The 144,179-nt window shown below is 42.4% G+C and overlaps 4 protein-coding genes across 5 annotated transcripts in view; 1 reads left to right on the forward strand and 3 right to left on the reverse strand.

Annotated features, from left to right (window-relative positions):
* The first annotated feature begins 7,025 nt into the window (after window positions 1–7,025).
* On the forward strand, window positions 7,026–39,673 carry NAA35 (N-alpha-acetyltransferase 35, NatC auxiliary subunit). The gene is made up of 22 exons (XM_009907769.2): window positions 7,026–7,177; window positions 11,222–11,255; window positions 12,660–12,774; window positions 13,863–13,937; window positions 15,046–15,213; window positions 18,291–18,357; window positions 19,058–19,101; window positions 19,689–19,739; window positions 20,524–20,607; window positions 22,221–22,335; window positions 22,838–23,016; window positions 24,077–24,136; window positions 25,216–25,322; window positions 25,515–25,581; window positions 29,428–29,526; window positions 30,045–30,223; window positions 32,149–32,285; window positions 35,193–35,260; window positions 35,482–35,622; window positions 37,261–37,383; window positions 38,852–38,932; window positions 39,539–39,673. The coding sequence occupies exons 1-22, from the start codon at window positions 7,054–7,056 to the stop codon at window positions 39,596–39,598; spliced, it is 2,178 nt and encodes a 725-aa protein (XP_009906071.1). The 5' UTR covers window positions 7,026–7,053; the 3' UTR covers window positions 39,599–39,673.
* A 920-nt stretch (window positions 39,674–40,593) lies between these two features.
* GOLM1 (golgi membrane protein 1) lies at window positions 40,594–73,312 on the reverse strand. The gene is made up of 10 exons (XM_054178599.1): window positions 73,209–73,312; window positions 67,510–67,683; window positions 65,076–65,255; window positions 57,109–57,163; window positions 55,954–56,056; window positions 49,364–49,502; window positions 47,651–47,780; window positions 46,214–46,501; window positions 44,221–44,334; window positions 40,594–41,738 (listed from the first exon to the last, which is right to left on the reverse strand). The coding sequence occupies exons 2-10, from the start codon at window positions 67,636–67,638 to the stop codon at window positions 41,722–41,724; spliced, it is 1,155 nt and encodes a 384-aa protein (XP_054034574.1). The 5' UTR covers window positions 67,639–67,683; window positions 73,209–73,312; the 3' UTR covers window positions 40,594–41,721.
* Window positions 73,313–106,278: 32,966 nt separating this feature from the next.
* ISCA1 (iron-sulfur cluster assembly 1) lies at window positions 106,279–114,160 on the reverse strand. 2 transcript variants are annotated; one of them, XM_054178970.1, is made up of 4 exons: window positions 114,102–114,160; window positions 112,516–112,569; window positions 110,861–110,966; window positions 106,279–106,780 (listed from the first exon to the last, which is right to left on the reverse strand). In XM_054178970.1, the coding sequence occupies exons 1-4, from the start codon at window positions 114,114–114,116 to the stop codon at window positions 106,632–106,634; spliced, it is 324 nt and encodes a 107-aa protein (XP_054034945.1). In that variant the 5' UTR covers window positions 114,117–114,160; the 3' UTR covers window positions 106,279–106,631. The 2 variants fall into 2 exon arrangements, with proteins under 2 accessions (XP_054034945.1, XP_054034943.1); XM_054178968.1 differs by having other exon boundaries at window positions 114,036–114,154.
* Window positions 114,161–121,066: 6,906 nt separating this feature from the next.
* Window positions 121,067–144,179, reverse strand: part of TUT7 (terminal uridylyl transferase 7) — a 42,085-nt gene continuing 18,972 nt past the window's right edge. The window contains exons 13-29 of the mRNA XM_054178971.1: window positions 144,096–144,179; window positions 143,833–143,983; window positions 142,026–142,112; window positions 141,107–141,207; window positions 140,576–140,633; window positions 135,188–135,291; window positions 134,137–134,226; window positions 133,937–134,050; window positions 133,751–133,828; window positions 133,047–133,224; window positions 132,389–132,436; window positions 132,193–132,284; window positions 131,640–131,755; window positions 125,924–126,249; window positions 122,784–122,860; window positions 122,543–122,606; window positions 121,067–121,456 (exon numbers count right to left, since the gene is read on the reverse strand). The exon at window positions 144,096–144,179 is cut by the window's right edge and continues 1,019 nt beyond it. Of these exons, the coding sequence (XP_054034946.1) occupies window positions 121,389–121,456; window positions 122,543–122,606; window positions 122,784–122,860; window positions 125,924–126,249; window positions 131,640–131,755; window positions 132,193–132,284; window positions 132,389–132,436; window positions 133,047–133,224; window positions 133,751–133,828; window positions 133,937–134,050; window positions 134,137–134,226; window positions 135,188–135,291; window positions 140,576–140,633; window positions 141,107–141,207; window positions 142,026–142,112; window positions 143,833–143,983; window positions 144,096–144,179 (1,836 nt within the window). The 3' untranslated portion in view covers window positions 121,067–121,388. The remainder of the gene's footprint in view (window positions 121,457–122,542; window positions 122,607–122,783; window positions 122,861–125,923; window positions 126,250–131,639; window positions 131,756–132,192; window positions 132,285–132,388; window positions 132,437–133,046; window positions 133,225–133,750; window positions 133,829–133,936; window positions 134,051–134,136; window positions 134,227–135,187; window positions 135,292–140,575; window positions 140,634–141,106; window positions 141,208–142,025; window positions 142,113–143,832; window positions 143,984–144,095) is intronic.

Genomic DNA, 144,179 nt, shown 5'->3' on the forward strand with positions numbered 1-144,179 from the left:
GCTGTTAAACTGTAACAACCAAGAAGTAGCATTTCCATTAAGTTCTGCAAATGAAGAAAGGAAACTGATCAGAATTCCGTGGTCAAATCTATATGCTGAAGGTTTATAAAACTTAATAACAGAAGGAACCCCTTAGTGAAGGCTGGTGGATTGAAATCAGGTTCAAATCTCATTTTTACCAAGAACAGCCAATGATAAAAGGCACAATCCCCAATATAAATATGCAAAGTTAATTTCCCAGTATTGTGTAACCATGGAGTTACCTATTCTAATTCAGGAAAAAGCAGGTTTTTATTCTTGTAAATCTGTGTATAGCTATATTCTTCTTGCCTTTCAGAATAAATCCATCTGGCTACAGCACTAGCAACTACAGTTTTACACACCACAACTGCTTATGCTGCTCACAAAGACAAGAATAAAGACATCTGAGACTTTCCTACTTGTGAGGAAGCACCTTGCATTTTGAGTGACAGGGGGCAACTCTTCCTTAGGGATGATTCACCTGAAAAGACTGCTTATAGTTACTGCTTGTTACACTTTTAACTCAAGTTAGAAAGGCAAGTTCTGTCCTTCAGCTATGCAGTGGTCCACAGATGATCTGTGCAGAGACATACACATCTATACCTTCTGGAGACAACAAAGCTGCTTTACTGGCAAGTCAGGAGAAACTACACAAGTTAGGAGCAAGAAACTACTTTTGTGTAGCTATGCCAGATGATCGCAGTCCTCCTCTCTGGTTAAATACAGTGTGTCCAGCTACCTACCATTAGCCAATTTCTACCCAATTTCTCAAATAGAGAAAGTAAACTAGTGTTTTGGTGGCGATATGTTCTAAGTGGTTAGTTCATTATCATATCATTTATACATTAATGCTTGAATACATTTTCAAAAGTCCCTAACATATTAACATGAATATGGATAGGAATAGGGGCGGGTCATATAACAAGTCATCCTTGATTTTATTATTTACTTGGGTTTTCTCCAGCAAATAATTTAACATGAACTGTGCTTCCTAGAACTTGTAAACCTATGGGTTAAGATTAAAAAATACACATATATTTGGAAAGAGATTCCTCTCTCTCCCACCTTGCAGTTTTCACCAGTCATGTATCACAAAGGAGAGGAATGCAGACAATCAATGCAGGAATTTACCAACACACTGGAAATCAGTAGGAGCAGTTTCCCTTGTTCTGCAACAGCAGTCAGGTTGAACAATGATTTAGCATGAAAAAACAGCAAACTGTACAGCTACAAGTGTTGTATTAAGTTCTGTTTGTGGAAGCATTTTAAATGCATGACTTTGAAGCAAAGCAGAAGCAACTGACTACACCCTAAACTATGACTCAGGCAAAGACAAAAATAGCATCAGGCAGGCTGTGTAGCAAGTAAAGAGCAAATGGGGGGGGGCATACATAAAAATCTCCATTTTTTTAAAGCTGAAGTCAAAGTCAGTTTGCTAGTTAAGGAAATAATAGTTTTGAATGGCCCTGGATGTGTCCTCACACATTAAAAAAATAAAATAAAAATTGAAAAATAATGACAATTCTCTCCTGAAGGAAGAGGATACAGAAGTGTAGATCCAATTAAGACTTGCAAAAAGTGTAATTTCATTTAAGAAAAAATGATAGTAACCTGCCCAATAGAAATACTTGCATCAGTTATAGAAGTGCATTAACTTTTCTCGCTACTAATGTAAACAGTGCAGAAGATAGTATTTTTCATGATGCGCATTTCTCTTAATTATTTCACTCAAAGTTTGTTCTGTGCAGAACTCTATTTTCACAAGCAAAACATCTGTTCATGGGAAGTTAAAATCATTGAACCTAGATTTTACTGATTTTTTTTTCAAGTAAAGTAATGCCAAGTTTAAGACTTATTTCTATGAAGAACATGACTACCTTTAGAAAACTTGAGTCTGGTGTACAAATGCATTAGCAGGCCATGCTATTCTTATTTATATAGTAATTCTCACCAACTCAGATGCAGTATACTTGTATGAGACTGCAGGAATCTGCCCTAGCGTGTAACTGTGCAAAAGTGGGTAGTTCATCCACTGAATCTTTTGGAAAGAGATACTTAGAAATCACATTAAACAGAATACAGTTCTAAACATCTCATACTATGGAGTTAATATAATGGTTCATTGTTCTTTTCATTTCACCAAATTTACAGCACTTCAAGTAACATCCTTTACTTAGCACGAGTTTCCGCAGTGTAAAAATAGATATTACAAACTCATACAAAATACATCAGTACCTTCAAAATTAATGTAACATTCTGAAAAGACAAAAGTAGAAGGCAGTCAACTGACTACACCCTAAGACGGTATATGGTTAGAGGGAGAGTTCTTAGGCAAAGCAGCCTATTGTTGCAGTTTGAGCTGGGTGCCCCCCGGTGTGTTCATTTCCTGTGTCCAGAAGTCCAGCCCAGAGGGATGGACACAGGAAATTGTGTGTATTTCCTACCATAATTCTTTGCACCACTATAAGATCCAGTGCGGAGTCTAGCACTGTCTCGTCTCTTCCTCCTCCGCCAGCCGGTAACTGGGGGAGATGTCTGCTGGCTTTGGGCCTGGCTAGGCCCAAGGCCACAGGGGGATGGGCAGTCTCAGGCCTGGCCAGCTGAGACTAGCCCAGCAGAGGGAGGGGGAAGAAGGAGCCCTGAGGGTCTCGGGTGTACCCTCAGGTGGGAATGGGATGCCTCTGGGTTTGCTTTGGGATCTTTCTTTGTCACTGCGCTTTGGGTTTTCTGTAACATTCACTGCTTTCTATTTAAAGTTTCATCACTTTTGCAATCCGTTTGTCTGAGTGTTTTATTCCTGCCGGTGGTGGGGAGAGAGGGGGCTGCCTCAACCCAGCACATTCTTGGTAGCAGAGGATGGTTGTTGTGGGGAGGGGGTCTGCCTCTAACCCCACCACATTCTTGGCGAGCCAGGCAGGGGAGGAGTTTGTTATTGTGCATTCTGCAGATCGGATTGCAAAAGATAAGAGAATTTAAATTTAGTTCTGGGCGTCGTTCTGGTTTTCTGGCAGTTGGGGCTCAAAGTGGTGGTGTTGGGGCGATTGTGCGAGTTCTCGTGGATTGCGGGGGGGCACCTGGTGCGTAGCCGGTGGCACGGAGCCCCTCCTGCTATTTCAAGCAGGGGTGGCTCTTAACGATCGGAACTGGGGCATCGCTTGAGAATGCGGGACCTGCCCCTCCTCCACCTTTACTCTCTGCGGAGCGGCACAAGCGGCGGGGGGTGAAGTGGGGGAAGGGGCAGCGGCGAGCAGATCAAAGTTGGGTCCGTTCTCGCTGCGGGGTAGGGCCAGCCGCGGCGGAGCGGGTGAGCCCGGCTCCCGATACCCAGGAAGGGCGAACGGGAACTCAGTTTGAAAGCTGTTCTCAAGGGCCCTGGGGACGCGTTTATGGTTTTCGCTGGAGGAGCCGTTTGAATACCCGAGGGGTGGAGGCGATTTTGATTCTGTACCGCGGCGGTAGAGGTGGCTGGAGCCCTGCTGTATGATCGGGCTGCGGTGGCTGAGGGCCGAGCCGTGCGCTCGGAGTGGCGGCGGCGGCTCGGGCCGTGCACTCGGAGCGGCGGCGGGGCCAGCCCTGTTCTCTTCCCCGACGTTTTCGGACGAGTTCCGAAAATGGCGCCTAGCACCTGGCTCCACCTCCCTCCTTCTCAGCAGGTTGTGGAGCAGCCCCTCCCCTCCCGGGGTGGGGCTGTGTACTTGGAGCTGCCACGTCTGCGGTATGCGAACGCCCAGTGGAGGGGCGGTGTACCTGTGGCATGCGTCTGTGGAGCCTCGGGCCGCGGCTGGAAGCGGTCAGCACAGGGCTTGGATAGGTCCGTGCAGTGGTGAGAGAGGCTCAGCGTGCTGTTTTCCTGGAGGGGTGGAGAAGCAGCAGAGCCTGATTGTTCTGACTGGCTTGCCCCAGGGGTGGAAATATGCCGCTGAGTAGATCGAGATGGGAATGAAGGTTTGGTTGAGAAGTTGTGAGGTTCTTTCCAGGTGACCAGGATGTCCAACGGATCCATGAAGAGCTTGCACCGCAGAAGAGTGAACTCTGCATCGCGGGAGGTTCCATTAGATGAGAGGAGAAGGACTGGAATGGACTGACACTTGAGCCTGAATGAGAGACTGGTTGAGTGGACGCCCAGATGAAGATGTGGACTTCGCCGGACATATCATCAGGAGATTTCTGATTTGATGATGTGTTTAGGTGCAAAGATTATGGTATGAAATAAGGGGTGGCGCGTTGCAGTTTGAGCTGGGTGCCCCCCTGGTGCATTCACTTCCTGTGTCCAGAAGTCCAGCCCAGAGGGATGGACACAGGAAATTGTGTGTATTTCCTACCATAATTCTTTGCACCACTATAAGATCCAGTGCGGAGTCTAGCACTGTCTCGTCTCTTCCCCCTCCGCCAGCCGGTAACTGGGGGAGATGTCTGCTGGCTTTGGGCCTGGCTAGGCCCAAGGCCACAGGGGGATGGGCAGTCTCAGGCCTGGCCAGCTGAGACTAGCCCAGCAGAGGGAGGGGGAAGAAGGAGCCCTGAGGGTCTCAGGTGTACCTTCAGGTGGGAATGGGATGCCTCTGGGTTTGCTTTGGGATCTTTCTATGTCACTGCGCTTTGGGTTTTCTGTAGCATTCACTGCTTTCTATTTAAACTTCCATCACTTTTGCAATCCGTTTGTCTGAGTGTTTTATTCCTGCCGGTGGTGGGGAGAGAGGGGGCTGCCTCAACCCAGCACACCTATTTAAGTCAAATATGACAATGTCATATTTGATGTGTTCTTACTGTATTATAGTAACAAAGAAACTCCACGACTGACACTGAAGCAAGTTCTTCTGTAAAGGTTAGGGCAGAACCATCCACTAGAGAAATGACCGGCACTCTCAAATCGGAAGAGAAAGGGGCAGTAAGGGAGAAAGACTTACAGATTGGAAAAAAAAAAACAAACTACTTTAGTGAAAACAATAAAATATATACAAAACCAGTACCAAACTCAACCCATTGATGGCATTTACATCACCATCAGCCACTGATGTTCTGGGCAGGCACTGAGGATTTCCCAGCGCGGGCTCAGCAGCAGCAGATGGGAACAATATTCCAGGGACTGGATTCTGGAATTGGATTCAGGAACATGTACGCTGGGATTACAGGCAGAATAAGAGCCCCACTAATTCTTTAGTTTCACCCTGAATAGGATGTACGCAGAATGGAGTATGTTGCTGGGTAGTTCCTGCTTGCTCCTCCCTGTAAATGCTGTTCGCTCAGCACGCTCCGAGGGGCAGCGCCCTCAGCGGATAATACGTCGTCGCCGCACGTAGCTGAGCCCGCCCCTTCCTGACTACGGCTCGAGGACAGCGAGCGTCGTCCTACGCTGGTCTGCCCCTCTCTCCCCGCTCTTCCATGCGCACCACTAGCGGCGTTGTGCGCACGTACGCCATCACAGGGGCGGGGGCGGGCCCGTGCCCGGGCCCGTGCCCGGCGGTGCGCTTGCGCTGGGGCCGCGGGCTGGCAGCGGAGGCGGCGGCTCTGCGCGTGCGTAGTAGCAGCGGCGGAGGCCGGGCCGGGTTCGGAGTGGTGGGGGCCGCAGGCTGGTGGCACGGGACGCGGTAGGTGAGGCAGCGGGTGAGTGCGAGGAGAGGGGAAGGGAGGTTATGTTCCGCCACCGGAAGTAGCGCTGCTCTCCTCTCGCCTCGCCGGGGCGCCAGGCAGAGGCAGCCCCGCAGCGGAGGGGGACGTCGGAGTCTTCGGTGGCGGGTGGGCTGGCGGCCGCGGTGCGGCGGGAGGGCGAGCGCGGCGCTGTCCTCTTCTGCGGCGAAGCGCGGCAGCCGCACGGCCTATCAGCGGGCCGCTGCTCGCCGCGCCCGGCGGCGGTTAGTTTGCCCGCCGGCCTTGTGAACGGATTCTGTAGAGCGGTGGGGCGTCCGGCGCCGAGACAGCGCCTTTTTTGGGAACGAGTGAACTGCAGGCAAGGCAGAGCTCGGAAGGGTCTGGCTATGCTGGCGGCAATGTCTGAAATTCAAGCGGGCATTCTGTTTAATTAGCTTCCCACGTATTTCCTCAACCCAGCCCGCTGAGCCTGGCGGTCTAGGCACTCGCTTGAGAACCAGTGGCATAGTGACGAGGTGAAGGGAAGCTTGGCCAATATTACTTGGTCGCAGTGTCTGTTGGTATAGGTTTCAAAGTTCGATTGATTTCCACCCCTCTTTATTTTTGTTCGTTGCCGGTGCCTGAGAGATCTCCTGGCATAGGGGCCTTTGTTTAAAGTTTCCCTGGCGGCTTTGAGCTTAAGAGCTCGTCAGTCTCGCAGCTGTCTCTTGCAAGATCTCTGACTAGATAAGGGGGGATTTAGCACTGCTGATATCTCGAAGGCAGGCTGACTGGCAGAGCGTGAAATTCCTCAGGGCTGCCCTGCGATTTATGAGGTTGTGAAAACACAAAAAATAGTTTGAAATAACTAGTCGGTGAAGTTTAAAACTTGTATTCCAGCCTGGTGTTGTTTCACACTGCTGTGGTGATCTTGATGTTGCCTTATGCTCGAGTCAGAGGAAATACACCCATTTGCACACATTGGTTGGATGTACTTTGTAAGAGTAATAGACCTGTGAATGGTTAGTTTCACAGTTGCCTTTTAAATTCTGCTTATAGAGCAGTGGGAGGACATGCATTTCTAGTAGTGCAATGTAACAAAAACTTTGTCTACATCTTTTGTTAAAAAGATTTCTTGACATTGTTTCACATTTAATTCCAGGTTGACAATATACACTTCATTATGGTTTTGTACTGCTAAAGCTTAGGTGTCTTAATTTTTCAGGTTTTATAGCCTACAAGCTAGTTGTAGAGAAACAGTCAAAAGCATTCTTTTAAAAGAATTTTTATTAGTGTGGGGGGTTTTTGGTTTTTTGTTTTTCCCCCTGGCTTTATGTGATGGCAACTGTTTAAATGAAAGTCTCCCTTTCTCACCTGATTCTTGAAAAGGAAAAAACCCTAATGAAACACTTCATGTCATTTGTGCATAATGTGCAGTCTCTGCTACAGATTTAAAGGTGCAATATCATGGTTGTGAAAGCTTCAATAGAAGATGATGATTCAGGATGGGAACTCGGTGTGCCTGACAAGATGGAAAAGAGTAATACAAGCTGGATAGATATAACTCAGGATTTTGAAGAAGCTTGTAGAGGTGAGTTGTACTGCTTGTGCTTAACATGGATTCAATCTCAGGGTGAAGGGACTGCATCAATTCAATGTTTCATGGCTGTCCTGCATTGAGCTAGAGCAGAACCAGTTCCCCATTGACTGATTCTACTCCTCAGTCAAGTCTCTTTAAGTGACTGCGCTTTCAAAAGTTAGTGGCATATTTTCATGTCTGCTTCTAGAAGAGCTAATGCTTGATGTTTATAGTTAACTACTAAGGATTGGTGTGCAGAGAGGGCCTTGGTTATACTTGCTTTAATAGAAACCAAGATCACTACTAACTGTTGTTTACCACACTAGCCTGCTATAACTGAAAAGGCATTAAATAAATTTTAAAAAAAAGGCATTTTAAGGGAGGAGCAGGCAGGACAACTTACCTAAAACTGTCCAACAAGATGCTGCATTCCGTGTATGTCATGTTCAGTGTAGAGCTGTGTGCTGGGTTGAGGCAGCCCCCTCTCTCCCCACCATGGGCAGGAATAAAACACTCAGACAAACGGATTGCAAAAGTGATGGAAGTTTAAATAGAAAGCAGTGAATGTTACAGAGAACCCAAAGCGCAGTGACAAAGAAAGATCCCAAAACAAACCCAGAGGTATCCCATTCCCACCTGAGGGTACACCCGAGACCCTCAGGGCTCCTTCTTCCCCCTCCCTCTGCTGGGCTAGTCTCAGCTGGCCAGGCCTGAGACTGCCCATCCCCCTGTGGCCTTGGGCCTAGCCAGGCCCAAAGCCAGCAGACATCTCCCCCAGTTACCGGCTGACGGAGGGGGAAGAAAAGAGAGCGTGCTAGACTCCGCACTGGATCTTATAGTGGTGCAAAGAATTATGGTAGGAAATAAACACAATTTCCTGTGTTCATCCCTCTGGGCTGGACTTCTGGACACAGGAAGTGAACACATCAGGGGGCACCCAGCTCAAACTGCAACGCGCCACCCCTTATTTCATACCATAATCTTTGCACCTAAACACATCATCAAATCAGAAATCTCCTGATGATATGTCCGGCGAAGTCCACATCTTCATCTGGGCATCCACTCAACCAGTCTCTCATTCAGGCTCAAGTGTCAGTCCATTCCAGTTCTTCTCCTCTCATCTAATGGAACCTCCCGCGATGCAGAGTTCACTCTTCTGCAGTGCAAGCTCTTCATGGATCCGTTGGACATCCTGGTCACCTGGAAAGAACCTCACAACTTCTCAACCAAACCTTCATTCCCATCTCGATCTACTCAGCGGCATATTTCCACCCCTGGGGCAAGCCAGTCAGAACAATCAGGCTCTGCTGCTTCTCCACCCCTCCAGGAAAATAGCACGCTGAGCCTCTCTCAACAGTGCACGGACCTATCCAAGCCCTGTGCTGACCGCTTTCAGCCGCGGCCCGAGGCTCCACAGACGCATGCCACAGGTACACCGCCCCTCCACTGGGCGTTCGCATACCGCAGATGTGGCAGCTCCAAGTACACAGCCCCACCCCGGGAGAGGGAGGGGCTGCTCCACAACCTGCTGAGAAGGAGGGAGGTGGAGCCAGGTGCTAGGCGCCATTTTCAGAACTCGTCCGAAAACGTCGGGGAAGAGAACAGGGCTGGCCCCACCGCCGCTCCGAGTGCACGGCCCGAGCCGCCGCCGCCGCTCCGAGCGCACGGCTCGGCCCTCAGCCGCCGCAGCCCGAGTGCACGGCCGGGGCCGCCGTCGCCGCCCCGGACGCACGGCCGGACCCGCCACCGCCGCAACCCGAGCCTACAGCAGGGCTCCAGCCACTTCTACCGCCGCGGTACAGAATCAAAATCACCTCCACCCCTCGGGCATTCAAACGGCTCCTCCAGAGAAAACCATAAACGCGTCCCCAGGGCCCTTGAGAACAGCTTTCGAACTGAGTTCCCGTTCGCCCTTCCTGGGTATCGGGAGCCGGGCTCGCCCGCTCCGCCGCGGCTGGCCCTACCCTGCAGCGAGAACGGACCCAACTTTGATCTGCTCGCCGCTGCCCCTTCCCCCACTTCACCCCCTGCCGCTTCTGCCGCTCCGCAGAGAGTAAAGGTGGAGGAGGGGCAGGTCCCGCATTCTTAAGCGAAGCCCCAGTTCCGATGGTTAAGAGCCACCCCTGCTTGAAATTGCCACCAAGCGTCCCCCGGCAATCCACGAGAACTCACACAATCGCCCCAACAACACCACTTTGAGCCCCAACTGTCAGAAAGCCAGAACGACGCCCAGAACTAAATTTAAACTTTGTCTTTTGCAATCCGATCTGCAGAATGCACAATAACAAACTCCTCCCCTGCCTGGCTCGCCAAGAATGTGGTGGGTTTAAAGGCAGACCCCCTCCCCACAGAAACCATCCTCTGCTACCAAGAATGTGCTGGGTTGAGGCAGCCCCCCCTCTCCCCACCACGGGCAGGAATAAAACACTTAAGACAAGCGGATTGCAAAAGTGATGAAAGGTTAAACGGAAAGCAGTGAAATGTTACAGAAAACCCAAAGCGCAGTGACAAAGAAAAGATCCCAAAGCAGACCCAGAGGCATCCCATTCCCACCTGAGGGTACACCTCAGGGCTCCTTCTTCCCCCTCCCTCTGCTGGGCTAGTCTCAGCTGGCCAGGCCTGAGACTGCCCATCCCCCTGTGGCCTTGGGCCTAGCCAGGCCCAAAGCCAGCAGACATCTCCCCCAGTTACCGGCTGACGGAGGGGGAAGAAAAGAGACAGTGCTAGACCCCGCACTGGATCTTATAGTGGTGCAAAGAATTATGGTAGGAAATACACACAATTTCCTGCGTCCATCCCGCTGGGATGGACTTCTGGACACAGGAAGTGAACACACGACGGGGGCACCCAGCTCAAACTGCAACAAGCTGAAGGATCACAAGGGTTAAGCCTTCTTCATGATGACCGGTGGCCAAAGAGGACTCTGCTCTTCTGCCTTTGATCTTGGGCATTCCTGAATCCACTTCGCACGTCCTGCTGAGTTCAGTCTGGGAACTTCAGGGTTGTCTTCCAACCCATAAGTCTCTCCTTTACTTCTTTTGCCTTTTCCTTCTGGTAAGGGAGAGGGGTTAATAGAGAGCATCTGTCATTCAGTCGTGGCTATCCTAGCCTCAGTCCATGATACCTGTATTTAAAGTAACTGTGACATAAAAAACCATAATTATGTAATCTAGAAGAGGAAGCAATGTGAGGTGGTTCTGATATTTTTAAAGTAATGGTGGTTTTTTTTTTTGCTTTATGCATTTTTGCATCTCCTTTTTTTCTTTGCAAAGATTTGTGTATCTCTCTTGCCATAAGGAAATTGCCTTCATCCATGCAGACTCAACACTGGTTTTCATATATATTTTTGAATCTATATGGTCCAGTTATTTATTAATTTAATTAGTCCATGCGTCATGTTTCATCTTTGAAGGAAGGCTGAGCTTCTGATGCTGTGCAGTCCATCCCAGTCATGGGAGGAAGCAGTCACTTCCACTTAAAACAGTACCGTTACTGGATATTAGTGCTAGTTTACTGTAGCAGTGACTTTATATTTTCAATTGCTTTTGTGATGGCATTAGGTGAAAATAAACACAAAACTGCAGCTGACCACACTCAATAGTACACAATGGTGCAAAAAAAATTCCTTATTCCATCAGTTAATTCCTGTGAATTAGTCATGTACCAAATCAGGTACTATTTGTGTACTCAATAAAGGCTGCATTAAAAGTACTGAGATAAAAATAAGGCTTTTAATAAATTTTACTAGAGGAAAATGAGCTATCTACATAAGGGAGCACAGAAAAGTGCTGCCCTACATTGCAGACTACACAGATACTGTTACTGGGAAATTCTAAAACCCCTTTAACTATTGGAATAATAGAAAGGAATGAAAAAAATAGTGTGAATAACTGGGGTTTCTTACCTTTCAATTTTGAAAGTACTTTGTAAATACAAGCAAATGAAGGTAGAATACAAATGTCTTCTTCCCACACCTTAATCCCATACAGTTCAGTGACTGTGCTGGACGAGTTGTGAGGTGATTGTAATTATTTGTCCTGTTCTATTCCTTTGTAGAACTGAAGTTAGGAGAACTGCTTCATGACAAGCTGTAAGTATGCATGTGGGATGACTCTGGTTTAGTGCAAATAGATTTGTGTTTACCAACAAACAAGGCATTCAGTATCAGCTAAGATTTTAAATAACCACTTTTTCTTTAAATAAAATTTAAATGTTCTGAATATAATTTGTCCTCAGCAGTATGTATATGGTGCACCTGTTTGATTGTAGAACATTTCTTGTTGTGCCATTATAATATTACATTTTCAGTTAATCAGTGTAGTATTGAGATTTATAGCACATCTTCTCAGTGGTGTTGACAATACTGAACCTACTCTATTTTATGTGGACATGTTTTTATGTAAAAATGCCAGAAAGACTTTAGGCTTTTAAATTTGCTTGCTTCAAATGTCACTAACAAGCTTAGAATAATCAGTCCCTATGCTTTAAGCTAGCTCTTAAATGGCATGCTAAACTGGAAACTAAGAGCTGTCGAGATTAGGAAAAATGTATTTCAAAAAAAGGCATGTACTAAAGCCTTGCTGAATTCATTGAAGAGTGACAGGAGATTAAAATATTGTAAAAATCAGTTACACAAATGCACTTGCATAAATGAAAAAATGCTTATTTAAGACTTAACAGCTTACAAAACAAGTATGCTGTTAAATGCAAACCTGCTTAAAACCTGTGTGTGTGACATCCTGTGTGAGGATGTCACCAAGTAGTTGTTCAGTAGAATTAAAGCATATTTTTGATGTATAATTTTACATGTGAGAACATTTCAGAGAAGTATGCTTTTCCGGATTATAATGTGCCCCATGCAGTCACCTTTCTAATACAGCAGAGGCTCGTGCAGCAGTTCCAATGAATATCATGTATACTGTACACCAGACTTCATTTGGCGGGGTTCTCTTGCAAGCTTTTATGCCCCAACCACCATCCTTGGTCATACGCCAGCTTACTTTTTTGTTTCCTTAACATGCCCTTGAAAACAAAGTTGCTATATTCAGTGTATAATATTGTCACTCTTTGTCATGTGTATTTCAGTTAGTTTGTGGGAGACATATCTTACTTGTCTTTTTGGATATAGCATAGTAAAGAATAGCTTATTCAGTTATGTTTTGTGATCTTTAAAAAGGTGATGTCACAAGTGTATAGAAACCAGCGTGCATAGATTTAGTAATGGGATATTTGGCTCAGGAGTGTTGTTCAGGTTTTAAAAAAAGGTTTAACAGTTTCTTTTAGGAATCTATTTTCTTTCTTACTTGTTGAGAAATCCTTAAATTCCTGAGCACCATGGTCTTTGAAGATGGGTAGTAATCTTCACATAAGTTCCCTTGTTGCCTATATATAGTCAGTATACAGTGTACTCAGTTTGACTTTTACATTGGCTTGTGAAGACTGTTTTGTATAAAAGGAATTACATTTAGAACAGTCTTTTTATTGGTATTCTTAGTTTTGGTCTTTTTGAAGCCATGTCTGCCATTGAAATGATGGATCCCAAGATGGATGCTGGGATGATTGGAAACCAAGTGAATAGAAAGGTTCTTAACTTCGAGCAAGCCATTAAGGTTTGTGTGACTTTTCTAGTTTTGCCTACACTCTCTGCAAAAGTATGATACAGTTTAATCAAATTGCAGTTAAGCACAATTGAGCATAATTGATATATTCAGTTTTTACTTAATGTTTTAATTATATTTTTTTTGTTAGTTAAGAAGTAGTTTGATATTTACCATTTTTGTTACCTGCATTATCACAATATATGTATATTATCAAAATTTCATTCTTCCAGTGAAAGGTACTGAGAAATTGTTGATACCTCAAATAAAACATTTCAGAAATGGTTTTGCAAGTGACCCCATGCTTCCCCCAAACGTGTCTTTTTATATGAAGGTGTATTGTTTAGTTCCACTTTAAGCTGAATGGAAACTAGCTTCCTTACAAAGGCTCGAAATGAGTACTTTATGAGACTATCCATTTATTAGCACTGAACAGAAGCTGGCTAATTTGACATCAACAACAGTAATGGTTAACTTTTATTGCATAGTTAATATAAATTGGTGGAGGAAAGTTGAAAGAGATTCTGTTATTTTGGAAAAAACAGTGCATTCATAGTGGAAGAAATATTTTTTGTCACTGGCTTTGTTTTGAATGGACTAAGACCTGTGTGAAATAATGTCTAAGTCATATGGAATGAATGCCAAATTGCATACACTGGACAGCTAAAATGAAAGAAGTAGGATTACTTCCTTGGTCCTGAACCTGAAGGCAGTAAAACTCTACAGGCGTCTGCAGTGTGAAAAGCAGTCTACGAAGAATGGGTCCTGCATATTAGTTTTTGTTACACATACTGCTTTGTGATTTAAGTGCTGATGGTTAACTGGTTTTAAACTTTTATTGGCTGCTCACAAATCAGAAAAAATACTTTAGCTTTCTCTTTGAATAACTTTATATTTGGTCAGTGTTCAATGCAATGATGGTTAAGCAGTTTTCTGGATTCTGAGGCATGTTATGAAGTGGATCATTGAAGCTAGTGGTATAAAAATACTCGTAAGTCTTAACTAAATTGTAATTTCCTTTTAGGCTGTACAAATAATAAGTTGTAATTTGCCTACAGCCTTCCACAGTCTTAGGATTTCTTCTTTCTTTGTTTTCTAAGGATGGCACCATTAAAATAAAGGATCTCACTTCACCTGAGTTGGTAGGAATAATGGATACATGTTTCTGTTGTTTGGTAAGCATTTCTCTGTTCTTAACATTAGATGGCTTTGCTTTCAAAATATAATCATTTAAAAAAAATAAACAACAAAAACCCCTAGTACTCAAGAAAAACTATTTACCAAGCAGGAAATGCATAATAATTTAGTGTATTTTAATTTCCATTTAGATATTTGCATTGGCTATTTTATTTTTATTCTTTAATATAAGCAATCATCTTGAAGAGAACTGTCAGGATTTTTGAATAATGTAATAAAAATTTTATTTGTTTTTTAAATGCATGATACCTTACTGCCTAATATTGGTATTCTGTTGTGTTTAAAAGTGAGTATACAGTAACCTACAGCACTCTGTTGGTTTTCTGTGTAGCCAGTATTGACTGAGCTTTCAGGGGCATTTTGAAGAAAGAAGGAAATGCTTAAATGCAGTTAGAAATTAAATAAATGAATTATTGGGGGGGTATTGTCTTTATTTCATCAGTGAATGAGCCAATTTATTTTATAATTACTCTTGACATCAATAGAATTACTTTTGAAATGTGTTTAAAACCAATGAGTTTAGTCCAGAAAGACACAATAATATAATTAGTCTTCTTCCCAACTACTTTGTTTGTTTGTCATTAGGACAGTGGTCCTAATAAAAATCTGTTTGTACCATGTTTCGTGCTGGTTTGAGGTAGAAATAATTGTTTAAAATAATGAAGCATGAAAGTAGGAGAAAGAGGGAATTGTGGGGAGAAGCTCTAAATTCTTTAAGAGAACTTGGGGAATATTGCCAAATTGGTTCATAGTTGCTTGCATTATTCATTTGGTATTTATATAAAGAAAGCTTATAAAACTGATGGTCTCTCAACTTCATGTCATGTCTAAGTCACAGAGACTAAACTTGAGATTTGTGGAATTCATTTATCCAACACCAGAATTTGATAGTGTTTTAGGGTTTACTCCCTGCCACAGCCAGCAGATGGACAATGGTTAAAGGCTGAGAGGCTTTCAGTTGTTCTTTTTTGCCAGAAGGGACTTTCTCAATGACTTGCTGAAGCACAGTGAGATGGAAAAAGAATGGAAATTTAAAAATGAACACTTAATTATAATGAGTAAAACATTTACTTTCCTTTTCCCTAGATAACATGGTTAGAGGGACATTCTTTGGCACAGACAGTGTTCACTTGCCTTTATATCCATAATCCAGACTTCATAGAAGATCCTGCTATGAAGGCTTTCGCTCTTGGGATCCTAAAAATCTGTGATATTGCCAGGGAAAAGGTTAACAAGGCAGCTGTTTTTGAGGAGGTACGTATTCCTCCTGTGGTTTAATATCTGATATACATAGGCTCCATAACACAAATGAAGCAGTATGTTAGAGACATTTATTCCTTTAATTCAGACATACTATAGGAGCAGCAGTACATCATCTCAGCGGTGTTAGAATTGATCTCTTTAAAATGAGGTTTTCTTCAGCAAAGGTGTTTCTGTATTTTGCTTGAGTATTGGAATCGTATAAAGGTGTTATTCAAGAGAAAATGCAAGTCTTGAGGATAATCATTTGAAGTCAGTTTTACTTGTGGTTTTCTTCCTGCTTAATTGTTCATTTTTCTACTGTAGATAACCATGATTGTCTTTTGTCGGAAATGTTTGTATGTCAATGGAATCGGCCTTGTTTTCCATGTTTTGAAGAGCAATTTTTCCTTTGAACTTAGACAATTCACTTCTTACTGATATATCTGAAATCTCTTAAATAGTGCTTTACATCTGTAGTTCTAATGCTTTGATAGGGTGACACTTTATGAAAATATGAATGGAATACTGTTATTAAGGACAAATATAGGCTGGGTGAGGAATAGCTCAAGAGCAGTCTTGAGGAGAAGGACTTGGGGGTATCAGTTGACAAAAAACTCAACACAAGCCAGCAACTTGCACTTGCAGCCCAGAAGGCCAGTCATGTCCTGGGCTGCATCAGCAGGATGACCAGTGGGATGAGAGAGTGATTTTTCCCCTTCTATTATGCCCTCATGAGACTCCATCTGGAGTACTGCATCCAGTTATGGTGCCCAGCATAAGGGTGACATAGAATTACTGGAGTGGGTCCACAGCAGGGCCATGAAGATGGTTGGAGGGATAGAGAACCTCCTCTGTGGGTACAGGCTGTGAGAGTTGGGGCTCATCAGCCTGGAGAAATGGAATGCTCTGGGGATACCCTATAGCAGCCTTTCAGAATATCAAAAGGGCCTACAAGAAAGCTGGGAAGGGACTTTTCACAAAGACTTGTAGTGCCAGGATGAGAAGGAATGGATTGAAGCTTGAGGTGGGCAGATTTAGATTAGATGTTAGGAAGAAATTCTCTCCAGTAGGGGGAGAGGTTGGCCAGGGAGGTTGTAGATGCCCCCTCCCTGCTGATGTTTATGGCCAGGTCGGATGAGGTCTTGAGCAGCCTGGTCTAGTGGAAGGTGTTCCTGCACATGGCAGGGGCATTGGAACCTAGATGGTCTTTAATGTCCCTTCCAAAGCAAACCATTCTGTGGATCTATGAAATATATGCAGAAAATAATTACCACCAAATTTGAGTAGAAAAGTCAGTATTCAGTTGTTCAGAATAAACCCAGACTTTCATAGAATAGAATAAACCAGGTTGGAAGAGACCTTCAAGATCATTGCATCCAACCTGTCAACCAATCCAGCCCACCTAAACAACTAAACCATGGCACCAAGCACCCTATCAAGTCTCCTTCTGAACACCTCCAATGATGGTGACTCCACCACCTGCCCAGGCAGCCCATTCCAATGGCCAATCACTCTCTCTGTATAGAACTTCTTCCTAACATCCAGACTAAACCTCCCCTGGTGCAGCCTGAGTCTGTGTCCTCTTGTTCTGGTGCTGGCTGCCTGGGAGAAGAGACCCACATCCCCCTGTCTACAACCTCCACTCAGGCAGTTGTAGAGAGCAATAAGGTCACCCCTGAGCCTCCTTCTCTCCAGGCTAAGCAACCCCAGCTCCCTCAGCCTCTCCTCATAGGGCTTGTGTTCCAAGCCCCTCACCAACTTTGTTGCCCTTCTCTGGACACATTCCAGCAAGTCAACATCCTTCCTAAACTGAGGGGCCCAGAACTGGACACAGTACTCGAGGTGTGGCCTAACCAGTGCAGCGTACAGGAGGAGAATGACCTCCCTGCTCCTGCTGACCACTCTGTTCCTGATACAGGCCAGGATGCCATTTGCCCTCCTTGCTGCCTGGGCACACTGCAGGCTCATGTTCAGCCTACCATGAACCAGTACCCCCAGGTCCCTCTCTGCCTGGCTGTTCTCCAGCCACTCTGACCCCAGCCTGTAGCACTGCATGCGGTTGCTGTGCCCAGTGTGCAGAACCTGGCACTTGGATGCGTTAAATCTCACGCCGTTGGATTCTGCCCATCTGTCCAGCCTGTCAAGGTTCCTCTGCAAAGCCTCTCTACTCTCCAGCAGATCAACTCCTGCCCCCAGCTTGGTGTCATCAGCAAATTTACTGGTGATGGACTCAATGCCCTCATCCAGATCATCAATAAAGATGTTAAAGAGCATGGGGCCCAGCACTGATCCCTGGGGGACACCACTAGTGACTGGCCGCCAGCTGGATGTGTGTGACCGTTTGACGCTGTGCCTTTAAGGAAGGGGCACACTGGCTAAATGTTTATAAAACATTTTGGTAGTCTAAACGAATTTCATTGGCCAAGGAGGTGGGAGGTGAGATTGGACCCAGGGGAGCTGGGAACTTTCTCTCAGTCTTCCTTCCTTCACTGTCCCTTTCGGCTGGATCTGCTTCTGGGATTCTGGCCAACTAAGATAAGAACTAACTCCCTGTGCATAGGGCTCCGTCTGCTGTACTAACTCCCCTTTCTTCTCGTCTTCTACCTCTTTGGGGGAGAAGGGAGGTAGGGGGGTGAAGGGGGCACAGGGGGAAGCCCCCTCTGTGGGGGGTCTGGTTTCTGGTTGAGTTAATTTGCTGTATATTCCTGTATATATTGTAAAATACCTGTGTTTGTTGTGTTACATATAATCTGTTTCCTTGTAAAATATACTCTCGTTTCTCCGACTGGGTTTAGCCGTGGTCTCTTTCTCAGTGGGGGAGGGAAAGCAGAGCCTTTCCTTTCAAACCACCACAATGTGGCACCATTCACCACCAATTAAACGTGCCACTACAACTATACCAAAACAAAAACTGCCTCCCCCAAAATCAAAATGTAAAGCCAAAGAAACAAAACCCACCAAAAAATTTAGAAAACAACCAAAACTGAAAGAACCAAAACCCAACTTGAAATTGTAACTAGTACTGTTTGCATTTCACTACATACTGTTTCTTTGATTTTTGTTGTTTTGTGGTTTTTTCTTTTTCTTAGGAAGATTTTCAGTCGATGACTTATGGATTTAAAATGGCCAACAGTGTGACAGATCTCAGAGTTACAGGTACATTTTGTGCTGCTTCTGTATCTGTCCATCACTCTTTTGAGCATGTTGGTTACTTTCAACCAAACTTAATGAACTGGTAGGAATCTTTCATGTTGATGTTTTCTGTGTTTTGGTTTTTTATATACATTTTATTACGGATTTTGGTGGCTTGTTTAAAAAGAGAAATCAAATTCTTTTTCCCTGATGTCTAAATAAGAGAAGTGCTATTAGATATGCCAACAAAATACCTAAGCTCATTGAGCTCATCCAGGACTGAGGACAATACAAGTCACTGGAATGTGCACATTTTGAATTCTCCTCCTCTGCTTCACAATTTGTTGTGTAAATGGATTGCTTTTGAAGCAAAAGCAAACTAGTAGTTCTAAAGCTGTGAAAAATACATAGAGTTATTAGGTTACATACATAAGTATATATTTTCATCTTTTGCACTGATTTGGATACGTACTTGAGCTTTCAGTAGACTAATTTTAAGATTATTTCTGAATACCTTAGTTTTGGATCAGTCTGTCTATACTTGGACTGTATATATCAGTTGTTGCAAGACAACCCTTCCATCCCTCACAAAACTATTTTTTTGTCCAGTGGCCATATAAAGCACTGCAAAACTTGCTTTCCCCATAAAACCTTTTCTGCCTTGAATGGTGTGAGTGTACCTAGGAATGCATTTCAGATTTTAGTTGTACTGTCACTTTTGCAGGTATGCTAAAAGACGTAGAAGATGACTTGCAAAGACGAGTAAAGGTATTTTTCTCATGTTTGTCCTGTAAATGATACTTAACATAGACTGGCAGGACTGTATTATGAAGGGTGTGGTGTGGATTCATGTTGTTAAATGGTGGGGTTTTTTTTTTAAGAACTGCCATAAAAGTTTGTGTGACGTGCTGGTGGTCTGCCTTCTAGCTAAAAATGCTGAAGTGTATGGGCTTTTTCTAAACACTTCTGTAGTTGCTTCACCTAGTAATAGGTGGAATCTTAATGTATAAGATAACACAAGGCTGAGGCATAGAAAGTGTGTGTATATATGCAGTGTGTGTGTGTGTGTATATATACACACACATATATAGTATACTATGTGATGTTAAAGAGATCATTTTATCTTCATTTACCACAGTTTAAAATGTTAGTACAATTTCCTTACCCGTTTGCTGAGTGGGCTTGGGTGCGTACTGCTATAGGGGAGTCTTGGACCATTCAAGTACTTAAACTATATGAAGAGGTTTTGAACTTGAAAACCGATTTTTAGGGTTATTTAATAAGGTAAAGGGATTTTATGAGTAGCTTCCTTTAACAATTTTTAATAAACTATTTTAAATTCCTTTGCCTTCCAGAGCACTCGAAGTCGTCAAGGAGAAGAGAGAGATCCAGAAGTTGAACTTGAAGTAATGAATTGGGGTTTTGTTTGTTTGCTTTCCCTCAATTTCATGGACTTGTGAATCATTAATCAGTTGATAACTGCTTGTGATAAATGTGTCACCAGTGTTGCTACTACTGTCATATCAGAGCTGCTCTAAACGTGGCCCTGAGCACATCCTAGACTAGTGGGTAGGTTTTAATGCTTGAAGGGGTGGAGTTCTGGGTGTGTTGCAACAGCAGAGTAGTGATGCTGCAGCAATTCTGCCGTTTATACACCTACCTGTCAAGAAAAAGCTATTACCAAAGTAGGTGGTCCTTATCCAGTACCTTTGTCCTTGGTTCTTTCCCAGCAGCTTTTACTGCTGGAAGCCTCACTGTCAAAGAAGGTAGGCAGCAAAGGTGAAAGCTGTGTAAATACTTACAGAAAAAGTTGTAATTGATCTAGCTGACATTGATTGATTTAGAGTATTTCTTCAGAAATTACTTTACATAGATCCCCAGTGAGAAGGAGAGGAAACTGGTTTAATTTGCATTTCTTTACCTGAGATTTGAATGGTATTTGTATAGGAGGTAGCTAGACAGCCAGTTACTGCGCTTTTACTGAAGTATCTTAATGTTTCTTGTGTTAGTGTTTTTCTGACAGCAGCACATATTTCTTCTATAATTTCTGGTACTTTTTTTCAGAATGGTAATAGGTTCCACATTTCTTAAGACCAGAGAGCACATATCAGTAAACCTATAGAAGATTTTAAATAAGTTTCAAGGTTTAATGCACATTGCTTAGTAACTTACAATATACTTCTATTACAGCATCAACAGTGTTTAGCTGTGTTCAGCAGAGTGAAGTTTACCAGAGTGCTACTGACTGTTCTCATAGCATTTACCAAAAAAGAGGTATGTTCATTGGTATTTCTGTGTTCTTACTGTGGTCCCATGAAATAGGCATTTTTCATCCTCTAAGTTCAGGTAGTTATACTGTAGATGTGAATAGGTGTTGATACAGGTAAAGCATTGACAGGGCCTTACAGTGACAACCGTTCAATTTTCATTCATTTTCACACCAGGAGGACTAGTACCTGGCATTCAGAGTATTCATTCTGGAATGCTTAAAGAAAAACATTTATGTGGCTTTTTTTATCTTCACAGAAATGAACTTTTCTAAAGCTAAGTCCCCTTCTGTGGAGTTACCTGACATTGGACAGTGTTTTGTCCATCTATGGAGAATAATTGCCTTTTTCTTCAGTGTGAAACTAAATTTGTATCTGGGTTTCTCGGGTGTGAGAAGAGGAATGCAGCAGCTTTCCATGCCATTTCCTTGCTTTTTTGAATAGAAGATTTCGTAATAGTTGAGGCAGGAAGAGGTAGAATCATATGTCACGTAAGACAAGTTTTGTTTGAATAGCTTTTTCTTTATACAAGGATAAACGTGTGTTGCATATCATTATTTCCATTTTCATGAAGGAATAAAGTTTATTGCTTAAATTATATGGAGTCTTTCCTGCATGTTTTATTGTTTAACCTGCATACCATAAAGTTCAAAAGACTTAGGTTAAATTGAATGTCAGGAGCAAATATCACTGTGAAATACCAGAGTTGAGGACAATGTGACTGAATGGTTGAAAGTCATTGCATTCTGTGTAACAATTAGTTGTATCAGAAATCAAATTCTGACATAGAAGTTGATAGCACTGATGAACGACCAAAATCTGTGTCATTTGCTGTAAGTTAATGATCTATGCTAAATCAGATTGTCTCAGTGTCACTGCAGTCTATTTACTTTCAAGTAATTTACATCATGGACTATTTTGATTCTTTTAGTAGATTTGTGGATGCTATAGTATGTCAACATATATACTATGGAGAGCTACAAATCTTTTTCAGCTTTTTACCTCTTCAGGATGTTCTAAATATCTTGGTTTTTTTCTATAAAAAGGCAAGTTTCAGTCTGACTTCATTTCAATTATTTGAAGTTCCACCAGGAAGATTTTGAATTTCAGAGAGCTGTTTTGCTAACAGATTTAGATTCACAGGATAATTCAGCATATTAGCAGGTCATGAATCAAGATTTCTGATGGGTATGTGGTATATTTTAAGGTTATAGATAGGTTGCATTTTGCCTATATTCTCAAGAATTCCGTGTTTTCTAATGATAGTTTGTTGGTTTTTTTCCTTTGCAGTTCTGCCTCACTTGGCAGAAGAGTTTTGTTGGGTTTTTTTGCCTTCCCCTCACCCCATTGTCCACAATCAAAAGTAGAGGACTTGCACATACAGCTTACTAGGCTTCCAGCTCTAATTATTGTTAAGGCTTATCTTAGGCAGCAAGAAGTACGGTGTTAAATGTATGTATAGATATATAGAACATTTTATTGCACAAAAATGTTGGCTATTTTGTTTCAAGAATAGGTGGCGTACAAAATCAGAATCCTAGTAGCATTTCAATACTAGTATTAATCCTATTGTCAAAATAGGTTGGTTCATAATATGAGTAACCCTTCCCTGCCTTTCAGATGAGTGCAGTTGCAGAAGCTCAGAAACTAATGACTCAGGCAGCTGATTTGCTTTCTGCCATCCACAATTCATTGCATCATGGTATCCAGGCACAGAATGATACCACTAAAGGAGGTGTGTATCAAATGTTGCCGTTTTTAACTCTTTCTTTACTACACTGTCTTGATAAACTTACATGCAGATACTGTTTTTTTTAAAAAAAACACTATTTGTGTTGAAGTAATAATACTCATTATGCAAGCTGTTACAGATTTGCATAGCTTAACCTTGATTTTATTCCACAATGGTTCTTCTGACAGCAATACTGTCACTTCAAAGACAGAGATAATGTCAACTTTAATTGCATTGCACTTCAAATCAGTGAATAAACTGTTTTAAAATAGGGAACACCACCTGGCTATCAGCACAGGTTTGTACTGAGCTGCTGAGGGTTGGTTGGTTTTAGGTTTTTTTAATAGTAATCATTGTCTCAGCTGGGTGATTAGTGCCTCTGGAATTTAACTGTCAGTTACAAAGTTCATTTTGGCTAATTGATTTATTTGGTATTGTACTTCCAAGTTTGCAGTTCTGAAAACACAGCTGATGTGCAGCTTTTCTCTCTATTTCCTTTCATTAGATCATCCTATTATGATGGGCTTCGAGCCTCTTGTTAATCAGAGGTTGCTGCCACCTACTTTCCCTCGATACGCAAAAATAATTAAAAGGGAAGAAATGGTCAATTATTTTTCCAAACTAATAGACCGAATAAAGACTGTATGTGAAGTAGTGAACTTAACTAATCTCCACTGTATACTGGTAAGCACAAATATTTCTTACTTACAGCCAAAAATAAGATATTAAAATATAACTTTCAAAAAATCATCTTGTAACATGTGCTTTTGCTCACTGGAGAAAAAAGTGAGCTGTTTGTATAAATCTGATGTGTCTTATTATTGTGTACCATTTCATATCTTTCGTGGTACTTGATATTTGTCTTTTTAACAAAGATCTTTTCTCCTCTCAAACGTCTCATTTTTCTTTTAAGTAATTATGCATCTTAGTAGTGAAGTCTAAGCAAGTTAATTTCCTTGTAACTCATTCTTCAGTTGAACAGCTGCATCTGCAGCAGCAGGAGAACATAATTCCTTGCTATATTCCTGATTATTATTTTTCTCCACATAAACTAAGCAGTATTCTGCATATGCCTTGAACACAACAGAGCACTAAAATGCTTTTTTAAGCATTAAATTCTGAATAGGCATAAAGTTAAGCATCTTTTTATGTTCTTCCCCAAGTGTTAAAGTGATGTTATTTTCAGTGATTGCCTGCATTTGCTAGAAGAAACTGAAATTCTGAATGATTTAGACCATACACACCTTCAGTGACTGAGAAAAGTGCCACAGTTACATCAGTTCAAAGATCAAGCAAAAATTTCTTGTCCTCCCAGTTTTCCTATTAATTAAAGCAGTGTTTGCATCTGGTATCAGTTAAACATCGCACTTTTATTACATACATGGTTCAGTTATGTTGTGATCTTAACAGTTTCAGTATCTTCTGTACTGTCATACTTGTAGTTGTTGCATCCAAAGAAGAAAATTCTGAAACCTTTTGGTTTTGTTAAATAGTTGCAGGGGAAAAAATAGATTTCAGCATCATAAGTTCTGTTTTGTTCAAATTATTCATGGTTTATTGTATGTTGCATAAGCTATGCTATGTGTATGTATGTGTACAAAATAGACACCATTGTGTAAATACACCTATATATATATATATAAAAGTGCAAATGCATGTGCATAAAATTCTCTCTATTTATATGTATTTGACACATTAACCTGACTGAATTGTCCTTTTTTTTTTTATTTTTTACATAAATCAGGATTTTTTCTGTGAGTTTAGTGAGCAATCACCATGTGTTCTTTCAAGATCCCTGTTACAGGCAAGTCTTAATCTGTCTTTGAATAAAATACTTTTGCATTCGTTATAAATATAAATTCATCTTCCTATTTCAAATGTGTAAATTATTTGCATCTCATTTAGTAATTTAAGCATCTCCAGAAATGTATTTTACTACATCGGTATTAAGTATATGGAAGCTTATGTTCTGATCAATTTTTTTTTTAAATCATTTTAAAATATTTAGGTGATATTGGTACATGCCAATGAAAACTGCCATAGAGCTGTACACACATTTTTATGTTCTCCCTTTGTTGTCTCAGTCTAGGGCTGGTGTTTGTGTTCACCCTCCCTGTTTGGACTGTTTTGTGTATATGCTACCTCTGCTGCTACCACAATAAAACTGATGGTTAGGGCAGAACAGGCTGCTACCTTTCTTCTCACAGTTTTAATTGCTTTGAAAGGATGTTGTATATTCTTTAACTTGGAGTAAAATATACTTATAGGAGGTTTTGCTTTCAGCAGGGTGTAATTATATTTGATCTGCATAGAGCTGATGGAAAGTAACTACTGGCAAGCAAAACGTTTCCATAGTCTGTGTGTTCTGACTTTCCACTACATGTGTTTGTGCAATCCCTGTGGGTGCTGGCCTGCAGAGGTTTTTCTCCAAATGCTGGAAAACCATGTAAGAAAGGGACACAGCACTCATGTAGGGAGGTGGAAGGAGCACATCAGACATGACCTGATGTTGACCACAAAAGTAGTAGTATCTGTAGGAGTAGGAAAAAAGTCTGCAGATTAGTCAGAAGATTCACTGTTATCTGTGTCCAGGAAAACCACATGACCTGTTTTGTGTTAATCATGAGAAAAGTCTGTCTGATTAACCATCTTTAGAGTCCAGGAAACAAAATACATTTTCATGCATTGTTTTCTGCAAGAACTGTATTCTGTGTCTTGGGAATACCACAGAAGTGGCAGATCTCAGTACACCTTTATCTATGAATTCTTAAAGCAATCTTAAAAGTTTCTGATAATAAGTACTGCAAGAGCTTTCTATTAGTAAGTTCTAAAGCATTACCTTTAACTTCAAACGTGTTTCTAAAAGCACGCTTTCACTTTCAGACAACTTTCCTGGTAGATAACAAGAAGGTGTTTGGCACTCATCTCATGCAAGACATGGTGAAAGATGCTTTAAGGTCTTTTGTCAGTCCTCCAGTACTTTCTCCAAAGTAAGTGGAACTTAGTTTACATGTTTGATGGAAAAAATATTTCTGCTTAAAAAAGAAAGAGCAGATGTAAAAATAACAGGCTTCTTTGTATTTATTAGTGCTTGTGTATGAAGGAGGCATTTGCTACTGCTGCACATTTTTCTCTCCTTTTTTTTGTGTGTGTGGGGTCTTATGTGGATATTTCCCTTTTAGGTGTTGCCTGTATAATAATCACCAGGCGAAGGACTACATTGATTCCTTTGTGACACATTGTGTTCGGGTAAGCTTTCATTCCAGTTGCAATATGCTCGTGTGTGTTACGAGCACTTGTAAAAGTTGCTTATGTTTGAAAGGGAGACCAGTGCTCTTAGGCACTTGACATTAAGGCAAAGGTGCAGAAGTTGGCCATCTTAAGATGGTAACACTTAAAAAAACCCAGTATACTTACTGCTGTTTGTTTCCTGTGTTGTGTTTCCAGACCTTTCACTGACATTTCACATTGTTAGAAAACTGCACCTAATACCTCTTTGCAGGGTTTTTTCATGTCATAAACAAAATGCATACACTAGTAAAAGCAATATTATTTTTACATTATCTCCTGTGCAAAAATTTTAAAAGTTGTTTTAAAAGATTCAGTTACTGAATGCAGCACAATGAAAATCTAAGAAAAACACATAGAAACACAAAGTCATTTGGGTTAGAAAAGGCATTTAAAATCACTGAGTCCAACCATTAATGTAGCACTGCCAGGTCCACCATTAAACCAGTTTCCTAAGCATTACATCTACATGCCATCTAAATACCTCCAGGGATAGTGACCTAATCACTTCCCTAGGCAACCTATTCCAATGCTTGACAACCTTTTTGGTGAATAAATTTTTCCTAATAGCCAGTCTAAACCTTCCCAGGCACACTGTGAGACCGTTTTATCTTGTTCCTGTGAGAAGAGACTGATACCCAGCTTACTGTAGCCTCTTTTGGGGAAGTTACAGAGAAAGTAAGGGCTCCCCTCAGCCTTCTTTTCTTACAATCATAGAATTATTAAGGCTGGAAAAGACCTTTAAGATCATCAAATCCAACCAAAACACAACTCCATGACCATGAAACTATATCCCAAAGCACCACGTCCACACACCTCTTCAACACCTCAAGCAACGATGACTCCACCATCTCCCAAAGCCTCACCACTCTCTCAGTAAATACATTTTTCCTAATGTCCAATTTAAACCTCCTGTGGCACAACTCTAAACCCATTTCCTCTCATCCTGTGGCTAGTCAGTTGGGAGAAGAGACCAATGCCAGCCTCCTTTCAGGTAGCTGTAGAGAGATGAGGTCTCCCTTAGCCACTTCTCCAGACTATACAACCCCAGCTCCCTTGGCTGCTTCTTGTATAACATGTCCTTCAGACCCCTCATCAGGCTTGTTGCTGTTCTATGGACACACCCCAGGATTTCAGTGTCTTTCTTGTACTGTGATGCCCTGAACTGAGCCCAGTACTCAAGCTGTGGTCTCATCAGGGGCACAATCACTTCCTTACTCCTGTTGGACACACCGGTTTTGATACAGGCCAGGATGCCATTGGCCTTCTGAGCATGCTGCTGACTCATGTTCAGCTGGTCATCACCAGCATGCCCCCCACTTTTCCACAAGGCTGCTTTGCAGCCACTCTTCCCCAAGCTTGTATTGCCTGGGGTTGTAGTGACCGAAGTGCAGGACCTGGCAATTGGTCTTGTTAAGTCTCACCCCATTGGCCTTAAGTCATTGATTTAACCTGTCCAGGCCTCTCTGCAGTGTGTTCTTACCCTCAAGTAGATGAGTTTTGTGTCATCTGCAAACTTGCTGAGGATGCGTTTGATTCCCTCATCCAAATCATGATAACGATGTTAGACAGAAATGGCTCCAGTACCAAGCCCGGGGGGATACTGCTCATGACCAGCTGCCAGCTGGATTGAACTCTGTTTACCACAGCTCTTTGGACCTGGCTGTCTAGCCCATTCTCTGTCCAGCAAACAGCACATCTGTCTGCCATGGGCCACAAGCTTCTTGAGGAGAATGCTGTGGGAAAGAGTGTCACAGGCTTTACTGAAGTCCACAGCCTTTCCCTCATCCCTGAGGAGAGCCACCTGGTCATAGAAGGAGGTGAGGTTGGTCACACAGGACCTGCCTTTCATGAACCTGTGCTGGCTGGGCCTAATCCCACCATTAGTTGCTGTGTGAGCTCACTCAGGATGCACCACTCTTTAATCTTCCCCAGTACCATGGTCAGGCAGACAAGCCATAGTTCTGCAGGTTCTCCCCTTGGCCCTTTTTGTAGATCAGTATCCCATAGACTTGAGTGTCTGGGTGGTATGACACGTCATTTACTGATTTCTTCAGGATTATGGGAAGTTGATGCTGTTCTCCATCCCTGTCAGGAGGTTGGATACCCTGAGGATAGTAGGTCTCAGCATTAAAGACGGAGGCAAAGAAGGCATTAAGTACCTCAGCCTTTTCTTCATCATAGAACAGTTCTGGTTGAAAAAGACCCTTGAGATCATCAGGTCCAACCACTAACCCTAATGTACCAAGTTCACCACTAAATCATGTCTCTAAAGTGCCACATCTAAACAGCCGTTAAACACATCCAGGGATGGTGAATCAGCCACCTCCTTGGGCAGCCTGTTCCAATGCTTGATTGCTCTATCAGTGGAAATTTTTTCCCTAGTGTCCAGCCTAAACCTACTCCGGTGCAGTTTGAGGCCTTCCCCTCTTGTTCTATCACTAGTGACCTGTGATAAGACACCAGTGCCTACTTCTTCATATTGTTCTTTCTGTAGCTGTAGATGGTAATAAGATGTCCCCTCATCCTCCTTTCCCTCAAATTAAACAGTCCCAGTTCCCTCAGCTTCTCTTCATAAGGCTTATTCTCTAGGCCCTTCACCAGTGTAGTTCCTCTTCTTTGCACTCACTCCAGCACCTCAATGTCGTGTACAGAGGTGCCCAAAACTGAGCACAATACTTGAGGTGTGGCCTCAGCAATGCTTAGTACAGGGGGACAATCACTTCCCTGCTCCTACTGGTCACACACCCCTGCATCTAATACAGGGTGGACATTCTCCATGGCTTTCTTTTTGTGGCTAATGTATTTGTAAAAGAACTTTCTTGTTACCCCTCATGGCAGTGACTAGGTTGAGTTCTAGCTGGGCTTTTGCCTTTCTGGTGTTCTTTCTGCATGACCTAACTAGATCTCTGTACTTGAGTTCTTCCATGTCCCTTCTGAAGAGCTTATAGCCATTCATGACAGTACTCCAGTGTCGAGAGTTATCACATCACGGTTCTATGATAGCAAGTGTGTCATAACCGTCCTGTTGCATAACAGCTTCCAACTCCTCCTGTTTGCTATGTGCATTGGTGTGGAGACACTTCAGCTAGGTTGCCAGTGTCCATAGCATGCCTTAGGGCAATGGGTTGAAGGTCCTTGCTGTCACCCCATCCCCCCAACCTTTATGTATTGTCCTGCCACTTGTTACAGATAATCCTGATACTATTATGCTCCTCTCCCTTTGCATCTAGTTTGAAGCCCTGTCAATCAGCCCAGTCTCTTGGACAAATACCCTCTTCTCCCTTTAAGAAAGGTGTCTCCCAGATTAAACAACTGCAGTTCCCCCATCCACTTGTAAGCCTTCAGTTCTAGATCCCTCACCAGTTGCCTTTCATTGGGCACACTCCAGCAGCAAAATGCTCTCGTAGTGAGAGGCCCGAAACTGAACACTCTACTTGAGGTAGGATCTCCCCTGTGCCAAGTGCAGGGGCACAATCACTTCCGTAGTCCTACTGGCCATGTTATTTCTGATACAGGCCACAATGCCGTTTGCCTTCTTGGGGGCCATGGCATGTGAATTTAGGCATAAGAAATATCTCTTAATCCATGCATTCTGTTCAGATTCCTAAAAGCTGCTTGCTCAATCTCATGTTGAGTTCAGAAGTACAGAGAAACGGGCTCTTGCATGACGCCAGAGAGCTTGCTTGCCTCCGAGCTTGCACTCTGCAGGGAGCATAAAACAGGTACCTAAATAGTCATCATAGTATTTCTCTTGTAGTTTCAGAGTTGTTTTGAACATTTAAAACTACACTTGGTTTCTTTCAGCCATTCTGCAGTCTGATTCAAATCCATGGACACAACAGAGCTCGTCAGAGAGATAAACTGGGTCACATTCTTGAGGAATTTGCCACCCTCCAGGATGAGGTACTGTCCTAGGCAGCAGGCCAGAAAGCTTTTCTTGCCAAGTATATTTGTACAACAATGTGTGATGTGGTATTATATTCTAGATTAATGAAGTAGCTCCTCCATTTGTCCTAAAATCTTTAGGACAAGGATTCCTAAAATGCAGCCTAGGAAGTCTGTAGGGTTCATCCAAAGACTTTCTGTTAGATCTGTTGAACAAGGTATTACATTTTGTTATGATTAACTTTGTCCAAACAAGTAGACTTCAGGGAAAACTGCTATGCTGTCTGTAATTTAGTGATAATTCCACCACCTGTAGGCTCTATCCTGCTTGTAACTGTCTGTCTGCAGTATGCAACTAGGGAGAGATGGGTGAACTATGCTTCCTGGATTCCTTTGAAAATGTAGTGGTTTAGCCTTTCAGATGTAAATTGCAAAACATTGTTCAGTTCTTGTGGGGATTTTTTTCTGGCAGAACTTGGATTGTGTTGCAGTCAAACCTTCTTTCTCCTCTGTTACTGTGCTCTCTTTTTCAATAGGCAGAGAAAGTAGATGCAGCACTCCATAGCATGCTACTGAAGCAGGAACCACAAAGACAACATTTGGCTTGCTTGGGTACCTGGGTCCTATATCATAACCTTCGTATTATGATACAGTATCTTCTAAGTGGTTTTGAGTTGGAACTGTATAGTATGCACGAATACTACTACATATATTGGTAAGAGGATACTTTATTGAAAGCTGTTGGAGGAGGGATACTCCCACAGCTATAATTGCAAACATCTAAAGGAGAGGCTTCAGTGATGAGATCTTGTTTTTATTTCTTAAATCCTGCTCAAGCTCTTTCAGCACAGTATTTAGTGTACCTATCCATAAAATTACAAGTACCAAAAAAATCTGTTGGGTCTTTTTTCTGATTGTGCAAAATAGTGTACTCTTTTCTTTTCTGAAATAGTAATATGCTCTCTATTTAGTTTTTAAAAACAGTGTCTTCCAGTGACAGTGAAAGAAACATAAAGCCAATTTTGACAGACAAGAAAATGCAGGAGAAAAGACATTTTCTTTGTTCTGTTTTGTCTTTGTAGTACCAACATCAACAGTCTTGTTTAAAAAAAAAAATCAACATTTTTAGAGTTTTCTTTTATGACTGGGGCCTACAAGAACACTGGGGAGGGACTTCTCGAGATCTCAGTTAGTGATAGGACTAGGAGAAATGGAATGAAGCTGGAGGTGGGGAGATTCAGGCTGGATGTGAGGGGGAAGTTATTCCCCATGAGAGTGGTGAAGCCCTGGGTTGTCCAGGGAGTTGTATGGGGTGCCGTCCCTGGAGGTGTTTAAGGCCAGGCTGGATGAGGCTCTGGCCGGCCTGATCTAGTGTGGGGTGTCCCTGCCCATGGCAGGAGGGTTGGAACTAGATGATCCTTATGGTCCCTTCCAACCCTGACTGATACTGTGATACTATGACTGTAATCTGAAAGTTTACTAGGTAAACATTAGCATCATCTTCTGTGAGCATACTTAAAGTAGCAACTGCCTTTAATGAAAATGCTTGTGCTATATGGAGTCAGAGTACTTCTCATTTCTCCACTTCTGTTCACGTTATTTGTCATGGTCCAAAAGATAAATTATTTTAGGTGGTTCATTTCTGATCCAGCATTTAGAGGTCTGATGTTGAACCTTCCTATGTTGAAGTGCTTACATACTTTGGTGTTTTGTCGTTGGTTGGTTTTGTTTTGGTTTGTTTCTTTTTATGTTTTTTCCTAGAAGGCTACCAATAAGCTCCCCTCAGGTAAGCCTTTTTTGGGAGGGATTAGGTAGGTTCAAAATGTCCTGAACTTCAGTCCACCGATTGTATTTCTGTGGTGTTTCGTAAGTTAGATTAAGCACCAGAAGATGGCAATATTTTTTAAGTAATACCAAGTTTCCTATAAGACAGTGTTTTTCACCTTCCTGTATTTCCTCCAGCAATTTCAATAACTCTCTTAATTGGAACAGTCATCTCATCTGCTTTATGCCATTCCTGTAGGTAAAGAACAAAAAGAGAAGAGATTTCTGATGGGAATTCTAAAGCATTACTGCTTTTTCATGTGCTCCAGATCTGTAATTTCTACTCTATTTTCCCTGTTCTTTTTTATTTGAAGTCAGTCAAGAGATTTATTTGACCTGCTTGTGGATCTCATGTTCCTTTGGGCTTTAGCCCTTTTATTTAATGATTTGTGGCTTTTTAATGCTTAGAACAAATCAGTAATAATCTTGTTTCTCAAAACAGTAATTCCTAGAAAAAGTAGAAAAGGTATTAACACCTCATTTTCTGGAGAAAGGAAGAATTCTAGGAAAAAATGATAGTAATTTTGAAATAATAAGAAACTTAGACTTCACTTACTGAACATTCAAGAAACTTGCATACTTTGAGCTGCCTGTGGTTGAATCCATACAGTCTTGTTTAAAACAAAACAAAACAACCCTAAACAAACAAAAAAACACCCCTCAGAGCACAGACTTGTCTGCTGATATCAACCGTGCAAAGCAAAATGGAAGCTGCCCTGAAAATTGCCCTTTGCCATATGCTCCATGAGGATGTATGTGTTCTGGATATATTTTTCATTGTATTACGTTAACAGCTACATGCTCTTTATACTGCAGGTATCTATCGGAGTTCCTCTATGCCTGGTTAATGTCAACACTGAGCCGAGCTGACAGCTCTCAAATGGCAGAGGAGAGAATAATGGAGGAACAACAGAAAGGCCGTAGCAGTAAGAAAACAAAGAAAAAGAAAAAAGGTATCTAGATGGAGAGTGTAACTTGTGCCTTTTTATCCCACTTCATGCAGCCATGAAGAATTACAGTTCAAACTTTGTTGAATCAATGCTGATGTGGGTAGGAAAAATGTTCTAAAGTTTATGAAGACTGAATGTAAACTTTTTAATTTAAAAAGTCATCCAGTGAATAATTTTTATTTCCTTACTTTTAAATAAGTCTTTCAGAAAAATTGAAAATAATTTTTATTCGCATCTTGAGCAATTGTATTTTGTGCTGCATCCTATGAGATGTGATTAACAGTTCCAGACCAGTAGCCTTTGAAAAATAGTACCTTTCTACAGTCTATAGTTCTTGCAGAATGTTGTTGGGTTTTTAGAGACTGTAGCTAGATTCAAAGACAAAACTTCCAGTAAATTTCTGTACTTTCTTTTTTACCTCACAAGGTGTTTCTTAGTTTTGCCGGGGTGAATTGCCTTGTTTAATTTCAGTGGTACTAGTTGTGGTGGTGAGAGAAGGTTCAGTTCTCCCTCCCTCACAAAGAAAGAAACCACGGCTGATTCAGTCAGAGAAGCAGAGATGAATTAAAGCTGTATTTACAAGCAGTGAATATATACACAATATACAGTATCTACAATATGTACAGGAATATACAGCAAAGTAAGTAATACAGAACAAAACTCCCTCCTCCAGCCAGAGGAGGGTTCCCACCCCTCCCTGTACTCCCTCTCTCCCCCTACCTCTCTTTTTTTCCAAAAAGGGTTAGAGAGAAAAAGGTAATTATTAAGGAGGAAATTTTGTTAGGCTCAAAGCGCATGCAAGAATTAGTTTTTTCCTTATCTCTTATTCAGGGTCAGCTCCAGCTAGTTGCTCAGAGAGACAGAAGCAGACAGGCCGAACAGAACAGATTGGAACTGAGAAAGATTCAAACTGAACTAAAAATTAAAGTTGCATTCTACCAGTGAAATTCATTTAGAATATCTGAATGTTTTCAATACATTTAGCTAGTGTTCCAGCAACTGTCTCTTAAAGGCATAGCCTAAAATGGTCACACTAGTGTTGTGCAAAAGCCCCTTTAGAAACTCATGCTTTCTCTGGTGTATGTGTGTGGTGGTCTGGCCCTGGCCTGGAGGCCAGATACCCACCAAGCCGCTCTATCACTCCCCCTCTTAAGTGAAGAGGGGAAGAAGGGAAAGAAAATATAACAGAAGCCAGGGATAAGATAGGAGCAATTTAATAACTCTAATAAGCAAACAGCAATAGACCGCGCAGAAGCAAAGAAAGCAGAGAGAGAGATGTTAGTCTCTACTTCCCTTCAGCAGGACGGTGGTCGGTCTCAGGAAGCTTGGTAGTTCCTTGGGAGGATAAACGCCATAGACGAATCCCCCCACTTCCTTCTTTCACTTCCTACTTATACCTGAGCTGACGTCATATGGTATGGAATACCTCTTTGGCCAGTCTGAGTCAGCTGGCTCAGCTGTGTCCCCTCGAAGATTTTGCCCACCCCTCAATGTACTCCTGGGGCAGGGAAACGTTGAAAGGACACAGCTTGAATACTGGATTTAGCTGTAGCCAAAACACTGCTGTGTTGTCAACTACTGCTGCAAAAAAACCAAACCACAGCACTAGAACAGTACAGTGAGGAGAATTAACTCCAGCTCAGTTCAACCCAATACAATGTGCATGAAAGAAAATTGTCATTTCCCTTTTATGTCATAGCCTGCTACAAAAAAAAGGAGCATCCAAACCCAGGTAGCATTTAATGTGGGCTTATCCTGCCTGTCTTCTGACATTGTGGTATATTCAACTTACCTCAGCATTAACATTGCAAGTTATTGTGATACAGAAGCTCACTTCTGATCTTTGCTATTCCTTTGTGTGTTTATCCTTATCTTCTTTTCAAGGGGCACAAACAATTAGATGTGATTCTAGGAACTAAATTCCCTTGCCTCTAGAAATACAGAAAATTACAACTGTATTTTACACTTCTTAAAAAGGTGCTTATTGTGGGGCAGTTTGGCAGTAGTTAAACACTGGAAGCTAAAGGAGAGCTTAAGGTGATACTGTCAGGCTAAAAATCTTTTATATTAGGATAAAAATACTTTATCCTTTTAGTCTTGAAAGATTCTGTGAACAAAGCAAGCAGGCTGCAAACTTTAAATTCTAGTCTGTGGTGTAGTGTTTAGGAAAGATGTTGAGTTGCTGGAATGTGTCCAGAGAAGGGCAAGGAGGCTGGGGAGGGGTTTGGAGAAAACCCTATGAGGAGAGGCTGAGGGAGCTGGGGTTGCTTAGCCTGGAGAAGAGGAGGCTCAGGGGAGACCTTCTTGCTCTCTACAACTACCTGAAAGGAGGTTGTAGCCAGGTGGGGGCTGGTCTCTTCTCCCAGGCAACCAGCACCAGAATAAGAGGACAGAGTCTCAAGATGCACCAGGGGAGAGGCTGGCTCTTAGGAACAAGGTCTTCACAGAAAGAGGGATTAGCTATTGGAATGTGCAGCCTAGGGAGGTGGTGGAGTCACCATCACTGGAGGTGTTCAAGGAGAGACTGGATGGGGCACTCAGTGCCATGGTTTAGTTGATTAGATAGTGTTGGACAGGTTGGGCTCAATCTCAAAGGTCTTTTCCAACCTGATTTGTTCTATTTTTATTCTGTTCTAAATAATTACATGCTAATACGTTACACTGGCTGTCCAGGCCACATTATTTCAGTTGTGGCAGTGTGGTGTCCATGTGCCTGTTAAGTATGTCTGAGACACATTTTATGTAGTCAGCAGCTAGGTGAGTGGAAATATTTGTCTATGCTTTTCATGCTTTGGTTTTCTTTCATGATTTTACAATATAATTGAATTATGTCACTGAGCTGTTTTGATCTGAAATTAGTAGCTGTTCTTATGTTGAATTAAGGAAAATATTCTTCTGTGAAATTTGCAGTTCGCCCTCTCAGCAGAGAGATCACCATGAGTCAAGCGTACCAAAATATGTGTGCTGGGATGTACAAGGTAATTTATTTGTGGTTGCTGAACAATGGCTTCCATTTTTTTGTAATGGGAATTAAGTGTACGTTGCCAGTAGAGCTAGAAGTTAAGTTCATGTTCATAATGTGATATGGTAAATATTCTTTCTGTCCTTCCAGTTATAGCTAAATTGTAACTTCATGTTGCTCCCAGCAAAGTATGACATAAAGCTAACACTTGGACTGTATTTATGCTTTCTTTTTTAGACAATGATTGCATTTGACATGGATGGCAAAGTAAGAAAACCTAAATTTGAACTGGACAGTGAACAAGTTCGATATGAGCACAGATTTGCTCCATTCAACAGTGTTATCACACCACCTCCAGTGCACTACTTGCAATTTAAAGTGAGTGACCTTAAAGCATGGTGCCACTCATGCTTTTATAAAAGTCATTTGCTCACCTGCTTTAGACATTGTTGTCATTGTAAGAGGAGCCTTTGATACTTCACAGAGCATGTCAAAATGTCAGGGAGTTCTAACTTCAGTTGTGTGTAAGGAAAGTATATTGATATTGCTTTTATTTCTTACTAAAATTAGACTCTTGAATGTTTCAGAATTGGTCTGATGTCACTGTTCATGAGGTGCTTGTGTTGGTTTGCCAGAGAAAAAAAATCTCAGAAGTCTACTGACACTTTCTGGCTGTGGTTTACATAGCACTATGTCTTTATTTCTGCAGCGAGTAAAGAAAATTAAACTAAAGTAATTTTGAGCGTTAAATCACCAAAGTGTTAGTTGGAAGGGACTAGTGGAGGCCTGTCCTGTCCAGTTTCCTCCTTGAAGGAGCATTATAGATCCTATCAGTTATGTCTTTCACCAAGTATGAAAATATCAAAGGACAGAGATTTTCCAACCTCTGGAAAATCTCATTTACTTTTTCTGGGCCATTAGTCTTGGATAATCTGAGGGCTAGGATAACCTTTTTTCCCTAATGTCCAATCTGAATTATCCAAGCCACAATTTGTGGTATCTACCCCCATGTTATTTTGTCTGCTGTTAACAAGGAGCATGTTCTCTTCCAACAACTTGGTAACTGCTTTTCAGGTAGTTGTAGACTGCTAAGTTTACCTGTTAACATCCTTGTCTAACTGAAAAACCCAGGTCTGTTGACCTCTCCTTTGTTAAAATGTGCTCTGTGCCCCCAGCCATCTTTCAGATGTTACAGCACAAAAATTGAGTATAGGACCATAAGCTTCCTTGATCTGCTGGCCATACTCCTGCTTGTATAGTCTCTCATGAAGCTTGTCTGATTTTTAATAATAGCAGCTTGCTGGCTGGTATTCAGCTCAGCAGCCACAGTTACCCTGATACTCATCCCGCTGGTTGTTAGCCTCTGCTGCTTTCTGGGATTATTCTGCCTCAGGTGCAGACATTTGGATGTTTCTTTTTAGATTTCTGCTGGCCACACTTTTAAGTTTCTAAAGGTCTGTCTGAACTGAACTCCACATTTTGTATACCAGCCACTTTTCCTAATATGAAGAGTTGCAGTGGAAATTAAGACTTGACACAGCTTTCTCCTTGTCACTGAAGATTTTTTTTACCCCTAATAACAAAAGAAGAAAAAGTTGGAAGTATCAAATGATACAAAATTACATTTTGAACAGCTTCGGCATCTTGCTTGTTGTAGGCTTGATTTGAGTAAACAATACCATAAACTTCTATTTTTCCCTGGTATTCCCTGTAATTTTGTGCCCTGCTCCATGGCACTATGAAAGCAAATAAATGACAAGTTGTTCAGGAGAAGGATTGGTTTATGAAGAGTATGAGAAGTTAATTGCATTTTTTTTGCACTAATAATTAACCATCGTATTGCTGCTTGGTATTTGCCATTTCAAATGTTCTCAACCTCAGTATTTATTCTTAAAATACTTAGTTGATGTGGCTTTTTTCTTGATCATAGTCACATGCTTTCATTTAAGGTCCTAAAAATACAATTTGTTGGCAGTAGTTTTTAATACACATTTATGTATTTCTGTAACACACTAGGAAATGTCTGACTTAAATAAGTACAGCCCCCCTCCTCAGTCGTCAGATCTCTACATGGCAGCTAGCAAACACTTCCAGCAAGCTAAAATGATTCTGGAGAATATTCCTAATCCAGACTATGAGGTAAGACTGAAATACTGGGAAAAGGAGTATTTGCTTATAAAAAAAAATAACTGTGTTCAGCTGGATCTGCTTAAGCTCCTGTCATAAATTGAGTTTCAAAATGGAAGTGCTGGCTGGAGGAAAGTATTGAAGGGGCTTGAAGTTCAGATTGTAACATGGGAGGCTTCCTGCTCTGGTTGCTGCTTTTGGGTTCTGGGTGTTGGCTCTTCTGCAGAGATGGCAATGGCATGAGGAGGGGTGGGAGAGTAGCTCCGGCTTGGGCTTTTAGCTCAATTGTTTCTGCCTGCTGCTCGCTGCTGCTTTCTGCTGTGCTTTTTTCCTGCAAAAAGGTAATTGTGCACTTGTATTATGATTATCTGATTTGCACAGTAAACTCTTATCTTACTCTTTTTTGTCTCATCTTGGAGGAGTTTTTTGTGTTTTCTTCCTCACTTCAGTGTGTGTGGGGGGCAGACAGGTTAACCCATTGGTTTTGCTTTGAGCCATTATAGATCCAAAGTGTACTTTGTCAAAATACCGAGCAAACCCTGAGTGCTTTGAGAAGTGGGCAGAGGATGGTGGTGGCATCCTACACAGTGGTCTCTTTCAGTACATTAGATAGCATAAACAGGGTAGCACACACTGGCCCAAAACTTCTCCCCATTGAGTATCTCAGATGCTAGATAGCAATTTAGTTCCTTCTCACATGTTGGCTTCTGGCCTCATTCTAAGAGCATGTCAGTGTTAACAAGAAGGTGACATGCCTGCCTCTCATACTTGGAATCTGGTAGGTCACAGGTACTCCTGAGAGGTGGAAGAGTAATTTTGTGTCATCTGGCAGAAAAGAGGACTGAATCTAGCACTTCTTTTCTAGACCAGTTTTCTAAGCATGGGGCATAAACAACAGGTAGCAATTTCTCCCTCTTTATCCATAGCTTATAAACTAAGTGTCTGTATTTTGGAGCAAGGGCTTACTCAGTTGCATCAGAGCAGGTTAAGAACAGTTTGGGGCTTAGTTCCCTAGGGAATTTAGGAATACCTGCCTGTTCTGTGGATCCTGCTGATAATCAGAGATGAGCCTTCTGACTAAGGATTAGAGGTAGTTTGAACATGCCCAGAGGACTTCCATGCAAAAATCCCCTAGTTTGACACTCGAGTTTCCCCTTCTCACCATGTCACATTGTTGGGGGTACGTGCATAGAGTTTGTCTAAACCTTTATTTGGATGTCTCAGAACTTGCCGTAGTTTAATAATTTTTGAACATAAGCATGGAAAGCAGTGATGTCTGTGGAATGAAGCTTGACTACTGAAATTAAAAACCCTTTCATTAGTCCAGCTGTTATACCTCAAAATGCCCTGATACCTGTTAAACTGATAGTGTAAGGACTGCTGTATTGTTAAAGAGTATGTAAACATTTGAATACTACCTTTGAAACAATGTCGTGATCACATACTTCCACTCAAAAACTTCTTGCTGTTTTATATTTAGATCAATCGAATTCTGAGAGTTGCTAAACCCAATATTGTGGTGATGAAGCTGCTAGCAGGAGGCCACAAAAAGGACTCCAAGGTATGAAAACACCAGCTGAAATGTAGTATTACACACCAGGCTGCTGCAGCTCTCTTGCAGGCCGATAAGGAGTTTCACGCCATAGTTACACCCTTAAAAGGACTGGGAAAATCAGTTTTTCCCTTTGAAATAGTATGTTGGTTATTTGATGCAGAAAATTCTTTGCTACATGCTTTGGAAAAAGAATTGGGAAGTGCATGTGGAATGACATGTACAAATATGGGTGCTCTTGCAGAGCAAAGTAAGTAATGGTTAGCAGTGTAGCAGCAGCTGGTGCGAGCATCAGGAATGCTGGCTGTCAGGATTAGCAGGTGCCACATGGGCCAGCAGGAAGAGAAGGGCCTTAAGTCTTCCTGCCAAAAGCTAGTCATAGAACTGTGAAGGACCCCACTGAACAGACACACCAGCACTACTGTGCCTGTGACTACTGGAGAAGGATTGATGTATCCAGAACTGGGTTGGAATATTTCCAGATACTAATTTAAAGACTCAGCATTTTATTTGTTGCCTTGAAAAAGCTTTTGTTCTGTCTGCAGGGTATCCTTAATTTGGGGTATTAAATTCAGTAGCACTGCTGCATAATGTTTTCAATCTTACCTTTTTTAGGTTCCTCCAGAATTTGACTTCTCACCTCATAAATATTTTCCAGTTGTGAAGCTTGTTTGAAAGATACTTCTATGATACTTGAAGCATTGTATATCAGACATAGGATGAATTGTCTAGTACTGTACCCAGATATCCTGAAAATCTGTAGTCTACCTTTCCATTATGTGATCTGAATGACAGCTGCTGTTCTCAAGTGGTTTGTCTAAAGTTGTATTGGAGAAGTTGATTTTTAACTGTATTGTTGAAGAATGCTGTATCTTAATAGACTTTCTTACAGTTTTAATCATAATAGACTTATTTGTGAATGAGCTCTTGACAGAAAACTTGTGAATGCAGTAGAGCCTCATGTCTGGCAGACACAGCTGAGCTCCTGAAATTCTACTTTGAACAAAGCCACTTGGGAAGTTGTAAGTTTCTGTATTTTTGTCTAAATTGTATCAAATTTGCTTAGTTTATCTTGCAGGGGTTGGCAGGGAAAGAAGCCAGTCTTTCTACTTGCAATCTCTACAGAAATTGAGAGCAGCTGAAAACTGATCATTTAGCTCCTACTGCAGTGAATTCAGTGGACTTTGTGTTGCTGAAGTCTATGGTCTAGGAGGCATTTTGTCTGAAATGTCAAAGTCCTTCAAGACAGTGCAAAATGGATTATTTCTAGTTGAAGTTTCTTTGTCTTTATTATTTATGGCACCTGAGAAGCTGCATAGTTAATTCTGTAATCAACAGTAGCGACATAGGATTTTAGTCTTCCCCCTTCCTATTTTAATGATTCAGCAACTTTATTTCAATCTTGTTGCTTTGTCATTGCTAAATCCTTCCACTGCTCAGTCAGCTCTTGCATGACCTTAATTCTCTTGTTTGGAATGCATTGCTGGTTAGTAGAGGTAGAAATCCCAAGCAGGAGCCTCAAACCTACCCTTTCCTTCTTGGAACAGTTGTTCCTCATGTGCTTCCTGATGTGAAGTAACAAAAGTAAGCTGTTGTGTTGAGCAACAGGGGGGGGGGGGGAGGGGGGGGGAAGTTTACAAACCTCATTTGCTCTTTGACAAACCGTGCTGCTATGCCTTACCTGGCCCATAAATGCAAATCCTCCAGGTTTGACTGTGCTGGGCAGGACAATTCATGTTGGTGCAGAATGGATTCCTTCATAGTGATGAGTTTGTAACTTTTTGATGATGCAAGATATTTGTGTTTCTCCAAACATAACAGTTGTACTGTGCAGTAGTACCACTTTGGCTTTATCACCTAAGCTATAGCACTGCTGAGCTAGAGCTGGAAAAGAGTGAAGCTGTTCTGAAGCAGAACACCCACTAGTCTGCCATCAATTTGCAGCTTCCTGAGATAAGCAGGAGTACTGCCCTTAATACATGGGTTTCCCATTTGCTCTGTTAAGGAGGTTGGCTACTGTTTTATAGGTTTGCTTATCATCAATGTACTTGAATGCTTCTGTATCATTGCCAAAGCAATGAAAATCCTGGACAATGTAATGGTAAAGACAGAAGGTTTGTTCCAGTGTAGGGCAGCAAGAATCCATCTGGCTTTTGCTGTCTTCTTGTAAACAATCACAAACATCTTTCGAACTACTTAACAGCAGCTCAAGAACCATCTTTCATATTTGTCCAAGGGAAGCAGCAAGTAAAAGAGAAGCCAAGTTCCGCATCATTTTAAAACTAAGAAAACAGGGATGATCGTCTTTCCCATCTTCAAAAATGTTAGACGTAGAAAAACTCTACAGAATACAGTGAATACACAGCAGAGAAGGTTATTTTTATTCTGAAATTACTGACTAAAATCGACCAGGGTTAGTTTCTTTAAAAAAGAAACACATCATGGACAAATAATAATTTAACCCTGAGATGGTTACAGCAATGAAGTTTTCCCTACCTCACACAACAAAAAATTTTAATGAGGCAAACACTATGTAAACCACAGTTCCAAATAAACCTCTTCTTCAGTTAAAGTTCTATGTAGTAGAGCTACAGGCCCCTAGTCTAGTAAAAGTCTACCACTATAATTACATTCCCATGGCACATGAAGTCATTGAGAATAACATTAGTATTCCTGTGTGCTTTTGAACATTGCTCTGCAGGTTTGCAGACCATCTGCTGTCAGAGGTATAGAAACTGCTTTGTGTAAAGGTGGTCTTGTTTGTGGAGAGGTTGGCATCCATCTGGCTAGCAAGAAGCTCAGTCAACTTTGGGTACTGTACAGAAATACAAGCAAAAAAATTGTTTTAAAATAGTTCTCCGGTAATGTATGAATTACCTTAAGAAGTTTGGTTTTGTTTGTGGTATTACCAGTATCAAGTTAATGTCATTCATTCAACTTGAATACAGTGTTTTGCTGTACATTTTATACTGACTATACTCTAACAATAACTATTAAACTGTTGATTAACTTCATCTCAGCTGTGCTGCTTTTTCCACAATAAAAGCCCTAATAAAATGTCCCTTTTACTCACAAGACAGGTAAATATTTCAGTATTTAAAAATGCCCTTGTCACTTAGAGATGATTGTACCTCTTTCTCCTGCTTACAAGAATTTGTTTCTCCTGCTATGTTGATTTTCCTAGCCCAGACCAGTTCTGACCAACTTAAATGGTGGAAAAACCAGAGTAACCAGGACATCAGTAATACAAGTTAGTGCTTTTCTTAGAAGAATTCAGGTTACACAGGGCAAGTCTTAATAGTGAGTATTTACGTATTTGAGCTTGACAGGCTCTGCCTTTTACTTGGATGGCAACTCACACACTTTTCATTCATGAAAGAACCAACCTTAAACTTGCATATTCAAACACCATCAGGTACAGAAGTTGTGAACTAGTACACCAAGGAATGACATGCCACAAAAGCAGTTACAAAATGTTGCATTAAGAGAAAGTCAAGACAAATTTCTGTTTTCTTAAATGGAATTGCTGTTTGGGAAGCCAGCCATGCCTCTCTGTTGCCAAGCTGTCTGGATGAAGGTTTGCTCATACTCACAAAGATTGCTCCAAACACAGGCGTCAATCTTGACAACTGACACAAATAGGCTCTTCAAAGCTGCTGGCTACACAGAATGGAGGTTGGACTGCTGTTAAGGGTGCCAGAGTAGTACTGGAGTGTATTTCTAGGTTATTGCAAGTAAACTAGGTTTCAGTTTACTTTCAACAAGCTTATATAAAGACAAGGACTACAGAAGATTCACCACGATACATTGTGCATAACAAAGGACTTGCACAACAACTACAGCTGCACCTGTGGGAGGCGCTGAGATGTTTGGTAAATGCATAGTCCGGTTTCACCTTTTCCAGCTGAGATGATCACTGTTTCATAAGCATTTGCCTTTTTTTAGTTTTTAGCAGAAGATAGTGCCTGGTTGGAATAAAACGTAGTCCAGTATACCATGGTATACCATTACACATTACTTTTGTCATAAAAAAATCCAGAAGTTTGAATTTTTACACCTGAAACTTGTGCAAGTTAGTGGTTACTGAACCATACCATAGTACTGATACTGTGAACAACAACAAAGCTTTCAGAGAAATCTTCATGGCTAATCTTTTAGTAAGACACTATTGCTAGAATCCCCTTTTCAAAAACAAACGCACACCAACACAAGCAAACAAAAGAAGCTACAAACACCCCCAGGACAGTGTTTCAGACTGGTCCCAGAGGGTGTACTCAGTAATTTCACTTAGGAGGCCCAGAAAAACAGATCATACTGCTTAATAGCTGAGCACTACCATCATGCTTTATGAGTTTATCTCCAAGGACAGAATAGGCACAAGGGTAGATGCCAGCATGGGATGTTTTTCATCCTTCACATCATTCGTCAAGTTATGTTGCCTTCTCTTAAGCTGCTCTTAAAAGTGGGCTGGGGATTTTTCTACCACATTGCTCAGGGGAGAAATGCATCCTCAGCAGAGGCTCTCATCTACCACCACTCCACACATGCTGTTGCTGCAGTGTGACCAGACATGTTAGCTAGCTTCAAAGTTACTACACTTACTGCTAACTGGTTTTAATTTTGTAATTGGTAAGAAGTAAAGTCATTGCAGAGGTAAAGCTGCTTTAAAATGAGCATTTTCAGCACATAGTTAAAACTGTTTTCCTTCCCTTTTTACCATTTTAAAATGAGAGGCTGAAATTTTTGGTTTTTGGGGTTTTTTTCCACCACTGAACCAGTATTAAAACTTCACAAAATACTACTTCATTTGGACCCTTAGGAAGCTTTATGAAAAGAAAACATTTTTGGATCACTTTGCTGTCCTCATTGCTGCAGTTATGTGAAGAGGCAACCAAGTTGCATCATTATCCTCCTTTGTTCACAACTTCTTCGCCGTGCTCAGGTAGGTGGTTCTTCATAGCTTCAGGGTTTTGAGCAAATTATGGAAAAAGAAAAAGGTACAGAAATCGCTTTAAGAGGCAGAAGTGACTGTATTCTAGGTAGAGAACTATCTAGAACACAGCAGGAGAAATGCTGAGATGACTGCTAAGTACTGTATAGCAAAGCTACAGATACTGTCCTTCCCCACCATGTGTTTAACAGTAGATTCAGTGGTGCTTTATGGAAAACAGGTCACACTGTCAACGTGAGGGAAATCAGCTGCTGTATCAGCTACAGGATACCATTCAAAATACCACCTGAAATTTTTCAGCACATGGTTAAAACTTAGGTTAAAACTGTTTTCCTTCCCTTTTTACCATTTTCAGTCCCTGCAAGTGCTGCTTGCTTGTCCATTTCTGATTCAGCTTCGTTCTCATCTAAATTGTAATCAATATCCTTGTCCTCCTTCAGTGCTTCATTTTCATGTTTGTCTGGAAAAGTATTAAAATAGTTAGTTTTATCCTGTATCATCAAGTCATCTGTACAAGAAATGGTTAATGTAGCAGTCTTTAACAGAATTTACTTTGCTGATGAATTAATTGCTGTTAAGTTTCATAGCTGCTTTTGCTGTAAGTTTTGTCTAAAGACCCAGATAAAACACAGAACCTTTGGGGATTCACATGGTGTAATAAAGTTTGGCCAGCACTGAGATGGACAGAAAGGAAAAGCATTGAACAAATTCAGAATACATTAGAAGACAGTCTAATAGTAACACCTAAAGCCAGTGCTGAAAACTTGGCTGTGGTGTCACTTTTAAATGTGCAGCCACCATCCCTACAGCCTATTTTAGCTTTGCCACTTCATGTTTTCATCTGACACTCAGGCAGCTGTAAATGTAGCATTAAAAATCCTAGTACTTTATGATGTGCTAACTTGACACAAGAGTGTTTTTCCACAAAAGATTTCCTTCACTCAGTCATTCACTCATCTCAAGCAATGTTTTTTTTTTCTTCAGTTAACCAGACAGGAAAAAAAAGTCACAGCATGGAGCTACAAGGACACTCGAGTTACGAGAGATCAGACTCTCTGGTTCTGAACATGCTTAAGCCAAGCCCTCTAAGCAGTAATTATCTCAGGCTTGAGAAACTTTTGTTCTCCATGTTCACACCACATCAAATAGATTTTTAGGTAGAGACCTAAAAGGTCTAAAATCTTTAAAAGATGCTTCTACTGAAAGAAGAGAGGATGCTAAGAGAATGTGTAAGAAATCTTTTTCTACCTTAGGCTTCTTTGGCTACAAGGAACCTATGCAGTAATGCATGGTATTTTTTGAACAATCAAACCTGAAGAACATCCTGCTAGTCTTGCTAGCTCACAGAAATCCTGGCCTTTCACAGGCTACACAGAAGAGTTTTTTCTTGCACTAAACGGATGACTTTTCAATCTAATTGTTTCACACCTGTGGGGCCTGCTCTGGCCAGTATCTTTCTGGCATTCTGGAGCAGTTTGAAAAATAGAACTTCAGCAGTGCAAATGAGATTACTTATCCCTGCCAGGTTCTCAACAGTGTTAACATCATTGCTCATGATTCTATGAATGCTTTTACTAGTTAAAAAAAAAAAAGGCATTTTTTGTGGGTATCAATTCCTGCTCTAACTGCCATAAAGCTTCCTCTTGATCACTCTGGGCTAGAGGGTCCACCCAAGACCAAGTTTCTCAAGACAGATGTCCAATTCTGGTCAGGCACAACATCAATACTCCGCTGCTCAGTGCTGTGGAGGCAAATGGTCTTATGTGATAGATGCCAAAACCTAGCACCACAGCAACATCTGATCTGCAGTTTTGCAGACTCACAATAGTAAACTTCAGGTACCCAAAGTCTTAGGTCAAATTTTATTCATGCTAGGTTTTTTGATGTTTGGTTGGGGTTTTTTTCAGAAATAGGCATTTACACACAGGTACTATAACAAGACTGTCTGCACATCTCTGTACTTAATGCCTTGGGTGATTATCTCATCCTTACCAAATGCATCATGTTCTTAAAAAGCCTCTTAAAAAGTATCAAGAAGTTTCCGGGCTGATTTCCCCAAATGCCTTGTACAGCCAGTGGAAAGAGATACAGGAACGCTGCTACGGTGTTGCAGAAGAACCCAGCCTGGTACCTCCGTGTTGCCTAAACAGAAGCCTCCATCTTTACCTACAGACTTGTAGAAAAGTGCTGGGGACTGATGAACCTTTTCCATCTCAACACTAACCTTTATGAAACCTTATACTAAGTCTGGTCAGCTGCCACTACTGTTGGAGAAATCGTGCCCTATTCCACACTTTCACTTCTTTACTGTTCTTAACAATAAGTGACATGCTACCAACCAGCATTTCCAGGGGGCAAGTCATCCTGCTTAGCATCATCATTTAGGAGGTCCTCCCTCTCAATTTCCTCACTGGCAGCCTGCCCTTCTGCCACCTGTAATGCATCTTGCCCAGCTACATGTTTTTCATCTTCAGATGGATTCAACTCCTTTTCGGAGTCAGGCAGCATCTCCTTATGAACTGCAGCAGGCTTGAGCAAATCCTGTGAGTTTTTCAGTTGACTAGAAAGCTTCTCCTTTTCTGCCTTAAGCTCCTGTTTTCTGGTATCAGCTAGGCTGTTAATTCTTTCTGTAAACAAGAAAAAGAATTATGAGTAGAATGCTTTACAGTGGTGGCACAGGTTAAAAAATTCTAGTAAATACTAGTTTATCTTTGTCATGCAATGCTTGCTTTTCCTCTGAAAGATTACCTTACAATCACATCAGATCCAAAGACAAAAAGAAAACAACTTGTGTTTTTCCTAGTGGGAACTGCTAAAGGATGGCGAGTGTTCACTGACTTGTGCTTCTACCTACTTAAATTTTTAGTATGCGTAGTTAATAAATTGGGCAGATGGAATTAAGCAGTTGAAATAAACATTCCAGTGTGGTATATAAGCACCAGGTTTCTGCATGTTGCTTTTCATTACTAGCAATAAAATTGATTTGATGCTCAAAATACCTCAGGACAAGGCAGTCACAGAGGCTGATTTGCAAGTACATCAAGGCTGTTCTTATTTTCTAATACGAAGAGTAAATGTAGGAGGGTATTAAGGTTCAGCAGTCATTACCACATCTCTTTTTCCTGAATCTATGTATTTTCAACTACAATCACAATAGCATTTTCCTGAATAAACTACATGTAGGTGTTCTCAATTACTAGCTCTCTAAAAGGAAAGATGCATGCTCCAAGATTGTAGTTTAAGACAGCATGTAAGCATAATTCAATGGGAAAATGAATTTCTATCACACACAATATTATGCAAGACTGATGTACAAGGATACATCAACTCTAATTAATAGATTCTGAGAGACAAAACATGGGGAGCATGAGAATGTGTTTCAAGCTCAACTTTCAGCTCTTCTGTAAGTAGGGCCAAGCAAGATCTGTCGAACTTACTCAATCTACTCAAACATTTTTATTACATGCTTGAAAATCATGGATTCCAAAAGCAGGGTTTTTCCTCCGTATCAAATGATGAGCATGACTCCATAATCGTAAATATTTGGTTTTCCCTTTACATGCAATGTGTCAATTACAGCAAAACTGAACCAGCAGACATGCTAGTAATAAAAATGTTTGAGTAGATATTATTTCTCTACACCCATGGAAAATTGCTTAAAGCTTAGTCTACCAGTGTCCCTCTTTCCATCTTGATCTTGTGTACAAGAACATATTTTAAATTAGATTACAAGGACTCCAAACCAGTTGATAGTAAGATAGTGATTTCAGTTTCACCTTCAGCCTCCAGAGGGTCTGTCTTTTTTACTGCAGGTACTGCCTTAGGCACATCTTCACTCAGTTTCTGCTGTTCCAAGTCAGCCTGCTTGAATTCAATTTGCATCACAGCTGGCTGTTGAGTAGTGACCTACAAAGTACAGAGATAAGCATTGTGTGTATGTACAATGTACACAAGTAAGCGTTCATCTACATAACTGCTCCTGGATTTGAAAAGGGAAGCACAAGTTGGGTAATAATTGAGTAGAGGAAAAAAAATCCTAACATACTGAAATACACTTGGATGGAGTGAAATTTTTATTGGTGATTAAAGTACCACATCACCTTGAAAATGCAGTGATGTTTCTATGTAACAGCACAACACATCAGAAGAATTTAACAAACCTTCTTTAATCTGGTTGCAGCTAACAATGAGGTTACTGTTCTCAGTCGGTGCTTCACAAGAAGCACTACATTTTATTCTCCAAGGGTCAGCAAACTGTAACACCCCACTTCTCCACTGTTGCCCTGATACCACATCAGGGTCAGCAGAGCTAAACACCAGATGGCATTAATTACCATTAGTAATGCACAAGAACAGGACATACCCTTCCAACCTAAAGCATTCTCTGATTCTGTAACACAGCTTCAAATTGCAAGCTTGTACAGAACTCATCTGAAAAACTCTGTTGAATGCAGGATTAAGAGAGGGAAAACCTAAATGAACAAACTAGGAACCAGTGTGCATCTGACATGATGGAGCTTCCTTAAGAATGCATGCAGTACTGGTACTAGTCTACTTCCAGCATTTGACGAACAAAAGATAAAGTTATAATTTTTTTGAAGGGATATCTGTCTAGAATTTCCTGTCTCTGATACTTCATTCATCTTGTAGCTCCCACACAATGCAACTTCCCAGGATAAAAGGTCACAAACTTCCCACCATTTTACATAAAAGACTGGACACAGACTGGAACCATTACCATGGGGCTTTGCTCAGATGTTTCAGCCATTTTCTCACACCCATTTCCAGCTATTTGCAAAACCCAACTCCAGCCCTCATTCCTTTACCATGTCCTCTTATGAAGTCATCAAATGGTTTCCTTTGGTAGCCTTTACTCAGCCAAAGAGAAATGGGTACAATCCACTGCCTTTTCCAAAGAGAGTAAGCCACTGTTTTGGGTTCAGCTAGGACAGATTGGAGTTTCTTCACAAGAAGTTGGGAGGAGCCACAGCCAAGACAGCCAGCAGGTATTTGATACCATACTGACTCATGCAGGTAAGGGTGTTGCACTCTGCATTACTCATTACTTTCTTCACCACTGTTGTTATTCTTGTTCACTCATTCTTTCTATTGTTCTATTAAACTATTGCATTTTGCTCCAAATTTGTCCTTCCCATCTTACCAGGGGGAGGGTTTTGGGGAGCAGTCATGCGAGTGGCCATGTGGCATTGGCTATGGCTAGGCCTGAATACATGACAGCCATTCACAGTATCGCTTCTCAAACACTGCTCACATCATAGAGACAGTGATTTGGAGTCTCCTACAGCGCCTCTCCCTCATCTGTCCTCAGAATCACTTAATTTCCTGTATGCTCAGAAAGAGTCAACAAGTGTCAAGGAAACCAGTGCAAAATTAATGAGATGGGCTAATGTCAGTTGGATATAGAAGGAAGGTGGAAAACCCTTAGGAATTACAAATAAAAAGATTGAAAGAAATTACCCAAATCATACCTGGCTATTTTTTTTTGAATCTTCTGAGAAGCTTTGGATTTCTCTGGTTTGTGGCACATCACTCCCCTTTTTTCTAAGTTCATCTATCCTTTCTTCACATTGTTCCTTTAGTTCCTTCATCTGGTTGATGCACTGTGACCTGGAGAAAACACGAACAAATTAGCAATTGTTAACTTCCATCCATGCTCGCTTCTAAAATTTTCTTTTACAAATCATTTACTCCTCCCTCCTACCTTTTTTTTTTGTATTGTTTTCTTGTGCTTACATTTGAGAAGTCAGTAAGAAAAAATGGGCTGTTAACCTAAGACGTAAGAATAAAGTCGTAGTGAAGGCAGCTCAACTTCTTCTGGAAGAAATTAACTTACATTGCTTTTATTAGACCAGCTCAATGAGTTATGTGTATTTTTTTGCCTTCCACTAAGCAGTCAATTTCCATTAAGTCAAAATCAGATTGGATCCTTCAAGCATTTCTAATAAAACAACAGCTGAGTATTTAGATTTTAGTTAGGAAGAGAAAATAGTAAGATACTGGTTGCAACAAAAAGTGTAAACTACTGCTGGCTAACTGAACACTCAGTATTTCATCAAGTGCAATACTGCAAGACAAAATATGTATTACAGAAACAGTGTTTATCAGTAGATAAAGAAGTACAGAATACAGAATTAATGAGGTTGGAAAAGACCTTCAAGATCATCAAGTCCAACCTACCACCCAACACTATCTAATCAACTAAACCATGGCACCAAGCACCCCATCCAGTCTCTTCCTAAACACCTCCAGTGATGGTGACTCCACCACCTCCCTGGGCAGCCCATTCCAATGGCAAATTACTCTTTCTGTGATGAATTTCTTCCTAACATCCAGCCTAAACCTCCCCTGGCACAGCTTGAGACTCTGTCCTCTTGTTCAGGTGCTGGTTGTCTGGGAGAAGAGACCAACTCCCACCTGGCTGCAACCTCCCTTCAGGTACCTGTAGACAGCAAAAAGGTCTCCCTGAGCCTCCTCTTCTCCAGGCTAAGCAACCCCAGCTCCTTCAACCTCTCCTCATAGGGCTTGTGCTCAAGGCCTCTCACCAGCCTTGTTACCCTTCTCTGGACACGTTCAAGCATCTCAATGTCCTTCTTAAATTGAGGGGCCCAGAACTGGACACAATACTCAAGGTGTGGCCTAACCAGTGCTGAGCACAGAGCACAATGACCTCCCTGCTCCTGCTGGCCACACTGTTCCTGATACAGGCCAGGATGCCATTGGCCTTCTTGGCCACCTGGGCACACTGCAGGCTCATGTTCAGCCAGCTGTCAACCAGCACTCCCAGGTCTCTCTCTGCCTGGCAGCTCTCCAGCCACTCTGACCCCAGCCTGTAGCACTGCATGGGGTTGTTGTGGCCAATGTGTAGAACCCAGCACTTAGATGTGTTAAATCTCATGCCCTTGGACTCTGCCCATCTGTCCAGCCTGTCAAGGTCCCTCTGCAGAGCTCTCCCACCCTCTAACAGATGAACTCCTGCCCCCATTTTGGTGTTGTCAGCAAATTTACTGATGATGGACTCAATGCCCTCATCCAGATCATCAGTGAAGATATTGAACAGGATGGGGTCCAGCACTGATCCCTGGGGCACACCACTAGTGACTGGCTGCCAGCTGGGTGTGCCACCATTCACCATCACCCTCTGGGCTCAGCCTTCCAGCCAGTTCCTAACCCAGCACAGAGTGCTGCTGTCCAAGCCACAGGCTGACAGCTTGGCCAGGAGTTTGCTGTGGGGGAACAGTGTCAAAGGCCTTGCTGAAGTCCAGGCAGACTACATCCACAGCCTTCCCCACATCCACCAGATGGGTCACCTGATCATAGAAGGAGATCAGGTTGGTCAGGCAGGACCTGCCCTTCCTAAATCCATGCTGGCTGGGCCTGAGCCCTTGGCCATCCTGGAAGTGCTGTCTGACTGCACTCAAGATGCCCTGTTCCATAATCCTGCCTGGCACTGAGGTCAGGCTGACAGGTCTGTAATTCCCTGGCTCAACCAGGATGTCAGCCTTGGTGGCCTTCCCTCTAATTTTCACCCACAGGCACTCAACCTGATCACCCTTAATCTCTAGTTCCATGGTGTCCAGAGCCTCCTTGATGTACAGGGCCACCCCTCCACCCCTTCTCCCTCACCTGTCTCTCCTGAAGAACCTGTAGCCATTGATTACAGTGCTCCAGACATGTGAGTCATCCCACCACATTTCTGGGATGGCAACTACATCACAACTTTCCTGCTGCAACAAGGCTTCCAGCTCCTCTTGTTTGTTACCCATGCTGCATGCATTAGTGTACCTGCACTTCAGCTGGGCTGCTGGTTTCACCCCTGACTCCAGCTTACCACCCTCAGACTGCTGTCTGGGGGGACTGGTTTCAGCCCCTTCCCCCTTTGAATCTAGTTTAAAGCCCTGTCAATGAGACCTGCCAACTCCCTTCCTAGAACCCTTCTCTCTCTGTGGGATAGGCTGTTCTCATGTGCTAGGATCTTTCTCCCCCTCTAGGACGGATGTACTCCATCTGTTGCTGGCTGACCTGGTGCCATAGAAAGTTCCCCAAGATCAAAGAAACCAAAATTCTTTTGGTAGCACCAGCCTCTGAGCCACTTGTTAACTACACCTGCTGTCCTGTTCCTTTCAGTATTTCTTCCTGCAACTAAGGGTATTGATGAAAAAATTACCTGTGCCCCTGACCCCTCAACCAACTTTCCCAGAGCCTTGAAGTCCTTTTCAATTGCCTTTGGACCTCATCACTCCCCACCTGCAAAACTATCAAGGGATAGCATTTCCTAAAGATGCAAGTAGTGTGTCTCTTTTAAATTCTTCTATTAATTATACAGTGCCACTAGTGCTTTAACCTTTGTGATAGCAACAGTCTTCTTTTAGCAGTCCTATTGCTTGCCTTTCCCTCACAGTTCCTCTGGGTACGTCCTAGGCTGCTCTGTGCAGCAGTGTTCTCTCCTTCTGTGGCTGTACTGATGATCCTGTCCAAACCCAGGAGCGCTGGCAAGCTGGGTTTGTCATGGAAAGTGACCTGCCATCAGGGCATGTTCACCCTGTCTCCCCGACTCTCTTAATCTGTCACTTTAAATTTCTATTAGAGGAAGGACAAGATCTAGGAAATAACAAAGCACATAAGCATTACCCTGTAACACACACATAGAAAGCTTAGAAACCAGTCATCATACAACCCCAAGTATGCACCAACAAAGGAGTTTGTTGGGGTTTTCAAATCCTTTTTTTCTTTCTCTGTATCTTTTTACACTTCAGGCAACTTTCAGATCAATGTGTGCCATCAGCTACAGATCTGACAAACACACCTTTCTGCACGCAACATGGATCAAGACACTGCAAGTTTTACCTCCATCTCCCCAAAACATGAATGTTAATACCCCTGGTGTAGCTGGTTTAGACAGCCATGTTCTAGTATCTTAAACTGCAAATAACCCAGAGGAATTCTCAGGGCATGTGCCTCTATGACAGCAGATCACTCATTTTTATTGCATGTTTGTCATCCTGCACCCCTGCTATTTAGAAGTGAATAATCTGTTGTGCGGTTAACACTCAGAATGGAGGAAGAATGGCAGACAGACATGCTATGACCTGGCAAAATAATTACTTTAATGAACCGACTAATTACCTTTACTATCATTTCATCTTGACTAGGTAATACTCTGAAGTCTGATTTTGTGAATGCTAGCACATGGAGGAGTCACCAGAATAAGAGTGTTTCCTAAGAGTAGCTATGTGATGCTTAGCTCCTGGCTGGGGTTAAACCACAACACACCCCTTCCAAAAAAGATTTCTCATGCACTCACACTCTTACACTTGTCAGGGCTGCAAATATCAAACTAATGAACAGACTTTTTTACACATAGCAGGATTTCCAAATACATGGCTACATAACAAAACTCCTAAGAACCAAAATGCATTTGACTATTAAAATATTTTCACAAGTTCAGAGGCTTCCATTTCTCTCTGGCTGCTGCGAGAGAGAAGGGTCAGTGCAGCCAGCTAGGCTTTGATGAAGAAGCTCTACCACAACCAGACAACACTAGGCACAATATACACCAAGGATAACTTGGTAAGTTGACTGCAGAGGAACACACATTCCTTTTGCACGTAACACCAGTAAGCTCAAGTTAACTCCTGCTGACTTCTCTATGGAAAACACTAAGCTTGTAAGCTCAAAAAAACCCCCACAACATCCAACACCCCCCAGCCCCCAAAAACACAACCAAAACACACACACACACACACAGATACACACATACCCCACCTAAGATTTGGGCATGAAAAGAAACAATGGATTTTGTGCCTTCTAAGTTAACAGATTTTGTTCTTATGCATTACACACACATGACCAATTTTTTCACTGTCTTCTACAGTGCACTATCCAATTGTTGTAAAAAACTGATTTACAATACAAAAGGTATTTGGTTCCTGTCATCTTTGTATAACATTGTCAATTATGCAATTAATTCTCTTCATTTTTTCACAGGGCAAAGTGCATTCCTTAAGTGTGAAGCCTTCATTCATATAACCTCAAGTCAAAGGAGTAAACACTGGCATTGCACAAACCCAGTAAGCATGCCAAATGCACTAACACTTAATTCTTCAGCAAGGAAAAGAAAAAAAAAAAATTCAAGGTTTGGCCTGCACAATTCAAGCTCTTTGATTGATCCTGTGGATGTAGTCTACCTGGACTTCAGCAAGGCCTTTGACACCATCCCCCCACAGCAAACTCCTGGCCAAGCTGTCAGCCCATGGCTTGGATGGGAGCACTCTGCAGTGGGTTAGGAACTGGCTGGAGGGCTGAGCCCAGAGAGTGGTGGTGAATGGTGCCACATCCAGCTGGCAGCCAGTCACCAGTGGTGTGCCCCAAGGATCAGTGCTGGGCCCCATGCTCTTTAACATCTTTATTGATGATCTGGACGAGGACATTGAGTCCATCATCAGTAAATTTGCTGATGACACCAAGCTGGGGGCAGGAGTTGATCTGCTGGAGGGTAGAGAGGCTCTGCAGAGGGACCTCGACAGGCTGGGCAGATGGGCAGAGTCCAAGGGCATGAGATTGAACACATCCAAGTGCCGGGTTCTGCACATTGGCCACAACAACCCCATGCAGAGTTACGGGTTGGGGTCAGAGTGGCTGGAGAGCAGCCAGGCAGAGAGGGACCTGGGGGTACTGGTCAATGGTAGGCTGAACATGAGCCTGCAGTGTGCCCAGGCAGCCAGGAGGGCAAATAGCATTCTGGCCTGCATTGGGCACAGTGTGGCCAGCAGGAGCAAGGAGGTCATTCTGCCCCTGTACACTGCAGTGGTTAGGCCACACCTTGAGTTCTGCGTCCAGTTCTGGGCCCCTCAGTTTAGGAAGGATGTTGACTTGCTGGAGCGTGTCCAGAGAAGGGCAACAAAGTTGGTGAGGAGTTTGGAACACAAGCCCTTTGAGGAGAGACTGAGGGAGCTGGGGTTGCTTAGCCTGGAGAAGAGGAGACTCAGGGGTGACCTTATTGCTCTCTACAACTACCTGAAGGGAGGTTGTAGACAGGCAGAGGTTGGTCTCTTCTCCCAGGCAACCAGCACCAGAACAAGAGGACACAGTCTCAGGCTGCACCAGGGGAGGTTTAGACTGGAGGTTAGGAGGAAGTTCTACACAGAGAGAGTGATTGCCCATTGGAATGGGCTGCCCAGGGAGGTGGTGGAGTCACCATCACTGGAGGTGTTCAGGAGGAGACTTGATGGGGTGCTTGGTTGCATGGTTTAGTTGATTAGGTGGTGTTTGATGATAGGTTGGACACAATGATCTTGAAGGTCTCTTCCAACCTGGTCTATTCTATTCTATTCTATTCTATTCTATTCTATTCTATTCTATTCTATTCTATTCTATTCTCATGTTGAGCTTTTAAATGAAATCTGGCTAAGCAGTGGCTGCTGGAAAATGTACAGCAGTTACCATTTTTGATGGAAAATCATCATGAGAACACGCAAACAGCACATTCTGCTGATTTTCTCCACCTACACACCAGAGGATGTGAAGACACATAGAGGGAACAAGAAATGAACCATAAGAATCCAGGAGAAATTCCTACAAATACCAGAAATTTGTATTTAGTGCAGGGAGACTGTTCCACATTTGTGTTCAGTTATTCATACCTTATGGCAGTGTGAAACCTCAACAAAAAACGTGATGCAACTGTAATGCAGAACACACAGCTCTCAGTTCTGGTAACACAATGAAGCGCAGCTGCTCATCAGGTATTCCCATAGCTTAGTTCTTAAACCTCTTCTGTTTAGCCTTTGTGTTTCAATTTTCCCCCCACTCTTAAATGTACTTAAATATTGCTGTCTTTCTCCACCTGCAGTGGAAGGAACATTATGAAGCATAGGAAAAATCTGTGGATACTTTGATGCCAAGTGCGGTAAGATCAACTGTGTGCAGTTTTGGACATGCCAGGTGTTACTTTCTAATGATGTACATTTACTAACAGTTTATAACTACCACAAGAATGTTCTGGATTAATACCATACCACCTACCACTTCAGAAGCCATCTTTTAGAGAGAACATACTTACAGGTCATAAGAGAACTTCTTCTGAAGGTTAGTCTGGTTCTTCTGAAACCAGTGAACATCTAGCTGTAGTTTTCCGTATTCTGTCTGCAACTCTTTCAAGTGTTCTGACCACATAAGGATTAAAACATATACATTAACATAAACACACACCTATACATACACTTACATCTATCACACCAGAAGTATCAAACAGCAGGTTGACAGTAAGCATGCTAACTCCATCCATCTGTCATGCTCATTACGCTTTGTATACAAATACACAGTTGTTGCATTTATTGATCACAGATGCTCAGGACTGGGTAAGAATAGCCTTTTAACCTATTAACAAAACTGGTGTAATACAGATTTTCTCTTACCTCCCTTTCTTCCCAAGGAATACTCTTAACTCATTGGCAAACCCTTGCTCTGTTAAGTTTCAGCCCAAAAAGTCTTTATGAAATACTGATCAGGCCATATTATGAAATAGCATTCTTGTTTATTAGCCATCTACAAACAAGCTTACAATACTTCCCTGAGTAATATGCAATTTGCAGTTATGCTCCCCAAAATCAGAGACATCTCTGACTAAGGGGTTTCTTCCCAACAGAAAGCTGTGTGATGGCACCACATGTTTATAAAACTTGGGAACCATTACCCAGTCTTCTGAGCAATAAATTGCTAAGAAAGATTTTGAAGTACCAACATGAATGCAAATTGTTTAGACCGATTTTTCTTGTTTAAAATAGGAGTTTGTAAATTCAGAGGAAGAATGAAGCCTAAATGTATCAACAGTACACAGAGAAGCTAACTCGATATTATCTTAAGGGTCAGCAGTCCTACATCGAGCACTACAGAGACAAATACTTCTACAGCTGAGGGAGATTCATCTGACACTTCACTGAAAGGGAACTGTGCAGATGCAGGATCTAAATCCCCACAGCTCCGGCACCATCCGGCACCATTTGGTTGCATGGTTTAGTTGATTAGGTGGTGTTGGAAGATAGGTTGGACACGATGGTCTTGAAGGTCTCTTCCAACCTGGTTCATTCTATTCTATTCTATCCACGCAACGTAAAGAAAGGCAGCAGTCCCAGAAGAATCCTGAAAATCCAAAATCCTAAAAGCAAGGAGCTTAAAACACAATATGAAAGAAACACAGAGGAGTATCACAACATACCTCGTAGACCCTGGATCAGTCTTTCATTTACTGTGATGTTACTCATCAGCACTGCCTGGAAGGAATAAAACAAAAAACAATTTTAATTGTGTTATCATTATTAACACCGATCAAAGATATGTAAGGAGATCTTTTCTTTGTACAGTAAAACACACCAGCTTTTAGCTGCTCTAGTTATTTACTATGGCAAATAACAAACTCTTGGTTTAACACAGATTTCCAGCTAAACAGGGGATTGGGGAGCAGGACAGAGGGCACATGAAAGGTATCACTGCACTTAAATATTAAGAGGGGGACTTCAAAAAGTCCACTCCTATAATTGCTCGTGATTGCAGTCACAGACAGATTCATTGTAGTTGTTCCTTGAAAGAAGGTGCAGTGCAGTGCAGATCACCATCAATTACTCTGAACCAGAGGTCAGGATAATTCAGACTCATGCTTAACATTTACAAAGTCTGGTGCAAAAGTGCCTTCTTAAGACTACAAAGACTGACCCTTCAGCCCACTCTTAGCATATTTCTTTAGCTTCTTAAGCCAATTTCCTTGCCATGCTTTTCCCAGAAAATGCCAGTGCTCTCTAGGGGCCCCAGGTCAGAATACATCAAATTCCCAGTTTCCCAAAGTTTCTGCTCAAACTCAAACCATTATGTTTTTGTGATATCTGAAATAAATAAAATTATTTGCCATGTGGAAAAGGCTCCTTAAATCTCAACAGGGGAAAAAAAAGCATGCCTTGGTTTTCCTGGATTGCTTGTAAAACTTCCTTTTGCAATGCCATTACTACCTCCTTGAACTTGCAGGTAGGAGTCTAGCAGAAAAATCACTAAAATCTCGTTAGTTAACTAGAGCATGAAATACAGTATAATAATTTACAGGGCAGTACTCCGACTGCCAGCCTCCAAATCGACTGCAGCAGTGACATCAGCCTTTCCACTCCGCCTCCTGCCATCCACAAGTTAACCAACCCTCACATCGTGGCTCTGAATTAGGCAGACATTTTCTTTGGGGGGTTTATACAGGTCAAGAAAGCAAATTGGTGGGAAGCACTCACAAAACACATGCCAAAACTCAGTTCTAGGAAGAAACTCATATTGTGCCTCTTTTCCAACCCACAAAGCAATACCTATGATTCCTAAGAGTGAGCTTTGAGAGAAAAGGTTGAAATAACTATTTCAAAGCACATGTTTCAAGCACATACTCTGAACTATGCACATGCACTCAATCCATTTAATACCTTACAGAGGAGTCTCCATAAACATGTTCCTTGGAGGCATTACTACAACAGCTTCAGCATTTGTTATTGCCATTGCTCAAGCTAATCCAAGCACACTGAACTGATGTGTGTGCTTTATAACACTGACTGCATATGGTGTACGTAAAACCATGAGATACTGCAACAGGAAAAAAAGACTGAACTGCAAATAACTTGATGAGAATAAAATGGTTTCAGAACCAAAAACTAAGAAAAAAGGGTTTTGCATTCACAAATATAGCTCTTAAGGAGGAAAAGATAAGCTGCAGCATCTGTAAATCATCTGCTGAGAATAAAGCCAACTAGGCACAAAGCAAGCTGGAAGGACAGGACTTATACATGCAGAAGCAAGTATTTTTAATACTCAGAAAGAAGAAAGGCACCTGCTTCATGATTACCTTAAACTGATCCTTACTGCAAAGAAAAAGAACAGTTCTACCTTGCATGTTCCTACTGCTCCTCACCACCACACTGGCAGTGCAGCACAGGTCAAATTAATGCTGTTTATTTGTTAAATATATCTGGAAATTCTTACCCTTCTTCTCTATCTTTGCAAGCACACCTCCACATGTACATCAATTATTTTCTCTCTGTACTTTTCATCACTTTGAAATAAGCTTCAGGAGTACAGAAATCATTTATACTAACCACAAAAAGGCTTCTTCATTGTAGGACAGAAGATAAATGGCTAACTACAGATTAATATGTGCAAGAAAAGTTCATAAACAAGATCTGTAAGAAAACAATTCACTTTTAGATTGGTCTGTGTACTCCACACTCCTGTATACTTCAGAGGAGGAGTACCAACTGAAGTATGTCTAAAACAAATTCCAAGCCCTAAACGGAGAAGGCATTTTTCATACAAATCTATTTCTCACTGAACTGCATTCAGAAATTACAGACTCTTCCTCATCCTCAGTAGAGGGAAAAAAAGACCCGAAACAAACAAAACAAAACTGCACCCAACACACCACACCATACCACTGCCCCACACAACACACCCCTCACCACACCCCCCACCCCACCCCACCCCACCTCCCTACCCCCCACAACACACACACACACACAAAAAAACAAACCCAAAACACCACTCACACAAATCAAAACAAACCAAAAACCCCCAGCTCTATTCCCAAAGAATGATCACGGTGAAGATCAGACACTCAATATTGTTTCACACTCTCAGTAAAAAGCAAACTAGACGCTTTTGTTTTTTACGCTGACAGGCACGCGCACCATGACATCTTGCAGTTCAACCTCTGAAACTGCAGAAGCCACCAAAACTATAACGTTAATAATTTCTTAAACAGTTTCAGCAGAAGAGAAAGGGAAGTCGACACGTATGAAAAAGAAATTACTTTTACAGGTGCAGGATAATACTAAGTGAATTGGAGGAAACTAAAGGCCTGTGCAGCTACAGAAATTTCCTAACATTGTTTCCTTTTATTAAAACACAAATAGTAGACAGTATAAACAAAACAGAATCCTATGATGAGCTAATCTTAATATAAAAGATGTACAAGTATATATAAGGTACCTTCTGCTTCCCTTTTCGTCCATTAATTTTGCTATGATTCCGTGAAACATTTCATTAGTTTTCTTGAGCTACACATACCCTAAATTGCCACTCTCAGGACGCCTAGGGTTCATTTGGTCCCAAAATATCAACTGTTTTTCTTCTTCATGTGAAAATACACTTCAGAGGTAAACTTCTGAACTTCTGCAGTAAGCATTTATCTTGCAAATTTAGTTATATCATGCTATGGCAAGCAGAACAAGGCATGAGGCAGTGCTTGCTTTTCCTTAATGCCTTTTCAAAATCAGAAGATGCAGCATTGTTTGGTTCAAAAACGTTTTCTTTTTCATAGCAGCTTTCTTCTCTCTCCATTCTGCTCACTGTGATTCCTTTCAGGAGAAGCTGATTCTGATCACGTACATGGGCAAGAATTACACAAATCCAAAGAAAACTGGAAAACCACATTCCAGCAGTTAAAAAGAAAGAAAGGGGAAAAAAACCCAAAACATTCTGTTCTCCAGTTACACTGTTCAAAAAAATTGTCATGGCTGTGTACATCCCAGACTGTATCAGTCCTGAATACCAACCACACAGAATACACAGGCCTTAGAAAGAGGCCTGCAGATTAGAAACAGCCCTTTTGCACTCCTGATTCTTTAGCTGTTGTTACCAAGAATTCCTGTAAACTCTCTCTTTTCAGTCTGTTTCTTATGGGATTTCCAGAAGGCATTTGCTAAATCTACATTAATCCTTAAAAATTCAAGCAGACTTTTTAAAAGCAGACTGGTAAAAGAAGTATTAATACACACTCTGATCTAAGAGAATAATTCTGACAGTAATTTCCCAGGATTACACTGCTTCAGCGAATGGTGAGCCCACAAGGTATTCCAGGCCCTGACTACTTCCAACCTTCTATGTCCTTGTCCTTCAAGCAGCACAGAGACAGTTCTACTAGAAGACAGATTTGACTCAAAGTAGTTCTCATACTGACAATTACTTCAGTATGGCAAGACTCTCATTGGTGTATTAGTGGCATTATTATCCTGTATTTTATCAGACTAATAAGACACAGTGAGCAAAGATGAACTGCAATTCATGGGTCTCAAATGCAACTTGAGACACGCTTTTGGTAAGGAGTCCAGACTGTGGAAGTTTAATCCCTAATGGATTTCTCCTATAAGCAGAACCACCATAATGTCTCCCTGAAACAGGGAAGGTTTTGAGAAAGACCATTCACTCCTACTGAAAGCTTTTTCATTTCCCTTTACAAACAACAAGAATAACTACACAAAATCCCATCTATCAATTAAAGGTCTGTCAAGTCAGTATTACTTGTAAAGCAAGCTGACAGACTTGGGATTTGGTTTTGCATTCATCCTTCCTGAACCACATTAGTATTTGCTAAATGCCATGGTTCAAGGACAAAGTTTCCTGCAACAAGAACAGATGAATTCACTGCTTGCCTCCCAGGAACCTCAGATTCCTCTGGAATTCATGGAGCAGCAGAACAAGATGATGTGTGTGCCTCTGTGTGAATACACAACATGCACTTACATACACACACAAAGCACTCAGAAAAAGTATTTCCTTATATTTCACACCCCTCTGTGGAAAAACCTCTGATCCAGGATTGTTTCTTCAGGTCTGAATTCTTGGTGAGAAAAACTAAGCTTTCGCTCTCTTCCCTGCCACCGTATCAGGGGCATTCCTAAATTAGAGTGGATGAGTCCCTGCCAACTTGTCTGATGGCATCTTCTCACAAATACACAGGTTCCCATTAAATCCACCCTGGAAAGCAAACACCACCTGTGCAGTGTACTTGCTCATGTGCTGCAACAAGAGCAAATTTTGAATTTCCCATAGTGGTGCACATGTTCATCCTACCACTTCAGGCTTCTAAGACACACTATTCCCCAGTCACAAAATACAGGAGACAGGAAATCAGTCCACTGCACCACTTCAATGCCTCCTGCAGTATCAGCAACACGGTTTTTAAACAGCAAGATTTGTAAACTATTCCATTACTGAACAAAACACTCTTGGGTCAATGGACACACAGCAGGAAGAACAGCTATACCAGAATGGCCCCAAAAATCACCTTGACCAGCGTATGCCAATAGACAGCAACAGTGGATGCTAAATGAACATGAAGGCAACCACGAAGCAGTATTTTCAAAGCATGCTTGGAGCCAGAACAAACACCTCCGAGTACTAGGTAGTGAGGCAGGTGTTTGTCCAAGGTTATCCAGTTGCTTTTTAACCCACACAGACCCCACTGCAAGTGGGCATTATGGATATCCTACACTGGCAGCTTCAGCATCTATTCCCTGAAGAGCACTTCTTCTCTTCAGACTGAACTAAAACTTGCTGAGTACATTTGAAGCCCATCAGTGGATGGGAAACAATCCAGCCATAAACTCTTTCCACACTATTTGAGATCCTAGAGATATCTGCAATGGATCTCCTCAGCTGGCCCTTGTCCAGCCTGTAACCTGCACTGTGTATTCCTACAGACAAGGTATCACAATATCACAGTAAATTAGAGGTTGTATGGCTTTGGTCAAGCTCCTTGTTCTCCACTGGATGACTTTCCCAGCATTCCAAAACTCTAACAGTAAGCCATCCATAGTCCAACAACTAACTCAGTTTATTTCTAAGCTGCTTTGTAGCTTCGCCTTATTATTGACCCCTGCAGTAACACCATCTTACCACAGGGCTGCATAATTTACCTACAGGCCATGTGTGTAGCCTTTTGCAATTCCTAGTGTGAATGCATATATTAGCCTCCCTCACCCTTGTCACCAACTCCAGAAGACAACTCCTAAAGACTTCAAAAACAAGATTTCCTTTCCCAGAAGTTGCTTTAACTCTTCCCCCAGTCTGCTACATTCACCCCTATATTCACCCCTACATTCAACAGCAGTTCTGGTTATATAAAATACCTCCCACCACTTTTCCTGGTACAGACGCCAAATTTAACTGGACAATAGATCCTGCATGTCCTCTAGGCTCAAAAACACAGCCACATGAAGAAAGAGGGATTGTGTGTTGTCAGTTACATTTGTCCAGTACCACAGTAACATGAAGCAGAAAGGCTGCACACCATGCTTGGCAGAAGCAACATTTTGTCCACTGAACTTCCTTAAAACTCCTGTGTGAGCTCCCGTCACCAGTGCTCAACATCCACCCATCTAGACAGTCTGCACTGTAAACTCTGCAGCCAGCACTTCAGCTCCACTGACTTTAATAACTCTGGCTAAAGAAAAATTTATATGAAAAGGAAGCACAAAACATACTAAAAAATGACTGCAAAGTCACGTGTGTGCTTTCACTGTTTGCAGGACAACATCGGAATGTAAAGACATATCAAAACAGAATTCCACCAACATGTAAACTGGGGCTCCTCCTTCCCACAGAATAGCAAATCTAAACTGTTATCACAGCATTAAGTAGCAATGTCCACTGTCAGGAGGCAGAAGTGACAAGAAAATTCATCACTCAAATCCTGTCTGACAATCCTGGAATATGTTTTTTAATAAATATATTCCTTACAAGAAAATACACAGACAAACTACACCTCAACCTTTTCTAAAGTATAAACAAAGACTGAACTCAAACAGAGAAGAATTATTTTAAACATGTGCTTGTCTCAGAGAGGGAAAGAGAATTCAAAATTAATTAAAAGCATAGGCCACTAATGTGCATATTAATGAAACAAGCCCACTTTCCATTTTTGAAAAATGTTATTTCCTCTTAGTCCTTCAAAGATTATTTTGGTGGTATTTTGTTCATGCACCTCAAGTTTTGAGCAGCAAATACCACCAAATGTTGAATCCTTTACCTGAAAAGCACCTATTACCATCGTCAGTTGTGTCTGTTTGTAGAAGTTTGGGCTGGGTGCCCTCTGCTGTATTCATACGAGGGGTGCTTCCTGTGTCCAGAAGTCCAGCCCAGTGGGGGGACACAGGAAGCCAGGTTATTTCACACCATAATTCCCTGCGCCACTAAAAGATCTCAGCGCGGGGTCTGGCATGCTCTCTTTCTTCCCTTGCCGCCACCCGGTAACTGGGGGGAGATGTCTCCCGGCCTTTTGGATCTGCTTAGGCCCAAGGCCAGGGGGGCTGAGCAGTCTCAGATCTGGCCAGCTGAGATTAGCCTACCAGTGGGAGGGGGGGGGGGGGGGGGGGGGGGAGAAGGAGCCCTGGGGGTTTTGGGTGTACCCTCAGGTGGGGATGGGATGTTTCTGGGTCTGCTTTTGGGATCTCCTTTGTCACTGCGCTTCTGGCTCTTGTAAGCATTCGCCACTTTTCATTTAAACTTTCCACCCCTCTGCAATCCGTTTGTCTGAGTCGTTATTTTCGCCTGTGGTGGGGAGGGGGTCTGCCCCAACCCGTCACACTGTTCAATTTGATGCAAATAGTAGTCTCAGAAAGCTGACCTATGAAATTCAGTCAAGAGGCTCAGTAGGAAAAACAATAAACCTGGAACGTACACTCTCTGCTAAACACTTCTAGCAAAAGGGAGAAAAGTGATATTCATGACTAACAGCCATATCCTAGGCTGTATTGGCAATACGAGGAAAATACACACTGGAACAGTTCACAAGATACTGCACAGCAGTAATCACACACACTGTTATTTAAATAGGTAAGTCCACATTCTTTACAGAGGTTTTACATCCCTCTGCCAATCCCACCCTGTAACAGAACGCCAGTATAAGCTTCTGATGTCTCCCAGCATTATTGGGTTTTGGAGGCAGAAGTCCAAGGTACCACAAAATTTGCAGTGTATTTAGAAATAAACATCAACCATTTCTGCCTACAAATATACACATATATATTTGGGAATACAAGTATGTCTGTTGCTACAGCTTCTTCTTTTCCTTAAGTTTTAAAATATTGGTATATAGGAAAGACAGAAGCCAATCCAAGGTTGGTAAAAATTATTCATAGAGGGAGTAGAAGTTATATTGACAAGTGCTGTTACTTGCAGCTTCTAGTATTTCACATCTTGTATAATGGATGCTATAACACATGCTCAGTACCTGTTTTCTAAATATTGTGCAGTGGTGCATAAATGTTTTAGCACACCAACACTGACTCTACGCCCATCAGCTGGAACATCAGAGCAAACTTACTCTATTGCAGAGTGTCTTAATAAACCACAGTCTCACAGAAAGCTGTAGCTAAAAACACCTACCTTCTCCTCCTGGTGTACTCTGTTGGCATTTTCCATCTGAAAGCTGTGCAAGGACTGGATTTTGTCAATCTGCTGCCGCTGCTTCTCTAACTCCCCTTGGAATTCATTCTTCTTGAGCTCCACAGCACCTCTCTCTGCTGCTGCCCTGCGGACTTTGCCTTCCAGATCCATGATTCGAACCTGATGAAAAGCAAATTAGCCAATTCTTCCCTGCCAAACTATTTTCCAATGTACTCAAAGAATAGCAAATTTCACAGAACTAAGAACACTAATGTCATCATGCCAGCCATGGATTCCCACCACACACACAGACACACACACCAGTTTTTGACAACATCCTAACACCAAAACCCAACAAAACATAAACAAAGACTGCGTTCTACAATCTCTCTGAAGTATAAGGTCCAATAATTTTTCAAATTTAATGCAGGTATTCCTGGCACCACAGGCACTTTTCAGCATTGATCCTAACCTAACTCAGAGGGCACATTCATCTCTCAAATCAAGATTTTCCTGGAAAATCTGATTCTCCTGGAAAGCCTGAGTGTGGTAGTGTGTGGTAGAGGGAGGACAACACTGCCCAACTTTTACATAAGCAACTGAAAAATGACTGTTACACAAAGACATATAAAAAGAAAATAATTTATAAGCAAAATATCATTCTTCCTGAACATTCAAAGCACACTGATAAATTACAGACTCAACACCATCACACACTACACATACAAACACAGAGATAGATATAAGATAAGGAATCAAGCTTGATGCCACCACAGCCATTTTTGTTTGCTTTTATTTTTAAAAGCAGCTTATTTTCATCATCATTACCAGCTGTCTCACAACCACGCAGCAAGGAACTTCAGCAACACTGACTCAGTTACTATCTGCTGGTAGCCATCCTGAGGCCACTGGCTGAAAGGATGTGGTGGTTCAGGCTGGGTGCCCCCCTGCTGTGGCCACATGAGACACATCTCCTGTGTCCTGAGGGTCCAGCTCAGTAGGTGGTACTGGAAGCTGTGTATTTCATCCCATAATGTCTTGCTCCCTACAAAAACCACCTGCAGGGTCCTGCACCCTTTCTTTCTTCCCTCACCACTCCTATGGAGATTGGTCCCTATCTGGTAATGGGAGGGTACTCATCTCACGCTGGGCCCAAAGCCGGGGGGAAGGGCAATCTCAGATCTGGCCAGCTGAGATTAGCCTAACAGTGGGGGCGGGGGGAAAGGGGGGGGAAGAAAGAGCCCTGGGGATTTTGGGTGTACCCTCAGGTGGGGAGAGGGAAGTGTTGGGATGGTTTGGGGTATGCATTGGGATCTCTCTTTTGTCACTGTGCTTGTGGTTCTCCATAAAATACTCACTGCTTTTCCATTTAAAGTTTCCACCACTTTTGCAATCCGTTTGCCTGAGTCTCATTTTTTTTGCCCATGGTGTGGGGGAAGGGAGGATTTGCTTTTCAACCCACCACAAGGAGAACGAGGGATGACTGGAGTCCCAGATGACAGGGCATCATACCCCCCACCAAGTGAAAGCTAACCATGCCTTTAACTGCATGGCCAGAGACATGTTCAGTTTGAATAGTGCCCACTCTGAGATGATGATACAGGAGCTCAATTTCTACAGCCGTCAAGTCAGTACTAAAATTTGGCTCAATTACAAAAAAGGATACAAATTCAGCAGGTGGAGCTCTCATAAGCCACATTTAATCAACAGGTTGTTAGTTTTTACTTTGATTGTTGAAAAAAAGAAAAGAAACATCCTGCAGACATTGTCAACAGCCATAACCTTTATTCACATGTTCCTCAACTTCAGAAAGCATACTCCAGAAAGGAGTATTAAAACCCAAGTCCAGCACTCTCAGAAAATAGGATTACCATTAGAATAACAACAGACAAGGTAACTGTTGCATGTAAGTTCTGTGCCTGCTTTAGACAAGGTTCATAGGAAACACACATTTGGATTTTTTTGACACCGTTTCTGAACAAGCTACCTTTTGAACAAGCTGTATTTCCTTGTACTTGGTGGGACCCCTTCTTTTGGGAGGGGCAAACAAACAAAGGAGATGAGTAAATTGCAGATGTCCATTCAAAGTAGAAATGGGAGTGGCAGTATAAGTGCATAGGTTAGGACTCAAAACAAAAGATGGTATTTGCTGCATCCATAAACTGAAACAGCATGAGCTAACGGAATGCTTTCTGTGAGCAGAAGTAACAAGTACCATATATTCAGGTCTTCAAGTTTTGGGCCACCTTCACCCACAATAGCCATACTTTTCATTCTCCTTGTTTCCACTAATAAGAAGCAACAACTATTGTTAAAATTCCTACAATAAGCTGAAACTCTTGGACCACCACGTGCCAGAGAAGGATCCTTGTTTTGGACTATGGTTATTAACCACATAAGGACAGGAGGACATGGAGAGCAGCAAGAAAGTTACCTGCAGATCCATGCTGCGAGAACTTGCAATCCAGTAATTGAAACCCAAAACAACGATGCATGCCACAAGTGCAGCCACGAGAAGAGGCGGTGACTTCATCCCTCGGCAGCTGTTTCCCAGCCCTACCATTTCAAGACAAAAAACAAACCCAAAGAACCACAATGGAGTAGAAACCTGCAAATTAAAATAGATATATTATATTGCATCCTCTGCTATGGCTACTTTACAAACACAACAGGACTTTTACTGCAATAACACCACAACTCTCAGCTGAAGGGACTACACCCAGCAGGAAGGTATTTCTAAAGTACAAAGGCCATTCCACGCTGCTAGCTTGTACACAAATTTCGCAGGGACTTAAGGAGGAAGCTTTGAATACTCCTAATAATGAAAATCTGCAATAAACACAGCCTACCAGACAACCTTTTATCATATATTCCACACAAATAACTAACTAGAAAACACTGGTCAGCAGATATAGGATAGATTTCTTATCCCATTGGGGCAGAAAACAAATTTGTCTCACTCTTCAGCAGTAATTTTCACTTTACTTCCCGCACTTGGATAGATTTAACTTATTCCCTCTGATAACTGTTTTAACTTTTTTGTTTCCAAGCTGTAAATAAATCAATCAGATTGAACCAAACTACCTTAGGAACAGCACACACACACAAAAAAACTAATATAAAAATTTAAAAGTTAAAAACTTTTGCAGACACTTCATTTATTTCAATGGTAAATTGTTTGTTTTGACCCTCAACTGCTTGCTTTGCCCCCTAAAAAAATAAATAACTAATAAATGAGCACTACTAAGATTACTGCTGGTTACTACTGAGAAGTTTGTTTCTAGGACAGCTCATCTCAACATAAAAGTGGGCACAAAGGGCAGGTGCAACTCACAGAATCACAGAAATGCACAGGGTTGAAAGGAACCCTTGAAGATCAACTAGTGCAACCCCACCCTGTAATAAGCAGGAACATCCCCAACTAGATCTGGCTGTTCAGGGCCACATCAAATTTGACCTAGAATGTCTCCAGGGATGGGCTCCCTGGGCAACCTCTTCCAGTATTTCACCACCCTCATTGTGAAGAATTTTCTCCTAATGTTTAACCTAAATCTGCCCTGTTCTAGTTTGAAACCATTGCCCCTTATCCTATGGCTAAACAGTCTAAACAGTCCCTCCCCAGCTTCCTTGTAGGTCTTCAGATACTGAAATGCTGCTATAAGGTCTCCCAGGAGCCTTCTCCAGGCTGAACAACCCCAAGTCTCTCAGCCTGTCTTCATAGGAGAGGAGCTCCCAGCCATTTGAGCCATATTCGTTCTATGTCCTGATCTTAATCAGTGTAATAGCACCCAGCTCGATGAATGCTCAAACTCCACCTTTGTCTTTTCTTAGTGGGGAGTACACAATACTGCCAGGCTGGTGAATGCCTCAAATCTATTTGTTAATCTGAAGTTGGTGAATTTCTTCATGTAAGACATTCAAGGCAAAGAGAGCAAACCAATTTACGCATTTCAGACTCACAGAAGGAAAATGAAGTGTTTCTGCTCACATGGCCCAGGTCTGTGTACGTGCATGAGACCTGCCAAGGGGGAATAAGCATGAGAGATGACTAATTCAATAAACCAGTGTACAGTTGGTGGGGAAGAAAAAGGTGTCCTCTATCCCCTGCCTGCTGATCTGCCTACCTATGTCTTTCTTGGAGGTGCAAACCTCCAAGTAAGAAAACCTCTTTGAAAAGGCAGGGCCTTAATCAGAAACAAGGAGGCAAAAAGAAGGACCCAAGGTCTAGCAGACAGCGCTGAGAAAATACATAACTTCATTTTAACCAGACTGGCCCACAGGCAACTGCTCTGCCCACACTGGGGAAACTTCCCATTGAGGGATCCCCACAAACAAACAATGGTGCTATCCTCACTTTTTGCAGATTTCTGGTTTTTTTTCAGTGAGATAGTGGAAGAAACTACTTGGGAGTTTTCTTCAGATATTGCCATGAAATTCCTATGTCTGATTACCTGAATAACAAGATACAAGCTTAATCAAACAATTCAATACAAAACCTCTTTCATTGAAAACAGTTAGCTATACCCAGATACAACTAAGAAACTGGGGTTTAGTAAAAAAAACCAACCAAACAAACCAACATCAACCAAAACAACATCTCAACACACTTTTAAAAAGGTAATTCTTTAAAAAGTGAATCTTCAAAAGTGATGGTTTGGGGGTGAGTGGAAATGGAGAAGTAAAAACCAAACTAAAACAAAGCAACCTTTCTGTATTGGGTTTGATTTATTACATGCTTAACATGAAGTAGCAATCACTCTTGGAAAGACAAATTCAATTGCTGGTTCTCACTCATGGCTGAAAGTTTTCTACAAGTAACCACCACTGACAGTCACACGGAGAGAATCTGTTACAGGCAGCAGCACTCTTTGTTTTCACCGGTGCACTGATCACCTACAGGGGTATCAGAAACTGGGTCTAGTACAGTGGCACAAAACAGGGCACACAGATTTCTTATCCCCCTTTTAGTGACACTGTCTGGGGGTGAATTTTTCAAGTTTGCAAATAAAAACAAGTCAAACAACCGTTTTCCCCATGGAGAGTTAATGAGAGAAACTCAAGCCTGCAGACCACAAACTTTCTAAATATCTTTCACATGACTCCACAAAGTATGGGGGGGAGGAAACAACGTGGAAAAACCCCAAACAGAACCAAACACACACCCACCAAAACAAACCACAAAAAAACCTCATTAAATATTCAGCAACAGCCACTTTTCAAACTTCTGTACTTTGGATGACTGGCTTACGTCAAAGCAGCAATCATCAAATAAAAAAGGAAATTCAAACACAAATGCTGCAGGATAACACGAGCCACTATTTGCCCAAATTGTCAAGGTACACTTTCACAGGGTGGAAAGAGGAAAACCGTTTATGTTACAAAGTTCAGCAACTGCACTGCTTGTCAGGTGCAACTATCCTTTGATACTCTATTCACATCCTAGTCCTTCCTTTTCTAGTGCATCTAAAGCTAGAAATACCAAATAAGTATGAAATACCGTTCAGGGGAAGGGTGACTATTACCACTGTCCACTAATTTTTCAACTAGAAAGAAGCTATAGCTTCTTGTAGTCATTCAAAAGGAGACAATAACCAGTCAGCCACAATGTCCTGTCTTTTATCTAATCTAAAATGGGCTGTCCAGGGAGGTGGTGGAGTCACCATCACTGGAGGTGTTTAGGAAGAGACTGGATGGGGTGCTTGGTGCCATGGTTGAGTGGATTAGATAGTGTTCGATGATAGGTTGGACTCTATGATCTCAGAGGTCTTTTCCAACCTGGTTAATTCTATTCTATTCTAAAAGAAATCTCAATCAAGTGTGTTGTTAAACAGATGCTAGAGGTTTGAGACAGGTGTGTATTCTGACAAAGAAAGCTAGGTAACCAAAGGTTAGCTTTAAAAATCTTCTAAAATATCCACACAAAGTTTTTGGATATGCTGTATAGCTATATTTATAAAAAAATTACTATTTCCACCCAAAATACTGTATATTAAAACAAAATTAAGCAAGCAAACTTACACACCAGAATTATCTCAAAAGTTAGACCATTCATTTGTTTAGGAAATTATTTTTTGTCAGTATTTTCCCCCTACGACACTAATTATCTCATTAGGATCACAATGAACAGGACACCCACTTGAGATCTTAGAAATAAACATTAGGAAACAACAGAAAGTTTAGATATGTTATGAGAAAACCATAAAACTGCTACCATTCACTCCCCTCTCTTCCACATGTATAGTTTCACCATAAACCGTGCAAATCTCCCTCTAGGAAAAAAACGTAATTTAAAATCAACAGTGCAAATAGTTCCTTAGAAGCAAAGTGCTCTTAAGATGCAGGATGAAAAGCTATTCAAAAAGACAAACCAAAATCCAGGTTAATTAAAAACTTGATCAGCTACTCACATCTTCAGGTTGGCAAGTGAATGCAATGAAGCAAAGCAAGGTAAACCACCTGGGTGCAGGAAATAAACTCAGCATTTTCTGCATGCCCAGCAGCTCAATCAAAACCTGTCTGGTTATCTCACACCCTGCCTCGCCATTTCCGATTTCAAACAGCGTAATTTCTACCTGTGAGTTGTTGCGAGCTAAAGAGGCTTCTCACTGAGCAACAAACCTTAAGGGGTAAGACTGACTGAAGACGAAAAGTAGTATGATCAGCAGCTACTACTGCTGAGTATGCACGCAAGCTAAACACCGCAGAAATGTCTCACTACCTCTGCTGGCACCCACCCGCCTCGAGCGGGAAGATGGGATGGGATGGGATGGGATGGGATGGGATGGGATGGGATGGGATGGGATAGGATAGGATAGGATAGGATAGGATAGGATAGGATAGGATAGGATAGGATAGGATAGGATAGGATAGGATAGGATAGACCGGGTTGGAAAAGACCTTCAAGATCATCAAGTCCAACCTATCATCCAACACCATCTAATCTACTAAACCATGGCACTAAGTGCCTCATTCAGTCTCTTCCTAAACACCTCCAGTGATGGTGACTCCACCACCTCCCTGGGCAGCCCATTCCAATGGCCAATCACTCCTTCTGTGAAGAATTTCTTCCTAACATCCAGCCTAAACCTTCCCTGGCACAGCTTGAGACTCTGTCCTCTTGTTCGGTCACAGGTTGCCTGGGAGAAGAGACCAACTCCCACCTGGCTACAACCTCCCTTCAGGTAGTTGCAGACAGCAATAAGGTCTCCCATGAGCCTCCTCCTCTCCAGGCTAAGCAACCCCAGCTCCCTCAGCCTCTCCTCATAGGGCTGTGCTCCAAACCCCTCACCAGCCTTGTTGCCCTTCTCTGGACACCTTCCAGCAACTCAACAACTTTTCTAAACTGAGGGCCCAGAACTGGACACAGTACTCAAGGTGTGGCCTAACCAGTGCTGAGTACAGGGCACAATGACCTCCCTGCTCCTGCTGGCCTCACTGCTCCTGATGCAGGCCAGGATGCCATTGGCCTTCTTGGCCACCTGGGCACACTGCAGGCTCATGTTCAGCCTACCATCGACCAGTACCCCCAGGTCCCTCTCTGCCTGGCCACTCTCCAGCCACTCTGACCCCAGCCTGTAGCTCTGCATGGGGTTGCTGTGGCTAATGTGCAGAACCCGGCACTTGGATGTGTTCAATCTCATGCCGTTGGACTCTGCCCATCTGCCCAGCCTGTCGAGGTCCCTCTCTAGAGCTACCCTCCAACAGATCAACACCTGCCCCCAGCTTGGCGTCATCAGCAAGTTCCACCAAAACGGAGTCGGCCGGGGGCCGCAACTTGCCGCCCGCTCCCCCGCCCTCACCGCCCTCTTCCAGCCGCTGCCCGCCCCGCAAGCCCCGCGCGGGAGACGCAGCTCGCCTTCGCTGGCCGGGACCGGGCTGCTGGAGCCAGCCCAGACGAACTCGGCGGCAGAGAGCCAGGCAAACGGCAGCAAGCCGCGACAAGCCGCGGCCTGGGGTCCCTCACGCCACGCCACGCCACGCCACGCCACGCCGCCGACCCCCGTGTGGCCCGATTGAGCCGCTGCAGAGGCCGCCGTGCCGAGCAACGGGAGTCCCGGTCGGCCTGGCCGCGCCAACCCTGCAGCCCAGCCTAACCTGACAGGCAGCGGCGGGCGCCGTGGCCGCTCCCCTCACCTTGCCGCGCCGCTGGAGGCGCCCCGCGCCCAACAGGAAGACAGCAGCCCCTTCCGCGCCCCCCGCAGCCCCCGGCGGCCGCTGCGGAGCGGAGCAGCGGCGGCAGGAGGCAACGCAGGAAGGGTAGGGGCTGGGCAGAGCAGGAAGTACGGGGCGCAGAGGAAGTGTGGCGGGAGCGGGAGCTGCGGGTGCTCGCGGGCAGCCCCCGGGCAGCCCCCGGCCGTGCGCTACCTTCCAGCGGCCCCACGTCAGGGACGGCGGGGCCCCAGCTGCCGGCGTGGCAAGCTCGCGGCTCGAATGGAGACCTCAGGGCGTGCCGGCGCCTGCCCCGTCCCACCGTCTCCTGCGCCCGAAGGGCACCTGGGCTCTACAGCGCGCCCATGCCTACCTGCAGTGAGCCGCCGGGGATCCGCAACTGCTGCTCTTCCCTCCAGCCCGCTTTCTGCGAAGTGTAGCTCCGCGACACCCTTCGTCAACGCGTTAGCTGAGATCCGAATTGCCAGTCCGGACCACAGGCGCCTGAGTTTCTGTAGAATGACGGAGAGTGACGTGGGAAAAGCCGAGTGTCCGAAATCAGAAACAATTAGTACAAAACCCCAAGAAGCCTGCTTTAATAGTTAATTTCGACAAAAAAATGGATGAAACAAATATTTTCTTCATCTAAAAATTTAAAAGCAAAACCAGTTAGGTCGTGCGTTTCTCCCATGGGTATTGACTGAGCTGGACACTTTACACCATCTGGATGTGCACGTTGGTCCTGCGTGTTAGCTTCTGCAAGTGGACAATGAACAGAGTGAAAGTAGAGTATAAAAATGTCTGCAACAGCAGTTGTAGGCTACAAAAAAGTGCCAAAGAGTTTATTAGTCTTACTTAGTTTTATATAAAATTGGTAGGTTGGAAATACGATAAAATATCAATATGATTTATTAAATATCAAAATTATTTTTCCAAGACAATTTGATTCAGATTCGTTTGCCTGGTTGATGACAGGTTAATTGCAGATGAGAGGAGGCTAATAAACAGCAGAATAACAGCCTAGAAAAATCAGAACTTGGAATACAGAGGAACAAACTGGAATCTTCCTATACACGCGAAACCAAACAGCAATAGTGCCTCAGGTGGTGTAGACGAACCACCTTGAGTTCGCAACACAGCTAGCCAACATGTAAACAAGTTATAAACCTATAAATAACCAGGTAAATTAGCATAAGTTACTCATGAACCACCGAGCCATTAACTACCAAAACCTTTGCTGAAAGAAGGGATGTTCTGAGTTCGTAGTTACAGTCCAAAGGACAGTATCCAAAATTAGAAGGAGAGAGAGGGAGACACACTGCTGTGGCGAAGATCTAGGCACTGTGCTGCTAGGACCAAAGAAGCTAATTGCCCTGGAGACAGGAGCAAGTAGGTGCTTGTTGCTGCCTTGAATCCCATTAACGAGCAAGGAGAAGACAGGAGATAAGAGGAAAGAGTAATAGGCAATGAGTAAACGAGCAATGACCGTATGGCTCTCAAAGTCATCTATAAATTCTCTTTTTGAAAACTGAATGGCCCAATGGCACATTAGCTATTCAAATCCTGCCAATCAGTTCAAAATGTTGTCTGGTGAGCAAAGCTGCACACACCTTCTCTCATAGCCTCTGACACATGCAGTCACCTCTCTGAAGCATGAGGCTCGAGGTCCAGCTCCCACACCCTCCAAGCAGCCTTAACAGCGCCTGCCTGTTGGCTCCTTGACCTCAATCCAGACCCTGCAACAGAGAGGGAGGAGAGACAGGCAGTGGCTCAAGCAGATTTAGCTGCCTTGTTAATGCCTCTTCCAGGACATCATCTTTGGTAGAAGTTACTACTTTGAGATCAATTTTCTTAGTAAAATCATGGAATCATGAAGGTTGGAAAAGACCTTTAAGATCATGGAGTCCAACTATAACCCAACTACCATGATCACTAAACTATCCTGAAGCGCCACATCTACACAGTTCTTGAACTCCTCCAGAGATGGAAACTCCTACTACCTCCCTGGGCAGCCTGTTCCAAAGCCTTTCCACTCTCCCAGTAAATAAATTTTTCCTTATGTCCAATCTAAACTTCCCATGGCTCAGCTTAAACCAGTTTCCTCTTGTCCTCTGGCTAGGGAGAAGAGACCAACACCAGCCTCACTACATCCTCTTTTCAGGTAGTTGCAGAGCGCAAAAAGATCTCCCTTATCTGCCTCTTCTCCAGGCTATACAACCCCAGCTCCATCAGCTGCGCCTTGTATAACATGCCTTCCAAACCCCTCACCAGGCTTGATGCTCTTCTATGGACACACTCCAGAACTCCAATGTCTGTCTTATACTGTGATGCCCTGTCCTGAATGGACAAAAAAGCCTCAAGATGGCTCTGAGTCAGACAATGAGCCAGGTGGGCGTGCCTTTGGCCACGTTTGAAAAGGTGGTTTTCTATAGGTTGCAATACCAGGGGTTTACCCCTAGATCTGTGTTGCTACTGGCCATTATTGCCTCGGGAAATCTATAAGTACCAGCCCAAAGAGCCAGAGGTTTGTCTTGCAGTTGTCCACCCTCTGGAAGGAAGCACAAGCTTCGCTTGGAAGCTGAACTGTGTTTCAGTTTACCCAGACAAGACAACAAAAGACCCCCCGCTGCTTTAGCATTGTAAAGCCCAGAGGACAAACACGCATCTTGCTGGGCCAAGAGGCGAAACCCCAGTGGAGCTGAGTCCCCGGGACAGTTTCGTTTGACTGGAGCAAGGAGCGAGCGCTGCTACAAAAGGATTACAGCCAAGAAACCTCCTCTCTACAAAGCTTTCAGCTACAGATCTTTTGGGAATAAATCCTGCCTCAGTAATGAGCTGCAGACACCAACAGAAAGTGAAACGGTGCTCCTGTAGCTTCCATGTGGTCGATGCCACTTTGGTTTGTCTAGATCTTACTGTGTGCCAGGAAGTATCAGAATCAGTGAGTAATTACAATATCTGATTTTTATAAGCATCTATTGAAGGTTTGATGCCTTAGGGAATTCTGGAGTTCCACCCCCCCACATTGTGGGCAATCGCCGGCTTCATTGCCAAGGTTCCTTTTCTTTGCAGTTTAAAGTGCTGTTTGTTGTTTCTGGATTTTTGTACATATTGTTTAAATTGTTACTTGTTCCTGCTGGTGAGGTATCTGTTCCACAACCGAACACCTCGAACCTGTAAATAGGTTTTAATTAGTTGTTTCTTTTTTGTTTTTTTGGTGGGATTTTTATGATTAATAAATTATTAATATTTTAATTAATTGCCCTGCTTATTGAACATTAAAATATCCTTTTATAGACCCCTTTACAACATGCCCTGAACTGAACCCAGTACTCAAGTTGTGGTCTCAGCAGGGCTCAGTACAGGGACACAATCACTTCCCTACTCCTGCTGGACACACTGGTTTTGGTACAGGCCAGGATGCCATTGGCAATCCTGGCCAATTGGGCACACTGCTGACTCACGTTCAGCCAGCTGTCCACCAGCATCCCCAGATCCTTTTATATCAGGCTGCTTTCCAGCTACTCTGCCCAAAGCCTGCTTGGGGTTGTTATGACTACATGCAGGACCCAGCACTTGATGTTATTCAACATCATTCAGGTGAACTCACAGCCAATTGATTTAAACTCTCTAGACCTCTCTGCAATGCATTGCTACTCTCAAGCAGAGCAGTTTAGTGTCATCTGCAAACTTGCTGATAGTGCACTCGATCCCCTCATCCAAATCATGACAAAAATGTTAAATAGAAATGGCCCCAGTACCAAGCCTGGGGGTACACTTGTGACCAGCTGCCAGCTGGACTGAACTCCATTTACCACAGCTCTTTGGACCTGGATGTCCAGCTGTGATGGGGGCAAACCCCCTCCCCACCACATGCAGAAATAATGACTCAGACAAACAGATTGCAAAAGTGGTGGAAAGTTTAAATAGAGAACAGTGAGTGCATACAAAAAAGAAACATAGTGAAAAGAAAGAGACCAAAATAGACCCAGAAAGACCCCAACCCCACCTGAGGGTGCACCCAAAACCTCCAGGGCTTCTCCTTCCCCCCCTACTGCTAGGCTGGTCTCAGCTGGCCAGATCTGAGACTGCCCATCCCCCCATGGCCTTGGGCCTAATCAGGTCCATGGCCGGGAGATCTCTCCCCCAGTTACCAAGTCTCGGAGAGAGAAGGAAAGAGGAAGTGCCAGACCCCGCCGCAAAATTTATAATGGTGCAAGGGATTATGGTAGAAATACCTAATTTCCTGTGCCCACCCACTGGGCTGGACTTCTGGACACAGGAAATACCCCTGTAGCAGAGGGCACCCAGCCCAAACTACAACAGGAGCCACCCCTTATTTCATACCATAATCCCTGCACCCAAACATATCATCAAATCAGAAAGCTTCTGATGACATGTCTGGCAGAGTCCATATCTTCATCTGGGCGTCTACCCAAATAGTCTCTCATTGAGGCTCAAGTGTCTATCCGTTCCAGTTCTTCTTCCTTCATCCAATGGAACCTCCCAGCGATGCAGAGTTCACTCTTCTGCGGTGCAAGTTCTCCATGGATTCGTTGGACATCCTGGTCACCTGGAAAAGCCTCACAACTTCTCAGCCAAGCCTTTATTCTCATACTCAGTGGCATATGCTCCACCCCTGGGGCAGGCCAGTCGGAACAATCCGGCTCCACAACTGCCTTTTTCAATCCATCCAGGGTGCCGCAGCCAACCGCTTCCATCCGTGGTCCGAAACTACACGGATGCATGTCAGAGGCACGCCGCCCCCCCACTGGGTGCTCGCGTACGGAGGCACGACAGCATCCGGCTGCACAACCCCCCCGGAAGAGGGAGGGGCTGCACCGCAGCCCATTGAGAAAAAGGGAGGTGGAACCAGGCGCTCGGCGCCAGTTTTGGAACTCATCTGAAAATCAGGCAAAGAGATCAGAGCCAGCCCCTACTGCAGCCCGAGTGCAGGGCTGGGCCCACCGCCGCCACTCGGCATACAGCAGGGCTGCGCCCACCTCTACCACCGCGACACAGAATCAGAATCACCTCCACCCCTCAGACACTCAAACTGCTCCCCCAGCGAAAGCCATAAGCGCATTCTCAGACCCCTTGAAAACGGCTTTCCAGCTGGGGTCCCTGTCCGCCCCCCAGGATTTCGGGAGCTGGCTCACCCACTCGCAGCAGCTGGCTCTATCCCCGCAGCGAAAACGGACCTGACTCTGATCTGTTTGCCACTGCCCCTCCCCCACTTCACTCTCCGCCGTGGAAGGGCAGGTTCCACGTTCTCAAGCGGTACCCCGACCACACGAGGTGTCCCCCCGCAATCCACAAGAACTCACACGATCACCCCAGCAACAAAACTTGAGCCACAACTGCCAAACCCAAACCGACGCCCAGAACTAAATTTAAACTCTCCATCTTTTGCAATCGATCTGCAGAGTGGGCACAACAGCTAGCCCCATGTTGGGCGCCAAAATGTGATGGGTTGGGACGAATCCCCTCCCCACCAGCGCAGAAGTAACGACTCAGACAAACAGATTGCAAAAGTGGTGGAAAGTTTAAATAGAGAACAGTGAGTGTGTACAAAAAGGAAACATAGTGACAAGAAAAAGACCAAAATAGACCCAGAAAGACCCCAACCCCACCTGAGGGTGCACCCAAAACCCCCAGGGCTTCTCCTTCCCCCCCTACTGCTAGGCTGGTCTCAGCTGGCCAGATCTGAGACTGCCCATCCCCCCGTGGCCTTGGGCCTAAATCAGGTCCATGGCCGGGAGGTCTCTCCCCCAGCTACCAAGTCTCGAAGAGGGAAGGAAAGAGGATGTGCCAGACCCTGCCACAAAATTTATAATGGTGCAAGGGATTATGGTAGAAATACCTAATTTCCTGTGCCCACCCACTGGGCTGGACTTCTGGACACAGGAAACACCCCTGTAGCAGAGGGCACCCAGCCCAAACTACGACACCAGCCCATTCTCTGTCCAGCAAACAGCACATCTGTCTGTGCCATGGGCCACAAGCTTCTTGAGGAGAATGCTGTGTGAAACAATGTCAGAGGCTTTACTAAGGTACTCATCCCTGAGGTGGGTCACCTGATCATAGAAGGAGATGAGGTTGGTCAAGCAGGACCTTCCTTTCATGAACCCATGCTGGCTGGGCCTGATCCCAGCATTATGCTGTATTTGCTGTGAGGACACCCAAGGTACACCACTCTCTAATATTCCCCAGTACCAAGGTCAGGCTGACAGGCTGTAGTTCCCCAGATCCTCTGTTTAGCCCTCTTTATATATTGGTGTCATTTTGGCAAGCCTCCAATCATCTGGCATCTCCCCTGTTAGCCAGGACTGCTGATAAATGATGGAGAGTGGTGGTGAATGGTGCCACATCCAGCTGGCAGCCAGTCACTAGTGGTGTCCCCCAGGGATCAGTGCTGCACCCCATCCTTTTTAATATCTTCATCGATAATCTGGATGAGGGGATTGAGTCAGTCATCAGCAAATTTGCAGCTGACACCCAGTTGGGAGCTGATGTTGATCTGCTAGAGAGCAAAAGGGCTCTCCAGAGGGACCTTGACAGGCTGGACAGAGGGGCATAGTCCAACAAGATGGCATTCAACAAGTCCAAGTGCCAGGTGCTACACTTTGGCCACAACAACCCCATGTAGTGCTACAGGCTGGAGTTGGAGTGGCTGGAGAGCTGCCATACAGAAAGGGACCTGGGGGTACTGATTGACAGCCAGCTGAACATGAGCCAGCAGTGTGCCCAGGTGGCCAAGAAGGCCAATGGCATCCTGGTCTGCACCAAGAATAGTGTGGCTAGCAGGAGTAGAGAAGTCATTGTGCCCCTGTACTCTGCACTGGTTAGGCCACACCTTGAGTACTGTGTCCAGTTCTGAGCCCCTCAGTTTTAGAAGGACATTGAGACACTTGAACATGTCCAGATAAGGGCAATGGGGCTGGTGAGAGTCTTTGAGCACAAGCCCCATGAGGAGAGGCTGAGGGAGCTGGGGTTGCTTAGCCTGGAGAAGAGGAGGCTCAGGAAGACTTTATTGCTGTCTACAGCTACCTGAAGGGTGGTTGTATCCAGGAGGGGGTTTGTCTTTTCTCCCAGGCAACCAGCAGCAGAACAAGAGGACACAGTCTCAAGCTGTGCCAGGGGAAGTTGAGGCTGGAGGTGAGCAGAAAGTTCTTCACCGAGAGAGTTGTTAGCTATTGGAATGTGCTGCCTAGGGAGGTGGTGGAGTCACCGTCCCTGGAGGTGTTCAAGAGGAGATTGGATGTGGGACTTGGTGCCATGGTCTAGTAGTCATGAGTTGTTGGGTGACAGTTTGGACTTGATGATCTTTGAGGTCTTTTCCAACCTTGTTGATTCCATGATTCTATGACAAGCTCCTCTGCCAGCTCCCTCAGCTGTCTTGGGTTAATCCAAGACTAGTAGATGACATAATAGATTTAACAACAACAACAAAATAAAATATGTCTTTTTTTTTTTTTTAATGTAATTGAACAAAGAGGACAAGCAATAAAAATTATTTTCTAGAATAAGTAGATAATGCTGAATGTGAACCTTCCTTTCAGTCCTTGCCAGCCATTTAAAAATTGGTCAGTGTAACCAATGTTTTAGCTTTTCTGTGGGAGAGAATAGATTTTTAATAATACATACAATGGTATTCAATAGCTCAAACCCAGAATTTTTCCTTACAAGTTCTGAGACATATTGGATCACATTCTTTTAGTTAGGGAGATAATGTGGTTTCCCAATACAGCACAGCTGAAGTTCCAGAATTACAATTTGACTAAAACCAGAGCTATAAATGAAATGAACCATTAGTTGAGATTCATGAAAACATAAAACTCAGAAAACAGTTCATTCCTCTTTGTCAGTTAGACAAGAAGACGTTAAAAATAAACACCAATAAAGTAATAATTAGGAATAACTGTGTAAGCAGAAAAAAATGAGGACCATCTGCAGCTGCAACCACTAACAGTTTAAATTTGCCCTGCTTACTTGCAAGGAGATAAAAATTCTGGAGGCATAACTCCATTATTTTTTCCCTGTTCTATGAAACTGTCTTGAGGAGAGGCATTTCTGACCAGCAGATTGGTGTTGCTAGAGGGGGAAACAGAAAAAAAAACAATTTAGATATATAAATTATTAACAAATTTCAAAACCTTATTAATTATAACCATAGAATCAATAAGGTTGGAAAAGACCTCAAAGATCACCAAGTCCAACCTTTCACCCAAGACCTCATGACTACTAGACCATGGCACCAAGTGCCACGTCCAATCCCCTCTTGAACACCTCCAGGGACAGTGACTCCAGCACCTCCTCTGTTGGGGAGAAAGAAGGTTTTACTAAGCCCAGTACTGTCTGCAGTATGGAAGCAATGCAAAGAAATGAACCTAATGGAGTTAAAGAATACAGCATGACACAGTCTACAAAAAGTGATTTAAAACCACGTAAATGCATTGACAGTGACAGAACTGGTTCAGCATGTTTATCAGCAGTCATCACTTACTAGTGCTTTAGAAAATATTCAGTAACTGATGCTGGCAGAGAGGGAGTTGTGAACAGCTCAGATGCTGCAGAGCAATGGTTCATACATGAAAAAAAAAAAAAAAAAGAACACCACAAAACTGCTCTGTTCATGGCCATAATTTCTTTCTCTATTAATTCTTCAAACTGCAATAACAATCAGTCTTGCATGAAAATTGGAACATGCAACATTAATAAAAATGTATATTTATTTTCAGAATTAATGCCCATCCATTTTAATAAAGAACTAACAAAACCACAATTTCTGTCTTTAAACATAAGAGCTGTAAAGCAAAAAATTCTTGAAAGAAAACCACTCGTTTTGGTTGAGAAGAAGAAAACGGCTTGCACATAGCAACCAGGCCACTCAGCATGGTTTCCTCTTTGCTTATACATTCACAGTCCTACAATGGCCTTTCAGAACTGTAGTTTAACACTGTTTTGAAGCCAATAGGAACACACCTCTAAGTAGATTAAACTGTGGAAAGAGGGAGAATGCCAGCAGGACTTCTGAGAGCAGTACTAGGAGCAATGCATTTGATAAGGTACTGTTCGTATGGGCTTCACAGGACAGAGCTGGCTGTCAGAGGGAAGCCAGATTTGTACATGAAAACACTGCATACTAGGACTGAAAGTTAGTGACTCACTGCTGCCAAAATACCCTGTCTGAAAGGGTGGTCTAGAAGTAACATGATTTGCAGAAGGCTGATGGAGGTAGATCACATACACAACTGGTATCCATTCCAGAGGTATTTTTGAAGATCAAAACTAATTTAAATGGAAGTGAGAAAGTTGGCTGTACTTGGAGATTAAATGCTCACAAATCTTTGTAATAATGGTTATTTATGATCAGATTAACTGGAAACACAACAGTAGATGTGTGATTGTTGGCATATACAGGTGGCAAAGCACTGAAACCAGGTTGCATTCATGTGCAAAAATGGAAAGTCAGCAAATTAGTCAATGGCAAAGGAACAAATTTTGTTATATCTATGCCAGAAACATGAAAAATGATGGTAGCATGCGTTCTTTTTTTTATATATATATAGAGGAGTTTCCAATGAACAACAACACTGTTCAGCAGGTGCTTTTATTGCATGAGTTTTGTCAGGTTACTAAACTCTGCACAGAAAATTCATTATAAGCAGTAGGTTTTGATAGATGTTAAACTGTTCCTGCAAAGAAAACACCTGAGGTGCAAAGGTTGTGCTCCCATTCAGCAAGACTTAGACAGGGAGAAATTTAACAAAATTCAACAAGGGCAAGTGTAGAGTCTTGCACCTGGGAAAGAACAACTTCATGTACCGCTATAGGGTGGGGACTGACCTGCTGGAGAGCAGTGAAAGAGAAAAGGACCTGGGGGTCCTAGTGGATAGAAGGTTGACCATGAGCCAGCAATGTGCTCTTGTGACCAAGGAGGCCAATGCCATTCTGTGGTGTATTAGAAGGGGTGTGGTAAGTAGGTTGGGAGAGGTTTTCTCCCCCCCCCCTAATCTGCCCTGGTGAGGCTGCATCTGAAGTATTGTGTCCAGTTCTGGGCCCTTCAGTTCAAGAAGGACAGGGAACTGCTTGAATGAGTCCAGTGCAGAGCCTCAAAAATTACTAAGGGAGTGGAACATCTTCCTTACAAGGAGAGATTGAGGGAGCTGGGGCTCTTTAGCATGGAGAAGAGGAGGCTGAGGGGTGACCTCATTAGTGTTTATGTAAAGGGTGAGCGCCAAGAGGATGCACTCAGGCTCTTCTCAGTGATGCCCGATGACGTGACCAGGGGTAATGAGTAGAAGTTGAGGCATAGGAAGTTCCATGGAAACAGCAGGGAAAATTTTTTTCACTGTGAGGGTGATAGAACACTGGAACAGGCTGTCCAGGGGCATTGTGGACTCTCCCTCTCTGGAGATATTCAGGACCTGCCTGGATGAGTTCCTGTGTGATCTGATATAGGTGGTCCTGCTCTGGCAGGGAGGTTGGACTGGATGATCTCTGGAGGTCCCTTCCAGTCCCTAACATTCTGTGATACTCTGAATTTGATGCCGTGGAATTAGTGCACCTTTTTTTTACTTGAAGTTGTGGACAAATAGATTAGGAGAGTTAATTCATGTGAAAAACCGTTCTGAATTGCGAGCTTACTGTGTTTCCAGATGGTGACTGACATGTTTCTGTGGTGTTTCCGGTATCTCCACAAATGAACAAAATTAACACTAAACACCCTCAGTATCACTTTCTCTTCTCTATTTTAGCAAATATCTTCTAATTTTGCGTTGTGCTGTTTTTCATTAGCTAAAGCACAAGGATGCTAAGTATTTGCCTTTCTAACATATGGGGAAAGAAGTATAGCATTTTTAAGAGCCATGTTGTTACTATTGAGAAGCAATGGGTCAAATTCTGCTGAATAAGCCCTTCTTGATTAGTTCAGGTTCTTCTGAAAGTTTGTTGGTTAAGGTGTATTACCTCAGTGGCTTGGACTTTGAGTACATCCCAAACACAGTAACTGGTTTCCATGACTCCATGCAATCTTTTATGTTACCTGAATTCCCAAGTGGATTCCCAAAAAGGATTTTAGCTGTAACTGTGAAATCTGTTGATCATGCAAGCAGATGAGCTCTTCTTTGATCTGATTATTTAAATGTGTGAGAGATGTGGGTGTAGCTTTTACTTCAAATTCCATAGTTTTCTGCCTACTTGTTAGGAACTGAATTTTTTTAAGTCGCACTGCCTTGTAGTTAGAAGTGAAAAACAAACATCTTACTATTCCTTACAAAACTAGCAGTCTAATAATCTTGATCCTGAGAAGTTCACTCACAAATGGCTCGAGTTTTCTCCTGACCTTCTCTGGGGTCATTTGTACACACATACAAATGCACAGAAAATGTCTTACTGCTGTAACCAAATTTGACCCTGTCCACTGGGGCATTCCTATTTAAATACATGTACTCCCACAGATTGTTAGTTGTGAGCTCCACCTCTCTTATTACCTCTCCAACACTACAGGGGCCCTGTAGTATTGGAGAAAGTACCCTGCTTTTTAATCTTTAAAAGATACTCAAAGTTTTGTTCTAGCCACACTGATAAAGCAAGAAGTCATTAGCAGAGAAAGAACAGATCTTAAGCCCAATCCCATCTCTGCCATTGTTCTTCGTGCAGGTCCGAGTAAGTAATTTGGTATCTTAAGTTTGAAAATTAAGATCTGTCTCATAGTCAGAGAAATAGTCATTGAGCTGGTGTAAAGTGCATTTTGGGAGTCACTTGTCACCTTTCTATATGTACATTACACTTTAAAAATAAAATTGAAAATTGAACAAACATACCATGTTGAAGATTTCCCTTACACTATGTGGTTCATGTGTTTCCTACCTTTTAAAACACCTTGAAATGGTAGTGTGTCAGACTGTATTTCATGTCCATACTAGAATGAAAGGATTTTTTGTAATGGAAGCTTTCACAGCAGTAGTTGTATTTTTTCTTCTATAAAACTGCAGTACAAGCACATAAAGGCCACAAGAGCTAATGAGAAAATACAGAGTCTTATGCTGACTTCCAAATGCTGAAGAACTGTGAGTATAACTCCAGTTTCTCACCTAGGTGAAGCAAGGTCTGGGGCATTATTTTTGTCTCACCTTTCTGGTCACACAGAGTAGCATCTTCATGATAGACTTGTTCTGACTGTCCAGGTTGAATGCATCTTAAACACAGCCCTCCTCCTGTTCCTTTCATCCTCCCTCCACTCCCTGAAAAAAACACTACCACCACTACCAACAACAACAAACCCAAACAAACAAAAAAACCCCACACCCACCAAAAAAAAACCAGCAACCCAAAAAAAGGCCCCAAGAACAATAATTACATTACGGAGGAAGCAATTGTGTTGAAGTAGGGCCTCACCTTTACACCCTACAGTCATGCTGAAATTTAACCAAAACTGCAATGTTAGCTGGGCTCACTTTTCTTTTGGTAAGATCCTGTTGCTCCCAGAGCCCCAAAAGTGTAGTCACTCAGTTACTAAGGCCCAAGATTTTATATTTTGTCTTTTCTAGAGGGAATATCTTTTCAGGCTTGATGGAGAAGAGATCCTGAAAGATTAAGCATAAAAAGTAGTGCTTTACTCTGTTAAATATCCTTTACAGTTTTCTCAACAACAGCAGAATTTTTGCTGTGCTTTTTACTTCTTCCTCTCCAAAGCAAATTACGAGGGATATTTTTTTTTTCAGCAAAGCAAACTATGCATGTATATGTCTTACCAAAATGTTTACTGAAATAGAACTTCTTCAGACTTCCTTAGCAGTCCTCCATGCCAGACTCTTTTCTTTTTGATCTTCAAGGATGTTTTGGGGGGTTCCATACTATTTTGTGTTCCTATCACATGACAGAAAAGGAGCAACTCTCAAAATATTGCCAAGAACTAGATTGCCTTGAACAACTTTTCATATCCTAACATACTTTTCTTCTTAAATTCTTACATAGCTCTCACAAGTCACAACTAATAGGACAAGAGGAAATGGCATCAAGTCTCGCTGGGGGAGGTTTTGGTTAGACATTAAGAAAACCTGCTTATATCGAAAGGGTTATCAAAGACTTGGAACAGGCTGCCCAGGCAGCTGGTTGAATTGCCATCCCTGTATGTATTTAAAAGCTGTCTAGATACGGCGTTCGAGGATATGGTGTAGCAGTGGTACTGGTAGAGTTAGATAATGGTTGGACTAGATGATCTTAGAGGTCTTTTCCAACAGTACTGATTCTGTGATTCTGTTCCATCTTTCCCCTGGAAGGTGAGATGATTTCATAGGGGCTGTTGATACAGGCAGAGACAGTGGTGCAATACTAGTGGTGCTACTACTGTCACTGACTTTGTATAGGAAACAGCTGGCAAAAGACTACTCAAAGCAACAGGGATGAGTAGGTCACATGTGGCACAAAGACGCGATCTTGTTGCTGTATCTTGGAAGAGGAAGCTGCACAACAGTTGAAACACAACTATGTGTAGGGGCTCTGCTACCTTTTTTCTGATTTTGGCATCCTAGGACTAACTCCTATATTCATTTCATACTCATTTGCACAGCCATGGACTGTCTTCGGTCTAATAATAAACTGCACATAAGCCCTTTTCATGAGCTAGCTGCCTTGCAGCTGTCACAAAATAGTCCAGGAGCTCATCATTTCTGCATGTCATCTACTGCACTGCCCTGAATAACTCTTTGTGGCTACCATTTCTAGAAGTGCAGAGCTGGCCCTGATCCAACATACAGAGGCTCTAAAACTAATGCATTTGAAATAATGTACTTAAAAGCAAGAATGTGACAGCCCACTGGAGCATAGCTGAGCACAGACTCTCTTGGTGCCTGAGGAACCAAGTTAGTGGGGACTTACTGCATTGATAATTTCTCTTCCCTGATTATATCAACATAATTTTTAGAGTCTGGGATCAGGTGTGGGCAATTACAGACCTCAGAATGATTTCCCAACCTATTCCTACCAACAGGTTTGTAATTGCTCCAGAATACTCCAGGACATAGGGAGAGTGCAAACATGTTCTCACTTTTTTTCCTCCTCCGCCCCCCACCCCCGCCTTGCAATGTCAGCTCAGCAGTACTCTAGTTCAGCAGATTTACTGTTGGGCATGATCTGTGTGCCAGTAATCCTACTAATATTAGTCTCCCGTCTGACAAAGAAGGAGCTTCTTGAAATATACCCTTGTAGCGAAACAACTTAAGCAGGGAAAAAAGGAAAAAAAAAGAAGAAAAAAGGCCCCAAACATTAAAACCCAGGGATTTCCTAGCTAGACCCATAGTATCTTCCTATGACTGCATTCTGAGTGATTTCCATTTCAGGTGGGAAACAGGATCCAGGCTGCCTTGAGTCGTCTCCATTCAAATACAATCACTCTCTTTATATACAGAAAGCAATCCCATGAAGCAATTGGAAGATGAGCCTAGCAGCTATCCTTCTGCAAATCCCAGTGCATATGCTGTGATCTGTGCCTCATCTCCAGGTCTTGCCATGCTTCAGGCTCTAGCCTGGTTTTCAAAAACCTGCAGCCTCTTACTATATTCCCTACAGAGAAGAAACTACAGGCAGGAATCACACCTGCGTTACCTAGAATTTCTAACTGTCAGTTGTGGCAATCAGTTATGCATGTGGCTCCAGCCATGTGCAGGGCATTCTGCAGTAAAGAGAAACATGTTATACCTGCCTTGGGGCAGCGTGTGTTTTGCAAGGCACAATAACAGAGACTAAACACAATAGCCTTTCAATATTATTTCCATCTGTGATACTTCATGGGATCCTGGGACATCAGACTCTATATTTAAGTTTCCATGTGTGTGTTTGTTCCTTACAGCAGCTGTAATGCTTTTTTATCTGGGGAGGTCAGTAGTTGTCCAGTGTGCATATGTGCACCATGTGTATAAACAATGGAAGCATTAAGCTATCACATCATACAAAACAAAACAACATTAACAAGCTAAAACTAAACAGGAACGCTTACATGTAGACTGGGAAAACAGCAACAAAGAAATGATATTACCTTGCAAAAGGTTTTGAAACTTTCTCTTAAACTGCCCTATCATTCTCACAGTTTGAGCTACCAAGTGCCTGTTTCTGAGAACCTCAGGACAGCCAGTAAATTCTACACTGGGATTTCTAAGCAGGTGCTTGTATGCAGGACACTGTCACTGTCAGGCATGACTTAAAAAGCAATCACACAAACTAGCAAACGGTGGAAACTTGTCATAGGTCAGAACAAATTATTGCGTGCTGTAACATGTTTGATACTACAGCAGTTCTGTGCAAGACAGATAGCTCCTCCACTGGATAACAGAGGGAAACTTCTGCTGCATCCTGCCGCTACTGCATGGTACTTTTGAAATGAAACGATAAAGCAAGATTTCAGCGAGGATTATAAAAATTTGATGGAGATGGGCCACTTCTTTCCAATGTTAGACATGCCCTTGGTTCTTAGAACTCTATCTAGAATTCACAGAAGAGCCTATTCTTCTGTTCCCTTTATGGTATAATTGTATGGTGAAGCTGTGCTTCAGATGTGAGAAAAAACAACCCACTGGAACACAGCCATTCCCAAACAGACAAGCTGTTAACAGTGCTGATCACAGAGAAAAGAAAACTGATCTGTTAGATCAGAGACTCAGAGGCAGCCTTAAAGGGACAGAAAAATCCCTTTTAGTTTTATGTATTCTTTTTTTTGCATGAGAACCCCACACCATGTTTGCAATCCTGAAATGTCAGAGAGAAAACTTGACTAGAGCAGCTCAGGGGGAAAGAGGTTTAGGATCATCTTTAACAGTGTAGTTTCTAATCATCTTGCTCCATGACAGAATTAAAGACTGATGTTAGACAGTGTCTTCCCCTGCAGTGCACAGGTAGAATGCAGTGAGACAGCTCCAACACCTGTGTGGAATAAAGCACTTCAGAATTAAACATCCAACATCACCATCACTGAAAGCTGGGCTCACATCTTTTAATGAAGGTTAAAACAGATTATGGGTAATAGCTCAAATAGCTCCTAAAAGGGCATAGCAGGTAGTAAAAGCTAAAAAAACAAACAGACTGTATTTCTCCTGCATCGCTCTCAGTTACCCAGATTCAGCAGTGATGTTACAGTAATTTGTATTAAAATCTTAACTGTAAAGGCTACTACATCAATAAAAGCGCTGATTCAAAACACGGGGCAGAGTGCCTTCTCCATTTTCATTCTCCAAACACTTACGTGATTTTACTTGTTTTATCTTGTCTATTAATTTAGGCATCATAAATAAAGGCACCCTAAGATGACTTCCTAGAAATTACACAATCTTTGTTTTATTCCAGGAAATCTGTCCTTCCTGCAGATTGTGATAGTGCTACAACGGAAATACAAGCACTAGTTTCCTTTTGTTTTATAAGCACTTGTTCAAAGATCTACATAAGCTTTAATTTGTGTTACATATTTGTCTTCAGTGGTATGAATTCATTTAAACAGAGGTAAGATTGACATTTTGAGTATGTTTTTATGTGCAGAAGAATCAGAGATGTAAAGTCTGCTTTAGCATTCTGCAGGTCGGTGCAAGGGAAGGACTCTCTGCAGTGTCACACCACCATCAGTCTGTGGTGCAGGAGTCTCTAGGAGCTAAGGCACAGTCTTGCATTTGGACAGTACTAAAACACCTCTTTTATTTAAAGGAAAAACTTTTACAGCAAATTTTTATTATCCTCCTACACTAGAACCTGTCTGTATGCTGTTTCTTAGGGGCAGTGCTTTCTCCCAGCAGTATGTGTCTGGATAATCAATCCACACATCCTTTGAAACTAAAATTCTGAAGTAGAGACAGCTATTATCAGCAAATAACCTGGATACTCGCCAAAGAGTTATCTTTGTTATGTTAGCAAAAATCCATTTCATGCTTTATGATCCTAATCTAAAGTTCTCTGAAGCATGGGGATTTTCATTAACCACCACCACCAACAAAACAACCTAAAGTAGTATTTCACAACCTATTTGCCAGCCTCTGAATTTGGGATACAATTAAAGCTCGGCAGAGCAGAAGCCAGCTGAGGTTTTCACTTGGCTCTTTCCCACACTGCTTATGCATCTGAGAACATTTTACAATTGCAGAGTAAATCTGAAGTTCCTACATAGCTCTCTCACAGTGGGATTTCTGAACGAGTGACAAGTGGTGGGTAGCTAAAGTAGCTTTGATACTCTTTCCTCAGGTATCTTCACCATCCTTCTGGTGCAGCAGGACTGCATCCATGCTTGAATCTCATCCTCCAAGGGATGACCATTTTCTTATGCTGTGTTAACAGTCACATGTGCCTCCAGGGAGTAATTTATTTGCATGGAGTAGCTACCAGGTAGCACTAGCAGCAGAGACCTCTGAGTGGTTTGAAAAGAGTGGCTGTGGCTGCTCTGAGCACCTGGAAAGAAGTGAGCCATTTTGGTGATGCAACACCACTGGACTAGCTGATTAGCAATGACAATCAGGTGAGCCAAATAAATACATTGCTAACTCTTGGAGACAGGGTTGGTCTGTCAGAGAGATGTGTTCATAATCAGGGCTGAAGGAATCCTGTGATAAACTGGGAAAGCTGACATCTAATAGAGCTGAATTAAAGGAGAGTGGGAGAGGAGGAAGGAATACAAGTGGGAAATTTATCAGTGAAACCAATAAAAATGAAAGAGGGATTGTTCCCTGGGCATTTGGAAGCAAAGAGTGCTTAATGACTGGTAAGAGCAGACTGAGGAAAAAAGGTGAGTAAAAAACCCCAAGACATTGTTTAGAAAGATAGTAGAAGACAACAGAGGACTATTTAGAGAGATAAAGACTTGCAAAAATAAGGATCAAGAGAAATAAAAGGATGAGAGAGGAGAAGGGACAGACTTGAGTTCCTTAATCTGGGCAAGGCACAACCTCATTAGTTAAGTGATCGACCCAGAACACTCCTGTTTTCAGGATCACAACTGACTGATCTCAGCATTTAACTGAGACAACCTCTCTAGAGTGGGAATTACATTGAACAGAAAATGATGCACTACTTGTTATATAAAAAGTAACTATGTTCATGCAGAGACAAAGAACTACATGTATGAATTCTGAAGGCTCAAGTTTCCCTGCAGTGCTCAGCATCTGAGGAATGGTAACACATTTGGGAGAAAGAGTCATTGTACAAGTATGAGGAGGTCATGCTCCAGGCTCAATTTCAAGATACTACTACAGTCTGAAGAATAATTAAAAACAATGATAACTTTTTAGTTGCATACAGCACTTACATTTTTGTTTGCTTTCTTTGCTGAACTGCAGTCATTCCCACTTAAATTCATGGTGTGGAAGAGGATATGCAGGACAAATAGAAAATTATTTAATCCTTAGAAGTCAAAGGGAGGACGTGGTGTGCCTTCTGAGGTATTGCCTCTAGTATCTTGAGAGGTCTGGAATTTGGTTCTCTCAAAAAACTTTGGAATGACTCTTTCCTCTTTACAGTGCCTTCATACATAGAATACGTAGAATAAACCAGGTTGGAAGAGACCTTCAAGATCATCGTGTCCAACCCATCAACCAATCCAACACCACCCAAACAACTAACCCACGGCACCAAGCACCCCATCAAGTCTCCTCCTAAAAACCTCCAGTGATGGTGACTCCACCACCTCCCCAGGCAGCCCATTCCAATGGGCAATCACTCTCTCTGTATAGAACTTTTTCCTAACATCCAGCCTGAACCTCCCCTGGTGCAGCCTGAGACTGTGTCCTCTTGTTCTGGTACTGGCCGCCTGGGAGAAGAGACCAACCTCTGCCTGCCTACAACCTCCCTTCAGGTAGTTGTAGAGAGTAACAAGGTCACCCCTGAGTCTCCTCTTCTCCAGGCTAAGCAACCCCAGCTCCCTCAGCCTCTCCTCATAGGGCTTGTGTTCCAAACCCCTCACCAACTTTGTTGCTCTTCTCTGGACTCGTTCCAGCAAGTCAACATCCTTCCTAAACTGAGGGGCCCAGAACTGGACACAGTACTCGAGGTGCGGCCTAACCAGTGCAGTGTACAGGGGCACAATGACCTCCCTGCTCCTGCTGGCCACACTGTTCCTGATGCAGGCCAGGATACAATTTCCACTATGGCCCTCTCAGATTGTGGAGAATCACACATGGCGTTTCTAGCACTGGCAAAAAAGTGTGCAGTGTGCTAATGTGTATGGAATGCAACTTTTTCTCTAAACTGCAAGTACACTGTAACAAGGAAGAACATTGACGTCTGCATGCTATAGTTCAAACTGATGTTCAGAATCCAGCTCTTGCAGTGAGGTATCCACACTGATAAGCACCTAGATGGCTTGTTATTGTTGTTTTTTCAGAAAAGAAATACAGCTCTAGGACTGCATCCGCTGAGACACGCAGAGATTTTTACTGATTGCAAAGTCTAGAGGAAAAACAGTTCGCATCACCATCAGAATTTGGAGCTCATATTGCCGCTCTGAGTCACTACTCCAAAAACTCAATATAATTCAACAACTGGCAACTCCACATTTTCACAGATGCAGGTTGCTGTCAGATAGAGAAGGCAACTTTCGACTGACGCTGCCTATGCTGCATCTGCTGTTTGAAGTAAGAAACAATTTATTTCAGCTGCTTTCATTCTTCCCATGTAAAAGCCTCCTAGGTCATCTAGGCATAGATTTTGTTGCTGATGACTTCTGAGGAACAACTTGGCAGAGACAGTGTAAGAACCAATTGAAACTAGCTGCCTAAGAAGGTTGTCAGGTTCTTGAGGGAAGTGGATGTTGTGGCAGTCTTCAGGTGCAGACTCTCCCGTGCTACTGGGGGAACCATACAGCCTCCACCAGATTGTTCAAATCTGGAAGCTGTAAAAATTGGTTTAATTATTCCCAAGTTATGCCGGAAGGCCGCTCAGAGCCATTAACTGGTGGCTTTCTCAGATGTGTGTGTCCATGCACAAACACACACCGAGTAATGTATGACAAAAATATGAAACTCTAAAATAACTTGAAGTCCTGAAGATGGGGAGGAGCATAAAAACATAGAAAGTGTTGCTTTTGATGCAGATTCTCCCTGCTGTTGTTTGTGTAGGATCAAAGACACTCTGCTGCAGTAGCCTCTCCACACAGAAGGATCACACTGTATGCAAGCCATTAGCTGTAGCAGATACAGTAAAAAGCCTGCTAATGCACCTCAGAGCAGATGTGGAGTTAAAAAACCAAAGTCTCATTCATTCGAGAATCCAATGCTTTGCTCAAATAAGAAGAACCCTCTATACATGAATCCAAGTGCCACTGAAATCCAAGCCAAGTTTCCCACTGAATCCAAAGTCAGGAGCAACTAAGCAGCTTGTAAGAATTCACTACCTCTGTGCACAAGGATTTGAGAGTTTCCAAATGCCTGTCATGATTTGGTATAAGTTTTTTATATTTTTCTGTAAGAAACTGGGAAATGGGAACAATAAATGTTCAGTGTAAATATATGTAGCACATCACTGACCTACTTTTGCTTTGACAAATATCTTCTTTTCCCATGTCCCAGATATTCATGCTGCTATTATTTGGAAATTATTTCAAATTATAATATCTGAGTTCTTATATTCAGGAACTGTGTAATGGAATTCAGGATTAATTAATTGTCCTCCTTTGAATTTTTATTCTGTTGTTCCTAAGACATCCATAAATAATTATCAGTACAGTCTGCTCACTGTCAGAAGTGTGTAATGTAGAAATGGAGCAAATCTTGAAAGTCAGCTGGAGCCTTTTCTTCTTTCCTGAAAAGTATCTTGCATAATATCTCCCTACTAAAACATTTGTCTTGGATCAAAAATACTGGCACATAAAGGCAATTTTTTGTCAAAAACATGTAAGAGACCATGAGGTTTTGCAGTGGGTCATAAACATCAGCTTTTTGTGCTCTTCTGCAAAAGGTACTATTGATTTAGACAGCTGTCTGACTTCATCAGATATGAAATTGCCTGGGATCCTCATTCATGTTCTTGGTGATTCAGCATTTTCCTTTTCAACATCTATTTGTGAACAGCTGCAACTGAGATTCATTGGCAAAAGAGCTGTGTTTATTACGTGCTGTAGCATCCCAATTGTTAGATCTTACTGCTGACTGTGTAGTATAGGAGAGATATGTGCTTGCTTGCTTCAGAAATGATGGGTACATTTGCTGCTCATTTTTAATATTTGTGAGGGATCATTATGAATATAGGAAATTTGTCACTGTAATGGTGCGGGACTGTAAAAAGAAATTCTATGGATGACTGAAAAGTAGTAGTAGTTATTATTATTACTACTACTATTTTTTTAAGACTAGAGGTTTTGATAGCCATTGATTTTCATACAATACAAACAAATTATCCCTGCTACAAAGATCTTACAATCTAATATGAAAAGTAATTGTGATCCAGGTATGAGGATAAAAGCAAGATGAGCACTTAAGACATAATGATCCTTGTTCCCAACAGAAATTTCATATTTATTTGGTTAAATATTTTGCTAAATATTTTACATTGTGTGAAAAATTCCTAGGTCTCTTTCTGTTTTCACTCTCCTCCTGTCCAAAAGTCCATTTCCTTGAATTAAAAGTGCAACAGTCCATACCTGACTTTGTTTATACAGTGGGTGACTACAAGGGAAGCTTCTTGAGCTGGCAGGCCAGAGGTATCAAGCAGTGCAGAAACAAAGCTACACCCTTTGCATGCACCAAAACATCCCCAGTGCAAAACCAAAGGCTGGTGGGTTCCCACCAGAGTGCCAGTTTCCAACAAATATTTTTCCAGTTCACAGTAAACTGAAGCTTGCATATTTGGAAGTTCACACATGAAGAAGCCTCTTTATCTGTGACACACATAAACCAAGGCTTGCATATTTGAAAGTTCACACATGCAAAAGCCTCTTTATCTGCCTAATCATAATGCAGGTCTGTTTAAACCAGGTTAAGTACAGTCCTGGCAGTGCAGACTTTAGTAAGATTCAAGATGGCAAGTACATTGATCTAATGTGACTAGTGTTCTCTGGCAGCTTCCAAGCCTGAAGTTCAAAACTGTTTTTCTCAGTCTCCTAAAACTACTTTTGTCATCTTATGGGTCAGATCCCAACGTCTGCCTGTTTCAGAGCCCCAGGTCTCTTACTGGAACTTGTTGAAAATATTATTGTTTGTCTCTTTTGCAGTGCCCCAAAAAGGACTTCCACTGACACAGGTTCAGAAGGTTGAAATATTATTAAAGTGACAAACACAACAGTTTGGGGATTGCTAGTGATTAAATGCAGTGGTTGCAAGGGATCAAGCTCAGGTTAATAAATCCCAGGTAGCATCTGGCAAAGCTGGAGACAGAAATCTTTGCAGTAGCACAGAGCTATAGTAGGAATACAGCAGAAATTAAGCTGTCATTGAATGCACAGCTCTTACCAAGAATGTGTCCCTGACCTAGGTGGTGGAAAACAGCCTGTTGACTGCCTTCAGCTGTGCTGAATCAGCAGTCATTCCCCATTTAGAGAGACATTCTTCTCATGGATTTTTGTACTCTAACCCCTGCTGTCTCTGCCTTCTAGGTGACATTTAGCATGATATGGGGGGAGAGTTAAGTATCTATGATACATCTATGTTTAGCATGTACTCTGTTTGGCTTATTATCACACTGAATGGTGTCAGCTTTAATATTAAAATTGTGGTTAATTAGGCAAAGCTCTTTGCTCAGGTACTATGGGTTTTGAAATCTCTTTGGAAGCTACATATTTTTGTTACTTTAGCCTTGTTTGCAAGCTCCATATTTTTGTTGTTTTAGCCTTGCTTCATTAGTTTTAGCTGAAAGAGAGCCATCTTATCTTTACAAGACTCCCTCCTGCCATTTGGTAGATCAGCTTCACAGATCCTATTTCCCAGAGAGAACATAGAATGATTCAGGTTGGAAGGGACCATGAAAATATCTAATTCCAACCCCACTGCTATAGGCAGGCACATTTTCCACTAGACTAGATTGCTCAAGGCCTCATCCATCCTGGCCTTGAACACCTTCAGGGAGGGGACATCCACAACTTCCTTGGGCAAGCTGTTCCAGTGTTTCATCTCACCCTTTCTACTGAAGTGTATTACAATAACCTGCATTCATTTCCCACACTAAGCTAGGCAGTTAACCCACATGTGTTTAACAAGCTTTGTGTTTAATATTTGCAAAAGCATTTTGATGTTCTAGATTGTTTGTAGAAACCAGAGGTTCTTCACAAAAAGAGTATTGTGAGAGGCAACTTATACATTCTTGCAGCAGGTATTGCAGGCTCCCTAAGACATGGGTGGATGATGTCTAATTTTTCTTGATAGTTTAAGTAAGCTACATTCACTATATGACTATTTATCATTATGCTGGGGTTTCCCCACATTTCAGTAAGAGTGAACTGGTTCCTTTCTTGGAGCACCTAAACACACAGTGTTTAGTTAATGTAAACTCGCCCTCAACAGCTGAGGCTCAGGCAATTGTTTCACAAATCTGCTGTAGGAGTGGCAATCTCAGAGGTGACAGGAGCACAGGAATTTCCTAAAACCACTTCAGCAAGACTTGCCAGTGTTTGGTTGCATCTCAGTTCATAGCTCAAACAGTGAAGGCAGAAGTTCAGAGGATGTGTCTCAGTGAGAAGCAATGTAATTTCTCGATAAAGTTTCCAAAAAGCAGTTTTACATTATTACTTTTTATACCCAAGAGTTGGATTTTAAATTTGTTTATTGTGGGGGAGTATTCATTAGATATTCACCAAAGATAAACCTTGACCATATACCAGCTAGCTCTCATTTATAAACAGGACTGCAACTCTCTCTCTGCAAACATCTTGTGAAAAGTGAGGTTGCTAGGAGGAACTGATTCTTGTTCCTTACCACCTGTGTACTTTGTAAGATCAAACAACATTGCATTCATTGGCACCTTGCCTTGTATCTACACTGAGTCCATATCTGGAGGCTAAACTGTGTCAGTTGCTCTATCACCCAGTGTTCCCTTTTGTGCACTGAAGGGAGGTCAATAAAGAAGACCCATGGGTTGACATTAGAAGAGATTTAGGGAAACAGCAAAACTAATATTAATGCCAATGCAAATACAAAGTAAACAAAGTTATGCTCAGCCCAGCGAGTGTATGGTGGTCACAATAAACAGCACATCAGTTCTCAGAAACAGAATGGTAATCAAACCCCTCCAGGGATGGGTAGGAGAAGAACAAGGAGGAGGAGAAAGGCCAGGATGAGACCCCATCCTCAGCAAATTTCCCCCGTTATAATGTGTGACCTTTATGGTATGGGACACAACTGTGAGCCGGCTCAGGTCAGCTGCCACAGCTTAAGCTCCTGGCTGTCTCGAAACAGCGAACAGCCTACATGCCATGGCTGTCCTACAATTCCATCCCAGCAAAACCAGAATGCTTTCTCTTCTTGCATTTAAGCTTTTTATGTGAAACAAGCACAAGGAAGGAAATAATGTAATTAAGAGCAAAGCAATCTAATCTAAACACAATTATGCCACATTACGTACAGTTATTTAGTATTTAATTAGAAAGACTACTGTGATTACACACAGAATCACAGAGTGGCAGGGATTGGAAGTGCCCTCTGAAGATCATCTAGTCCAACCACCCTGCTAGATCAGATTTAGATTAGGAATGACAGGTTTGTTTAAATGACTCACCATGAACAAATAAACTGCTAAAATACATGGTTGAACAAGGAAGTGGATGGCTGAAAATCCTGTGTATGAACTGAATCCTGCTACCTATTTCAAATGTTTGAAGGTTATCTTTCAAATTTTTGAAGTCTATCTTGTTTCATTGTCTGGTAAGCAGAAATTATTCCTGCTGTTGGGAATAAGTTTCAGTGAGCAACAGGAGGAACTTTTCATTAAAAGCATACGCACTAAAACCATTATGCAATCAGTAAAAAACACAGGTAAGCAAGGTGTAGGGAGGGGGTGAGAGTATTTTTATTGTGAATGAAGAATATGCTGTTTCATGAGATTCTTTGTCCAGCTGGACTGCGCTGGAAATTCTGTTCCTCGAGATATTAAGATGACTGCCAGGAACAAATCTGCAATAATCTGGAGCTGGACACAAGATGAATGAGGTACACTACCACACTACTAGCAAGAGTGGTGAGAAAAACCCCAATGCTTGACTAGCCAAAGCTGACCAGAAAGCTGTGCCTCTGCATTCAGGAGCTCTAAAGTTATTTGGCATTTTGCATTCCTGCATTCTTCTGTCATCCTTCAGGAACAGGTAGAAAAGCTGTTGTGAAGGGAGCCCATGCCCAGAATTATGCCCCAAATATTGCTAAAACTTGTTCCAACATGTCTTGGTCACATCCTCCCCTTCCCCCTCCCTTCTGGAGTGGGTGCTCAGCCCAGAGCTGAGTAAACAAAAGGCATCAGGTGTCAGCAAGCCAGGGAAACAATCCAACCTGCCTTCCCTAGAGGTAAACAAGACCACACAACCACCTTATGGGATGTTTGTGAGATGCTTGTGCTTCTTCCAAATTTGGGCATAATTCTAGCCACATGCTTGGCCATAGGCTAAAGGTATTACCAAGGCTGACTACTGGCCCAATTCAAGGCTAGAGTAATGTATAAACATCCCCTAAATTGTAAACAAGTTGCTCTTTTCTTAAGCTCTTTGCTCCTTGCTTTTGCTTCTGCTATTAAGCTCCATCCGCATGCATGCATACTGCTGGCCTCAGCAGTTCTGAGAGAAGCCAGCAACCCAGGAAGAGCCAACATGCCTCAGTTTACCCAGAAGCCTGCAGAGAGTCCTTCACTTCACTATGTAAGGAAAAATTATCTCTACTTAGAAGTTCCTGTTCACAATGGAGACAGAGGAGTTTAGTAAAGCTTTATTTGAATAGCGAGAGAGTCCACAGGACAATTCCTGGTGGGGTCTCTCAAATTGATGGGAGATGCAGCTCCCGTTTTATCCTAAATGGATGGCCAAGGGCTCAGGCCCAGCCAGCATGGGTTTAGGAAGGGCAGGTCCTGCCTGACCAACCTGATCTCCTTCTATGATCAGGTGACCCGCCTGGTGGATGTGGGGAAGGCTGTGGATGTAGTCTACCTGGACTTCAGCAAGGCCTTTGACACCGTCCCCCACAGCAAACTCCTGGCCAAGCTGGCAGCCCATGGCTTGGACAGGAGCACACTGCATTGGGTTAGGAACTGGCTGGAGGGCCGAGCCCAGAGAGTGGTGGTGAATGGTGCCACATGCAGCTGGTAGCCAGTCACTAGTGGTGTGCCCCAGGGATCAGTGCTGTGCCCCATCCTGTTTAATACCTTCATCGATGATCTGGATGAGGGAATTGAGTCAGTCATCAGTAAATATGCAGATGACACCAAGTTGGGAGCAGATGTTGATCTCTTAGAGGGCAGAAGGGCTCTCCAGGCTGGACAACTGGGCAGTCTAACAAGATGGCATTCATCAAGTCCAAGTGCCAGGTGCTGCACTTTGGCCACAACAACTCCATATAGTGCTACAGGCTGGGGTCAGAGTGGCTGGAGAGCTGCCATACAGAAAGGGACCTGGGGGTACTGATTGACAGCCAGATGAACATGAGCCAGCAGTGTGCCCAGGTGGCCAGGAAGGCCAATGGCATCCTGGCCTGTATCAGGAATAGTGTGGCTAGCAGGAGCAGGGAGGTCATTGTGCCCCTGTACTCAGCACTGGTTAGGCCACACCTTGAGGCCTGTGTCCAGTTCTGAGCCCCTCAGTTTAAGAAGGACATCGAGACTCTTGGAACGTGTCCAGAGAAGGGCAACAAGGCTGGGGAGAGGCCTTGAGCACAGCCCTGTGAGGAGAGGCTGAGGGAGCTGGGATTGTTTAGCCTGGAGAAGAGGAGGCTCAGGGGAGACCTTCTTGCTATCTACAACTACCTGAAAGGAGGTTGTATCCAGGAAGGGGTTGGTCTCTTCTCCCAGGCAACCAGCACCAGAACCAGAGGACACAGTCTCAAGCTGCACCTGGGGAAGTTGAGGCTGGACATGAGGAGAAAGTTCGTCAGAGAGAGAGTTGTTAGCTGTTGGAATGTGCTGCCCAGGGAGGTGGTGGAGTCACCATCCCTGGAGGTGTTCAAGAGGGGATTGGACGTGGCACTTGGTGCCATGGTCTAGTAGTCATGAGGTCTGTGGTAGCAGGTTGGACTTGATGATCTTTGAGGTCTTTTCCAACCTTGTTGATTCTATGATTCTAAATTCCTGGTCACCAATTTCCCTCTCCCTTTCCCCATAGGCTAGGGTACTCAGGATTTACAGTCTTCCCTGAAACGCCTACTGCATGTCCCCTTTCACATGCAGCTACAACTACAATTTAGCGTCATAGTCTCAGTCCCACCAGTAAGAAAAGCTGCCACCGCGTCTTAACGGCACTGAAACCCGATGGTAAGCCTTATCCAGTGGTGTGGGGGGAGGTCTAGACTGAACCCTTCGGCCAGTCCTAATAGTATCTACTACAGCCACGAGCCGCAGACCTGCGAACCAAAGCCCTTTCGTGTGCCGGCCCGCAACGAAGGACTGCAGCGTCGTGGGAGGGGACCCGCCGCCGCTCCACAGCCCTCTAAGGCTGACCCAGGACTAATTGGAGAGACGGGAGTGTCCCATACAGCTTCACAAAGGACTGTCCAATAACCCTAGAAATGGAAAAGCAGTCACCGAAAGGAACTTGGCAGTGCTCATACAGCCCGGAGCAAGCCACGGGAAAAGCCACACCGCTCCGCGCTGCCCCTCCCACCAACCCGCTCTGGCAGCTTGAGGAGCGAATCGCACCCCCACAGCGCTCGGCCAACCCCCGCAGGGCCCGCAGCTCCAAGGGACCCGCCCAAGCCCATCCAGGTGAACCTGTCGGCAGAAGTCTCCACCGCGCCCCCACAGCTGCAGAAGGCTTGCCTCCGCTGTCCGGAGGGACTGTCCTGGGAGCTAGCCACAGCAGCCACGGCCCTGCCGGGCCCGCCAAGTCTCTTAGCCTCGGCAGGCAGCCAGTGTAGCAGCAGTTTAGCAATCCGTTTAGCAAGCGAAACCGTGTATCTTTTCAGTGTTCAGGTGTTTAGCACCAGCTATGCTTCTGTTTAAAATCCTTGCACTTTAGCTCGCGTGGTATAACACTCTATGATTTACAAGCAGCCTCCCGGGCCATTCCCGGAATCACAATTCGTGATCATGAATTGATTCAAGTCTCTTGAAAGGTTCCTTAATTGCAGGCGCCTGACATTCTCTCTCTTTAGCTGTATAACCATCCGCCAAGCATCTCCTTGAGTCGCCATCTGGTGGACAAATGGCAGAATCGCAACCTTGGTTCTTAACTGAGTAACTGTTTTATATTTTTTCCTAATTGGGTTCAAACTGCTGTATTGTACCAGTTCATGAGGCATTTTTCACGTCCATAAACTAGAATCTGCATATAAATAGCATTTAACAGTCATCAATAATTTGTGAAAAGTAATAAAAATAATATTTTGTCTTTCCATAATTCATAAATTAATAACCATATTCATTGCAAATGCACAGAGTAGAATACAAGAACAAACAGCCAAGATGAACAATAGTTTTCACCGGTTTTAGCAGAAGTACTCCAGTATTCAGGAAGTGTGATAGGAAACATAAAACTCAGGTACTGGTGAAAGAGTCGAGTTGCCTTTGAAACAGGAGTGCTGGAAACTTGCTACCACCTAGTGGCAGTAGGTATCTGTCTCCATCAGCCAGCATTTCAAGCTGTGTCTTTGCAGACAAGCAGGGACATTGCCCTGAGACAGACATGGTCTGGGACCCCAAGGCTTGCACCATGTGGGGTACTAAAAGGCCACTGTTGCCATCTGAGGCATGCACAGGTTGAGAAAAAGCACCCTGACATGGACTGTAAGGAAGGAGGGTGAAGACCTGCTTAAATTCATTGGTTTATCTTCCCTTGCTGTATCTCTCTTTAAGGAAAATGCCAGATACTGCAAACAAAAGTGATATTCAAATGCTGCTCAACCCAAAATGCGCTTAGAATTCTGCTAAGTACTTGCACTTTCCCCCCTCATGCTGATGCAGCCTCTCTCATGTATTTTAGAAGTGCCAGGGAATACAAAGCAGATTGAATTGCTCGCTGACTGGCAGATCGGTCGATCGACAAAAAGCTGTACAAATAATTTAATACTCTTGCGAGGGTTCTTTTGAGACAAACACAGAGGTGTTCGCTCTTCCACATCAGACAACCACAAGAGTTATTCTTTCAGAAAAGACTGCAGAATTTTAGCATCATAAATTATACAATACATGGCCAGGCAACCAGTGTAAGCACAGTAGCAGCACCGTTGGATAATTTTCCACTAGTGAAGGAATTGATTTAAATAAACAGGGAAAGTAATTACATTTAAAAAACCTGACCAGTCAACAACAAAACCACACACACAACCCCCCACCCCAACCTCAAAAACCCAACCGAGCAACCAAAACCCAACCAACCAAAACCCAACCAACCAAAACCCAAACAAAAAGCAGAAACAAACCCCCCCCAAACAACAAAAAACCAACAACAATCAAACCCAAAACCCATACACAACCCCCCCCCCCAAGAAACAAAAAATGCCCAAACCCAACAAAAGCAAAAACCCAACACCCCAAACAGTAGGGGCAAACCACGTTGAAGAAAAGTCTCTTCAACATTAAATTTCACAGTCCCATTACCTGCACCTTATGCTTAGTTTTGGAATTCAGAGTAGTTGATTTTGTCCCATCATTGTCAGAATGACTTTCATATGGAACTTTTCCCATGTTTTCCTAAGCTGTTGCTCTTGTGCTATTCAGAAAGAGCTATGAAGAGGAGTGGATCAAAAACGCCAACTGGCCAGTGTGTTTGTTTCACAAGTTCCAGAGCTCCAACAGGAAGGCATCAGCTGTTTCCAGGCTCCCGAGTGCATGAAGGATTTAGGACTCTCTCTCCACCATCATGAATATGCAACTGTTTCAGTGATCTCCAGCACTTTTCCAGCATTTATTACTTCACTCCCACTGAAATAGAATCTTCAGGTAACAGGACAAGGCTCTCCTTGTCAACAGCTACTTTGACTGAAATCTTTAACCTGCATTAAAACACACCATAACAACCTTCTGGTATGTAGAAGCCTTCAGCAAAATACACATTCTGTCCATTACGAGTTTTACCCTGAGAATGATGTGAAGTTTAGTAGAAGTCTGCATCAGCAGCCTATTGTTCCCCCTCATTTGGGGGCCATTGGGTGATGAATGAAAGCATGAACCCTGTTGCCATATGGCAATGAAATTCCAGAAATACAGAGCAGAGAATCTTGGAAGTCCTCCCAGAAGTCCTTTACTGTAGTGTTGTAGAATCCCCAGCATTAGAGAGTCTCAGAAGCATTACAGAAGTCCTGGAAGCCCTAACAGATCAAGCAGCTAAGCAAATTGGTAGTCCCAAGCATACCCCCAGCAGCATCCCTAAAATGAAACCCTAGCTGGAAGAAGTAGCTAACTAAGAGAAGCAGAAGTCACTAGCAGCCCTAAACCACCCGCAAGATGCCTTATAGCTTGGAGCGTCTGTCTTTTATACTCTTCGTTATCAATCCCTTGAACAGTAAAACCCAACCACATATATAAGCTAAAGTCTTTTTCAAGTAAGAGGTGCCAGCATGTCAAGGAGGTGGCTTCTGCAGCATGTCCCAATCAAAGGGTGCCAACGTGAGGATGTTGGTTTAGGTGCACATGGAATGTTTTTGCTTTGCTTTTTAGTGTGCAATTGGTCAGCTAAGGAATTGTGCACTCTGCACACATCCAGCAACTGTCCTCAGAATAGTAGCTGCAACAGCAGCCCACCCTTCTTGCATATGTAAATACTTCCTGCACATGACACTGTTTTTCTCCCCCCACCACGTATTTCTATGCTCTTCCAGTGCAGTTAATATTTGGAAGTGTTTAACATTTCTGGGAAATACTAACTTGTGTAACAGCACTATTGTATTTGTTATCCCAGCATACAAACCTATTCTCTCCCCTCAGTACTTGCTTATTACCACAAACAGCATCAAGATACTAGTTCATGTTTACCAATAGGCAATATTTATTATAATAACTGAGAACTTGATAATACAGTATTGCACACAATAATGATGGATCAATCAACAAACCCATGTTCCTATGCAACTGTAAGTAGCACTTTAACAGAAGTTTAACACACTGTGCGTTAGGTTTCTTAGTAAAGTGACAACTGAGAAGATTATTTCACAAGAGTATGAAAGTGTGAACTTTCATTCAAGGCATATGCATGAAACACAGGAGAAGGACTGCTATCTGTGACACAGGTCTGAAAACAAACAAACCAGAAATCCCCTTCACTCCAAAATACATGAAAACAAGTGAAATAAGCACTATCACTCTCAGCAACCCCCAGTGCTACCACATTTGAAGTCTTATTCTCTAGGAAGAAGCAAAGACATCCAATCTGAAGAAGTGTTCCTTAACCTGGAGTTTACAAGTATGAATCCAGTTACATCACATTAACCGCCTTTTCTTTGTTGGTGTTTGGGTGGTTGGTTTTTTCCATTTGGCAAGACTGTAAAGACTTACAGCATTATAAATGCTACACAGCCAGTGTATAACCATTAATTCCTTCATCACTGTGTAAATGTGTACAATTGACTGTTGAAGGAAACTGTGTTTTTACATCGAGAGGTGATAAAAGTATACAACCAAAATGCAAGTATTTAATACTGAACTACAAGTGTGGAAATTCTAATCTCTTCCTGTGTACTACATAAAATAGATGAGTATTTTCTTTTTCATTTTTCTTCCTTCTACATCTGGGAATAGGTATGGAGGAAAGAACAAAAGTGTAGCTGCAGTCATACACCTTCAGCACATTACTGTTATGAAGTTATTGACAGCTATGTGTGTACAACTGTCCAGGTCAACATGATCTTCCAACATGCAGCCTTACTCCTATCTTAACTCTTTCGCATCCTTGACTGCAAGATCCAAGTCCCTGTCATTCCATTTTATTTGCACCCTTTTCACCAGCTGTTTCAATTGGTTGCCCATGCAAACAAGTTCCCCTCTGGACAGCTTAGCTGCATGATGTAATTTTTGGACAATCGGGGAAACCTGCAGATAATAGGATGCAACAGTACTTCTCTCACACTAGCTTTTGAAAAGGCTGAAAGAGACATTTACACTTCTGCCTGAACAGCAGTGAAGAAGAGCTAAAGACTTCATAAGCTTGAAAATCACTATTTTCCAAAACAGAATTCTGATTAGAAGAAAGTTTAAATTCCAAAGAAAAAGGGGCCTCCTACAATACTTCAATTATTGTCTAGACTAAATAAAAATAATTACTAAGTACTAAAAGTATTAAGATTATAAATTGTTTCATGTTACCAAGTTAACTTCAAGACAGAAGTTTTGCTGTAAGCTTTAGTGACAACCCCTGGAGTCTACAGTGCTACAAAACAGAGTTCAAGCTGTGACAAGATTAGTAACAGATACAACTACCAAACAAGAAGCACGGACAAGCCTGCATTTCTGCCGCAAAAAAAGTGTTCATAGCTTTCAGGGCACAGCACAAACCATGAAAACTCCCTGTTTAACCAACTTTACAATTTAAGTCAAGAATGTAAATGACAGAAATGTGAAAAACAGCCTCTGTGTATCTGGCTTTAATAGCCCTAGTGCTTGAATGTGTTTCATATTCTTGAAAACTAAGTACAACAGAGACCGTGCCTTCAGCAAGGGAAAGAGAATCAAAACTGAGTTACCCCATTTTCAAGTATTTCTACAAGCAGTGCTATGGTAGCCTATGTATATACTAACATGTGAACTTGGTGTTTTATTTCTCTGGATTTATGGAAAAATAAATCACCAGAAAATTTACACATAAAAAGATAGAAGTATCAGAATACTACAAAGCAAACATTTACATAATTATAGAGAACTCTGAAGCTGAAGACTCTGTGACTGTGCATATAAACCTTTATGAACAAACATATCTAAATGCTTGGGTTGTGGTTTTGGTTTTTTTGCCTGCTCTCCCCCTGGCCCCAATCAAAGCACAACACATCGGCAATATATGCTTTCAAATGGCTTTTGGATGAGGAAGTATGAGGGGACAAAGAAAATGACAAAGGAAAAGAACAGTGAGATTTTATTTCCTTGGCATGTGAAAGTACAGAGGTGTTCCTACAGCACTTACTGTTCTTACCTTTTGGATTCAAACTGATCACAAATCATAGCATAACTACATCGGTGGTGGAATATAACACATTAATTTACATTTTCAGAATCATTTTTCTTAATGGTATCTCTGCTTTAGGCAGACTGTGAGTCTGAAGAAAATGCATTTGCTTCCAAAATTTGCAATAATAAATGTTCTGGGGGGTTCAAAGTCAAAGAAGTAGTCCTGAGACTTCAGATGTTAAAACTTTCTCCACAGCCGCACGTTCCTTTGATGTTTGGATTATTGAAGACAAATTCACTGGACAGTTTGTCTTCTACATAGTCCATTTCAGTTCCTAGAAGTGTCAGCTGTGCCTTCTTTTCAATGAACACTCTAACCCCTTGAAGACAACAAAGAAAAAAAATATCCACACAGCAAAATCATCATTTTCAACTAGTGATTAAAAAAAACACAACACAAAACACATAAAAAACCCAACCAAACAAAAAAACCCACACCAAAAAACTAAGTATGAAGACTACCAGTATAACTTGGCTCCAATGGCCTAATACAGGACACTTTCATTGCTGTTTTTAGTCAGGAAAGTCCAGCAGCAGTCTGGAACCATCACGTATGGTTCTAGCAGCAGTCTGGAATGTATGCATTTTTTTAGGCAGGACTTAACAACATTATACCCAGTGAAGTAAGTTGTAGAATCACAGAATCAACCAGGTTGGAAAAGACCTGAGAGATCATCAAGCCCAAGCTATTACTGAATACCTAAAATCTCCTTATAACTAAACCATGGCTCCCAGTGCCACATCCAATCTTTTTTTGAACACCTCCCTGGGTGAATCTCAATTCAACAATTAATTCCCAAGCATTACAGTCAGTAACCCACCTCCCACAGTTCCCACAAAAAAACCCTGAAGAAGCATATATTCCTACCAAAAATAATAGGTCTATGACCAGCTATAGCAATACTGAATCCTTTAATAAGGAAAATGTGTGAACTTTCAAAGGTCTCACATCCATTAAGGATGAAGAATTAGTGTTTCATCTCAGGAACTAGAAAGATCTCCCTTTTCTAAAAGGCAGGCAGTGCCTATCTCTCTCTAAAATTACTCGAACTTTAAAACTGCAAATCTTAAAACTGTACCAGTAAACAGCAACAAAAACTGATAATGTTACAAGGGAGACTACTGGAAAGCACTTTCAATGCAGCAGGCATTGAGACAAAAACACACAGGCTCTGCAAAGAGCTCTGGACAGGTTGGATTGATGGGACAAGGTCAGTTGTGCAACGTTTAACAAGGCCAAGTGCCAGGTCTGGCAAACCCAGGTTACAACCCCAAACAACACTAAAGGCTTGGCAGAGTTGCTGGAAATCTACCCAACAGAAAAGGACCCAAGGGTGCTGGCTAACAGTCAGCTGAACATGATCTAGCAGTGTGCTCAGGTGGCCAGGGCCAACAGCACCCTGGCCTGCATCAGGAATAGTGTAGCCAGCAAGAGAAGGGAAATGATTGTGCTCCTTTACTCAGCACTAGTGAGACCACACCTCAAACACTGTGTTTGGTTTTGGGTCTCTCACTGCAAGGACATTGAGTTCCTGAAGGGTGTCCAGAGAAGAGCAGCAATGCTGGTGAAAGGTCTAGAGAACAAATCTTATGAGTACCTGAGGGAACTGCGATTGTTTAATCTGGAGAAAAGGAGGCTGAGGGAGACCTCATTGGCTCTCTACAGCTATCTGAAAGGAGGTTGTAGAGATGTGGGGATCAGCCTCCTCTCTCTAGTATAAGGTGATAGGACAAGAGGAAATGGCCTCAAATTGTGGCAGGGGAAGTTTAGATTGGGTATCAGGAAAAATTTGTATATGGAAAGAGTGGTCAGGCATTGCAATAGGTCGCCCAGGGAGGTGGTGGAGTCACCATCCCCAGAGGTGTTCAGGAAATGTGTGGACATGGAGCTTTGGGACATAGTTTAACAGCCATGATGGTGTTAGGTCAATGGTTGGACTCAATGATCTGAGAGGTCTTTCCCAACCAAAATAATTCCATGATTCTATGAGTTTATATTGCTAACAAAACACAGGTGTGTGGACAACTGAGTTTAAGCTACACATTTCAGAGGTCAATTTGAACAATGAAAGCTAAGCCAAATAGAAGGTTTATGGACCTGATCTCTGAAATAGTCTCTATCTAAAAGTCAGAAAATTAGTGCTGAGATCCAGAGTCATGAAGATCACTGAGCACAGCCACAAAAAAATTCAGAGCCTTCAATAGCAATCTGTCTAGAAGCAGATAAAACAAAAGCAGACACACCTGAAACACTGTCTGGCTTTGGAACTTAGGGTCTCAGACAACCGAGGGCAACTGCTTTCAGCTTCCTTAAGATACAAAACCAGGAAATGTCTTCTGAAAAATGTTTTCAGCCCTGTAAGCTAGGCCAGCTCTGAATCAAGCGTAAGAGGTAATTCCAGAAGCCAGATAAATCTGAAATCAAGATGCACCTGCAGAACTAGGTAGCAGTCTCCATTTCACATACCTTGCTCCCCTTTACTAATTTGCTGAAGTTCCAACTAATTCGCTGTATAGGAGAGCAACATTTTTGAGTTGGGTCAAAAATATTTTGGAAACAGCTGGAAGATGGGCTCTGCCTGGCAGACTAGCTTCTGTAAGAAAATAATTGTGGTATCCCATTTACATATCAAAACTAGCATTATTATCCTTCTGTAAAAATTCATATTTGACAGAAAGTCCACTGACAAGAAACATTAATAAAAATCAGACAATCTTACAGAAGTGTGCTGGGTTTGGCCCGGGCAGGGCTCATTTTCATCATAGTAGCTTGTATGAAGAAAGCATTAACAATGTTTTCCTAACTGCTGCACAAACCTTACCCAGCGTCAAAGGGCTTTCCTGCTCCTCCCACCAACTAGTGGGCTGGAGGTACATAAAAAGTTGGGAGTGGACACAGCTGGGACAGCTGACCCTAACTGACCAAGCCTCCAATAGATGGCATTTGTCTTCCCAAGTAACCATGGCATGCGAGTCCTGCTTTCATGAAGATGGCTGAACACGTGCCTGCTGACTGGAAATTCTGTATTTATTTTGCTTTGCTTGCATGCATGACTTTTGCTTTACCTATTCAACTGTCTTTATCTCTACCCACAAGTTTTCTCATTTTGCCATTCTCTGTGTGGCTTACTTGTTGGCTGGGTTTAAATCATGACAGGAGGTTTACCCATAGGCCTATCACAGAATGCTCAATGAAACCATGAGGCAGAAAGCTTACGAAAACAATTTAAGAATACTCTTAAATTAACATTGCAGAACTTGTTGTTACAAAGCAATGTAAAAGTCAAATGCATGAAGAAGTTAAAAGGAAATTATGAACTGATAAAGAAGACTACTTAGATTAAAAAAATCCTTTGCAAATAAAATCTTTGCATGACCAAGCCTCATTTAAGTATGCTGCAAATCATCTATATATGCCTTGTTCTGCATTAAAAAAATCTCTTGAAGTCTGCTATTAGCCACCTTCAAAGACATGAATGGTGGACTGCAGATTTCAACAAACTGGTTACTACAGGCTGGGGTCAGAGTGGCTGGAGAGCTGCCAAACAGAAAGAGACCTGGGGGTACTGATTGACAGCCAGATGAACATGAGCCAGCAGTGTGCCCAGGTGGCCAAGGTGGCCAATGGCATCCTGGCCTGCATTAGGAATAGTGTGGCCAGCAAGAGCAGGGAAGTCATTGTGCCCCAGTACTCAGCACTGGTTAGGCCACACCTTGAGTCCTGTGTCCAGTTCTGGGCCCCTCAGTTTAAGAAGGGCATCTGGACACTGGAATGTGTCCAGAGAAGGGCAACAAGGCTGGTGAGAGGCCTTGAGCACAAGCCCTGTGAGGAGAGGCTGAGGGAGCTGGGATTGTTTAGCCTGGAGAGAAGGCGACTCAGGGGAGACCTCATTGCTGTCTACAACTACCTGAAGGGGGGGTTGTAGACAGGCAGATGTTGGTCTCTTCTCTCAAGCAACCAGCATCAGAACAAGAGGACACAGTTTCAAGCTGTACCAGGGGAAGTTTAGGCTCAAGGTGAGGAGAAAGTTTTTCACTGAGAGAGTCATTCGCCGTTGGAATGTGCTGTCCAGGGAGGTGGTGGAGTCACCATCCCTGGAGGGGTTCAAGAGGGGATTAGATGTGGCACTTGGTGCCATGGTCTAGGCATAAGGTCTGTGGTGACAGTTTGGACTCGATGATCTTTGAGGTCTCTTCCAACCTTGGTGACACTGTGATACTTGAAAACAGAAAACAAGATGACAAGAATTCCTTTAAAAGAACAATAGGACCCCTTGCTATAATTTGGTACTTCAGGTAAATCCTAACCTGTACCCTGACAAACCTGTACCGTGACAAACCTGTACCAGGCTGTTTTTCCCTTCCCACCACAGAAGGTTTCTCTGCTGCATCAGACTCACCATCTTGAACTACTTCTTCATCAGAGTCTCCCTTCGATTTGGTATATTCTAAGGTGTAAGAAAGTCCATTGCATCCTCTTGTACGAACACCTACTTTCACACCTACCTGGAAACAAAACAAAGCCCCATCACATTTGGTACTTTAAAACTGATTAGAGAATGGAAAAAAAAAATATGCAGAACAAAAAGCTGACATTTGTTATTCTCCACCGCTTAAAGCGGAAATTAGCTGTCTTAATACATTGAGAGGTAATGTTTTTCTGCTCTTACAAAATTGACTGCAGAGCTAAAAGCAAGTATCAGACGTTTGCTACTGCAGATCAAGCCCTACAGTATGTTGAAGTTTTGAAGTAGTACACTGTTGGCACTCCTGTAGGTGCCTGGTCTCACAAAGGCAGTCAAATTTCAAACATGGCTTCTATTTTTTTTTTTTTTTACTTCAAATGATGTTTTACTTAGATGCTAATTCATGAGCTACGTTAAGATTATTGACAGTAGTGTAATTACAAAGCTGTGAGGACAAGGCAAAGACATTTACTGAACTTTCACAGAATCACTGCAGTTACACCAAAAGGAAACTTAATTCAAATCAAAGTTTTGAAAAATGTACTTTGATTTCTTCATTACTTCCATTGCCAGTCTCACTTAAAAAGCAATCCCCTCCTTAAATCAAGTATATTTATTTGCTTACTCTTTTAACTGACCTTAAAAGCCAATGCAATCAGTGTATAACATTCAAACTATCTAACATGTCTGCCAAAAAGGGCATCTCTGTAAAGAACTGAGACAAGGTTTAAAATAAACAGAAAACTATTTTGTGCACAGCAATTGCTCGAAAGTATCTGTACCACTCTACATACCAATGCTTCATAACTGATGAGGAACACTGCTGTCTAACTCCATAATCAACGTTACAATTAAAAAAAATAATAATTAAAAAAACATAACTTGCCATCAAGTGATCTGAATCTCCAGCACACTAAATACCTTTCTGACCAGGAACTGATAGAAATAATGAGCTGGAAAATACAGCCACAATTTATAGCAAGGGCATAACAGACAGCTAAGATGTGAGCTTACAGTTTCTTCAGGACAGCTTAGAACATTAGAAGAAAGAGTCTAGTTCATTGTAGATTCACCTTTTCATTTTTTATTCTCTTCCTCATCCCCTTCTGGGAGGATGGGAGAGGAATGAGTGGCTGTATGGTGCTTAGCTGATAGCTGGGGTTAAACTATGACAGAAACTGCCCATAGAGAAGAAAATCTAATGCTCAATTTATAATTAACCCAACGTAATTATTGAACACTTTACAATGAGAATTCCTACAGAAACTTAATCAATAACTTAACACCAACTCTTGAAGATCTCTTTCCCTACCAGAAGTAACCACTATGAGACACTAAAAGGCTTCATTAAAATATAGCTTGAAAATATGTTCAAGTTTTTTCAACTTTACCCATCTTAGCTGTAAAGTGAAATGCATTAGTTATCTCCTGCATTTCTTTTTATACTTACACATTCCCCTCAAAAAAACCCAATGCCAACATCTCAAATAAATACCTCAATGTGCATTTCAAACTTCTCAGTTAGCCAGAAATACTTTTCAATCATAGGCTGTCCTAATACCTTAGCACACTGGCAGGCATATACTTACATGCTCAGGTTTATCTTTTAGAAGCTGTTTTATCTTCTGAACAGCTGATGGAGTCTGAAAAAAAAACAAACAACAAAAAAAAACCCATAAATTTGAAATATTAGGGTTTCTTTTTTTCCCCCATTTATTTGCACTGAGTGCTTGCACATACTAAAGTGTGCAACATGCTCATCATACTATAAAATATTTCTGTTCCAACTCTGCCACTCAAATGTTGTTTACATTTGTCTCCTATCTGTGAAGTCCACCTTCAGCATCAGCCATCTGCCAATACTGACTAGGCTGTGCTCTGCTTGAAGTATCTGAAGACAGGGTCTCTGCTGAAAACAGATGATAGCTGAATCGAAGCCATGCAGAACAAAATACTTCTTCATCCCGCTCTGCAATCATACTGCCAGCAAACAGAGAGCTCAAGAGTTACAGACCTGAATATCAGGATGTTTGGAGTTTTGCTTTTCCACACAAAATCAGTACAATAATTCAGTTAAGTAGTTTTTCTCTTGTAAAACTTTTGCCACATACACATTAAAGAACACAACACACTGAAAGAAGGAAAAGCGTTGGTTACGTTAAGGTTTCACCATGAGCCGACTTAAAACACACAAAGCACACTACAGACCTTTTCCAATTACCGCTATTAATTTTCATGTTTCAGAATGGTCGCTGAACAGGAATTACCTGCTCTGACAAATGCCTTAACTACATACACTTAATCTGCCACTATTTCTGCAAGGAACTTACTGTACTTTTCTCTGTAACTCCTCTCAAGAGTACAGCCTCCTCAATACTGCTGCACTCAGCAAACACACTTCTTAACTAAAGGAAGCAGAGCCTTCCTCGAACCAGCCTACTCGACTGCTTCTGCAGATAAATTATTTGCATTTAGATTTTTTGGATTGTTGCTTTTTAAAAAAAATAAATACAGTTCCTCGGTCGACTGCACAAAAAAAGATGCGTGAAGGGACCGCAGTGACGTTTCTCCTTCTCCCATAGCCTTCACTTTTTGCAAAGGCTGCCTGCACACGGAGCAGACGGTGCGGGGCCCTCTCCCCAGGGGGACCATCAAGGAGCAGCAGCTCCTCCCCAGTAAAATTACGAAGAGGAAAACACGCCTTCACTGTCTCCGTAGCCCTTTCCTACCAAGCAAATTCCAGCCGCAGAGCACGGCTAGCAACCTGCAAGGGTTAACGGCGCTAATCCTCGGCCGCCACTCCGCTCCGGGAGAGTCTCACCCCCACGACCCCCGTCACGGCCCGACGCATCGGTGTTTCACCCGCTGTCCACTCGCAGTTCCGGCGGGCAGCGCCACTGCCCGCTTAGACAGGCTTAGCGGCCTGTCCCCGGCCCGCCCCACTGTCACCGGCAGCCCAGGGTGGACGCACCACCTGCCGCGCGGCGGTCGGGTAGGCCGGGGGAGGCCTGGCGAAAAAGCTCAGCAACCCAGCAGCTCCTGCACCCGTGCGTAGGAAGAGGCCGCACACGCCCGCGGCCTAAAGCTCCCACCCGCTGCGGGCACTGACCAGGGTGAGGGCGGCGCGCGTAGCCTGGATCTTCCGCTTGCTGACGGCGCGCACAGTGGCCCTTACCACCGACGAGGCCATGGCCCCACTCCGCCCTGTCCTCTACCCTCTGCCATAGGCACCGCGTGACGCCACGGCGTATAACTCAGTTCCGACGGCCGTCCCCATTGGGCAGCGGGCTGTGATCGGCAGGCAGCGAGGGTTCCGCCCCTTTCCGGGCGTTGCGGTGGCAGGGGCAGAGGAGGCGGCCTCGGGCTGCGCCGCGCGGCCGGGGCGGGGCACGCGGGAGGGCTGCGCGCAGAGATAAGCAGCGGGCCCGGGGGGGGCATGGCTGCTGGCAGTTTCTTCTTGCGGGGCTGTCCGGCTGCCGATGTACAGCTCTCTGCTCCTGAGTACATACTCCCATCCACGGGAAATGCAGGCGGAAAACATGAATATTTATTTATGGTCACACCGACCAAGCATTTACAAACAACTTTGCTTGAGGTGCTTCGATGTGAAGCATTGGCGCTGCAGGAAAACCCCATGGGCTAGTGAATTGAGTTAAATCTGTTTGGTGGAGTGTTGTTCCCCAGGGCTAAGTGTTGGGGCCAGTCTTTTTCCGTATCTTTATCAATCATATAGATGAGGGGATCTAGTGTACCCTCAGTAAATTTGCTTGAGCATAGCAAGGCTGTACAGAGCTACCTGGACAGGCTGGATCAATGGTCTGCGGCCAGTGGTATGAGTGCCACATGTCAAGTCCCGCACTTTGGTCACACCAACCCCATGCAATGCTACAGGCTTGATGAAGTGGCTGTGAATATACCTGACAGAAAGGACCTAGGGAACATGAGTCAATAGTATGCTCAGGTGGACAATAAGGCTTCCTGTCCTGTATCAAAAGCACTGTCCAGCACAAGTAGGAATGTGATAGGCCCCTGTATTCAGAACTGGTGAGGCTGTGCTTTGAATGCTGTGTTTGGGGTCCCTCACTACAAGAACAACATTGATTTGCTAGAGTTTGTTCAGAGAAGGGCAACAAAGCTGGGGGAGAGCCTGGAGAAAAAGTCTCATGAGGAGTCAGTGAGGCAACTGGCATTGTTTAGTCTGTAGAAAAGGAAGCTGAGGGGTGATGGCATTGCTCTCTACAACTACCTGAAAGGAAGTTGTAATGAGGTGGGTGTTGGCTCCTTCTCCCTAATAACAAGTGACAGGACAAGAGGAAATTGCCTCAAGATGCACTAGGGGAGGTTTAGGTTGAATATTAGAATAAAAATCACTGAGAGGGTTATCAAACACTGGAGCAGGCTTTTCCAGGAAGGTGGTTGGACCACTGTCCCTTTTGATGCACAGATGTGGTGCTAAGGGACACGGTTTAGCACCAGACTTGGTTGAGTTAGATAATGGTTGGACTCAACTGACTAAAGGTCTTTTCCAACAGAAATTATTCTATGATTCTATCTGTGGAGTGATCTGGTTCAGACAAATGCCACAGTGAAGCATACAGAATAGTCAGTGCCTGGTACAGTCTGTCACAAATAGGGCACTGCACGTACACTTTTAGCCACTGGCTTCCTCCCTTCTGTCTGGGTTTGTGCCCAGCAGGGGCTGGGCAAGGGCTGTGTGGTGGGAGTACAGGTGCTCTTCTGGCACACAGACCTGCCTGACAGCTTGGAAGCTGCTGGAACTGCCCTGCCATTCCCAAACTGCTCATGGCAGGCCAAGGAGGTACACCACAGCAACTTCTGGGTACTTGTGAGCAACCCTGACAGCCTTGGTACAGAAGACTAGTCCTGTTACTTTAAATTGAGTGATAGCTATGTCAGAAGGAAAACAAGTAACTATTTTTAATTTCTACAGGCATCATCCTTGAACATGCTTGACAATACTTTAAACCTGTATTTACCTGTGTTTGCAAAGTCTAAGCACAAGCAACACGTCCACATCTCATCACATCTGCTTTGTACACCTGACTGTGGGCTTAGCTGTTTTGAAAAGCTTGATAGTAATGTGCAGATGTTTTTTATATACATAATTGTGCCACTACTCTTTAATAAGGCACATCTACCTCAAATATAAAGCAAGATATCTTAAAAGTTTTTTAGCTACCTGGAATCTGTCTTTCACATACAATTCATGCTACTTGGGTTCATATTCTCAACTAAAACACACCCACAAATGTACAATCAGTCTTGAAGCTGAAGTCAGCAGCATGTTTGGAGGGAGAAAGCTTGTATATGAATTCATCATTGGTTGTATATCATGCAGGCGTGAAGGCATACTACCTTATGATGCTCCCAATCATCACTCTTGAGACACTTGTCTCCTGAATGAATCAGAAGAAAGACTGAGCATGGGCTGGAGCAGCAGCCTTTTTCTAAGATGCTTTTCATCTTCAGTACATTACCAAAAGAAGATAAAAGCAAAAGTCAGTAATAAAATCTAAATAGTTCAAGTGATTAACAAGAAATACTTCAAATAACTTTATCAGTACAGGAAAAAAATTTCATTGCTGGGGGAAGTCTCATGATCACTAGTACTTGTTCTCATGGCCTTTAGTACTTCCCTGAGATCTGCTGCAAATAAAATACAGCAGAGAGGGGGCAGTCCTGGAGGTTCCTAGAGTGTGTGGAGAACAGCTCCCTGGCACAGCTGCTGACGGAGCCAACTAGGTTCCCTGCTATGCCTGCTGTTTGTGAACAGAGGACTTGTGGGCGATACAATGGTTGGGGGTCACTTTGGGCACAGTGATCATGAAATGAGACTTCTCAGTTGTTGGAGAAGTAAAGAGTGTGCTAAATAGAACTGTCACCTTGGAATTTCAGTGCACAGGCTTTGGCCCATTTGGGAGACAGTCCTGAAGGGCCAAGTTATCCAGGAAGACTGGACACTGTTCAAGAAGGAAGTCTTAAATGTGCAGGAACATGCTGTCCCCATGTGCCAAAAGACTAGTCAGTGGGGAAGAAGGCCAGCCTAGCTGCATAGAAAAGTTTGGTTTTTGCTTAGGGAGAAATGGAGAGCTTATGGTCACTGGAAGAAGGGCAGCCACTCAGGATGACTACAAGGTTGTTGTGAGGTTATACAGGGAGCAAATGAGAAGGGACAAAGTTGAACTGGAAATTAATTTGGCTGCTAAAGAAAACAGGAAATGCTTCTGCAAATATATTAGCAACAAAACAACGACTAAGGACAATTTCTGTCCCTTGGTGTATGCAGTGGGGAACATAGTGGTCAAAGATGAGGAAAAGGCTGAGGTACTCAATAACTTCTAACTCTGTCTTCAGTAGAAGACCAGCTGTTCACGAGATATCCAGTCCTCCGAGGTGGAAAATAGGGCTAGGGAGCAGAATGGAGCCTCCATAATCCAAGTGAAGATGGTTAGTGACCTGCTGCACCATTTATACACAAGTCTATGGGGCCAGATGGCACACAGCCAAGAATACTGAGGGACCTGGTGGCAATGCTCTACAAGAAACTTTCCATCAGGCCTGTTTAAGAGGTCCCCACTGACTGGACACTGTCAAATGTGATGCCCATGAACAAGAAGGGCTGGAAGGACCTGGGGAACTACAGCCCTGCCAGTCTGACTTTGGTGCTGGGTAAGGCCATGGACCAGATCACCTAGAGTGCCATTAGATAACCCATGCAGGGCAACCAGCTGATCAGGTCTAGTCAGCATGGGTTTGTGAAGGACACGTCTGGTGCAGTGAACCTGATCTTGTTCTACAACAAAGGGACCCACTTAGTGAATGGGGGAAAGGCTGTGGATATCATTCATGTGGACTTTAGTAAAGCCTTTTACACTGTCTCCCACAGCATCCTCCTAGAGAAATGATGCTCATGGCTCAGATAGTTGAGCCTTTTGCTGATGACCAGGGCCAGAGAGTGGTGGTGAAGGGAGTTAAACCCAGTTGGCAGCTGGTCACTAGTGGTGTTCCCTGGGACTCAGTATTTGAGCCAATTTTTTTTAATATCAATAATCTGGGCAAGGTAGTTGAGTGCACCCTCAGTAAGCCTTCAAATAACACACTATATTGGGTGGGAGTGTTGATTTGCTTAGGAGTAGGAAGGCTCTACAGAAGAGACCTGGACAGGCTGGATTGATGGGCCAAGGTCAGTTTTATGGGGTTTAACAAGGCCAAGTGTTAAGTCCTGCACTTGGCTCACAACAACCCTATGCAATACTACAGGCTTGGTACAGAGCAGCTGGAAAGCTGCCTAGCAGAAAAGGACCTGGAGGTGCTGGTTGAAAGATGGCTGAACATGAACCAGCAGTGTGCCCAGCTGGCCAAGGTCACCAGCATCCTGAGCTGCATAAAGAACAGTGTGGCCAGAAGGAATAGGGAAGCAATTGCCTTGGCAAGGCCTCACCTCAAATACTGCGTTTAGGTTCAGGTCTGTCACTACAAGAATGACATGAGTTGCTGGAGCACATCCAGAGAAAGGCAATGAAGCTGGTGAAAGGTCTAGAGGACAAGTCTTGTGAGCAGCTGAGGGAGCTGGGATTGTTTAGTCTGGAGATGAAGCTGAGAGGAGACCTCATTGCTCTCTACAGCTACCCAAAAGGAGATTGTAGAGAGGTTGGGAGTCAGCCTCCTCTCTCTAGTACTGGGCATCACAATGGAAATGGCCTGAAATTGTGCCAGGGAGGTTTAGTCTGGATATTAGGAAAAAATTCTTTACTGAAAGAGTAGTCAGGCATTACAATAGGCTGCCCAGGGAAATGGTGGCATCACTGAGGTGTTCGGGAAATGTGTGGATATGGCACTCTGGGACATGGTTTAACAGGCATGATGGTGTTATGTCAATGGCTAGACTCAATGATCTCAGAGATCTTTTCCAACCAAAACAATTCTGTTTCTATGATTCTTCAATTTTAAGTTTCAATCAATTTCCTAAATTTTAAGCCAATTCAATCCCACACCTATGTAGGCCTCCCTAACTATATTCATTCTATGTCATACATAATTCTGTAAATTACATAGAATAGAATACATAGAATAAACCAGGTTGGAAGAGACCTTCCAGATCATCGCGTCCAACCCATCAACCAATCCAACACCGCCCAAACAACTAACCCACGGCACCAAGCACCCCATCAAGTCTTCTCCTGAAAACCTCCAATGATGGCGACTTCACCACCTCCCCAGGCAGCCCATTCCAATGGGCAATCACTCTCTCTGTATAGAACTTTTTCCTAACATCCAGCCTGAACCTCCCCTGGCGCAGCCTGAGACTGTGTCCTCTTGTGCTGGTACTGGCTGCCTGGGAGAAGAGACCAACATCCATCTGTCTACAACCTCCCTTCAGGTAGCTGTAGAGAGTAATAAGGTCACCCCTGAGTCTCCTCCTCTCCAGGCTAAGCAACCCCAGCTCCCTCAGGCTCTCCTCATAAGGCTTATGTTCCAAACCCCTCACCAACTTTGTTGCTCTTCTCTGGACTCGTTCCAGCAAGTCAACATCCTTCCTAAACTGAGGGGCCCAGAACTGGACACAGTACTCGAGGTGTGGCCTAACCAGTGCAGTGTACAGGGGCAGAATGACCTCCCTGCTCCTGCTGGCCACACTGTTCCTGATGCAGGCCAGGATGCCATTGGCCCTCTTACTATTGTATTCTCTTGCTCTTTAAGCAAACAAAGGATTTATTAGTTTCTGGTTTAATGCCTACAATATATAACACAAGTTTGGAGATTTTATATTAGGGCTATGAGATTAATAACTATTTAGAATGTGTAGCTGCGTAAGGAAGCACCAGATTCAAGGTGAGAAGACTGGTAGATCTGCAGAATGGGTTTTCATTTGGCAATTGGAAACTTCACTGCCAAATTAAAAAGGATCACAAAGGGAAAAGAGTGACTGTGCATAAATCTGATGTATTAATTAAAAAAAATGTCTATCTTCGAGATTATGCCATAGTCCCTTAGAGGATTAAACTTTTCATCCTCATCAGCAAACCTGAAATTAACTGTGAACAGAGGGCTACATAAGGAATACAGAAGTCACATCTGCCTTCCTCTTTTTTTCCCCTTTTTTTTCTTTTTTTTTGGGGGGGAAGAGGGGAATATGAAAATACAAGAATGAACTTATTTTTGAGGGAAAAAGTGACTTTCATATGCTGAAATGCGCTATAGAATTTGGATTTCTCTTCTGTTTGTTGCTGGCTCCTATTTTTCTTGAAAATATGTTGAGGAAAAAATGCAAAAGGAAGTATTTGTGAAAGTTGCACATCTCAAATTTAACAGAGAGCTGGCTACAGATAGATGAAAATGAAAACACAAGTTAGGATTCCCAGTTCCTTAAGACCACTGCAGCAGTTCTAGCTGTCTACTTTAATAAAAATAGAGAGTAAGGAAAAAAATGAAACATGACATTTCTAAAATTATAACCTAAGAAGAAATACATAAACTTAAGGCTGATTTAAAAAAAAAACCTTTTTCTTTTTTTTTTTTAAAACTTTATTTCAAAGTTATAAATAACAGTGGTTTCCATTTTACAACAGAACTAATTCTCTCCTGAACAACGTAAGACGGTACGTTACCAGCTCTGGAAGGACTTCAAGTAAAGCTTGAGTTCATACTACTAACTAAATTCTTGGCTGGCACATGGATCCTCTTCACATTTGATGAAAATGGACATGTGTTCTTCTCAGTTGCCAAATGTCATTACTTCTATTCTTTAAAGCATGTTGTGTCTATATCCCCAAGGCCTTGAAAAAGATTCTTAGCAGCATCAAACAGGACTGTCCTTTCTTTCTAGTCTTCCTTTCTGCTTGTACACAAGCACAGCAGCAAATGAACTCCCATACAATCACAGAACAGAAAAAAAACCACAAGAAATCTCAATGGCAATTTGTCTAGAGATTGTTTTAAGTACGTTCACTTGTGTCTATGTTTTCAGTTCTCTACAGGAAAAAAAGAATGCAGCAGTCTACAAACATTTCTAACACCTACACAACGATTCAGTAAACAACATTAATAAATATTATTTGCTCCTTCAATTTTTTTTGAAGAAAATATAATGTATTTGGCTTGCACATTTCAAAATGCATTTCAAAATGGTCAGGTGGAACAATAAACCCTTGGACAGTCAGTCCACTTTTAGTATCTGCCTTTTCCTATGTAATTTACCAAGTAAACAAAAAGCCATCATGGCTTCCTAATGAAACACTCAACCTATTAAAGAGCAGGATTTTATTGTATTAAAATCCACAGTTGCTTGTACTAGCAACCTAAAGTAAGTCAAATTAAATATGGGTGTTTTAAACCAAAGTTTGTCTGTGCTGTTGTTCTGTGAATCCAGATGCTTTAGCCAAAGAAATTTTTTTACATGAAGGAAGGACCTGTATTGCAATTTAACAGTGCTTAATATCCCTCACGATTCTTGCGGGGTCCTCTTCTGTGAGGCTCTACCCTGAGTCATGTATTTATTGGAAAGGCTGCCTAAGATGGGGAGGAAGAAAGCATCACATTTTAAAGGTTTGGAAAAAAAAGCCCACAACAAAAACAAACCAACCCCCAAATATGACGTAAACCAACCAAAACAATCAGACAGGATAAAATTACTGTGAAGCCAAACCATAACGAAAGCACACAACTCAACTTCAGATCATTACCTGCTGGAGCACAGTAGGAAATACTAGAATACGAAATTGAAAACTAGCATTTTTTTTCCTAGCTAAATGCCTAATGGCTTTGTGTTAAAAATCCCCAAACCTAGCTTTGAAAAAGCCTTGCAGTGAAAACAAGAAACACTGTCTTCTCCCAACAAAACAGAGAATTTGAGATAATTAATTCCAGTTTATAGTTTTCCAAAGTTTGTAGGGACTACTTGGGTCCCCCTTCAGGTGATGCAGAGTAAGAGAAATATATATATATATATATAATTAAAAAAATCTCAAGCTGCTGAAACATTTGCAGTTATACTAGAAACTGAAAGTAATTTAAAAAAGCAGTTGGTTTTAAAATGTTCATTGTACCTGTTAGTAAACGTGTGAAATTACTGTAAGGAAGCTTCATTTGTAACAAGGCATGTAAAACAAAATACATCTCTGATCCAGGGAGTACGTAAAGACCTTTGTATCAGCATCCTTACATTTTGGCAGCTCAGATCAAGGATGTGCTTTGACATTCTCTCCCAAGTTAGCTGATCCTGTGGAATTCTAGACAATTACTCTAAGTAAGCCTCACAAGAAAGCATTCTACGTTGTTATCCCCGAAGAAACACAGAACTGCACATATGCCAAAACAGAAGAACACACACCGTATCCTTCTGCAAAATAAAAATGCACAGAACAGACATGCTTGTTTTGCTTCCAAAACAAATCTGAAATACTGCACAGTTTTCCAGTGGGAAAAAAAAAGAAAAATAAAAATTGTGGCTTCACTTCAGAATTACCTAGCAACACGTCCATAGTGCTGCTGCGTTCAGCAAACACAGCAGAGTTCCCATAAGAACTGACGGATAAGGCAAGTTAAAACAACATGCTTTTATGCAGAATTTCTGAATTGAAAAAAAGCTATACAAACCTGACTGTGGACTCAAAAGTATTTTTCCTTTTTGCTTCTTTTTTTCTTCATGCATGAGCACTCCCTATAAACAACATATACACAGAGATGAACCAACAAAATTGAATTATGTCATTCCACAGTAATTAAAAAAATAGAAACAATTTCTCCTAGAAAGCTTCAGTGAAGTTATTTTCAATTACTTTATGTGTACTTTAGAATATTTTAAAAGATTAAAGAAAAGGGATACTTCTGTTTTTACCTGATTTAATCTACCAGCATGTTTGGCAGCATGAGGTAAAGAAGGGGATCCACAGAGCACTTCTGGTTTTGAACCACCTGAAAAGATAATTTGAAACTAGTTTCAAGTACCATAAGGTTTAAAAATAGCTGCAATCTACCTTCATAGTACATAGAAGGTAGCACATTGGTTTTTCTCAATTTTATCATTGGGAAAAACTGGTACAATGAGATGAGATACATCCATCATCTAAGTCAGGAACCCAGGGTAAATTAAGCTCTGTATCCCCCTCCAGAACTGGAGAGACAGGGTACTTCAGATACAGCGATAAGTGAGTTGTCTGTAGTCTCATAAAATACAAGCACGCCAAAGAACAAAGTCTGATCTCCTAGCTCCAGTTGTTCAGGTTCAACTGAAGAGAACACTTTAGGTACTAAGTGAGCAAGAAAAGACAAAGCAAAACCTACAGCAATTCTATTCAAATTCAGACATTAGTAATTCCCAAAATATGGATAGCAAAGACACCCACTCTAGAATTCATGTTTGCAGACATGTATATTATACAGCCTCGACACAGTTTTTGTATGGTGACCATGAGCCAGCAGTGTGCCCAGGTGGCCAAGAAGGCCCATGGCATCCTGGCCTGCATCAGAAATAGTGTGGCCAGCAGGAGCAGGGAAGTCATTGTGCCCCAGTACTCAGCACTGGTTAGGCCACACCTTGAGGCCTGTGTCCAGTTCTGGGCCCCTCAATTTAAGAAGGACATTGAGACTCTTGAATGTGTCCAGAAAAGGGCAACAAGGCTGGTGAGAGGCCTCGAGCACAAGCCCTACAAGGAGGGGCTGAGGGAGCTGGGATTGTTTAACATGGAGAAGAGGAAGCTCAGGGGAGACCTTATTGCTGTCTACAACTACCTGAACGGAGTTTGTAGACAGGAGGGGGTCAGGCTCTTCTCCCAGGCAATCAGCACCAGAACAAGAGGACACAGTCTCAAGCTGTGCTAGAGGAAGTTTAGGCTCAAGGTGAGGAGAAAGTTCTTCAGAGAGTTGTTGGCCATTGGAACGTGCTGCCCAGGGAGGTGGTGGAGTCACCGTCCCTGGAGGTGTTCAAGAGGGGATTGGACATGGCACTTGGTGCCATGGTCCAGTAGTCATGAGGTCTGTGGTAACAGGTTGGACTTGATGATCTTTGATGCCTTTTCCAACCTTGTTGATTCTATGACACTGTTATAAAATACAGCATCACTGGCTACAGAACGGTTAGGCCTACTCCCCTTCACATAGAAAACTCAGTATCATGGCAAATAGTCACAAGAAAAGGTCAAAGATAAAGAAACTCAAAAGTTAAATTTAGACTTGACATACACCAAAAGGTGAGAGGATGAATAAAATGTGGCTTCCATTTTTAAGTATCTTTTTTACCTGCCCAACACTGCTAGAGGGGTCTATTGAACTAAGAACACTTCTAAATACCTTGAAAATTCTGAATATATTTGCACCGTTCTCCTCCAACACTGAGTACTTTATTAGGACAGTATTATGCCCTCTCACCCAGATGCACTTCATCAAGGAGAATCTCCTGATCTAAGCCAGAGAGAATACTATCCCTAGTAGAGAAAAGCTGTTTTCAAATGATGTTTGTACCAAGGATTCCTCTTTGTGGCTTAAAGAAGTCAAGTCATGAGTAGTCTGTGGAGCACATTCATGCCGCATCAATTTAAATCACAGAAGGTTAGCAGTGGGAAGAGACCTTGAAAGATCATCTAGTCCAACCCTGCTGCCAGAGTACCTAGAGCAGATCACACAGGAACACATCCAGGCAGATGCAAATGCTCCTAAGTTTACAATAATACTGTGTTCCTTTAAGTTAACTACAGATACCATTCACTGTCTTGAGGAGACTGTTCTATTGTAGAATAATTTTCCTTTACAACACAGATAAGAGAGCTGTCTTACCTGAAGGATAACTTAGATAATGTTAAATATCTCATTATTTCGTTCAGGTCTGCCAGGATCTGAATTTGGGAGCATTCTTGATTTCTTTTTGTAAACTGACTCCATGCAAAATAACATTGTTGTATCCTTCTGACTGCTGACTTGGCAGTATCATTATTCCACTTGAGCTGCAATATTCTATCTGAGCAATCTGCACACTTTCAAAGTAACTTTAGGGTCTTCTGGATTAATTCTGGTTTAGATGTTGCAAAGAGCTCTAAGGCTAGCTTTTGCTGCAATTATGATATACTGAAAGAGAAGCTATAATTTGAAACGTTAGCAAACTCTCAGTGAGGACAGTGGAAGCAATTTCAACATATTAAGACACTCATACCTTTCTATTAGAAACATCCTGCCTGCTAAGAGAAATCATATCAAATCTTCTAGGATACAGCAAAGTTCTGAGAGGTGGGTGACAATGAAAGGGACACTGACTAAACAGGACTACATTAAAAAAAAGATAGCATTTACATGATGACATTCAAATCAAAAAACCTTGCCTGATAGCTGACTGTGACTGTTTTAGGCTGTGCCTTTAAGAAAGGGACAGTCGCTGGAACACTCTGGCTGAATGTTCTGAAAAACAAAGATATTCTAAACAAATTTCATTGGTAGATTGGTAGAATGCAACTTTAAGTTTTAGTTCAGTTTGAATCTCAGTTCAGTTCTGTCTTTTTTTTCATCCTGCCTGTTTCAGTCTCTCTCTGAGCAACAGCTGTGCTAGATGGAGTTAACCTTGAACTAACAGGTAAGAAACTAGTTCTTGCATACACTTTGAGCTAATAGAATTTCCTCCTTAATAATTACCTCTTCTCTCTCTCTAACCCTTTTTGGGGAAAAAGGGAGATAGAGGGAGAGAAGGGGTACAGGGGGAGGACTCTCCTGGCTGGAGGAGGGAGAGCTTTGTTCTGTGTTACGTTCTTTGCTGTATATTTCTGTATATATTGTAAATACTGTATATTGTGTATATATTCACTGCATCTCATCCTGCTTGTAAATACAGCTCATATTCGTTTCTGCTTCTCTGACTGAGTTAGCCGTGGTTTCTTTGTGTGTGGGGGGAGAACTGGACTTTCTCTCACCACCACACTGACCCTATTAAAAATGCCAATGCCCTCCCACCCTCCAGAAGCTTTGTTGAAAGTACACAATTTATCAAGTTTGTACCTGCAGCTCCTTTATACTGTGGACACTCCTTTTTAATATGACCTTCCCTTCCACAGATAAAACAACGTTTTTCTCTTAAGTCTCTGTCTTCCAGGCGCTTCCACTTCTCTGATGATTGCCTGGGAGTCTTTTCTCTTCCAGTTTCCACTATCACCCTTGCTGGTTTCCTCTTTGGAGGCATACATAGATGCAACTTTCCATCCATGACTGAGCTCTCCTTTTCTGCTGTTTTGTTTTGAGTTTCTCTGTCCTCTTTGCTTCTTTTCTCCTTGGTTTCTGTGTACCTCTGATTTTTTATGTCTTCATAATCACGTCGTCGTCTTAGCCTAGAAGAGCAAAAAAATACTGCAAAGTTCATAGGCCTTGTGTATACAGAGTCAAAAAAATAAGCAAAACCAGACCCAAGACCATGTGCTGTCAAGTGCTATCTACATACAACAGAGGTATTTCTTAGTGAGTTAAAGTGAATTCACGTACTTGTCCCTCTAACTCTTCTTCTGAATGGCACTACCAAACACTGATGTAATGTATTTAACTTTATGACAACAGTAGAGCCCTAAATTCTAATAACTATTTCTCAAAACCAGAAAATATGGGTGTTAGATTTGCAAAGACAGTGGAAGAAAAGAAACACCAAAACAAATGCTTAAAAAAATAGGGCTATAGTTGTAATTTTTTTTCTATTTGTACAGCTCTCTCTATTTGTAAATTCCATTCTGAAAACTATATTCACAGTATCTCTAAAAGTTTCTTCTACTGGGAGAAGCTTCTAACATTGTATGTCACTTAAAGATCTAGCAGTGGGAAACAGACAGCACTGCTGGACTAGTTTTATCTAACTTCTCTAGTTGTGACCTAGAGTAGTTTCACATCAGTGAAACCCCCAAGTATGAGTACTCTGTCCAGTTCTGGGCCCCTCAATTTAAGAAGGACATTTGAGACTCTTGAACGTGTCCAGAGAAGGGCAATGAGGCTGGTGAGAGGCCTTGAGCACAAGCCCTGCGAGGAGAGGCTGAGGGAGCTGGGGTTGTTTAACCTGGAGGAGGCCGAGGGGAGACCTTATTACTGTCTACAACTACCTGAAGGGAGGCTGTAGCCAGGAGGGGGTTGGTCTTTTCTCCCAGGCAATCAGCACCAGAACAAGAGGACACAGTCTCAAGCTGTGCCAGGGGAAGTTTAGGCTCGAGGTGAGGAGAAGGTTCTTCAGAGAGTTGTTGGCCATTGGAATGTGCTGCCCAGGGAGGTGGTGGAGTCACCATCCCTGGAGGTGTTCAGGAGGGGATTGAATGTGGCACTTTGTGCCATGGTTTAGTAGTCATGAGGTGTTGGTGACAGGTTGGACTTGATGATCTTTGAGGTCTTTTCCAACCTTGTTGATTCTATGATCCTACGATTCTCTGTTTTTAAAAAAGGAAAATAAGACCACCTGGAGAACTTCAGACCAGTCTCATCAATGTAACATCATGGAGCAGATCCTCCTGGAAACTATGTTAAGGCACATGGAAAACAAAATAGCAATTGGTATCAGCCAACACAGCTTCACTAAGGGCAAACTGTGCCTGACAAATATGGGGACTGTGACAGTTTTAGCCTGTGCCTTTAAAGCTAGCTGCAAATTTTTGAGCAGGAGACTGGAGAAGTACAAAAATCGAGTTGGGTGTAAAAAGGAAAACGAGATTATTGTAAAGGAATTTCATTTGTTAGATGTGTGGGATGTAGTTTTAACACTCTTACATTCCTTTCTCATTCTGTCTCTCTCTCTGCTGGCATGCATGTCTGCTGCTCCTGGAAAGAGACCCCTTACCAGCTAACTTCACAGATAAGCATTACTGACTCTTTTTTTAATGACACTTTTGAACTAACTGAAATTTCCCTAACATTTCTCCTTTTCTCTTTTCTTCTAATTAACCAGAGGAAAAAGGGGAGGGAGAAGTTAGGGGGAAACGAGGCAGCATCCTCCTGGACAAGGAGGATTTCTGTGCTGTTTTCTCTTTGTAAATACCTGTATAATATTGTACATACATATTCATATTGTACATATTCGTTGCATTGCATTGTAGATGCAGTACTGCTTGTGTAATACAGCTCTTTCATTTGCTTCCCCGACTGAGTTGGCTGAGCTTTTGTTAATGCAGGTGGGTTAAACCATCACAGGGACCTCCCTCTATGATGGCGTTACAGCACCAGTGGATTACAAACAGCAACTGACATCATCTACCTGACCTTGTACAAAGCATGTGATACTATCCTGCACAACACCCTTGCCTTTAAATTGGACAGACGTGTACTTGACATTGGTAAGGAATGGATGGGTGGCTGCACTTCAAGAGTTGTCATCAACAGCTCCAGATCTGTGTGGGGACAAGCAATGAGTAATGTCCCCTACAGGACCAGTTTTATTAAACATCTTTGTTGAGTACGTGGACACAGGATTCAGTGTAGCCTCACCAAGCTTAGGGATGAATCAAAGCTGACTGGTGTGGTTGACAGTGTAGAAGGAAAGGTTGCTATGCAGAAGAACCTTGATAGGCTAGAGAAGGCTTAATAGGCTCACATGAATCTTCTGAACCTCACTGAGCATCATGAAATTCAACAAGGCCGAGTGCAGTATCTTGCATGTGGGTTGGAAGAAATCTCAAATATGGATACAGGGTGATGAGTGGATTGAGAGGAGCCCTGTGGAGAATGATTGGGGGTACAGGTTGTTGACAAACTTAAAGTGAGCCACCAATGTGTGCCCATAGCCCAGAAAGCCAACCATATCCTGGGCTGTATCAAAAGAAGTGCAGCCAGCAGGTCAAGTGAGGTAATTCTGTCCCTCTGCTGTCATGAGATCCCATCTAGAGTACTGTGTTCAGCTGTGGGATTCTCAGCTAAGACAGACATGGACCTAATCAAGTGGTCCCAGAGAAAGCCAAAAAAATTTATCAGAGGGCTGGAATACCTCTCCTGTGAGAACAGGTTGAGAGACCTGGGGCTGTTCAGTTTGGAGAAGGCTCTAGGGAGCCTTATAGCAGCCTTCCAGTACATACTTACAGAGGCACTACAGGAAAGATAGGGAGAATTCTTTATTAGGGTGTGTAGTGAAAGGATGGATAAAACACTAAGACAAAAGACATCATTTTGTTACTAAATAATGTGCCTATATCCGAGTTCTGCATATTGGTCTGGTATCAGTATTTAAAGAGGGAAGTAGCAGAGTTAAGAGAAGGTAAAGAGAAAGGCAGCTCAAATGATGAAGAGAACAAGTGTTTAAGGAAGAGAGACTTAAGCCAAGACTCCAATGTGGAGAGAAACTAAAGGTTGAACATATTCATGGCTATACTGGGTTTGGCTGAGCTGGAGTTAGTTCTCCTCAGAGCATCTTTCTACTGCTGTGTTGATAACACACCAGTGTTTTGGCTGAACGAGCACCCAGGCTATGCTTTTCCAACATTTCCCCACCCCAAGAGTATGCTGAGGGGTCAGCATGACTTTAGGAGGGCACAGAGCTGGGCCAGCTGACCCAAACTGACTAAAGGGGTATTCCATGTCATACAACATCAGCTCAGATATATAAGCTAAGTAAAAGAAGGAAGTGAGAGGATATTCATCCCTGGTGTCTGTCCTCCAAAGCAACTGCTGTACGTAGAACCCTGCTTCCCACGAGTAACTGACCACATACAAACTATCCTCTATGCTGCAGCTGGGGAGTGTGGTCTTACTGGCAGAAGACATCAGGTGAAACCCAAGGTGGGTCTTTGGTATTCTGGAGGATATTGAGGATCAGAAGCCCTCTAAACGCCAACTGAGAAGGAGATCTTAGCAGAAGTAGTGAGTACAGAAGCACCTCTCCTCTTAGCACCCAGGGTGCCTGTGCTGCACTGGATGTTCAGAGGGAACATTCCATCTACACATCACGCAACCAGTGCTACACGGAGTAAGTGGGTGGAACTGATTATGCAGCGAGCTCAACTGGAGAAACCCAACCACCTAGGAATTCTGGAAGAGAGTATGGACTGGCAGAGATTTTGGAGTGCCACCTGAGGAAGCAGTATGTGTCCAGGAGGCACCACCATACAAGTTATCTAAAGGCGAAAGGCTTTGTTTCCAGATGGGTCCTGTCATGTGGTAGGAAGCCATCAGAAGTGGAAAGCTGCTGAACAGAATCCTACACAAGTTGTTGAGGCCACTGAAGGAGAAGTCAATATACAGAAGTGAAAGCCATCCAACTGGCTCTAAAGACTGCTGAGAGAGAAAAGTGGCCAGTACGTTATCTTTACACAGATTCCTTGATGGTGGCTAATGCCCTGTGGGGGTGGCTACAACAGTGGCTATGCCTGTGGAATGGTCATGAAACTACCGACTTTAACTATTGACTTTAAACAGATGAATGTACTACTTTACACATCACTTAGCACACTTAGGGAACTGGTTGCTATAGAAGACTTCAGGAAAACAACAGGATCAAGTTCAGAGAAAAACAAAAAGGACAAAGTCAGAAACTGCTCCAGTCTACAAATAAGGACCAGGGCAGGCACATACACCAACACATCTTACAGAGCAGTTGCAGATGTTGGGGAAATGCCCAAGAAGAGATTACAGCTAGTGTGCCCCACATAGCATCTCCTACTGCAGTGGCTTGGCTGAGGACAAAAATGTATCCATGGTCTTACATCATAAGGCATTTTATGTTCTTGGATACAAAACCCATTGACATTTGCTGTTACAGTTGTCTAGAACTCAGCTGTGTATGTGCATTTGAGACAACTTAAGTCCACAATTCTCCATTGTAGCAGAAAGTCTACACCATCTGATTTGATTTTAATGCCTTTTTAGCTATTTGCATATGAGCAGGTGATTTTCAATTACAGCTTTTAACATAAACAGCCTCTAAAGCAAAGATTAGACTTTGCCATTCACCTTACAAGCAATTACAAAGGCTTTCAACATTTCATTCCCTTGCATTACTGCCAATTTTCAGACAAGAAGTCCTCGAAGAGTTTTGTCTCACATAGAAAAAAAAAAAATCAGTGGATCAATTAAATTTAGATAGGTAATAATATGAAGAACAGAAAAGTCACTTTAGTGTTCATATGCTACATTAAGACAGTTGCTGGGCATCTGGTTACACAGGATCAAGAAACCTCTCCAGTTTAAACCATGACACTCTCACATGTGTGCTTAAGAAAAATAATGCTATGATATGCTTGTCTTAGCTTTTTGACATGAGCTGCATGTTGTACTTCACCTGAGTGTCATGCACCCATGTTTCACTTGATTCTATGAACATGGCAAAAACATATATTGATAGAACCTGCAGGATTCTGGAAGTAGAAGCTATTAAATGAAAATACACAAAAAGCTTTCCTGAGTGCTTTTCACAGCAGATAGCTATTCAGCTCTGCATTTAGATTCTCTTTGATTACCCTCTCCTATATAATGAATGGAAGAGTCAGCATTACTACCTTAAGATAAAGTAGTTGCAGCCGTCTGTGAAAATATTCTGATAAAAAACACTACAGATGACCACAGCAAAACTTTAGTGTCTCAATAAAAATATTTTAAAAATCAACAACATCCACTACTGCCACAACTAGTATTGATATATATTCAATTCAGCAATAAAGGAAGTATTCTGCAGCATGTACAGGTCTCAGTTTAGCATTACTGTTGTAATCTTTCTTCCACCCAAGCCTAAGGAAAGGTTCCACACAGATGCCAAAACTATACTCACTTTCTTCTCATGGGACAATCTTTCATGAAATGGCCAATTTTACCACAAATTCTGCAGCATCTATCATTTGGTGCCAATTTTCCTTCCGTTAGTACCTCTGGATCAAAAAAGTACTCCTGAAGAAGAAATCATGAATTTAAAACAAAGATCTATACACTTGGGAGTCATGACAGAGAAGCAAGTTTTAAACAGCAGTAAGATTTACAGAGAAGAATAAACCTGGCATGTGTATCTGAACTCCTGAAAGACCTGGTGAGATTAACTGGCCACTGGCCTCTTTCTGGGCACTCAGTCTGTGAGCACTTTTAAAACTGCCACTCTAAGAAATGGTGAGCTGCTTTTGACAGGGAATAAAATACCTAAGCCTGCACAAAGCAGCTCTGACTTGCTTAGAATTGCATGCATGCCAAGACATTTGACATGCAAGTGACACTTCACTCACATAGGATTTTTTTAGCACTTTAGACGTTTAAGAGAAGATTAAACAAGAGTGTAGCAACTGGTAAATTATATAGCCAAGAACATCCACATACTGCTCTTAGAAAGAACTTACCATTTTTGATGGATATTCTTTAGGAAATATTTTTATAGGAGTACCAAATATCCTTCTGCCATTGATAAAGGCCTTCATTATAAAATTTGTCACTAGGGAAGAAAAATAAAACAAAAACCATAAACCATCATCCAAACATCAAACAAACCACTTAAGATCCACGACAAAATCTTCTAAGTTGTATCTGTAAACTTACTTTTTCTTGATAATCCGGCTCCCAGATTATGGTTCAAATCAAAAGGGTCTGTACAAAAAGCATTATAGGCATTAGTCAAATCCAGGACAAGATCAGCAATGTAATGAATAACCCAATGCAGCTCTTCTTTATGAGGAATTAATAGACTGAAATCGAACTCTCTGGAAATTTATTGAAAACAAATTAACTCCATGCTCAAACGATCACAGCCATTCAGCTCTAAGCTGACTCAAGTATTGTAAAAGAAGTGGAACATGCAGGCAAGAGTGTCCAAATTCTTTCCACAGAAATCATACAGGCAGAAAATGATTCAAAGAACATTACTAATGTGTCGCTATTCTTAGAGACCATGGCAGTACTTATCAGTATAAATATACACAGGGTCAGGTAAATACCAACTCAGCTAAACTTAGCATTTGTGAGAAAACCTTAACTGCATTACAGCTAAATAATGAAGTCTCCTTTGCAGCTTTAGTAGACAAAGCCAGCAACGCTAAGAATAGTTTTTAGCACTACTGAAGCAAGATGGATATTTTACTATTATTTCAAAATGTGACAAAGATGTAACAGAAAGATAAATAATCATTGTGGAAAGACCAAGTTTTTCACATGAGCATTAAAGAAATTCAACTTATTAATGTAATTCACATATTTTTACCTTCAATTACAATGTATTTGGAGGTCCACTGCTTCTTGAAAGTTGTGAGCAAATTTTTTCTCCTAATGCAGATGACATGCTCTTTAAAATCAAATTCTTCTGTGTAGAAACGGAGAAGCCCTAGCCACAGCTGTCCAACCGACTCAGTGTTTTTGCCACTCTCTGGCCAAACGACAGACTGAAAATGACAGAAGTATTTTTCCTTCCAGTACTTAAACAGAATTATTTTCCTACCTTGGAAATTCAAACAATCCCCTTCCTTTCACAATTAGTAAAATAATTCAATAATGATTTAAAAATTGTATAGTTTAAAAAATAGTAACAAAAGAAGTGGAGAATTCATAAAATTTCTAACATTAGGTTTCACCTGTTATAAAAACTAATCTATTAGCTCATGTTATGTGCCTACTTAAAATTATTCAACAAGATTAACCAGCTATTACCAGATATGAAGCTGGTATTTATAATTCTCTACCTGGAGCAACACACAGTAATTAATCATTGTAAAATGTTTAATTTATCTTTCTTTGGACTTCTCCTCAGATGAATTACAGCAAATCATATTCTTAAATGTTTGGAGCATAGGATTTTCAAAGCAATAGCTGCACCACTTCCACATATATATTCAATGACCATATCTGAGGTCAATGTTTAATTTGCAAAGCTACGTGTAATACCATTTTGAATTAACCTGATTTACTCACCAACTCCTCTATCTTATCAAAGAAATAAACATTCCAGCCATCAACTAAAATTTCAGGCTTCTTTGGTTCTTTGTAGATCTGAAAGTATAACATTAATTTAATCAGAAGAGCTCTTCAGATTCAGCACTGACATTCTTCTGGCCAATACTGTGTATAGGTACATGTTTCTTTCTTGATATACTGTACCTCTTGAAGAACAGGGATGACAGGTGGATTTCTCTGTTGAAGAAAATAAAGCACCATAAGAGTATATGCATAAGAAGAAAGGCTTCCTCGAGATGCATCTCCAATGTCACATATCTAGAAAAAGAAACAAGGTTTGTTTCTCCTATGGTTGTCTTCTGCTTCAGGCACTACTGCTTCTACAATGTCTGAAATATACTTACTTTTGTAAAGACTTTCATTGTATAACACAGATATTTTACTCTAGGATCAATGGCTGCATATGACGACAGGAGTTTTGTATTATGCAATGCCTACAAAAATAAGAAAGTCATAGAAAATACAGAACCTCTGAAGAAATGAAATAAACTGAAAACATGAAACCCAAACACACTTGAGTAGACAAATGCAGATACGAAGCCCTGAATAATGATGTTGAGAAAGGAAGCATTCAACAGTGAGGTTACTACCTGCTCTGTTGAACAGCTGATCAACATTCTTAATCTGCACAGAAGTGTTACAAGGCAACATCCACAGAACAGTGCTTCAGAAATCAAGCATGTATCTATTACTGCATTTTCAAAATATTTGTTAGATAGAGTTCTTGAACTAACAGACATCAGGCCAGAAATGTGAGAGCTATCAAGTGAACCATAATCTGCATGGGCCCCTAACTTCAAATAGAAAACTTTCAGATTTACTTAGTAGTATATCTTTCTCAAAAGTCCCCTTGAGCTCATATGAAAATTTCAGAGAGTTTAATACTTTGCTCCAAATCTTACTTTCCTTTGACATTTCAAGGATTTGGCTTTTGAAGTTCAGAGACATTGGGAAAAAAAAACAAAAACAAAACCCCCAAACATTTTAAAAATACTTGGACAAAAACTTTTGTTGTTTTGAAAACTCTAGTTGCAATTCTGGCAAGTTGGGTTCAGAACTCACTCTTTAAGGTCTCAGGGCTAAGTAAGAACCGTAATAGGAAGTAGAGTGTAGGAAAACTGAAGTTAACGTTATTTTGTCTCATTTTCAGAAACACGTGAACAGTTAAAACACTATTTTTTATTATTACTTACGAACTAAGTATTTTCCCAGGGAAGTGACAACTCTTAAGTTGCAGTTGTGCAACTGACTCCATTCAGTTGGAGTTGGAAGCATTCAGTAGTTGGAAGCAATTGATTATTGAACCTCAATAGAACAACCACTTCAGTATCAAGAAACAAAACCACATCTCACATTTTGATGTTAAAAAAAAAAAAGAAAAGAAGATAATCTTACCAGAGTATTATATAAACTGATGTCTACTTCAAGACCACTTCTAACATGGAAAAATTTGACAATCGGGACTTTAGCAGTTGTTATAGGCAAGACATTTCTTAAACCTAGGATGAAATATTTAATTACTAAGTGACTGCAATACAGTTCTAACAGTATCAAATACTCCATAAATAACTCCAAACTGTAGAAAAAAGGCTACAAAATAAAATTTTATTGCATACCAAAATTGTATTTCAGTTATGTTTTAATACAAGATTTTAGGCTTTTGTCAAACATGATGAATCTGCTAAATATAATAAATACATTTAGCCTCCCAGTAAAACAAAGATTAGCCTATATGCTATAGAAAAATAAACATAAGAGATCACTGACAGTTCGCTCCAATTATATTAAATTCATGGGAGATACAGTTTTATAGTGCTTGTTTTGATGTAATTTCTTCTAGAAAAAACAGAATTCCTGTTGCAATCTTCTACCAAGCTACCTTTTACTATTAACTTCCTAGGCACTGACCATACAAATTCAACGTAACTACTAACTTGAAGCCTCAAATTTTAATTTAAGATTTGTTCTTACACATGTGAATTATAAATCTATTACCTCTCAAATTCAGTTTAGGTCCTGTAACATTATCACAGTATCACCAAGGTTGGAAGAAACCTCAAAGATCATCGAGTCCAACCTGTCACCATAGACCTCATGACTAGACCATGGCACCAAGTGCCACGTCCAATCTCCTCTTGATGGAATAGAACAGAATAGACCAGGTTGGAAGAGACCCTCAAGATCATAGTGTCCAACCTATCATCCAACACCACCTAATCAACTAAACCATGCAACCAAGCACCCTATCAAGTCTCCTCCTGAACACCTCCAGGGATGGTGATCAGTTTGGTGAGAACATGAACAGGTGGGATGGCCAACCAACTTCTAATCTTTTCAGGAGACTGAGGGAACTGCAAAGTGGCAGAACCCGAGGAAGCAATACCAGAAGGGTAGCTGTTACTTCCACAGTTCCCCAGGACAACTCTAATAGCTCCAAAAGTGGCTCCAGTTGTAACACTGCACAGTGTGCTCGTTGCACCTGTGGACATGTTCCCCATAACTAGGGGTGCCCTGCCTCCCACCAGTGGGAGGAGAGGGATAATGGAGATAACAATCTATTGGGATGTGTACATCCAGTGGCCTGGCACTTCACAATTTCAGAAGTACAGGGCCTTGGTTGACACAGGAGCTCAGTGCACCATATTGCCATCAAATTATCAGGGATCAGAGTCTGTAACTATTCTGGGAGTCACTGGTGGATCTCAAGAGTTAAGTAAGGTGGAGGTTAATATAAGTCTAACTGGTAAACAATGGAAGAAGCATACAGTGGTGACCAGACCTGATGCACCTTGTATTTTGGGAATTGATTTTCTAAGAGAAGGGCGTTTCAAGGACCCTAAGGGTTACAAATGGGCTTTTGGAGTAACTTCTGTAGAAACTGATGGACAAATCTGAAACTGTCTGCTAGACCTGAACTTTCTGATGAATCTGCAGTTGTGGGACAACACAAGATTCAGGACATTAAGTTGCCGGTTGCTTCTCGGACTGTGCATCACAGACAATACAGAACCAACCGTGACTCTTTGTTGCCCATTCAGAATCTGATTCGTCAGTTGGACAGTCAGAAAGTCATCAGCAAAACTCATTCACCTTTCAACAGTCCAGTGTGGCCTGTGCGAAAGCCGAATGGAGACTGGCATCTGACAGTGGACTACCGAGCCCTGAATGAAGTAACTCCGCCTATGAGTGCAGCAGTACCAGACATGATGGAACTCCAGTATGAGCTGGAATCCAAAGAGGCCAAATGGTATGCTACCATAGACATTGCTAATGCCTTCTTCTCTGTTCCCATAGCAGAGGAATGCAGGCCTCAGTTTGCTTTCACCTGAGAGGAATCCAGTACACTTTCAACAGACTGCCAATGGGCTGGATCCACAGCTCCAGCATCTGTCATGCAGTAATCCACGATGCTCTGGAGGAAGGTGGTGCTCCAGAACACATCCAGTTCATCGATGATATCATCGTCTGGGGTAAAACTGCTGAGGAAGTCTTTGAGAAAGGTAACAAAATCATGGACATTCTTCTGAATGCAGGTTTTGCCATCAAGAGAGACAAAGTGAAAGGTCCTACCACAGAGATCCAGTTTCTGGGAGTGCAGTGGCAGGATGGACACAGACACATTCCAGTGGATGTGGTAAATAGAGTCTCTACCATGGCAAATCCCACGAACAAGCAAGAAACTCTACGTTTCTTGGGGATAGTGGGATTTTGGAGACTACACATTCCTGGATACAGTCAGATTGTGAAACCTCTGTATGATGTGACTCGAAAGAGGAACAGTTTCCACTGGGGACCTGAACAGCAAGCAGCCTTTGACCAGATAAAGCAAGAGGTAGTTCAAGCAGTGGGACTGGGACCTGTCCGAGATGGTCCAGACATCAAGAACATTTTGTACACGGCTGCAGGTGACAATGGTCCAACCTGGTGCTTGTGGCAAAAAGCTCCAGGTGAGACACGTGGACGACCTCTTGGTTTCTGGAGTCGAGGTTACAGAGGTTCAGAGGCTAATTACACTCCAACAGAGAAAGAGATTCTAGCTGCCTATGAAGGAGTGAAAGCAGCTTCTGAAGTAATTGGAACTGAATCACAACTTCTCTTAGCTCCCAGATTGCCAGTTTTGAATTGGATGTTCAAAGGCAAAGGTTCCACACCGCATCATGCCACAGATTCCACCTGGTCTAAATGGATGGCTCTGATAACACAGAGAGCTCAAATGGGAAATCTTGAAAGACTGGTCTGGTGGAGGTGATCTCAAGTTGGCCTGAAGATGCCAACTGTGCTAAACCTCCAGAGGAGAGAGTAACTTGTGCTGAGGAAGCTCCTCCTTACAATGAGCTTTCAGATGATGAAAAGAAGTATACTTTGCTCACAGACGGTTCCTGTCATCTCATCGGGAACAAGCGAAGGTGGAAGTCTGCAGTGTGGAGTCCAACACGCCGAGTTGCAGAGGTGAAGGATGGAGGAGAATCCAGCCAGTTTGCAGAGGTAAAAGCTGTCCAGCTAGCTCTCGATGTAGCTGAACGTGAGAGATGGCCAAAGCTTTATCTCTACACCGACTCATGGATGGTAGCCAATGCTCTATGGGGTTGGCTAAAGAACTGGAAGAAGAATGGCTGGCAGAGGAAAGGAAAACCCATCTGGGCAGCCGACCTGTGGCAAGACATTGCTGATCGAGTCGAGAGAATTCCAGTGAAGGTGAGACACATTGATGCTCACATTCCTAAGAGCAGAGCTACTGAGGAACAGCAGCACAACCATCAGGCAGATTTAGCTGCAAGAGTTTCTCAAGTAGACAAGGACTCTGAACTTGATCTCGACTGGAAACACCAAGGTAAGATATTCTTAGCTTGGTGGGCTCACGATTCATCAGGACATCAAGGCAGAGATGCAACATACCAGTGGGCTCGTGACAGATCCATAGACATTTCCATGGATGCCATCACACAAGTCATCCATGACTGTGACATTTGTGCTGCTATTAAGCAGGCAAAGCAAATTAAGCCCTTGTGGTATGGTGACAGATGGTCCGAGTACAGATATGGTGAAGCTTGGCAGATTGAGTACATCACTCTACCACGTTCTCGTTCTGGTAATCAATACGTGCTTACTATGGTAGAGGCAAACACTGGATGGCTGGAAACTTATGCAGTTCCACATGCAACTGCACGCAACACCATTCTCGGTCTGGAGAGACAGATCCTGTGGAGACACGGAACTCCGGAGAGGATTGAGTCAGACAACGGAACTCATTTCAAGAACAACCTTGTAAAGAGCTGGGCAAAAGAGCACGGTATTGAGTAGATATTCCACATTCCTTACTATGCACCAGCTGCAGGGAAGATTGAACGCTACAATGGTTTGTTGAAGACCACTCTCAAAGCCATGGGAGGTGATCTTTGAAAAACTGGGAAAAGCATTTAGCACAAGCAACCTGGCTGGTGAATAGTAGAGGTTCAGTGAACCGAGCTGGACCGGCACATTCAGATATGCTACGGAAAGTAGAAGGTGATAGAGTTCCTGTTGTTAGAGAAAAGAATCTGTTAGGTAAAACTGTTTGGGTGTTTTCGCCCTCAGGAGAGGCTAAACCTGTCCGAGGGGTGGTTTCAGCTGAAGGTCTGGGTCACACTTATTGGGTAATGCAGGAGAATGGTGAAATTCAGTGTATTCCACAAAGAGATTTAATTTTAGCTGAGAGAGTTTAATTTCAGACTGTTGTACAGCTACATCGCGTCCAAAGGAAGAATCCCTGAGGAACCTACGGTGCACAAACCCTGAGAGCCCTGAGTCAACTGAGAGTCCCTGTTTCCCTGTTTCCCTTTTCTTCACTTCGTCTGCAAAGAGACAAACTGTTTTCCATTTTCTTGATTTTTGATTTTTCTTGGACTTCTGAATCATCTACATCTGAGTATAGCCGGAACGGACTATGAATTTTACTTACAAACTGTAAATATTGTTTTAGATTGGATGGACAGTACGAACAGCCAATGAAATTGTTTAGAAAGGGGTGGACTGTGACCGTTTGACACTGTGCCTTTAAGAACAAGCAGTGCTGAGACACTGGCTAATGTTTCTGGTACTAGAACCAAAACATTCTGATATTCTAAACAAATTTCATTGGTTGATAGACAAAAAATGCAGCTTTAGATTGTGAAGCAGTTGGAATTTTTCTTTTCCTCAGTTCAGTTTGGTTTGGGGAGTTGGGGGGAGTTTCAGCCTGTTCTCCCTGCCTGCTTCTTCTGCAAACTGCTGGAGTTGGCCTTCAGATAAGCAAAAACTAATCCTGCATGGGCTTTTGAAGCTTACTAACAACTCTTTTCCTTAGTAACTTGCCTTTCTCTCTCTCTCTAACCCCTTTTTGGGGGAAAAGGGAGGTAAGGGATTTTTGTTGTGTTATTTCTCTTTGCTGTGTATTTGTGTGTATATATTGTAAATACCTGTATATATTGTGTTATATATAACCTGCTTTCCATATATGCTTGTAAATACATAGCTTGCTCTTTCGACTGGGCTAGTTGTGGTTTCTTACTCTGTGGAGGAGGGAGAGCTAAGCCCTCTCTCAACCTACCACACCGTTGGATTCTGCCCATCTGTCCAGCAATAACCTCACAGATCTACATATGCAAACAAGAATGTATCTAAATGTTCAGTACCTATAACCTCACTAACATTAAGCTCTTTGATACAGTTTTATCATAATGATTTTCCTCTGCAGTGCCCCAGAATGTTCTCACTACAGCACCTGAAGGCACACAAACAGAACCACTTAGTTTTCAAGAGATTTACCTGACTGTTTCTTGAGAACTTTTGCTAAATCTTCAATGATTCTGATGCAATCCAGTCCCTAAGACATTAAGAAAAAACAGTTGAAAGTTGTTTCTGCTACAAGTATTTTAGGCAAATCTTTTCTTACTTGCCATTAAACTCACAGCTGTGTCAGTCAGTTTCATGTTTGCAAAATCAACACTAGACAGAGTATTTTAACATAGGCTTTTAACAAGTTTAGATTAGGCATGAAAGGAGACTGAAGTCCTTATCCACTGTCTCCAATTCCTACTTGTTTATGCAACAGAAGTAATTATTTATCTGCACAGATAATTCTAGAGGCAGTGCAGAATTCAGAAGAAAGTTGACTACTGACAGTAGTTCTTAAACTCATGTCTAGAGTTAAGGGCAAAATGCCCTAAAATAATCTGCCTTTGCAGCACCTACTAGTATTTTCTTCTAATCTGAAATACTTCTATAACATAATTAAATCTGTTACACTATATACACAACATAACCATGAAATTTTGCATTTAGATTTTTTCAAATTACCTCAGCAGTTTCTAGCCCATCCATTGTCATACAGATATCAAGGTCACTTTGTTTGAAGCCAAAGCCATTTTTTGAGGAGCCAAACAAATCCAGCTTGGTTCCTGTGAAGCACACAATGGGTTTAAGCCACATACTAACACAGAATCTCAAATTATGTATAGCTTCAAACTGCTCCATGTCTTGCCACACAGTCATGAAAACATTACTATCTTCCTATGGTACGTCAAAACTTACTTTCCTATGAATCTTATCAATAAGGGAAGAATCTGTACTTTTATTGGTTCAGCTGAGCAGTCTGACAGATCCAGAAACAAGTTAGGTTTCTAGTAATAAATCATCAGCATGCAGGTCCAAGATGAAATAGGATTTAAAAAAAAATAACATTGCTCACCACACAAGATTTTGCAGGATATGGGACACAGCTGTCCCCATATTGGGCTCCAGCCAAAAAAAAAATTTTGCTAATTTTAAAAGACTTTGAAGTCAAGGTTTACAGGTAACAACTCTAGAATCAAGGAAAAAATTCAAAAACTAGTGTCCCTGCATTTTAACATACTCCAAAACCAGTAAGTTCAGTAAGGAGGGCTACAGAAAGTTTGTTGTTTGCAAGAGCAGATACAACAAGGAGCAGCCTGGCTGATAAAGTAAGGCTAACATGACAATTATAAAACTGTTCCACTACTGCTTTTATTGCTTTCTCCTTATCTTGCCTTTAGTCATATGTACAACACTGTAGCAAGGAATAAGTCAAGACTTAAACGGAAGATGCAAAAGACTTGAGAGAAATTAATGTACTAAAGTACAGCTGTGCTGAGCAACAATACAGGTTAAATACTCAAAACTAAAGATAATTTTCTCGGAAAACACTCAAGTACAAATACATCAAAGTATAAATAAAAAGCTAGAACTCCCTAATTACCTGGGAAATCCTGTCTAATGAAGTTTTCCAAATTTTGTCTTATGTCTTCCCGAGCCTGATCCTCTACAGTATTTGGAGCAAAATCATCTTGATTAAAAAAAAAGACAAGACAACAATTTAGCCAAACTGATTTGTTAGAAAAAGTCAACAGCAAAGATGCAGATGAAAAAATGTGAGGGGGTTACAGTGAGAGAGGAGAGAGAAATAAAGAAAGAGAAGATTCACATGTGAAGAAAAGAAAGCATGGATGAAGTTGAAGAGAAATACCTGTTCAAATAAAAATATTAATTAGACAAGTAATGCATTTGTCTGGTCAGAAATGGCGAGAAAGAAGGAAAGTTGGGTCACTCTGAAAAGAACAAAAGTGGAGAAATGTTACAAAACAGTATTTTTGACTCCATCTTTTCTAGAACATTGAAGTTTTTCTTTACCAGAACCCACAAGCTGAGGTACAGTAACATAATTCAAAGTAAAAAGAAAAGTAAAAACACCAACCAAAACACCCACCCAAAATTAAGCTCTTAGAGATATTACAATTCCTAAATGAGTAATCAAACAACCAGAAAGATAAGCCTAAACATTTTGCATTTCTCTGAATAGAATTGCTCAGTAGTCCTATTCAAGCACTTACAAATCCTAGGCTGGGAAGACCGTGGAACAAATCCTCCTGGGTAAATCTGATAAACCACAGGGAGGACAGGAAGGTGATTCAAAGCATGGCTTTACTGAAGGCATGTCCTGCCTGACCAATCTAGTAGCTTTCTAAAATGGAATGACTGCATCAGTGGACAAGGGAAGGGCAATGGATGTCATCTCTCTGGACTACAACGAGGTGTTTGACATGGTCCCCCACAATGTCCTACTTGCCAAACTGGAGAGATATAATGGATTTGATGGGTGAACTGTTCAGAGGATAAGGAATTGGCTGGATGGTCACATTCAGAGGGTAGTGGTCAAGGGCTCAATCTCCAGATAGAGATGGGTGACAAGTGGTGTCCCTCAGGGGTCTGTACTGGGATCAATGTGGTTTAGTACCTTCATCCATGATGTAGATGGTGAGATTGAGTGCACCTTCAGCGAGTTAGGAGATGACACGAAGCTGTGTGGTATGGTTGATACACTAGAGAGAGGGACATGATGCCACCCAGAGGGACCTCAAAAAGCTGGAGAAGCTGACCCAGGTAAAGTTCATGAGGTTCACTAAGGCAAATTTCAAGGTCCTGCACTTGGGACAAAATCCTTGTTATCAATACAGGATGGGGGATTATGTGAGAGACAGCAGCCCTGAAGAAAAGGGCTTGGGAGTTTTGGTGAACAAAAAGCTGGACATGAGCCAACAATGCACACTTGGAGCCCAGAAGGTCACACAAGAAGCCCTCAACACAACAATGACATGGACCTGATGAAGGTCCAGAGAATGGCCACAAAATGATCAGATTGTAGAGCATCTCTCCTACGAAGACAGGCTGAGGGAGCTGGGGTTGTTCAGACTTCCAGTGCCTAAAGGAGACCTGCAAGAAAGCTGGGGATCTATTTACAAAGGCTTGTAGCAACAGGAGATATTCAAGGTCAACCTTGGTGGGCTGCTGAGCAACTTGATCTGGTTGGGGATGTTCCTGCTTACTGTAGTAAGGATGAATTAGATGATCCTGAAACGTCCCTTCCAACTTAATGCACTCTGCTTGAAGTGAGTCTGATGCAGTGCAGCAAATAAACTGGTCCCTCTATAACACCATTGGCCTGTGCCTATTTCATTACTTTTTACAGTTCTTCTACCACACAACAATATTCAAAGGAAAAAACTTACAGTAACATTGGATACAAACTTGATCTAGAATAACTGAAAATTTGGGTGTCAGCACTGGTAGTGGATCAAGTTCAATTTTCTTGAAGTCTTCTGGACAATCCCTCTTTAAATGACCTTCCCGTTTGCACAAGCTACATACTACTGTAGGAGACTGCATGAACAGAAAGTAAGATTGGTTTAAAAAAATTGTAACACTGTTATGACTTTCATATAACTGATAATAGCATGTAAACAATATGTTTATGTTCTGATAGTTTGCTTACCTTGCCCTTTGTAAAAGCTGGTTTACTGAACTCATAAAAAATTTCAGATTGTAAACACTCTTCTGTTGCTGTGTTCTCTTCAAA

The sequence above is a fragment of the Dryobates pubescens genome, chromosome Z (assembly GCF_014839835.1).
Source record: "Dryobates pubescens isolate bDryPub1 chromosome Z, bDryPub1.pri, whole genome shotgun sequence".
NCBI lineage: Eukaryota > Metazoa > Chordata > Aves > Piciformes > Picidae > Dryobates > Dryobates pubescens.

Bases quoted from the DNA above. Each gene is read 5' to 3' on its own strand.
- NAA35 (XM_009907769.2), top strand. From the start codon at position 7,054: ATGGTTGTGAAAGCTTCAATAGAAGATGATGATTCAGGATGGGAACTC. The intron at 7,178-11,221 runs GTGAGTTGTACT...ATTCCTTTGTAG, and splicing joins TTTTGAAGAAGCTTGTAGAG to AACTGAAGTTAGGAGAACTG. The intron at 32,286-35,192 runs GTATCTAGATGG...TGAAATTTGCAG, and splicing joins AACAAAGAAAAAGAAAAAAG to TTCGCCCTCTCAGCAGAGAG.
- GOLM1 (XM_054178599.1), bottom strand. From the start codon at position 67,638: ATGGTAGGGCTGGGAAACAGCTGCCGAGGGATGAAGTCACCGCCTCTT. The intron at 65,256-67,509 runs GTAACTTTCTTG...GCTTTTCATCAG, and splicing joins CTCGCAGCATGGATCTGCAG to GTTCGAATCATGGATCTGGA. The intron at 44,335-46,213 runs GTTGGTAGCATG...ATACTTTTCCAG, and splicing joins CTTGCCCCCTGGAAATGCTG to ACAAACATGAAAATGAAGCA.
- ISCA1 (XM_054178968.1), bottom strand. From the start codon at position 114,116: ATGGCCTCGTCGGTGGTAAGGGCCACTGTGCGCGCCGTCAGCAAGCGG. The intron at 112,570-114,035 runs GTCAGTGCCCGC...TTTTTTTTTCAG, and splicing joins CGCGCGCCGCCCTCACCCTG to ACTCCATCAGCTGTTCAGAA. The intron at 106,781-110,860 runs GTGAGTCTGATG...GTTGTCTTCAAG, and splicing joins TGAAGAAGTAGTTCAAGATG to GGGTTAGAGTGTTCATTGAA.